At 40.7% G+C, this 133,103-nt stretch overlaps 8 protein-coding genes and 3 long non-coding RNA genes across 18 annotated transcripts; 4 read left to right on the forward strand and 7 right to left on the reverse strand.

Annotated features, from left to right (window-relative positions):
- Positions 1 to 14,863: 14,863 nt before the first annotated feature.
- LOC110976815 (uncharacterized) lies at positions 14,864 to 24,089 on the reverse strand. 2 transcript variants are annotated; one of them, XM_022230424.2, is made up of 5 exons: positions 23,867 to 24,089; positions 23,131 to 23,196; positions 19,643 to 19,844; positions 17,529 to 17,612; positions 14,864 to 16,751 (listed from the first exon to the last, which is right to left on the reverse strand). In XM_022230424.2, exons 3-5 carry the CDS (start codon positions 19,821 to 19,823, stop codon positions 16,711 to 16,713), a joined length of 306 nt encoding a protein of 101 aa, XP_022086116.2. In that variant the 5' UTR covers positions 19,824 to 19,844; positions 23,131 to 23,196; positions 23,867 to 24,089; the 3' UTR covers positions 14,864 to 16,710. The 2 variants fall into 2 exon arrangements, with proteins under 2 accessions (XP_022086116.2, XP_022086115.2); XM_022230423.2 differs by lacking the exon at positions 23,131 to 23,196 and having other exon boundaries at positions 23,867 to 24,088.
- Positions 24,090 to 31,492: 7,403 nt separating this feature from the next.
- LOC110976784 (uncharacterized) lies at positions 31,493 to 45,685 on the forward strand. 2 transcript variants are annotated; one of them, XR_002597856.2, is made up of 11 exons: positions 31,493 to 31,700; positions 31,864 to 31,980; positions 32,971 to 33,130; positions 33,759 to 33,875; positions 34,031 to 37,017; positions 37,804 to 37,991; positions 38,561 to 38,692; positions 39,165 to 40,921; positions 41,314 to 41,503; positions 43,034 to 43,126; positions 44,680 to 45,685. It is a non-coding gene; the product is annotated as an uncharacterized LOC110976784 (long non-coding RNA). The 2 variants fall into 2 exon arrangements; XR_015426867.1 differs by lacking the exons at positions 31,493 to 31,700; positions 31,864 to 31,980; positions 32,971 to 33,130; ... (2 more) ...; positions 37,804 to 37,991; positions 38,561 to 38,692 and having other exon boundaries at positions 40,768 to 40,921.
- Positions 45,686 to 52,104: 6,419 nt separating this feature from the next.
- Positions 52,105 to 60,253, forward strand: LOC110976817 (uncharacterized). The gene is made up of 4 exons (XR_002597860.2): positions 52,105 to 52,259; positions 53,358 to 53,541; positions 54,589 to 54,675; positions 59,345 to 60,253. It is a non-coding gene; the product is annotated as an uncharacterized LOC110976817 (long non-coding RNA).
- Positions 60,254 to 68,866: 8,613 nt separating this feature from the next.
- On the forward strand, positions 68,867 to 76,621 carry LOC147797729 (uncharacterized). Its single transcript, XR_015426870.1, has 4 exons — positions 68,867 to 68,966; positions 72,014 to 72,156; positions 73,835 to 73,921; positions 74,981 to 76,621. It is a non-coding gene; the product is annotated as an uncharacterized LOC147797729 (long non-coding RNA).
- Positions 76,622 to 77,814: 1,193 nt separating this feature from the next.
- On the forward strand, positions 77,815 to 83,499 carry LOC110976808 (anaphase-promoting complex subunit 13-like). Of its 3 annotated transcripts, none has more exons than XM_087142584.1 (4): positions 77,815 to 77,991; positions 79,849 to 79,959; positions 80,833 to 81,016; positions 81,786 to 83,499. In XM_087142584.1, the coding sequence occupies exons 2-3, from the start codon at positions 79,861 to 79,863 to the stop codon at positions 80,959 to 80,961; spliced, it is 228 nt and encodes a 75-aa protein (XP_086998710.1). In that variant the 5' UTR covers positions 77,815 to 77,991; positions 79,849 to 79,860; the 3' UTR covers positions 80,962 to 81,016; positions 81,786 to 83,499. The 3 variants fall into 3 exon arrangements, with proteins under 3 accessions (XP_086998710.1, XP_086998709.1, XP_022086110.1); XM_087142583.1 differs by having other exon boundaries at positions 77,821 to 77,991; positions 79,846 to 79,959; positions 80,833 to 81,059; XM_022230418.2 differs by having other exon boundaries at positions 77,828 to 77,991; positions 79,846 to 79,959.
- A 778-nt stretch (positions 83,500 to 84,277) lies between these two features.
- LOC110976807 (potassium channel subfamily K member 2-like) lies at positions 84,278 to 86,974 on the reverse strand. The gene is made up of 2 exons (XM_087142473.1): positions 86,511 to 86,974; positions 84,278 to 84,879 (listed from the first exon to the last, which is right to left on the reverse strand). The coding sequence occupies exons 1-2, from the start codon at positions 86,953 to 86,955 to the stop codon at positions 84,278 to 84,280; spliced, it is 1,047 nt and encodes a 348-aa protein (XP_086998599.1). The 5' UTR covers positions 86,956 to 86,974.
- Positions 86,975 to 88,035: 1,061 nt separating this feature from the next.
- Positions 88,036 to 95,148, reverse strand: LOC110976824 (uncharacterized). 3 transcript variants are annotated; one of them, XM_087142240.1, is made up of 5 exons: positions 94,636 to 95,148; positions 93,571 to 93,624; positions 92,494 to 92,736; positions 90,620 to 91,108; positions 88,036 to 90,196 (listed from the first exon to the last, which is right to left on the reverse strand). In XM_087142240.1, exons 2-5 carry the CDS (start codon positions 93,602 to 93,604, stop codon positions 89,586 to 89,588), a joined length of 1,377 nt encoding a protein of 458 aa, XP_086998366.1. In that variant the 5' UTR covers positions 93,605 to 93,624; positions 94,636 to 95,148; the 3' UTR covers positions 88,036 to 89,585. The 3 variants fall into 3 exon arrangements, with proteins under 3 accessions (XP_086998366.1, XP_086998365.1, XP_086998367.1); XM_087142239.1 differs by having other exon boundaries at positions 93,571 to 93,631; positions 94,636 to 95,147; XM_087142241.1 differs by having other exon boundaries at positions 92,494 to 92,801; positions 93,571 to 93,631; positions 94,636 to 95,146.
- A 1,269-nt stretch (positions 95,149 to 96,417) lies between these two features.
- Positions 96,418 to 104,320, reverse strand: LOC110976783 (uncharacterized). The gene is made up of 5 exons (XM_087142238.1): positions 103,838 to 104,320; positions 102,773 to 102,833; positions 101,705 to 101,947; positions 99,802 to 100,581; positions 96,418 to 99,433 (listed from the first exon to the last, which is right to left on the reverse strand). The coding sequence occupies exons 2-5, from the start codon at positions 102,804 to 102,806 to the stop codon at positions 98,814 to 98,816; spliced, it is 1,677 nt and encodes a 558-aa protein (XP_086998364.1). The 5' UTR covers positions 102,807 to 102,833; positions 103,838 to 104,320; the 3' UTR covers positions 96,418 to 98,813.
- A 2,587-nt stretch (positions 104,321 to 106,907) lies between these two features.
- On the reverse strand, positions 106,908 to 115,824 carry LOC147797730 (uncharacterized). Its single transcript, XM_087142235.1, has 6 exons — positions 115,361 to 115,824; positions 112,454 to 113,701; positions 111,276 to 111,350; positions 110,764 to 111,003; positions 108,899 to 109,678; positions 106,908 to 108,529 (listed from the first exon to the last, which is right to left on the reverse strand). The coding sequence occupies exons 2-6, from the start codon at positions 112,689 to 112,691 to the stop codon at positions 107,910 to 107,912; spliced, it is 1,953 nt and encodes a 650-aa protein (XP_086998361.1). The 5' UTR covers positions 112,692 to 113,701; positions 115,361 to 115,824; the 3' UTR covers positions 106,908 to 107,909.
- A 1,290-nt stretch (positions 115,825 to 117,114) lies between these two features.
- Positions 117,115 to 124,612, reverse strand: LOC110976818 (uncharacterized). 2 transcript variants are annotated; one of them, XM_022230427.2, is made up of 5 exons: positions 124,051 to 124,612; positions 122,809 to 122,883; positions 122,297 to 122,536; positions 120,457 to 121,230; positions 117,115 to 120,099 (listed from the first exon to the last, which is right to left on the reverse strand). In XM_022230427.2, the coding sequence occupies exons 2-5, from the start codon at positions 122,849 to 122,851 to the stop codon at positions 119,480 to 119,482; spliced, it is 1,677 nt and encodes a 558-aa protein (XP_022086119.2). In that variant the 5' UTR covers positions 122,852 to 122,883; positions 124,051 to 124,612; the 3' UTR covers positions 117,115 to 119,479. The 2 variants fall into 2 exon arrangements, with proteins under 2 accessions (XP_022086119.2, XP_022086118.2); XM_022230426.2 differs by having other exon boundaries at positions 123,988 to 124,612.
- Positions 124,613 to 126,595: 1,983 nt separating this feature from the next.
- Positions 126,596 to 132,703, reverse strand: LOC110976823 (uncharacterized). Its single transcript, XM_087142237.1, has 4 exons — positions 132,498 to 132,703; positions 131,779 to 132,018; positions 130,490 to 131,308; positions 126,596 to 128,584 (listed from the first exon to the last, which is right to left on the reverse strand). Exons 1-4 carry the CDS (start codon positions 132,538 to 132,540, stop codon positions 127,944 to 127,946), a joined length of 1,743 nt encoding a protein of 580 aa, XP_086998363.1. The 5' UTR covers positions 132,541 to 132,703; the 3' UTR covers positions 126,596 to 127,943.
- Positions 132,704 to 133,103: the final 400 nt, after the last annotated feature.

The raw sequence follows: 133,103 nt of genomic DNA on the forward strand, positions 1-133,103 counted from the left end.
GATTTATTTATTCCTTGATTCAGTCTAAGATGAGAAACAATGTAGTCGTAAAGTGAAGATAATTTGGTGCGAGTTTGTGCGATGTAATATGTTACTTCAACCATTGAAAATGCGCCCTTATGGTTCAATTAATCTTCAATGTTTATCAGCATAACTGTGGAGTCGTTCCATTGAGAATCCTTATGCTGCCTCGATTTGCGTAACAAATCTGCTTGGATTTAGAATATTCAGCCCTCCTAAAAGCTTTGAAAAATTCATTGATGTATAACACATCAAAATACAACAACGAGCAATCAATTCCTGGAATATTTTTCAGTTAGAAACAGTTGGGTTCACAATTGGAAACAAAAAACGTTTACACTAAAAAGGGTTTCCCATGGATGACATCACTGCAAAACATCTTTTTGTCCAGAAAGCAGCGACAGTTTCAAATGTAGTTTCAATAGAACACTTCTCCATTCGCTCGACCATACAGTAAAGAAGAGTATAGTTGATTAAATCATATAAAAGTTCGTCCAAAAAGTGCATGGGCCCTTAAGATTAGACTACTCTACAATCAACAGTGTTCATACAATTAACATGCAGTGTTTACCCTATTAATATAAATGCAGAATCTAGATTGATATTCTGAAATGTTTTGATTGATGTAGCCTGCACTATTTGCTTATTATTAATAAAATAAATTTAGCACTGTGCTTGTGAATTCACGGTAGAATCTGAGTGTTCTGATTTCTCATTAAAGTAAATCCGTCTACTAAGCTTAACCAGGTGTGTTAGTGACACAACATCGGCACCTGAGTAAGGCGTGCGTTTATGACGGACACACTGCAAAACCTTGGGTGTTAAATTTAACACCCGGTGTTATCAGGGAACAATACCAACACGTTTCACTGGTTAAAATGTTGGTGTTATTTGGTGTTACCTTCAACACTCTCCAATGCATTGAAACATTTAAAGGCGTGCAAAGTAACACCAGCGGTGTTAAATTAAGTAACACCCAATGATGTAGTCATCTGGAAACACCCCAAAGAACACCAGATTTCTTACAGTGCGCGGACTTGACATATGGTGCTTCTTGCTTTGGAGTAGTTTAAATGGGTGACCCTGAACTAAGAATGCCTCAGATCCCGAGTGCTGTGTCAAACAAACGAGACGGATCGAGGTCAAACCAACGTAACCTTTTTATAAGCTAATGTAATGTTAATGCTAATGTTTTTCTGAGTGTGTGTGGGGGGGGGGTGACTCCTTGGTCCTGTCAGCGTGGCCGGACGCCAACTTACACTTGTGTTTAGTTCTCCAATAACCTTGCCTTTTTGAAATGCCATATTTGCTCATTTATATCTGAACATCCTTCATCGGACAAAGCAAGACCAAGAGATCTCGCGTTTTTCCTAGCACAGGAAGCTCCTAGCCTTAAGTAGGAACTGCACTCCGCTGGCTCATGAGCAACTATGATATTGTATGCACTGTGGTCTCGTCGATACACCAACGAACTGAACACTCCCTACCACTAGGTTTTTTTTTACCGATGAGGGGGTGCTTCTGCTCAAGTTGGATTTTCAACGTGTTGACGGGGATTCAAAGATTCGAATTTTGTTTGGGCCACCATTCTGTTTATACACTGATGAAGTATGAACACTGGTTGAAACGCATAGAGACTGCTGCAGTCATCGTTGGTATTACACGGTGAAATGGACTTCAAAATTACTGACATCTTGCATAATGTCATAATGGTCGATCTTGAGTGAGATGTAAATCCAGTCAGTATTTTATTCAATGATCAGATTATTAACAATAGTTTTTATGACGAAATTGAATAATGAAAGGGGTAAAATGGATGACAAAAACGAATTCGCTTTTTTATGATTTAAAGCCATTCCCAAAGTGAGACAAGAATGGCAATAAATAGGACTGATAAGTTTTTCCGTGTTTTTATTTTTGTTTATGTTTTTCGTGATTTACAGTGCTCTGAATGTAAAATCTAGTGGTGTTATTCCAAAATTGGAATCACCATTTAGGGCAAGTGACCCATCTTTGACGGAAACAAACTTTCGTTTAAAGCAATTTTAAATGAAATAAGTGAGTACTGAAACAAGCGGGATCAGAAATCAGTTCACTGTACATCGCTCACATTCATCCATTCATCAGGACACCATCGACGCCACGCTTAACAAATAATTACATTCTTTGTGAAAATTTGCATTCAATAGGCCTAGTTAACCAAATACAACCGACTACTCTTACGAATGTGCACAGGGGTTTGGTTACCTTACGTAAGTATATACAGACAGCTTTGGACGAACGCCTTGACCATGCAATCACCCCCCCCCCATGACGGAATGTTACAGAGCGACTAAAATCCCCATCGTCAGGCCGCCCAATTGGTTCCAGAAGTTCGTAGTTTGACCTTTTACTTTCAGCCTCTTTTGGGGTCCAGGTTTCACGCATTAGCCATGCAGAGACAGCATGTACCAATATACTGCTCTACACAATAGGAATGACCAATTATACCGTACCTGAAGGCTTTCGTTTGGTATTTTCTCCATAGGGTTTCCTGTCACGTACGTTTCCATCGAAACTACTAAATTAGTCGTGATCTGGCGTCCGCCGCTGCATGGAATGGATAAACAATTATCGCGCGTAATACAAATTGAAAAGAGCGCATTTTATGGCAAAGACTAACTAAAAAAATGAAGTAATCGTTTTCTCTCTCTCTTTTATGTAGACCCTACCGGTAATGCATAATGAATGACCGTTCTGCGCTTGTGTGTTTACAATTCTTGGATAGGGAGCAACAGATTAAACGCCGAGTCAAACGTCAACTGCCTAGTCTCTGTAAAGTCCGTATATATTCACTGCATTATTTGTGTGGCGGTCCATGCGCGCATTTGACCAAAAGGCTTCTTGTTATTTTATTCTGTTTATATCACGTTGCGACAGTGGCTCTAGTGAACAAGGCAAGGCTTTGGCAAATTTGTTTTAATTAATTATGGGAATAAAAATGAATTTGCTTTTTGTGAAGCTGGCATCTTTTTGAAAAATGGGCTGTGTACTTGCCTCAGGGAGATATTACATGTTTATGGAATTGAAAGGAACAAAACGTAAACTGGACAGAGGATTAGAGCTGTATGCCTACCTTCTTGTGGAGTGGAAGGAATAAGTGAAGAAATAATCTTGGAAAAAAAATCTTCCTTCTCCGACCCTGAGCCTTGATACGTCCAAATCGAGAGCCATTATTTGAAGTTGTTTCTTTTCCATGAAAAGTAAAAATTTTGAATTGAATACTGAAGCACGAAAAATTTAAGTGGGTGACGTCAAGAAGAACACCTGTGTTGCGTGATTTCGTCTTTGCAGCATGCGCTACCGTTACGTGCATTGAAAAACCATGTATGTAGGCCTATGACAATTAAATTCTTCCAGTTATAAAACAATATTCATAGTTAATCCTGCTTTGGATCTAGTGAAGTTCTTTGAAGGTATGCATTAAAGGAACCTAGCCTTCACGACACCCACCACACCATTGAATAAGTTGATAAGCAGAAGCAGTTCCTGTGTAATAAGCAAAAGCCGGTGAAGCTTAAAATAAAATCATTCGGGAGAACAAATTGGGGATGATATCTTTAGCAGCAGGCAAGATACTCCCATTCGCGAAAACTCCCCGATCTAAAATTCAGAAATGTCTTAAAATTATCAATTGTTATTTTCAAATACCCCTCTTGCCACGTACATTAATGCATGTGCCTCTGGTGAGGAGTCATAACAATTTCCTAGGAGAATTAGCGCAAGGGCGTAGCGGATTTCAGAAGAACTTTATGCGCTTGTGTAAGGGTGAATTTGGGACACTCAAATGCGTGAGCGGAAAAGACGATTTTGAGGGAAAAGTTACCAGATTTCATGGGACTTTATATAAATTTTAATGTTAGACAGCAACCTGATGCTTCCACGGCTAAGAAAATTAAAGTGCAGCATTAAGTAGTGTTGTAGAATTAAAAAGTTTTCTTTGTATGTATGTTTGTATTGCCTTCCCTTCCACATTGAGCGAGGTGTATGCAATGTCACAATCACAATACTTACGTGATTCATGGAAGATCCTTTGTCCCAATCAGGACGGGTGCATTTTGTTCAAGTATTTTTATTGGATATTTTTTGTGCACGTGACCACACCAGCCTGTCAGAAGTTCATTATTCTACTTGTCGACCAATGATTGCACTCCAATTAATACCTGTACCATACCCGTGCGTTAAGTATCTACTTCTCAGCTGCAGTGCTCATTAGAGCCACTTGCGGAGGATACCGACCTCGCCGTTGCATACCGCGGTCGACGGATTTGGGCTCTGACCGTGGCGTGTGCTTCCTACTGTGTGCCTCGTGGTTAGACTGACGTACCTCTCGCGACAATGTCACCCTCCCTTCGGTATTTGTCATCGGTGGCATTGTTTAACCTTCTTTCAATCAACGGTACCCGGGCCCTGTGCGATCACCCCTGCCCGTTTCAGTGGGTCCCATTTGGCGGTCATTGCTATCTGCTGGTACTTTGAAACTCTTATTTGGGCCGAAGCTGAGACCTACTGCCAGCAGCTGTTGACCCATCGATACGGTACGGCCCATCTTGTTTGGATCAACAGTCAAGAAGAGCAGCATTTCGTCTCTGGATATGTTGAAAGTTCTCTTCGTGTGAGAGTTTACTGGCTTGGACTAAACGACATTGTTCAAGAAGGTGTCTTCGTGTGGACAGGGGTACCAGGAAGCCCGGTGTTTACCTGGTGGCATTCTGGATACCCCGTTACATTGTACTCCCATACCATGGACTGTGTTTACGCTAATAGGGGCAGTGGGTGGCACACATACACTTGAAGTGCCTCTTTGCGCTTTGTCTGCAAAGTCTAGAAAGTGTAATCGGGGCAAGACTTTCTAGTATCGAGACATATTAATTGGTGTATGTTACCACTTAAGCAACGCATCACTCAACTCTGACGGAGGGTTTGGCAAACCAGGAACAAAAAAAAATTAAAAAGCTAATATTTCTTACCTGTGAGTGATAAGACTGTTCCTGGGAGCTAATACCTCTGGTTGAAGAAGACTGTTTTGTTTTCCTTTGTTTTACGAATGCAGATGTATAAGCCAAACACGCACTTATTTTGATGCCAACACTGTCCTGTTATGATGTCAAATAAGCCAGAGAGCAAATGATCGGAATGTACTGTGGACCGTCATGCATCTGATTCTGAGGTAATAAGCGGTCCAAAAAGGAGAGGCCCTAATTTTTACAAAACGGTAGTCTTTATTCCGCGGGATATTTTCATTTAGTGTCGCTGTGACTACTAATCTCTTTCACTATAGTTCAGTGCTGGAAACATAGACTTCTTACCAATATTGACACCGGGTAAACGTATGAACGCAAATGCAAATGTAAACGCATCGCAAGTTCATTCTCCTGTAATTATTAAAAAACGAAGCGGTGGCTACTGATTATTGGTCAAACAAAATCCATCAAATGAGGGTTTATGCACATCAGAGCCCACTTTGCCCTTCCGCAGCGGGAGGGAGGGGGGTGCAATCTGGACATGTTGTTACAGCCGGGAGCAGAGGCGGCTCTCTTCAAACCTGATGACATCCCTTTCACAAGATGGCTGGAACAAGTCGATGAGAAAACTTAAGACACTAGGCCTACTTTGAACTTTAAAGACACACTGTGCCAGACAGAGACAAATAGGTAATGCTAACGTTTAAACCCCTTCCTTCCATCACTACTGTCAAGCCATCAAGAAAACAAAACATTTCTACTAATACTTCTAGCTGTGAGGTAAATTCGATCCATATTTCAGTGATATCCCCCAATGTACTTTAGCATGAAAATGGCCTTTATAACTGGCCCATTATACAACTCCTTACATCCTCATCGCCCACAGAGAGAGAGAGAGACAAAAAGTTATGACCATATTTGGTGATACCTGTCGATTTGTATCACCGCCTCGTTGACCCCAGGGTTAATTAACCTAAATCCATCTTGTAAGCACACCGGGTGTGTTCTAACCAATCACCTCTGTGTATAAGTCCATCATGGACTTACTAACTAACTTATACATACTAACAAAGCATGGCATTAGCAGCATCTGAGTATGGAATTAAACCGGGAAAAATCATTTATATTTATTATCTTATTCAGTATAAAATTAGTTAATGAGCATACATTTAACATAAGGCCAGTCTTAAGCCTCAATGTATATATGTACATAAATTACTCGTGCCGTTCTCTGCTTTTGTGTTTCTTTGTAATTCTCAGTTCACGCAACCACAGCTTCAAGAAAAATCAACTTTTCCTACAAACATCTGAAACATCTGAAACTAAGAATCGCCTTAATAAGTTTTGTTGTAAAATTGCATTATTCATAGCCGCCACGTTTTTATACTAAAAAAATCTAAATGCTGGTCCTACTACAAGTCTCATGGAGAGAGTTTTCATTTCAATACTATAATACATCCCCACTAGCTCAGTATGTTGGACCCTGAACCCTGACACAATAATAATTATTGTCATTTATCATGATACGTCCCCATTGTGCAAACGACAACTCGTGTCCATGGTGACCATTGTCGATGACAACTGCAAGAGTGTGGTAGCTAAATATTTAATCAAGAAGAAGACGAACATAATGTTTGTTATTTGTTTTTGGATTGGATTTCTAATGCGTTGGAGTAAGTTCAAGAAAATAAAACAGGACAACCCACAAAGACAAAAGAAACCAACTCGAAAAAAATGTACTAAAAGCATATAAAACGGATGGCAAAAAATAAAATATTACTGAGGTTGTGTATTTTGTTTGGTAGCTAATTTGTTCAGGCATAATGCTGTAGAATGTTATACATAAATCTGCATCGGGCCGAATAGCTGACAGGAACATTTAAGGAATTCTAAGGTGTCATGGCGAAACGTCATTTTCTTTTTATCCAACGTTCGTTGCGTAAAGGTGTCCTCAAAGTGAAGCTCTTTACCAAAGAAGTTACTTGCAGCTCCATCTCCCAGTAGTAATATGTGAGCGCAAGAAATAGGAAATATTAGGACCCACATTTCAGAGCTGCTATCACGGAACATCGGCTTAAATTTGTTCTTATCAATCTGGGGACTGTTCCTTAATTCCTGGCTCATAACCAAAGGGTCTGGATTCGAATCCGTTCAGTGGACATGTATGGACAAGCCTTTTCATCCTGGTTTGAATTCCTTCAACCAGGAATGCGAGTAGGGAGGGAACTTGCTCTGGATTGGCACAATACCGAGTGCATAATATCTGTCATTTGCGTAAAATCCTTTGGGTTTGGGATATATCCTACATACGCAGTTTTTAACTAGGGGAGGGTGGGGCCAGCCAAAATATCATCTCCCAGTTTATTTGTGCTAAGCAAAATAAAAATACTTATTCACGCCCCTGGAATAACACGAAAAGCACCCATTCCACCATAAATTATCGCTGTGTACTCAGCAAAAGACGTGACCACGTGACCGTCGTTTCCATGTAAAAACATAACGCCCTCTTTCTTCGGTCGGAGCACATACACCTAAATGCACGAGTCTGGTGTCACCCCCCCCCCAAGATCTTGTGAGAACTTAGCTGTGCCTTCCTGGATATTTTATTACTTGGCGTACAGGTATAAATTTTCCTTCTCCCTAAAATATGCACTTTAAAATCAACCAAACGTACGATTTTATTGAATACGGTTATTTGAAGTTCTAGGCTAGATTGTGTCAGCCTGTGTGCATTGAGCACCACAATGAAAAAGTATACGTTTTGGGGTGACCTGTCTCAAAAAAGCGTGCTGCTAAAGAACTGTATTTTTATTTTCGTGAAATTAGCGTTCAAATGGCCTAAGAGAGTTACTCTAAAACCTGCTGAAGGGTCAGCTCCTGAAAACAATGCATTACGGCGATATTGGGAAATTGTCAAGTGGCAGAGCTGCCCCTGGCTTTTCTTGGGTTAATGGGAAGAGCTGCCAATGTAGGGCTGGGTAGCTGAGATGGTAACAATAAAAATATGAATTATTTAAAAGAATTAAAAAGAAAAGACAATTACCTACAATAGCATTAGCAAACTAAGTAAAACTCATACATAAGAAATAAACAAAAGTTCAAATTTCACATTTTATGTTCTAATGTAACCTTTGTTGACATTTCAAATTCACTTCGCCAACCCACCTCAATTTAGAACCCATCGGCTGCACGAAGGTACATCCTTGCAATGTTATACACCCTTGCTCTTAAGTAATACAAGTACATAAGAAACGTGCACGAACACAGTGTTTCATGGGTACAGTAATCCTTTCCTTGGTAATGGCGTTTGTTCATTAGCTGCCCGCGCGGAAAGTTTTGGTCACCTGTTAAGTTTATGTATGCAGACAGCTTGTGACGAACGCCTTGACCATCAAAGGGAACAGTGTTGGATGTGACGTCACGCATTAAACTCTCCTTCCTTATTTCCACGTTATTTCCAATAACATTACTTGAAGATTATAAAGACATAATTACTCGACGTGATTGTTTGCTTGGGCATTTGCAAGAGTCCCCCTAGGTAACAGCGACCTAAATCCCCTCTCCCTTCAGCATAACAGTTTGAAAGTTCGTCACTCGACTTTTTACATGTATTTTCAGACTCCTTTCAGGTCCAGGTTTCCTATAGAAGCCAAGGATCGACTGCGTGTACCAATAAACATGTTGTGTGCGGCACTGTATGAATTACTCATGGATCCTGTAGGCTTTTGCTTGGTATACAGGGCTTCTGTCTCGTACCTTTCATTCAAAACTCCTGAATAATTTGTAAGTTGGTTTCAGCTGGTGTCTGGAACTACGGCGTACAATGAAAATTGTCGCAAAGACTAATCACCAAAGTGATGGTTTGTCTCTCTCTCTTATGTGGCGATTCTGCAGAGAGCAATAAATCAAGCGCTATAATGGGTCACGTATGAATTGTCTATGGTCTCTTTGTGTGAATTCCGCAGTCCCTGCATTATTTATGGAGCGCTTCCTGCGTGTATTTGCTAAGAAGGTGTCTAGTATGTGACTCCAATGAGCAAGGCAAGGCTTTGACAAATTTGTTGTAATTTATTGCTACCTATGTGAACAAAAAGAAAGACATGCTTCGTGAACGTGACATCCATTTGAAAAAAGGGAGAGCAAAACGCCCTTGACACTTTACAAACAGAATGTTTGTTTTATGGCTCCTTCCTGAAGAGGATACGGCAGAAATAAATGGAGACAGTAATTCTACAAGCAAACATGAACCCCAACTCAGATCCTTGATAGGTTTCGATTAATCCCGAATAGAGAGTCATTATTTCAGGTTTTTTAATTTATTCATTTGGTCTTAAAGTAAATTTCTGTTGAGCAAAATCGTTAGACATTTATGAGTTAAGTTATAAGTTATTGTTCAACGATATCACTTTTTCCAAACACCCCTTTAAACACGCAGGTTATGTTATGTGCCTCTACAGTAAGTCGTCTCACTCAATCTTCTGTGGGCATTATCACAAGGGCGCGGCCTCTCTCTCCTTAGGGCGGAGATCGTGACGCCTCAGTGTAACTAGAGGGAATCTGGGACTCCCAAAATGAGGACTGATTTGGGATTATTGCGCACACACAGTCAAGTCACTTTAAACCCTCTTGAGATGCAACGAAAAGTACCATTTCTTTGGAGTGTACATTTCATCTTACATCGGAAAATTATTTGATAGCCAGGCATTGCATAAATATAACCGCGAGGTTAAGGGATCTCGACCAGTAGGAGTGGCTAAGCTGTTTAATGTTTTTGATTAAATCTTTAAACGAAACAGCTATTAATGTCAAAGCTGATCATTTCGAGAAAAAACGTACACAGAAGTATAGCACTTAACATTTCCTTATATGCATGAAAAGGATGTTTTTCAAGCTTTATACTCTGTACTGCTTTGCGTATGTAGATGCATTGCCTCAGGCACCTTTGTGAGCAAGCTGTAGGCAATGTCACAACTTCCCCAACCGGATTTAGTCGCAGTAGTCTCAATGGATAGGCCATTACATTCTGTGAAAAGCAATAAGCAGGCAAGTAGCCTTTTCACAAAAATGTTTCAGATAGCAAATTTGGAGTTCACAATTTAAACATGAAAACATGCAAACTTAACCATGTCTTCTTTGATTAAAGTAAAAGGAGAAGCATCCTAACGTGTACAGAAATGCTTGGTCAATTTGGGATGTAAAAACGTGTACTTTCAGTTTACGTAACTAAAAAAAAATATCAAACTGTCTTCATACATTAAGAAGAGTACGGAGACACGCAAAAAGTAATTCTAAGAAAAATTCCATTTCATGGATCCTTTAATACTCTTAAGTTATGACAACCGTGTGATGTCCTCCATCTTTTATGAGGCTTCACCTGTCCGTATCGGCATGATTTGAAAACTACCATAACAAACGCAACAGGACATCAAATGAAACCCGCCAAATATGAAACAGCACGTGTGCACTGCTTGATTTTCACAAGAACAGATCAAAACTTGCCCAAATCAATTAAGTGGCTCGAATATCTTTCTGTTTATCCTATTGTCATTCCAACAGGGCCATTTTTTTATATGGCCTTCCACAAAAGACTGCCATTCAAATATGTCCGACGAAACTATTAAATTAAGCATCGGTGCAATCGAAGCTGGTAACAGCGTTAGTAAGTAAGCAATAGTAATAGCAATAGCAATAGATGTTCACAATTTTATTCAGTCAAAAGACAATAAATATATGTAACAGTTGACGGAAAGATAATACTTGGTCTGTTTAATGTAATGTGTTATTACAACCGTTGAAAATGCAAATGTGACCTTCAATAAGCGAAACTGTGATGTTATTTCAGGAAGAATCCAAATGTTGCATTGATCTCTGCGCAAGGGTTGGCTGAAATTTTTGATATTTTGCTATCCTGAATTCTTTAATGATTCACTGATGCGTGGCACATTGCAATGCAACAACTACTACCCTTATTAAGAAATGTTTTCCATAAAAAACGTTTAGGTTCAAAATTTGTATAGGAAAATCTAACACTACAAAGGGAATTCCCTAAATAACATCGCAGTAACTAGTGCCTTTGTTTTTTTTCAGAAACTCCCATTTATGTTGTAAAGATGAAGTTCATATAATTTCATTTAATAATTATGCTGTGTTTCCACAATTAACATCAATGTAAAATTTGGATTGAGACTTTTAAAATGTCTTAATTTGTGTAGCCTGCACTATTTTTTATTACAGATAAACTAAATTTACCACCTCAATTTCTTTGTTAGTGAAGGCACAGTAGAATCTATTCTGATTTGTCAGATAAAGTAAATCCATCTAATAAGCCCATGGGGTGAGTTGTGGTCAATCACATCTGTGCATGAGTCTGGTATGCATGCACTTACGTTCATGACGCGCACGGTTTAATATAATAGTATCCAAGTGCAGAATTAAAACGATGAAAACCACAAATATTATTTTATCCATACAGTATGAAATTAATGAGCGTACCTTTGACATAAGGTCAGTCTTAGTCAGCAACACTCATGTGTACATGTATTATTCCTGACGTTGGCTGCATTTTGATCCTTGAAATTTGCTCAAACAACAGTTTAAATACAATGTATTTCCAGGAACCGTTCGAAACGCCACCTTGGAAAAGCTAAGCATTTTCTTTTTATGTTGTTATAAAGTTGTAAAGACCTGACACGTTCCTAATAATATAAACAAAACTGCTGGCCTTAGAGCAGGCCTCATGGGTAGAATTCCATTGCCATTCCAACATCTGTTGCAATATATCGCTACTTGCGGCTCATAACGTTGAAGCCCGAGCAGTGTATCCCTTTACACACAATACTTCTGTTTGTCACGTCCCCACTGTGCAAACTGCAACCAATCTGCGTCTGTGGTGACTGTGATCATTGTCATTGGCAACCACAAGCACAAGGCAACTAGATATTTAATTAGCAAGAAAACGAACAAAATCTTCAACCGAGGTTTTCGATAAGATTTATAATGCGTTTAAGAAGAACAAGACCCCTCAACCCCTTAACAAAAGCCACAAAGAACAAAGAAAAAACACATACAAAAAGCAAGTAGAAACTGGTGCTAAAAAGTCAAAAATTGGAGAGATTTCTTTCCAAACATCAGTTCACACGACTGCGGTGAAATTGTTTGTACCGGGCTAAATAATTGATAATAACATTACAGAAATTCTAGAGTGTCTCGGTGGGAGGGACAGCTATTTACGGCAGCTATAAGTTGTGTATATAAACTGTGGTCTGTTACCTAGCGATTAGAGTGTGTGGCTCCTGACCAGAGGGCCTAATGTTCGAATCCATCACTGAACAGGTATTTTCGTCCCTACTTGCCAGACCAGGAGTGTAAAGAGGTACCATCAGCAAGTGGTAACATAAATATTCTGTGTTATGGACATACCTGGCTAAGTTCGATCAGCGACAAATTGTCAACCAATGGTCGATTTTGACAGGTAACCTATGCGTGGAATTATATATACCGGGCACCAGATAAAATCGACCAGTGACCTGCAAGGGTTAACCAATCGTTGCTGATCGAACTTGCCCCTTGTAAATACCGGGGGACTGAGTAATGTACGCCTTGTGCAATTTTTGTCGGGGGGGTCAAAGGATCATCACTTGGGGTTTTGTGTCGAGCAAAAATAAGAATGCTTTAAAACCGTCCAGCAATAAGGTCACCATCAAGAGGTTGCCACGGAGACGGCGTTTTTACCTGTTTACAGGAGAAAAAAAAAGCATAACCAGCTTCCTGCAACTTGTGTTATGTTGAGCATATGTGAACTCAAAGGGGAAAATTTGATAGATTATAAGACATTCCATGCAACACAAAGAATAATTTGCATGGATTTACACCACACTGCAGCGCCCTCACCTCTCTGGTAAGGCACGGTTACTTTTTAATGCGTAAAAAAACTAAGCTCACGGCTCACTTAAGTCCAAAAAGATGTCAGTTTTTATACTGTGCATTGAAGAAAAGTTTACACTTGCACAAAAGAGGGATTCTAAGAAAACATCGTGGTAGTGTTCCTATTTAGGATGCTTTTTTGTAATGTGGATTACTTTTTAGCATGTCGAATATTGGCCATATCAGTTAGAATCGATTCGAGTTATGAATGCACCATATCTTCATACGTCCTGTATTATGCTCAGATTATTATTATAACTGTCATTAAAATTAGTAAAAATGAAAACATAAAAGTCTAAGGGCTTTCCATGTTCGGTCAACCTATAGTAGGACACAGAGAATTGCGTAGCATCAAGAAAATGTAAGGATCTGAAACCCACTTTTATTAGGGGTTGGTTGCTGAAGGACACAAATGGTAGTGTCACAATGTTTCCAGCCCCCACCCACTGCCCCATAAACACACACACAGCTAAACTTGTGGGGTATTCCCTTTGTTCTCGTGTACAAAACTCCGACACAACACGCAAACATTTTCAAATCACTCCCATTTGAGCCAGATTCACTTTCCTACCTTGGAATTTTGACGAAACGTCAATTATTTAAAATAGTTTATTTAGCGACGGATGAATGGCACTTGAAAATTCCTCCTTCAAATATCTATTTTGTGAAATCCTTGTCGGGTACCGTCTCAGTACCCCACAAGTACCTTATGGGGTACTTCCCATTGTTCCAGTATCCCACAAGCACCTCTATGCACGCGCCCTGTATGGCAATCTCCGCCCCTCGCAAACACACGTATATGCCTCTAATTTCATTCCTTCAATGCCAAGAAAATCACAGATAAACGCTATCAACACGCAACAAAAGAAGCATGGTGAAATAACAACGGAGGCTCATTGTTAGTGCATTGTGTTTCTTTTGTTAGATGCTCGTAGTGAAATATCAGCATGTAGAGCCAAATTTGCTGGAAACAAACTTGATCAAAAGCGGTATTCTGTTGTAGAAAGCACAATAGGAAATGGTAACCAATGGTGACCTTCTAAAGCCTTGGTTATTTTTGTTTTCCTGGAGCAATAATTCTTTCTTATTTTATTGAATCAGAGAATAATCTTACCTATGTTAATTTTACCCTCCTCTCTGATTTCATTGACGAGAGCATCTAAGGGAGATTCATTTCAATCCATGCAAAACGGGTACATGCATCGTCCGTGGTAAGTGAAGATATCCTTGATGTCCCAATCTTCCGGGAAAAAAATATCTCACGAACCCTTCGGAAGATATTGTAGCGCCGGCGGGTCCGGCCGGTGGGGGCGCCAGCTCGGACCCGCATGGAGTTGGCTGGCTGCCCGCGCTGGTTGGGAACGGCCCGCAGTTTTCCCGCCTCGCGCCTGCGCAGTCCCTGCCGTCAGGCGCCATGTTGTGAAGAGCTTGTCGGAAGAGCACATTGTGGTGCTGTCAGATTGCGACAGAATAAAGCAGAGATTTTTGTGACCAGAACAGTGAGTTGCACCTGAGTGTCGTTCTTCACAGCGTCGAACCCTGTGCAGCGGGACACGCTACAATATTGTAGCTAATAAAAGTGAGTATGTAGTCCATGAATATGACGACAAAAGACAAAAAGGGGAAAAAAGAAAAGGTTAAAATAAAGATTAATAAAAAATGTAGACCCCAGGAAACCCGAAACCTATCATTTTGACGTCGTTTTTTATCCTGATGGACTGTTTGCCTTAGAGGGAACATCATTCCTGTCTGTCTCTAAGAGTTTTATTCAGCCGATTATTTTATTCATAAACAACTTATACAAAACATTTTCCTGTTGGCACTCGCGCACTGAAGCCCCAGAATTACCTGCCCCATTCGATAAGATCAATGCAGTCCTAGATATACGACAAAAGGACAAATATTCACACAGGAAATCCCTTTCGACAATTTATTTCTTTAAAATTCACGATATAAAATGCGTTTGGAGAGGTGGTTGTTAAGCAGATGAATAAACAGACCGAGCTATGACAAAATGTGCATGTAAAGTGGGTATGGACTCCATGATGCAGCACTCCCTCAACGGTGAAAGGAGAGAGGTTAAGGACACATTGGCCGAGTTCAGGCGGCTAGTTCTCGTTATGTTCACGAACAGCTCGAACGCCGGCAACAAACAACCGGTTATTGCTGGAAGTAGTGGCATGCAACTTGGCGGCGGCCATGTACGTTATTCGAGAGTTAATGTTTGGATGGGCTGGATTCTTTTTTATTTAAACAGGAACATTCATTTCCGTGTTATGGAAAACATGCAAAATTTTGCAAAACTCCCCATTGTCTGTGATCTCTCTACTTGTTGCAGCTGGTCGACAATCAAAATCTCACGAGTTTTTCCGTGTGTTCCTGTAAAACCCTGAAGAGGCCTTAGTGTGTGATCTTGTTCCGAGAATAGTGTTCTTGGATGGTGTTCCCGCTGTTCGAGCGCGATAACATGAAACCCGTGTCAAGAACAGGCCGCTAAAAACTCCATCTTCAGGGCAACACTGATGCCGTTCGCCTACGCACTGAAAAACCAGATGTCGGTTTGTTTTCATTCTCATGAAAACTAGTCCTAAAGATAAAACACACGGTGTTATATTAAATGCTAGGCCGAGTGTGAAAGCAAAGGCTGCGGCTTGTTATGAAAAACAGATGCACCAATGGACGGCACTTACTAGCAGCTAAAGCCGTTTACCATGCATTAATCCAGACCCACCGACTGAGGGACTAATCGACCGACTAAATGATTGACCGACTGAATAGAAGCCACTTCATTCGCACATGGCCTTACATCTTAAAGCCCATACTGCTTCGGAAGTAATACCAATGAAACAGGTTTCTGAATAGACTTCTTTATGATCTAAGATAAAAATCATTCCCATCACTGATTAATGTTTATGTTTTGGTTCTATAACAAGCCCCTGCACTTACGGTTTGTTGTTGTTCCTCCAATACAATGCTTTCGCCATCTACAAAATAACGCGCTCTTACAAAATACCCGTCCTTTGTGTTACCGCTTGGGGGCGCTTTTCCAATATCCGAGGCCTCTGGCTTCAGTGAACAATGCCCTTCCTTCAGTAATTTAACAACGCAATAGGACTCGGAAATTAGTTCTTTGGGTTACTCGTACCTATTTGAACCCTAAAAGAGCCGTTTATCCTTAAGACCATCTTACTGCCCTGGTAGGGGACAGATCCCCCTCAGAATTTTAGATGTCCAGTACCTGATCTGTTTGAAGCTGGTTTCAAGTTTAAAACTAATTATGTTCGTAAAGTCCCCACTTTAGCTCCCATCCTGACGTCTCTCGGCCCAAGGCATTGTGAGTATTCGGTAAGACATTGTTGTTGGAGAATGTCACGATGGAGCTGGTGGATTCTGACCCGGCTCTTTTGGGGTTAAATATATCCCAATATTAAAAAAATGGCAAACACTCAAGACAGACCAATATTACTTTTTAAGCCCTCCTTATTCCACCTTCACATAGCCACAATCAAATTTGTAAAAAAATGCATTTTGGTCCCGTAGCCGGTTTGGAACAACACCAGGTTGATACTCATTAACCCTTAAAATTTAGAAGGTTGCATCTTTTGCAGGATAATTACGAAACAGAGTGCTGCTTGCTGAACAATGACAAATAGTGAAACGATGAATACGAATACGGCAGAAGTTGCAAATGACACACAGCTCGTTCGCAACCCTTCAGAGTGGTTGTCTCTCGAGGATTGCGAGGAATTCATCTGGTTGGTGGTTAAACTCTGAACGGGCCGCGTTGGCTGCCTCTTTGACCATCTGACAGAAATAAAAAACAATAACAAATCAAAGTGATCAATCTGTCCTTTGACTGGCCAAAGTTCAAGTTAACAGATTGTAGTTTACAGTATTTTACCTAACGTGACCAGATGCAACAAAATTAGTCTTAATGTTTTCTGCAAATGCATTGAAAAGACACAATTCCGTTTGATGTATTACCCGGTTTTTATATTTTAATTTCCATTACTATTATGTACAAGTAGTACGTGGGTGAGAGACATACAGTCCTCCTTGAAACCAACGATGCAGTATTCTGGTATGTGGCGGCTTAGTACTTATTTTGCAGGTTTGGGTCTGTAATTTATCATGCAATATATTACCATCATAAGTCATGCGATGGTGCATCGCTCATATTCATTATTGATAAACGGTAGGATCGATGCCATGCTTAATAACTATATCCTGTGTGAAAGTTTGCACTCATTAGAATACCAGCTTCTGATAGGTCAGAAGCTTGTCACATGGTGTCCGTCCGTTGTGCATCAAGATCGGGCTTGTTTTGCACCAGACACTATTTTTGCACATACCCTCTCAACCCTCGCGTGTATATCAAGCCATAAAGGTTGACATTGTCTTTGGTAGAAGCCCTATTCTCTTTGGAGGGGTATTATTTGGCTTTAAAGAAATGCATTTGAATGGAATAGTCTCCTTTTCAACAGATGGGACTTGATGACGCCACTTAATTAAGCTTTGTCTTCAAAACTCGAGGACATCCATTGCCTCAGAAGTGCTTTGGTTCGACCTTCGAATACTTACACATGCAGTGGTATCTCTCCTCCTCATACCTGCCGTAGCTGTTGTCGCAGCGACACAGTTGCTTTGTCAGCCAATGGCGGCATCCTATTAAAGTGAAAGCAAACAACGAGAAAGATTAAGTCTTCGTTCATTTCTAAACCAGCTACACCAACTTAATGAGAACTTCGCCGGAATTATACTGTGAATAAAACGGCTAGTTCCTTTACTGTTGGTTCTGTTTGTGAAAGTCTTTTGATATCAATGTCTACATATGAAAAAAAGTCTTGAAGAGGGTGTCTCAAATCAGGATTGTTTTCGGTCGGCAATAATTCAAAAATCGAAATGTTGTGTTTCTCAAAGGTGTTTTACATTTTGGTTACTATAAGATTATGGATTGAATAAATCAAAAACATCATAAGACCAAACAAAATAACTGTTTAATTGTTACTTCAAATTTATTATAATCAAGTCACTTGCTTATGAAATTTCCATTTCAAAGACGATGATTCAGAGAGCAGTTCGGTCTTTAATCCTGCAGCTATAAGTGGCTTCATATGTTTTTTTTATAAGGGAAATTATTTTGTGAATATTTCAAACAAGTTGTCGCTGTACGGCTTTGACGAGGCAGTCTCGGGTGCAAAGTCTTCACTGTGTCCCATTACACAGTCATCTGTCAACGAGAAGTACAGAAATTAATTTGCCAGTTCGGTCCTAGTTTGTCTTCAGCGGTGGGCGAGTCATGGTGAAGCAAAGACAGAAAAAAAAACAATCGTACCAGCGCACGCAGGTAATTTAAAGAGCAACCCATTTCCGCAGGAAGACAGTTTTGTATGAGTATGGTACATGTGCAGTAGTGGCTTGTTAGAAGCTGAATCCATTAACGATATTCGAAGGGATATAACCACAGAAATGACCGCAGAAATTGCAGACAGGCTGGTCATGCATGTTTGAAGAAGTAAAAGCAATCCATTCATAATGCTATAAAACTAATTGTTTTGGTGCATTTATGACAAATGATTTTCCAATTGGGATTTAGGGCACAATCGAATAAAATGAAAAACGTGAATTCCGGATGTTTTGAAGGCGCACTTTATACATAACTTCATTGACGTCTGTTGGGCTTGCAGATTTTTTGAAATCAGATAGTCTTGAAGGTAGCGGTTTCATTACAGACTTCCCCTCCATGGAACCGTATGGGATGCAATCTCATGAGGTTCGTGTTGACAGAATGCATTACCTCACAGATTCGCATAAAGTGTGTTGTTAAGTGTATATTCCTGTGGGTGCACGCACATGTTATTGAAGGTTGTCTTACTATAATTTCTTTGCATTGATTGACATTTTGTTTTACGTTTAAGGTTTATTTGTCTTTCCCCCACCGCTTTTAATCTTTTTAATAACTAATGAAACTACCGTGTTTAAAGGAAAACTGTAAATAAAACGTCAACATCAGGCGGCCGAGAGTAAGAACTAAATTAGCTATAGGGCTTCTTGGATGTACCTTATGAGCCGCAAGCTGGACCAAGAGGGCACAATTTGCTTAGCAACGGACGCACCTTTGGTCTTAACTAAACTTCGCTGGTTCACAAACGACTATGAAATGCATGCATTACGATAGCATCACTACCAACGAAATGAACATTACAGATCAACGTGGCTCTTTTCAACCGATGAGGGATGCTTCTACTGAAGACGGATATATTTTCCCCTAACAGAATATCATCACATAAAATTACGGTGAATATCTCCTTACCCCCTGCTACGCTATAAATCATCTAAATTGTGCTGAAATCCCAATTGTGACCCTTTGCACGTTCAGAGAACCTGCGTGCTGGAGCGAGAATGTGACATTTTCTTGCCAAGTCTGCAGTATTTCAGCCCCATTGAACTCCACGAACTTTTCTGGTCTCCGTGACTATACAGGCCTCTTTGGTTGGTAATTAAACGGCCAAAATTTCCATTATTGCCCCATCATTTCGAAGAATAGGCTCGACTGTGACCTTTGGATGCAGCACATGCTGCTTGCAATCTCCACTTATAGAATGATGTATGTTTAGTAGCGCAATGGAATTAAACATTGACGCCTCTGAAACCAAAAATTGATCTTATTGCTAAGGCGGACGTTTCTCACTTACTCGGGTACGATCTTTTGTCCATCTGCAAGAGGTCCTCATTCATCTCGTCGTCCCGTTTTTCAACCTCGCGCTCAAGAGCTTCAAAGTCTAAGTCGTCCTCAAGCTGGGGATCGTAGAAGGCGGTTGCTAACGAGAATACCATGGCCACGGCGAGTAGTATGACGAGTGATCTGGACGCCATTTTGCCAATTATGGTTACTTTCTGAAAATGTACGAACAGAAAAGCAAAATATCACTTTGAATGTGTCACTCTGGTGATGTAACTGCGGGTAATGTTCCCGCCTTGTTTTAGTCAATTATTTGCAAATAATGAATAGTCGTTTGATAGTTAATTGCTCAACTTGAAATGCAGGTTTTACCGTGGGTTCCTGATCGATATTTGTGTTTAGATCTTCCCTAGTCTGAAGAGAGTTTCGTTTCAGTCAATTACATTTATATCTAAATATTAAACAGACATTTAGTATTCTTTTTTTCAACTTGAAATTTAGGTTTTAATGTGGGTACATGATCAATATTTATATTTGCGTCCGCCTTAGTCTGAAGAAAGATAAAAAAAAAAAGAATTAACAAAATTCAGATGTATCCAACTTCCAAGGAGGTTAAAATAAATTGCGTTGGACCGTAAATCTGCTATAGGTCTACTCATCGTTTTTAAATGCTCTTTTTACAAGAATTGTTTTCAGAGTAAAATGTTGTCGTCTATGTTTTCAATTTTTAGAAGCGCCCATTTTTGTTAGCGAAATATAATGCATGTGTCTAAAGAGAAAGATTTGGCAATTGCCCCTACACGTTTCTTCCGCACCAAAGTTCGGAATCTCTGAGAACGGTGCTTTAAGCTGTAGATTGTTATCAATATCAAAAAGGATTCTACAAAGCAAAAAAAAAAAAATCATCACTGAACCACAACAGTGCATCCAAGAATCCATTCGAGAGAGAGAAATAATGGAAACGATTGGGGGGGGGCAGAGATAATCATAAAGAAACTAAGGTGGTTGAGTAGGTATTTGCAAATGCAGTCGAAGGAGTGCTAGGAGGGTTTTGACCCAGGACCAACAAAGGCCAGGAAAGCAGCACTGTGCCAACTTTTCCTCTGGTACGATTCACACCATATGCGCCGAGTGTGCATCCACCCACGTTCCCAGTCAGGCTGGCCGGCTCCCCGTCTGAAACTCATTTTTAATGCTGTTCGGTTTTGTCTTAATTGCATCGCTAAATCAATTGGTTATCTGAAATGAGATGTCCCGTTCATAGGCCCAGAAACCCGCGCATCACAGATCGTCTCGTGGTCGTCTTTTGATTATCATGTAATAAAAGTGGAATCCCTTGGGGCTAGCTTCCATCACAGGACCAAACGCTCCACTGCTCATTGGATGATCAGAAGACAAATTGAGATGAGTTCTCAATGCACTGACTTCTCTTTGGTTTAGGAGGGGAAGCAGACAAGATGTATTAAGTTTCAGTGATGCAACATTAGAGGTGAAACGGTAAACATTCGGCCTTCCCTTTTTCGGAGGGCCCTGACAGCGGGTTGGGGAATGTTTCTAAACAGCGAGGTAGGGCAAACAAAAGAAAGAAACTCACAAAAGGGGAACAAACAAACAAAGAAATAAACAAAAACAACAACACGAAAACCAAAACCAAAGTGGGCTAGAGTGCAAGGAACTTGACGGGGAGAGGTACCTTATCCCTGATGCTAATTTTTAGGCTATGTGCGCGGGTTTTGACTGTGGCTCAAAAAAGCTTGTGAAATAATAAAAGCTACTAGCTCACGGTTGAAGCCACTTCCGCAGACGAATAATTTTCTCTCAGTCTGAGTGTGTTAATTCGGATTCAGCATTAGCAACGTCTCTGTCGGGATAATTTTGATGAAGAAGCTATAAAGACTAGCATGCAATTATATAACTTCCTCTGGCGAAACCAGCGCTCTCATTTTCATTAATATTAATTTACCATCAATTGAATAAACAGTTGACAGGTGCAGTTTTATACCATGACCAAAAAATCTAATCTTATAACTAAAATGACCACGTAATAGAAATGCTTCACTAAAATCCTTGCAATTGCTCCTTTGTAATTCACGTGTTCGAATATTGTTTTGATATTTTTCCCCCAGAATTTTGGGGCCTTTGGGGTTTTAATGGTAATATGACTTTGCATATTCATGGCAAAACTGTGACGTAGCTCGAAGCGCAGAGACTCAATGTTGCAGTGATTTGCACACAACTATTGCTAGATTTATCTTTTACTTCACTGTCGAAAACTTCAATTTCTCTCGGTTATCATTCTTGCTTACGTTCATGTATGTGGCAATGAATATGCGATCAATCTTTTCTGAAATATGTTTCAAAGAACAAAACTGGGGTTAACAAATTTGAACATAAAACCTGCAAACTCAAAAATGTGTTCCTGGATTTACATCACACTAACTTTGTCCTGAAAAGCTTGGGCATTTGAAGCAAAATATGGGACAAAGAGAACTTCCCACCTTTGAGTTGGTCATTGTTTGATCGGAATCTCAGGAATTCTTTACAGACTTCTAGGGGGGATGTGTTAGGTAACAATAGTCTAGATTGTGTATAGGGTTTGGACAGCTAAGGGGGGTAACCTTCCATCCCACATCTTGCCTGGTACATCAAATTTGTAAAAGAATCAAGCAGTTTCCATACATCGAAGAAGGGTTAGACATGCACAAAAAGTGATTTTGTTAAGTTGTTTTAATCCTTTAGCGTTCTTTTTTTCGCCCTGCCAATGAAACGAAAGAGGTCTATAAATCTCCACTAAACGCCTATTACAGAAGGCTGGAGGAGACAAAGAAAACATCAACAGAAGCGATCAAATAACTGTCCCCACCAACATTCACTGTCGGAATCCTTTTCCAGGATGTTGCAGATTGCATTGCTAATCATTTGATATCCTTAACCAATTAAGCGGTGAGCGCGGAAATGATCTTGGCAGTGCAATTCTTTCCAATCGCTTGTTCCGTAAAGACATATCATTTCGATAATCCACTTTACGGGGCTGATGCCCCCCCCCATATCATGTTTTGCATCCCTCATTCCCAGCGGTTTTAATATCTAAATTGCGTTGCCGTAGGTGGATGTCTGGGCGTAGAAGCGTGACTGTTTGAAAAACAAGTCCGACACCCCCCAAATAAAACCAAAAATACAAAAAATAAAACAAAGCAAAAAGCAAAATAAACAAATCAGAATAAAACTATACAAAAACCAAAAGGAACAAAACAAGCAGAATTAAATACAAAAGGCAAGGGAAAAACAAAACGCAAACAAAAAAGAGGGCAAACAAAACGAAACACACAAAAACCTCCTAATCCTGAACACAAGTGCTCCCCCCCCCGTAAATTCGGGCTGATTAACACTTTGGCATGTAGTTAAATTGTTGTGTCTCCAACCAAATTGGCCAATGTTGCAATGCCCTATTCATTGAAATATTCCGGCATGCTATTTTCATTTTATTTACGAGACATTCACCTTTCAGTTCCAGCTTAATCTTCGTCCTCAGCAGCGTATTTGCCGAGGAATCGCTAGTGTAGTAAACTGTAAAAGTTAGGGTATAAATCTCTCACAATCACAGTTTTAAATATGGTAAAACTAGATTTTTTTTTAGTAATGGGCGAACGTAAATTCCAAAACACTTGCAAAAAGGGACTCGCAAAAATTGTCAAACCTTTTATGAAAACAAATGAAAGTATGAGCGGATAAAAAATTTTAAGGGTTTAAAATTCGTACGTTTAATCTGCAATACCGCAGAGGCCTTGTTCAATTGAATGGCGAACATATTGCGTGAAGGAGTGGATAGTTTGAGAGCTCTCCTTGTAAACATAAACTACCTGTGGCGTCATTAAGGGTGGCATGGGGGTACACCGCACGCATAAGGTCTGTGCCCCCCGTTCAGAAATTAGAGAAGGAAAATATCATATCAATGGTCCCCCTTGGTCATTGTTTTAACTGCGACCGAACCCATTGGGTGTTCCCCTTCAGAAGACGAGTCCTCCCCAAGTGCCCCTTGCAAAATATAACCCAGTTACATTTCTGCTCTCGGTTTTGCCTCTTCAAAACACATGGGAGAAACATTTTTGAGAAAACATAACATATCTATGTCTGTTATACTGAAAGACCCGATTTAGTGATACTCGATAAGATGGATACACTATCAAGTGAATGAGTTTCAGAAAAATGATAAAAGATGCCATCACGTTATTCTTACCTGTATTGCAGTGCTCGGTACTGTGCTGTCGTTACAAAAGTGACTCTTGTCAACTGGTGGAACGTCACTCCCTTATATTCTCTCCGTATCCGGTCAGGCAAGTCACGATTTCCCCTATTCTTCCTCCTCAAAATCCCGCTGGGTATGGTCTCTCTCCACGGACGCACTTATCCTTACAAGAATTGCCAAGAACGCGAGAGTAACGCACAGTAAACACAGTAACCCACATTAACCGCCAACGATCCCACACCGCTAACGTACGAGAGGGGTTAGCGCGTCGAAACGGTCCAATGAATGCGCTTTTCTCCGCAAGATATGCCTACACGCGCCACCTACACGTGGGTTGCGCTACTGCGCACGAACCTCTACCGCCCAATTACGGGTTGACAAACCGGCAGGGCTAATTAGTGTTGTGATAATAATCACTCAAGCACTTCAAATTTAGGAGGAAATTAGCAGCCTTACAAATTAGAAGCGACAAAGGAAAATTGGCTCACGCGGACTATGTGTACTTTTTGCCTCATAATATGTATCAAATTATTGCAAGTTGTTTGGCAATAGTGTAGGTAGATAAGAAAAAGAACAGCCGACGAATTAAGTTTAAAAAAAATGCCTGCACAACAAAGAAACAATTTTATTTTCATTAGAATGCATACTGTATCCAATTACTGATCCTATGTCACACACTTAAGAAATGACAAGAACTGTTTTGCTGCGCTGAAAAAAATGATCGTTTTTTCCTAATGCTGACACCTGTTTTGCAAATGATTGTAAAAGTAGATTGAAGAAAAACAACCAAAATGGCTCTTCTGGAAACACATTTTTTGCAAGAATGTTACCTTTATTGTTGCATTCTTAACACTTTTTTTCTACCGGAAATACCTTCCCTTTTAAGTAAAACATTGCAGAGAAGGATGCGATATTTTCAAGGAATTGCAACGCCTGAACACCCGTGTCATGACGTTTAACCAGCGCTGCTTATCTAAATATAGATGAGGTGTGTATGATCGAGAATTGTGACGTTTGGGTATATTTATACCGCAACTAAGATAAGATATGGTACGCTGCGTGCTGGCGTGTAAATTAGACAATATTGTCAAATAATCTTAGCTAATCGAAAACTTGTGCGTCTATTGATCTGTAACGCTCAAACTGTATTAATGATAGCCTGTAGAGTGACTGGAATCCACGACCTCTGGAATTCTTGTAGTCAGAGTCCTTTACACGTTTTCGGTCTTTGGTTAGAATGTAAACACTGTGGTACTGAACAAACTCCTTCTTTGTCTATGTAGGCCAACACAAGTCCGCTGATGTCCTATATGAATCTGGGACACTAATTTGACTTTTTACAGTTTTGCTGTCTACTCTTGCTAGTCAGGTGGCGTAGTGAAATTACCGGTTACACGGCGGATAAAAGCATCAAATTTGGCATGCGACTTCCCTGAGGACTAGTGGCTTTTAAGATGTCTGTGTGTCTTATGCCTGTCCCTGGATGAGCCATGTGGAACTCAACATGAGCTCTATCATGCCGCAGGAAGTGGCCTGTGGTTTAACTGATTAATTTTACATGACCATTGTTTTAATGGAATTTAGGGCATGCTGGGCTTAAGATGGGAGTCAAATGTTTCCAAAAGACTAACACCTTTACTGCCCGGCTAGGGAATTTCAGTGTAAAATGAATGCAAAGAACATGAGGTGGATGAACTGCCACAGGTGGCGATATCGGTGAAGACCTGATCAGTGTCGACAAATATTATTTCACACAGTGTGCATATTTCACAAAGCCCAATTCTTACCATGTCACTTTGGCGACTTAAGATAAGCAACATGCTGATAGTGTATCCAATGAAATGACAGAATTGATGGGTGTCATCTTAGCAATTAGGCTAATCACTGCATCATTTTGCTTTTCGGTTTTTCAATGACTTTAGGTTGTCTAACAGAGTAATGAAAGCTTATACTTTTTACTACCCATGTCGGGGAAAATGGGGGAGTGGGTTAGCATAGCGGTTCTTTCCTCGCTTTGCACCAATGAGGCCTGGGTTCGAGTCCTGGCTTGGCCCAGGCTCCAAGTGCATTTGGTTTCCAGTTCATACTCGCTCTCACCGGCTTACTCCGGGTATTCCGGTTTCCTCCTGCCTCTAAAACTGGACCTTCTTCCTAACTCTATAATGTGATCCTGATTATTAAAGGTTATGAATAAACGAATAGCCTGAGTGGCTAAAAGCGCCTTTAAAACCAAACCAAACAACAACGAAAATGGTTTCTTGCTCGAAACTTAAACTTTATAAATTCATAATTTTCTCAACAAAGCAACTGTAGTATGCAGAGATAATTGAGAATAATAAAATTCCAAACTCATACGAAGTTGTTGATTTCATTGTTAAGAATTGTGTTCATATGGTTGGTGCCTGAAAAAACCGCACGACGTGATGATGACGTCAAATGTCAAGTTGTTTTTACTCTGGCCCAACCTATGTTCTTTAGTTGCCAGGTGTTCTTATGCAGAGGTTGAAAACCGATTCCACAAGATGTACTCGTACCGTGTTTACTGAAAAACTACTCATGGGGAACCCAGTACATGCAGATTTGACGCGCTAACCTTACTACGCGCGACAACGGGGCAATTTGAATGAGTAGGCACGCATGCGCACGCACCACTGGAGCGAGGAAGCCATTTTTAATCATGACAGTGACCTACAACTAACAGACGAAAAAATTGATTGATTTATAACATGGCTCCCCAGGCGGAGGCCACGCTCCGTAAATTTTTATACCCCGTGACAATTCCAGTGTTGCGGATTATCACTGCTTTTGTCTGAAGATTATTATCTGCGAGTGATGGATTTTAGGAGGGTATGTGAAACGCCAAGTCGCATAAAAAAGACGTCTCCAATCAAGTGTGGGTGATATCGTACTGTGCATGAATAACAGCTACAAGCCTGGGGCTATTATTAAAAAGGTGACCAAGTTTTTTTTCACAGAAGTTCTATCGCTAACTTTAACTTTCCGTTTTGTTTTCTTGTTGGAGCTCTGGCCAGCACGAACATTCAAGGGGAGTCAGGTCAGCGCTGTGGTATTTTTCTCGCTTTCCACCATTGTGAGGGGCTCGAAATCCCACCAAGGCCGACATATGAATTATAATTTTAACTGATTACACTACGTTTTGTGGAATATTCTTTCCAAGTCTTTTTCACAGCCCCAAAAGACTATCTCTTCGTTCCATCTAGTTACGTTTTTTTCAAATCAAATCAGAAACATTCTTGTAACTATTTATTAATCAGCTTAAAATATGATGTAAAGTTTGGTGACAAAACCATTTCATTTACTTTCGTCCCATTTATAATACCAAAAAAGTGGGTAGTCTTCGACTATTTTAAGATTTCGCAGCTGAATATGATTTTAAACCTGCCTTTAAAAGTCAACACAGACCCCCAGAATCTAGAATATTGTGTCCAATATTCCAAATAGCCAAAATCCTTTTTTTTTTCTGTGTAAGAAATTTTATTCACAAAGGGACACTCTGCAGTCCACGATCGCCAACAATGACCAAATGTCGATGGAGCTGAGTGGCTTTGGTGCTGTTTTCATCCCCACTCCTTCTGATTGTCTTGGGACACCCGGGGCGAAATTCTCTCCCCTTCCGTAAAGCTCCCTCCTCTCCTCGCTAGAACGAAATTACATCCGAATTTATTTTCATTGGTTCTGGACGGGTTGACACCTTGCTGATCCCGTGGGACGAGAGATACAGAGGGCTCGATTCCCTGCCTTTAATTAGTTTGTGTGCCGCTGCATACGCGCGGACGCTGATGGATTGGGTTTTGCGTTCGACAGGTCAGTCCCTCCTCAAAACCTGTTTGCCGAGTTGCAAACTCAAGCTGAAGACCTGGTAGCATGCGGATCAGCCAGTGCACAGAAGTGATGACGCCCTTGCCATGGGTGTACATGTAAGGCGTGCATTCTCCCTCGACTCGGAGTGTTGGGTGTTAGTCTACGTTTTGAGTTGATCCGTAAAGAACGATAGACCTTATTCACGGGGAAGCTGGTTTAATTTTGTTGCCAGAGTCTATCTTACTCATTGTAACTGGTTAAATGATGGTGGAACGTGCCAGACTTATTCGCGTCCCACAACTCTCTTTCATTTTTCATTAATTAAAATGTGACTTAAAACATGTAGATATAATAATCTCAATTTTAATTCTTCATCAGCCTAAGTGACATTAATTTGTAATGAAGTTTTATTTCAGTACTTTCATATATTTATTGTCAGGTGCGAAAATTAAAAAAACAAACTCCATTGTCAATTCAATGTGGTCGACTTGTGAAAAATGACAATAGTTTACGCAGTGTGTTACTGTTAGACAAAAGGCAAATGACATGTAGAGGTATAATATTGCTACTGCTGTTCATATTAGGTGACTTACATTATGCATCATCTATTTCATTTCATCCAAATGCTTGAGGTGCAACACTCACCTCGTTAATGCTGTCCTACACGACGCAGATGCCATCAGAACAATGGAAAGTCGTATAATTTTCATCATGGCTTTTGAAACAGGGGTATTGTAAACCAGATGGGCTGATTGCCAACAGTTTGGTCCTAAAAATGGGATCATCTCACAGCCGAACGGTGGATCCATTTTTGCAAACTTGGCATGCATGCAAATCGCTCCTCAACAGTTTCCTCTGAATCTGAAAAATGGTTTCATTGTAATGTCCTTTGTCATCAACTCTGTGAAAACGAGTCTTACGTCGCAAGGGCCACCTTGGAGTTAAAAGTCCTTTATAACAATTTTGCACAGCGTAAACCAATAGGAACCCACAGCATTTTTCACCATGGAGTATCCACTGTCATCCGGATGCCAAACTGAGTGATATATCAAAGCAAAAACTAAATTTGCACTTTCCAATACAAATTAAAACTCAAAGAGTGGCTCTGGCGACATAAGACTCATTTTCACGGAGTGGGTCAGATTTGAAGTCGAGGCCCTGCCATACGCGTGCCAGGCTGCGTGTATTGATCTGAGCAGAGAAGCGGAAAAGGATCGCATTTTGGGCTGTCCTGTATCGAGAAAATTGGTGCTACGCAAGAACGGTATGTTAGATTTTCACAAAATTGGTATTTGCAAAGAGTTACTGAAAAAACCTAAAGGCTCAGATTGTGAATAAAATGCACTGGAGCAATATGGAAAAATTGTTCGGATATAAATTATTGATCAACCCAAATCTTGTATTAGAGATGTCTCTATACATTGCATTGAAATCTTCGATTCAACTTTTTACAACACGATCGTTTAGACATAGCGGAAACCATGTGATATTGAAGAGCTCCGTCCGTTTTGGATTGATTACTTCATTTTGGGTTGTAAAAGGATTGTGTTCCACGGTTGTCATTCCATTTTTACCTGATGTTAGCTCTGGGATGCCACACGTATCGGTTTTTAGTTCCCCTCCTCTTTATCCATGGAGGAAAGACACAGGAGTTTGAACTGCCCAGGCTACAACATCTAATCACCGCTTTAGGCACCAGAACGCAGCGAATGCTTACTACACACTACCTATTTCACAACCATAAGCTCCCTTTGTACCCCATGATAACCGCCGCAATATTTTGCTAGTAATCTGCATCCTGAAAACGTTGCGTCCTGCAGTAAAGGAAGTTGAATATTCATGCCATTGTTGGTGCATGATCATGATCTGGCAGCATCAGATTTAATGCTTGCTTTCTTCTGAAGTTATTTAGGGAGTATATAGCCAGGTTTTTTATGAGATTTTGTGCTTTATTTGAATCATTGAATTTACACCAAAAAGGTATTTTATGAGATATCATCACTCCTTGTGATGAAGCAGCGCATTTTGTTTTTCGTGAACCTAACTGTCCTGTGGTGGTCAAGATGTTGTTGGCTAGTGTTAGCAAAATTCGTACAAAGACTTTGAAAACTCAAGTTTTGGAGTGACAAAAAATACAAATATTTCATGTTTAATGAAAAAGTGCATCGAAATCTTCAAAATTAGTCACGACGGTAAAAGTAAATCTCATGTTAATTTCTTTTAATTTCCTAGTCAGATTTTTTTATTCCCCGGTCACTGCAACAAGTTGCAGTTAATTGCAAAGAAAACAGCACAAATATTGCTACAATATTACAAGCCCCACTTGTCAAGCTAAGCCGCAGGCAGAAATAAGGCATTTTTGGAATGTTCACTATGTTCGTCTGACTGGGCGGTGATGATCATGAAGCTCTTTAATGTGCCTTTAATGTGTACTCCTGTGTTCTTCCCCTTGACATAAATGATCTCCGTTTACATTTTGAAACCTTATACATGCTCACCATGCGGGTGACACTTTTGTTTTGAGCAGAACAGGTCCAGCAGTGACATTGTAGACACCTATACGAATATCCAGTGCTCAGATCAAACCAACTTTCCTGTCATCAAGCTTAGAGTAACTGCCAGTGACGTAAGGGGGTGGGGTACGGTCCACGCCCCTGGGACTATGCCCCCTGTGCCATCTCCCCCACTAAGAAATAAATAAGGGAAAAGCTGCTGATGGTCAGTGTTTTTATTGTGACTGAGCCCACTTAGTGTCCCCCTTCAGAAAATGAGGACCCCAAATTAAGTGCCTCAACCCTGACAAATGTACCCATGGCCCAGTTATGGCATTAATAACGGTACTAAAGCGTAAAAAACGAGACAGCTTGTAGATATAAAGTAATAAAAAACATTGAATTAAAAAAAACCCTGAAATTTCAAGGATGCGAGACTGAATGTGAAAACAAAGCATGATGTCAGTTTTGTTTTGAGAGAGTGCCGAAAGACAAGACATCTGAAAAGTAGTGTATTGAAATCGGACGATATCACGACGTAGTAATTTACAAGGTTCCAGTGTTGGACCGCATAAATAAACAGAGGAACTACCGGATCGTGAACACGATCACTTGCTCTCTTGTTTGTGCACAAATTACAACGAGGCGGCTCATGCTCATGCTCACGAGAATTTCTCGTCTCTGTAGATTCCGCAACCACCACCCTCGAAGAAAGCCAGCTCAGTCTGTCATAAACGCGTTTTAGATATGTTTTGTTAAAATAATTATGTTTTCCTAGCTTACCAAATGGTACTCACTGAGGGTCCTTATGTGAGGTCGCATTACCGGACCCATGTCCATAGCTATATCGGATTTGTAATCTTCAGTTTTAGAGAATACAATGTAGGCCTACATTTCGTTCCTCCAAGTTGGGTGATTTCAATCATCAGATCGCTCTTTGGGGCTCTGGGACAGGCTAATCGCCTTCATAATAACTTTGTAAAGGACGTACAGACATTGCGAAGCCTTGTGCATCGATTGGTGCCTTAACGCATGTATACATTCAATATACTCTCGTCACGCTCACGAGCATCTATTGGTCGCGTTATATTTTCAAGCAATTCCAATCAAAATAAAGCATCCGTGAAATTACGCATGCGTCCTGAAGATACGAGCCCGTCGTAGGGCAAAACATTTTTTTTTTGTATAGGGGTGGGGGACGAGTGACAGGACGAACTTTGATGTTTACTGACGGAAGACTTCGCCGATGGGATCAGTCCAGAGAGAAACGCTTCAGCCCTGCCAGTCGTGCGTTCAACACCCGAAGAGTAGCCACGCAAGGCTGCGCTTCGTTAACCTCGGGCGTGGGACGGCATATTTTCGTGCAATTCGTGAAAAGGCATTCAATTAAAGTGGATCTCGATTAATACGAACCCCCTTATTATATTACCAACATTTTATTTATTGTTTTCACATTTGGACATGGCCGAAGGAGTTCAATCCCGCATTGATTACGAACGCGTAATAATGAGGTAACGTAATATGCAGTTACACACTTACACCGGAAAAACTTCAAACGGTTGCTTGAAATGGTTTTCATTATAATTAATCACTTAAGGCTGATGAAATTATCTTGTGTGGTATAACAAATGCCCAGGGAAATCACAGATTAATTGCTCCTCATTTTCCCCACAGTAACGACGTTTCGTCCGTATAAAATACAGGCCGTCTCTACTAGCCTGCCATCATTTGTGATTTCTTGCCGGCAGTGGTATTTGGTAGACCGATCTGACACAGAGAGCAGCTCCGGAAGTAAGTTGATCTTTTCATATCTTAATGAACCCGTGAACATAATAAGCCTGGTTGGCGATTGCGTGCTGTGATAATAAGACATGCATTCAATATTAGACTGATTTTTGTTCAGTATGAATTCAAATAGAAGCCTTTGCCCATTCAGAGATGTTAGCTATCGTGACTTGCCAAAGTTCTTGAGTTTTAATGCTCCATCTGAAGTGGTAATCTTCTCATTGGGTGGTTGCAGAATAATATTGGGCACATGCCATCGGCAGGGTGAGCAAGGGTGACTCGTTCCTGAAAGACTACCATCCTACTCATATAATATCCTAGCTCATTGGTTCACTGCTGTGCAATTGCTGATAAAGATATGGGTGCTGAATTCTGGATAAATCCTACAGAAGCAGCAGTTCGGCACTCTTTCATGTGAATATATTAGTGTGCGTATGGCTAAATCTTTTTGCTTGTTTATATGTGAATTACTGATTTAATTACTGGGCGCAAATGAAAAGTTAAGAGCTTTTGCTGAAAGAAACCACCACTTTATTTCGGTTCCTTCCACACGTTCTCAGTCCTGGTCTCCATCTTACTTTCATTGTCGTGCTAGTTCATGCTTGGGCCAAAATCTCTGCTCTTTTTTGTTAATCATTATTTTCTACTCCTGTACTGCCTTGCAAAGTTTCTAGCGCATATTGGATCTCTGTGGGTCAAAATGTAAAGCTGGAATTCTACGATAATTATCAGTTTTTAATTTTAAAAAATTACATCGCAGTACTGCACGGTTGATAAAACTCCACACTTCGTCGACATCACGTTATGAGCATGAATTTGTGTGTGCTCTAAAAGGATGATAATCCGAGACAATCCGAAGCAACAAAAGACAAAATGTCTTATTGGATTCCTCAATAAAAGCGTCCTGGGGTTTTACTGGCTTATCATGGGATTCTCCCAAACCCATCATTTCATCAAGAAGCCAAAGCCTGGTGTTTATTTTTATCTTACCCACAGATGGATTTCAAGGCTATTTTGGGGGTTTGTTTGGCCGTCCTGGCAATTCTCGTTGCATCGTCTTCAGCCGAAGAGAATTCACAAGACGAGATTGAAGAATACCTGAACACATCAATGAGCACTGCCGACAAGAGAGGAACTGGAAACCAGAGATTTAAACGTAAGATATTTGCCCAAATTTTCGTGGAAGGGAAGTCCTTACTTTAAAAAAAAGTTTTCCCCCTACTGTTATTTCATAAGACTTTAACCTCTTCCCCTGTCATAAATAGCGAAAGTTAGAAATTTTTGCATATTTCCACCACAAAATGATTACAAATTGTGCTATTGTGAGAAATGGAAACTTCCCAGGTTACAGATATTATTGTTTGATTGATTCATAAGCTGTTGAGCGAGGGAAAGATATAAGTGGAAGTGTCCTCGAAGTGAGGATGGCTGTTAATAAAAGTGTTCATTGCTGGGATCACTCAGTTTTCCTGTCATTGCACTTGCAACGAATACACAAAGCAGTTTTAAAAATCAACTATAATTTCACTTGGCAAGTGGCTCAAAGGCATTTATATGCTGCAGTATACATGCGGCTACTGTCTGGCGATGTTACCAGACCAGCCTACTTCAATCAGCCTGACTAGCCTCGATTCAGTATCGCGTGCTCATGTGAACAAGTTCTCGAGTTAGCAAGCGGAAGGAGTGGTGTGGACATAGGGAATGTAGTGACGTCACTTCGTACGGTTAATGGCCTGCAATTGTAAAATTTGCCTTCATGCAACTTTTTACTTTGATATTTGTAGCCTGCAGGCATCCACTATACAAGAGTAGGGTACGCTGTCGGTGTGACGTCACAAAAAGTGTTCGAGACAGAAGATACATGCGGTGTGTCAAAGTGAAACGCTTTTCTGAGGAATAAGGTAACAGGGCGTACGACTCTACGTATTTGTTTCCTTTTACATTGTTTTTTTTCCAGTTGTGCACTAAGTCTTGATAATGGCATTTTGCAAAATTTTTACCGAATCAGTTTCTGTTAAATCAAGCAAAATATTATTGTTTCCCTGTTTATTCACAGAGCCTTTGAGCAGGGAACAACTTGGATGTTTTTGTCAGTGAAATGAGCGGGAACTGTCTCGACTGGGGATAGTTTCAGCTACCAAAAGATTCTGCTTACCAAACTGCGCTCAATGCAGTTCAATGAAAAGAAAGCCTGATGAAAAACTTGAAAAGGGACGTGTACGTTAATATACCGTTGCCGTCCATGAAGCTTAGTTGCCTGTAGTTCTTTAAGTTTTGGTATTTTCCAGTAAGTGGACTTTAAAAATAGTAGACGTCTTCATGCACAGCACTCGAAAGTGTGATACTTTTTAGGTTTATTTGACAAGTCGTTAAGGTGTGTCGAGATTTTAAATTGAGGTGAGGAAGTTGAGATTCTTTGGTCTCTAAAAAACATTTCTTATTATGTGCGTGCCTTGACAGCTTGGGAGCTGAAAGCATTTTTACGTAGCTCTTAAAATGCCTTATAAATCTTTGAATTTTTGTCCTGTTTTGCTAGTATCAAACAGATAAACAGAATGCAAGGAGTATCGTGAGTATATGAGGAACAGCATTTGGTGTGTAGAAGTGACCAAGCAAGGTCCTAATTTTTTTTAAAAGTGTTGCGTTTTTAAATTCATTTCAGAAAAATACACGAACTCTTATGTAGACTTCAAACCTCAAACAGGTTTTTAAAATGTCTCTTTTTTGAAATTCACATAGGCACGATCCCTTCGCCAAATTTGAATTGAAGGTGCGCAGTCTAAGTATTCGTACGGACTATGCTATGACTAAAAAACTCAGCGGGTACGTCCTACCTGTAGTTCTGGTGAAGTTTAGGAACTTTTTTCTCTTTCTTTTTAAACCACGTCAGTTACAATCTCTAACTCCTGTGAAAAGAAACTACATCAAGGGATTTGAAAGCGTTGAAAGCAAAATAATGTTCCTGCAGGAGTTTGTCAGCTCCACCAATCAAGATCCAAACAAAGATCTGCGATAACATACTCCAACATTAACGAAGAAAATGTACTTTGTGCTATTCGTCGGATTCTCTGTTAAATTCATTAAGAGTAGACTGAGACACCATGTAGTCTCGGTAGAAAATGAAAGGATAAAAAAATCAGTATTAACTTTCTGGTATGTTTACCCGAGGTAAAAAAAAAGTCTAAAATGTCAATCAATGGTTCAAAGTTTATTCAAGTCTGACTGTCTGCAGTAAAATCCATCGTTAATAGGAGTGTATCGAAGAAAGAAGAGTGAGTCCGCTGTATTACACAAGTATGTCCCACAGTTTCAGCTAATCAACCGGTTCATCAAATGAAATCAGCTCGGCCCACTCACCCACAGCCCCGCCAATAGGACGGGGGGGGGGTAATTCATTTTCCAGACAACGGTGCAAGCACAACCAAGAGGCTGCCGAAGGAACGCAATTACGACGATCATGCTGCGAAACTGAGACCAATAAAATATATTGCAACTGACAGTCAAAAAAGACGTATACCAGTGGGGGATATTTTCATGCTGAGGGGAAAGCAGAAGTTCTGATAAAAGACCGGAATGTGGAGGAAAACTCATTCTCAACATATCGGCAACATTGGCTGCGAAATTCGACGCAATCAAATATTAAACATTGGAGCCAATAGAGACTTGTTATCCTTTGAAAAGTGATTTCCCTCAAGCGCTCGCTCCTGGTAAGAAAAAATGCTGAAAGACGGCACTGTTAAGAATGCTTAAGGTAAATTTGAAAAGCAATCGGTGCTAATTCATTAATGAAAGTGAGATAATGTGCACTGCGTTGATTTGCTGGTTTACAAACAAAATCCATGAACTGTGCGTGGCCCCTTAGCTTTATACTACAGTAGGAACTGACTCCGATATCAAAATCTCAAAAGCTGATAAACACTGCCAAATGGGTTTATGGAGTGAATTCAATGCGTTTCTCCCGTTTTCAAAACACTGCAAACATCTATAAAATTCTGAAAATCTGGTACTAATCAGTTTTTAAATCCCAAACGATGCTTGGAAGCCGAACGTATTCTTGTTGCTAACTCCTTCTGCCAAACGTTTGCTCTTAGAAAGGTGCCATAATTGTTTGACTTTTTTGCCCGAAACATTTCTTGTTACTGTTTTGTTTTATTTGGTATCTTTTCAACGACATTCGCTTACATTCTTTTATAATTCTTCCCACATTTGTTATAGTGCATTATTATGGCCAGATGTTTTTAATGTCATTACGGACAAGAATGCTTTTGGGCTGTTGAAAAATTGAGCCGCTTATTGAAACGTGGGTGGGTAAAACGTAGTGCTCTACCACGTTTTTGATTAGAGTTGGTAATGAAAGGTCACTGACCTTGATATTCGGATGCAACCGCATCATCTTCAAATTTGTAACGTTACGGTACAGAAGCATGCCAACATTTGGCGGCAGAATTTCCCGTTTGGATCTGGGCTGCTATGTTTCCAGATTGGGGCATATTGTTTATGTTTTCTTAATCTCAAAAAATCCTGTTTTATGAGAGATGACGAAAAACTTTGTAACAAACTTGGAGACCGCATGATTAAACACCCGAGTCCCTCGATGCCCCAATTTAGAAACTAAAGTGATCGGTATGCATGTATTATATACAGTCGATATTCTTCAACATGCAAGGTGGACACTTTTTAGCAAGAGGGAAGACGAAACAACCAAAGCCAATGGGAAAACACACGTAGTTTTATTTATATCACCAATTGCATGTTGTGACTGTTATATCGGTTTCGCTGTTCGTAGCAACAAAACAATCATTTTCAGATTTTTGTTTTCAATTAAGGGATGGAGATAATCGTCTCCAACAGCATGCTACCCAGAGGGCTGCATATGTTCATTTTTGCTGATTAATTTCCCACGCTTCTTTAGGCACCACCGATCATGCATACCTTCCAGCGTTAGCTATAAACATCTTAATTTCCGCGAGGAGGTTCAGACACTTCCAAAACATTTTCAGAAAACGTCTAAATTCCTCAACGATTTACAACATCGGAATTAAGGTAAGAATTCTTAAATAGAGCGGATTTACTCCTTTTGTTCGTCTGAAGTCAACTTGTTTTGGTCAGGATTTGTCTTAATTCCTCCTCCGCAAAATCCTATTCCATCGATTACACGTCATCAGTCATGGTCTGGTCGGGGTCATGGTTGGCAATTCATGACGATATGTGTAGTGCTGCTATTTTGAACTCAAAACAAAGCCACGGTTTAGAAGCCTGCAGTCGCTTCCTGTTATCATCCCACTGACTACGCTTCGCTCGTTTTACCAAATGATGACGTTAAAGTTTTACTAGGGTAAACAGTTGTGCAGAAATCATAAGTACAATTGGATGAGCCACGTGTAATTAAGACAACGTAAGAAGTTGATCAAAAACTGGCTTGCAAATTATGAAAACGTTCTGTCATTTACCTATCCCCTTTATTTCTTCAAAGTCTGATTGTTGAAAGGAAGGTGACATGGCTTGGAGCATATACGAGATGTGGCACGTGAACCCGTTGCAAGATGTCATTGACCGCGATCAGAAAGACTGCAGCTACTAATATTAAATAGCTTATTGATCCTGGCATTTTTTTCTTTCCAGTGAAAACAGATGTCTGTACAAAATCTAAAGGCTTTCACATTATGTGGAGAAGCGGTGACACTCTAAATGCAGCTAAAATTCGAATTTTGTTTTTAATGGTGTAGGCCTAGAATATTACTCCATTCCTTAATAATTTTGACCTTTTGGCCACTAAACCTAACAATTACAAACAAGCAATAACATTTGTGTAATTTGACTGTGTTACAGTGGCAGCATGAATTTTGGAGCTCTAGGAGCCTTGGTCCTGGTTGTCACCTTTTTGATTGCTGCAAATGGCGAGCCGCTGGCTGACTCTGGGTACGAGCCCGTCCTCTACGATGACCCCGTGAAGAAAAGGGCTGCATTTTTCGAGGATGGCTATTTCAGCAAGAGGGGAACTGGCATGAGATTTCGAAGTAAGCTTACCCTGCGCTCTCAAGGTCTATTTTTTGCAGATCCCATGCATTTCTGTTTGAAAGGGACTTTTTTCCTGCCCCCTTCTAAAATCGTATCCAAAACTATCACACACTTAGCTACAATACTCCAGTATCTGCCATTTGACCATAGCTGATCGTATACTTAGACTTTCAAATTTGTTGGTATTCTCCACAAGTTTTGCTGATGCATGGGCGACTGGAGCAAGTGTCACCATCAACTTGTGTACGTGGTCGTATTAAGTAAACAGGTTCTGGTGTTTTTTCCTTTGAAATCATTTTCATCTGCAGGTAATAGTTTTTAGGTTTAGCTATACAACAATTTTTTTACCTCTCCTTAAGACGATCAAAACACGCTGAGAGAAACCTAGATTTTAAAAGTGTGGCCATCTTCAAAACTTCCATTTTGCATTTTGACAAGATCTATGCACAAGAATGTTCCATGGCGTATTGCTGCATTTCTGAACGTGAATTACGAGGTCAAACACCACGAAGTTCTCCGATAAACAATTTCTCCTGACTAAACTCTTTCTATTCTCCAAATATTTCAGGATGTATAAATCCCGTGACCAGGGAGAAATGCAGGTGCGACCGCTATAGAAAGGGGCCCCAGTACATTCACTGCCGTAAATAGTATACGCTGCCTTGCGATTGCGTCTAAACAATTCTTGAACAATTTGAAGGTATGTTTATTGAATTGTTCGAATTTTTCGACGAGCAATCTTATTACAAACCTCTGGACTTTCACATGCCATGAGTGATTTCAGTCCTAAATTGTTTATTTTCTGCGCATTGACAAGTTGAGGAAGGATCTCAGAAAAGAAAACCTAGTTTCAAAGTGAAGCAAGTTTCTGGGAGCTCAGCCTTCGAGATCGAATTCCCGATCGAGCTTCAGGCACAGCGATGCAAGTTTATAAAAAATAATTATATTCTTATTGAACAAAATACAATTAGAATGAACCTGCCGTTTACAATGCAGAAGTGTAAAGCCACAGACGCACAATGTTAAAGTCTTCACATCAAAGACATCCACAAAATCAATGAGGCCGAGTAATTAGTGTAAGGGACTTGTGCAACCTCGTTTCCTTTTTACTTGCTTTGCATTTAGAATATTTATTGTTCAGTACTGCAAATTGTCTTGTTTTCTGTCTGCAGGTTCCACATGCAGCCACTAGTTACGCTTCTTTAATAGTGTTCTCCGTGTCTGTCAACACCTTATATGAATGCCATTCATCAGACTTTAATGAGAGAAGCCATTATGCACGCAACACACAGCTAGCTCCGCACTAATTTAGCATAGAGGAATAAATAGTGTCCTTTACAAAGGCAAAGCATTCGAGTTTCTCCCAAAATGGTATCAAAATCGGAAATCGCTTTTACAATACCTCCTTGGTGCCAATTTTGATGGCTATTGAAATAGTCAAAAGATGAGAAATAATGGATTTTGTCTGCTAGACAGTATTTGTAAGTTTATTATAAGGGGTGCGATATTTAAGATTGTGATATGGGTTTATGGAGTGAATTGAGTGCGTTTCTCCCGTTTTCAAAAATCACGAAAATCTATAAAATTCTGAAAATTTGGCACTAATCAGTTTTTAAATCCCAAACGATGCTTCAAGCGAATTCTTTCCGCTCAGTGTTGTAGTCAAGACATCGTAAGACCTTCCCAGACCCAACAAGACCGTCGCAAGACCAACACAAGACCCTAGTCTGAATTCAAGTCGCATATTAATGTGAACTGCAAAAAAAAAAACACTCCTTTGTCATTGTTTGCACAAAAACTTGTGACTGTCTTGTGAATGGTCTTCTAAAAGGTCTTGCCAACCGTTCTTTGTAAATACTCCGATTAGAAGGAGGTTGCGCCTAAAACAATCCAATGAGACTTTGCCCTTGCATTCAAGGCGTCAATGAACTCAATTAAGTCCTGGAGCATGATTGAACAATAAAAAAAGAACATTTCTCTTCTCCTTGACGGGAAGGAATCACAGGAATTCAATTGTGTAACCTCATATTAAGTATTAATTTGAAAGAAGACTTCATAAGACAAGGATACTGAATATTTTTTCGCAGTCGGAAGGTGATCCAATTATAAGTCAAGCTTTTGATTGATTACTTCCTTAATGGTCTAAGATCTTAGGAAACATTCGTTTTCTTGTAAATGTATCGTCATGATGTAGTGCTTGAACTGATGGCATTTGGGGGAAAATAAAGAAAAGATACATTTTTTTCTGAAAATGATTTTTAGGCATGCGTTTGTTTTGGTTCTGATAGCCCAAGACAGTGGACATCTTCACCCGTAGCGCTAATGAACTCATCACTAATAAAATATTGATCTGCAACACTCTGTTGCCTAGCGTGAAGAGCATGTCAGGGGAGACAGACTCGCAGCCCCCATTTCCTGCCCCCTTGTTCTTATCAACTGCCCGTTCCAAGCTTGTAAACTTTCTACAGAGCGCTTGGAGCGTAGGCGAAGAAGATTACGCTTCGCACGAACTTTCCGTGGATTCAATAACCACCAGCCGGCATTTTACACAGTGAATTGAGGTCTGTGAAAAGGATCTGATGTACGTTACACTTACCAGTACAACACAATATCACTGCCATAATTCGAACTTACTACGACAACTCAGCGGGTGGGGACGTCGGGAACTTTTGGGACGGGGGTTGTGTGAGAAATCAACGACCAGCAGAGCTGTTACGCCAGGCCGCGTGCTCACGTCAAATTAATATTTTCACCGCGGGCCTTATTGTGAGGTTTGCGATCGTCGCGGTACAGCGACGTTCGTTACTCAAGCGTGCACGTTACGAAATGCATAAAAATCATTGCGTTTTGATACTGGATATTCACAACGCCTAGGAGATCTTACATAGCACACATCTCTGTCTCTTGGAAAGCTGAAAGCAAGTTCGAGGTAAGAAATCCGAGAAAGTATTCCTTTTATTTGATACTGTCAACCTGACCTTGTTGGTCTGTTTTGTTCCTCCATAGGCGCAAGAATGCCAAAAGTAACAGTTAATTCAGCAATACAACGCATCACAAATACATGTATAACAACTGGATAGGGAAGTGGTTTTCAGATGAAGTATTTCAAAGCGCAGTTGCCTTGGTCCATCAAGCAAAGGCCTTGGCCAAAAAAACATTTCTGAAACCCAAGGCTTCCCATACATATGAAGACATTAAATCCCAAATAAGCAAAGAAAGAAGTTTCTGATCATCTTTAAACTGCATAATATCCCAAAACAATAGAGTACACTGAATGAACTGATGTAACTATTGGCCGATATCATGTCTAACCTCGACCAGGTGTCTAGCATGAGTCCCAAGTGTCTTCTAGCTCTGGCCCTTGTGGCGGCTCTGGTCGCTTTCGTCAGCCCGTTCTACATCAACGAGGACTTGGACGACGACGAGGACGAAGGAGGTGCCGTGGAGGAGCTGGAGGCGCAGGCCTTGCCGCTGTTGCTGCAGAAGAGGGGCAGGGGATTTCGCTACCACCGTAAGTACGCCGTATTGGAGCATTACAAACAGCCTGGGAAGTACAAATCCTGTGGGGGCTCGCTCCCTACAGTGGTGCACGGGGAAGAATGAGTCGCTACGCGTGATGCCACAGAGTATAATTCAGTAAGAACGGCCAGGCAGCTGTGCATGGCTGTTACGCTTTCCAAAATCAAAGATATTGTGGCTGTTGATTACTCCGGCGATGTTTGGCCCAAGCTTGGTTGAAATTCTCGGACAAATGCGTCCCAATTGTTTATCATATTCTTCGTGAATAGCTGCTTTAAATTTCTGTTAGTCTAGAAATGGTATCTCACTATTACTTATCTGTCAGACCGACGTGGTTGTTTGTATCTTTGTCTGCATTAACTATATAGCTTAATTTCGGAACATACGTTTGTTCCTGTTATTGTCTGTTAGAACGTCTTATCCCGACGTTTTTATAGAACCTGTTGAATTATTCAGAGTGTGATATCTTGTCTTTCTTATGTGATAATAATGGAATGGTGGCGCTGAGGGGCCTGGTGGTGGTTCTGATGCAGTAGTGACACACTGTTGATGATTATAAAGCTTTGGTTGATCTTTGACGCTATTCTACGTAGCAGTCCGAAAACCTTAACTGTCACCACTCGTGCGACATCTCCCTTCAAATCACTACGAAGGTGCTTCTTTGCGTTTGGAATCAGCAAAGCCTTTAGTTTATTTCACTGGCATATTATTTGAGCTTGTGCTTGTATCTTCGCGTGACCCCGCAGTAAATAGCAAAGATTATAATATTGTGTTGAGGCGGTAAATACACCGACTTGAATAAACCTTTTGCGATTTGAATAAAATCTGGTACATTGTGCTATCTTATTTCACATCAACATAACAATTCGAATTCCCCCAGTTAAAACACTGTTGCTATACCTCGTGATTTTGGGCAAGCTTTTGCATAGCAACCACCATCTCTGGAATGGGCTGGTTCCTATGTGCCCTCCCTATCCATTAAAAACAGTGTATGATGCAAGGCGTCTCTTATGTAACTAAGCAAAAGCTTGCCCCGTATCACGAGGTATGGCAACAGTGTCTTTAGTAGGAAGAATTCAATTTATGTTCATGTGAAATTGGAGAACTCCGTGTACCAGATTTTGTCCAAAGGCTACTTGCAAAAGGTATTCAGCTGTTGATCAAGAATATGACTCATGAGATGTCGTGATAAAAGCTCCCTCTCTTGTTCCTGCACAAATCAGAGTGCATCGAATTCAAAGAATAAGTATATTCGGGTTCTTCCTAACTCTGAGGTCTTAACCCAAGGAATGAGTAAAAGGTCAGCAAACGAGAAATTTAAAGCGCATGTTACTTTCCTTTCAATTGTAAAAGTTACACATAAATGGACATGTCAATTTACAAAAAAAGAATCTATTTTGAATTTTAAAGTCGATGAAAACAATTTGAGGGAAACAACTAATACAAATTCTCTTACATAAGTTTATTGAAAATACTTCATTGGAATGATTACTTTGAGATACGATATTTTTGTTGTCTACAGGCTGTGTTGACCCAGAGACCGGGAAACGCTGTATTTGTGACAGGACCAAGACCAAATATCACAATATTCGTGGTGGTTGCAAGAACTAGACAGGTAAATAGACTGTGCAAGGGGGCATGGTTTCGGATCGTCAAAAGGGGGGCGTTCAGTAAAAAAAAACCACACTATTTCCACTCGTAGCTTAACTAAGGGCACAATGGGGCACGGAAAAATCTCTTTAAAAACAAATTTAAGAAAAATATATCTGGGAAAATTTATTTGAAAATTATTCTAATGGGTTTTCGTAGGCTAACAATAGCAAGCCATCCTTTTTTTAAGCTTTGTGTTTGACATGGTGTTGAAATGAACGCCTTGTCTTCAATGACGGCGGAGCACTCAGAATTTCTTGTTTTAGAGAGCCGACACAACTTACCTAAATTCCGAATGATTTTTTCACCCCCAAAGAGCACACAATACCCAAGCTGTTTTCCATTCGGCTTTGCCACAAGGAATGAGATTTGCAGATATACCTGAGATAGTTGTTTAAGGTGTAAATTGTGTCTTCGCGTGTCAGAGACTGAAAACAACAACAAAAATAAAACAAACATACACCCCCACAAACAAACAAACAAACAAACAAACAAACAAACAAACAAACAAACAAACAAACAAACAAACAAACAAACAAACAAACAAACAAACAAACAAACAAACAAACAAACAAACAAACAAACAAACAAACAAACAAACAAACAAACACACAAACAAACAAACAAACAAACAAACAAACAAACAAACAAACAAACAAACAAACAAACAAACAAACAAACAAACACCCCAACAAACAAACAAACAAACAAACAAACAAACAAACAAACAAACAAACAAACAAACAAACAAACAAACAAACAAACAAACAAACAAACAAACAAACAAACAAACAAACAAACAAAACCTGGAGGGAGGCTCAAGCCACACCCTCCCGCCAAGGCACCCTCCGAGTGTGCCAGTACTTAACCATAGAGGAAGGGCGCAGAAGGAGTTGCAACTCTGGCACTTCAAAGTGTTCAATGATGGTCGCCACTGAGTCAGACGAATAATGAAAAAACATTCCCAAAATGCCTGATTACTGCCGGTATCGTAGCCGGACAAGCGGGGCCAGTAATATCTTCGCAATACTTAAATACAAATTATCGATTTGACCAGGAAATAGAGAGAGAAAAATCCCCGATATTAGACCTACTTTTGCCATCGTAAATAAACTTTTTAAATCTTGATACACTGTTCCGTTATCCATGAAAAATTGTAATTTTGCTCTCCCTCCAATAAATACATCAGTGTTCAAAGACTTGGTACGAATTTGGCTAAGTCTGGCCAACAAAATGTTGACTTTCACTGGAAGCTAAGTTCGTAAGTAACAAAATGCGCTATTTCACCACAGGGAGTGATCGTGAAATTTCATAAAACACGCCTTTGTCCTTTTTTGGCCTTCCTCTATAGCCCGTGCGTGTTACCTGAAAAGGGTCAATAAGGCCAACGAGGAGCAAACGGTCTTCACAGTTCAAAGCCTTCCTTTTCATTGGACGCATTGGAGTCATCGTAGTACACTGTTTCTAAATTTTGAATTGTTTTCGGGATTTAAGTACAAGGCGATTGTTTTCTTGCAGGAATTTCCTTCTCGTGAACTCCTTCCTTCTTCAACGGCAGTGAACACCATTTTTTCTTCGCGGGTTCTTTGCCACCTGTCGAGTGATGCTTCAACTTGAGCAACTTTTACAGCCAAAGATGAGATATCCAGGGGAATGGGACCAGCGGAGGCCAAGTCCCCTCCAAGAGTGGCAATCTGTACTGCAATGAATACGAGAGGGTTTTTTCAGTTGTTTTGTTTCCCTTCTTCCCCACAGTATGCAAAATACCAAAAGTTAAGCCTCACTTCTTACAAAGGCTATAAAATGCTTTCATAAAGCAATTCTTGATCTCCGAACACCCTGCCCTTTCCTCAAAAAAAATAAATAAATAAGTAAAAAAAAAACCCACTAAAAATTTGTTTGGAGATGCCGCTCTTACCCAAAGTGCCCCGATTATGTACTAATGTCGTACAACGAAAACATATACAACGAGATCCTGACTTTTCTTGAATTCCGAAAGACCCTGAGTATTAGTGGACATTTTAGTTACAACCAAGGCACATTGACAACCGTTTCTAGGACAGACAACCTTCCTGGTGTCCCCGACTGTACTGCGTTACTCGAAGACTTGTTCGTACATTCCAAAATATCAGGCTGCATGAATATTAATGGCCAAATTGTTTTGAATGAAGATAAAACAACCCTCGACTGAAAGCAATCGATATTGACATGACTTAAATTCTTGATTTTTTTGTCTCCTTTGTCATGTTAAACATTTGTTTTTGAGTGCAGTTCCTTAGTAATATTGGCAAATGTTTATGACTTATTGATTCTCTGGTATATTTTTGAAATTTTGTATAACTAGGAATATAGGGGAGATTTTTGAATAGCTCTCAGAAATTTAGAAGATTGCCAAGAAAACAGTCCATCGCCGAAACACTTCTGTCAAACTTTAGAATGTATTCCTGTGAAATGTGATTTTTGAAGATGGAATGATAACTGTTAACATTAAAGCATCGTAATTCTCGATTTAAATTAAACAAAATGGCACGGTGGTTGTGTTGTGTTTCTGCTTGGCTAGCCTGTCGCCAAAAAGTAAAACAAAACGAAAAAAGGAGTGCTAATTTAACCCTAAAAGAGCTGGGTTATTATAAGCCCCTCTCACAGCCGGAAAGGGGATGATTCTGCCCCCTCTAAGAACTCTGCTGTACAAAGCTTGATTGTTTTTTTTTTCTTTTAATCTGATCTTCATGTACAAACACCCCTTCTCATTACAAATGTGAAGTTTGTTCTCAATCAGAGCTATGGTTCGGTTGTTTTGTTTTTGAATTTCTTTGCTAAATGCGTTCCAGTACGCGTGCATTGAGTACCTCCGTTGGAAGAAGTATACATTTGAGCTGACCCGTCTCGGGAAAATACGCACTGCACGAGAAAAGTATGTTCGATATTTGAAAAAATAGTGTCAAAATAACTGCAAAGAGTTAGTCTAAAAACTCCCTAAGATTAAACTCCTGAAAAAAAGAAGAATTGTGTTAAAGAATTGTGTTGATATCAGAAAAAAATGTCAAGGGGAGGGGTCGGACTCTGGGGTTAAATCCTCCAAATTGTGCTATGATTAAATCTGTATGGTTCAGACACGCGACACATATGCTACGGCACGATAAGGCTCGTGCTCGCTTAGTTGGTTAGGTCACGCATGCGCACTGGGTTATATTATCAAAGTGAACTGGAGCAGACGACGTTTGGTATATTTTCTCCCAAAAAAAGGCCCCAAAACTGACGATTTGCAGACGCTTGTGGTACGCTATGTGTTAAATGGTGTCTGGATAGAAATAGTTATCAGCCAAACAGCTGTGTCGTGCGCAGGCCCATCGTCACGCATGCTTTGTCGGCTGATTTTAGTCTACCTCAATGTCTGCCAGGCAGTGATTTTTGCCCAACGACTCCGTGACACGTATATAGTGTCAAATACCGGCTTCCAGGTCTCTGCGACGTTGTCAAAAATATCTTGATGACAATAATTACCTTTTGTTTTCGATAAGCTGTTGACGAAAACTTGCAAGGGATAAGGTAACAGGCCATGAGTAATCCTTATACGAATATCATTGTTTCTCTTTTCTTTTCTTCCTCCTTTAAATGAATGGTGCACTGATTATTCTGATAAGGTCGAAAGCCAAGTATGATTTCTTACAACAAAATGTACACACAATAGTTAGAGATTTCTAATTAAGCTGGGGCAGGGGGAGGGTCAAAAGAGAAACGCCGAGAGGGTCATTTGGGCAATGGATGCCGACCCTCAAAATACAGGCATCCGGGGGACTCATTTTGCCAGCTGACTGTTCAGACTGTGAAGGTAAACTTTCCTGGTTGAAAGTATCTGTGAAAGAACTACGTGTCCCGTCGTCAAAAACTGAAACAACCATGTCGCCAAAAAGAGAACATTTTTGTCAGCATAATTGTAGGCCTTTCATTCCTTGACTGGAATGGATTGCCTACAGTTGCAGGCCTATATTTTGTTGTCAATTGCCTATAGGTTGCTTAATTGCTTAATTTAAGCGAAAATAAAACAACATGCACTCAATTAATTCTGAAATTTTCCAACGTATTTCTTTCCAACGGAACAGAAATTCAACAAGAAATAGGCAATAGATTTCACGGCAAAAAGACGTCAGTATTTGAAGTCTCGGTATTTTAAAATTGCTCTCCCTGTGTTAAAAGTAATGGTCGTTTCCTCCGAGATGACATCGCACTTATGACAATTACCTGGAAATATATAAGATATCAAAAATTAATACCCTTAAATTGCCCGAAAACATTAGACAAAATTGGGCACATGAACTCCATATGGAACTACGATATTGCATGGCCTTTTTAAAATGTAATTAGAGGAGAATTGTTCTTGCTGTCATTTCTTCCTACAGCACATACCCCCCCCCGAATTAACACCGCCCCTCAGAAAAACATGAATGCTAAGTCAAAAATCGCCAAGTTTTGCCAACTCCCCCCAAACAAACTTTACTCTCCTTCCCCGAAAATTTGGTTCCGAGAGCCTCCTTTAGTGAATATTAATGCGTTTGTGTCATTTTATCTCTCAAAGATGAAGTTAAACACTTTAATGAAGGTGCCTTCATCTAATTGGCCTATATGTTTCGTTTTTCTTAACTGTGGTTTGCCAGGTGAAGGGTGAATTTGGTCGAGCTTGACTTGTCAAGGTTAGTCGAGTCTTAATAAAAAGGTGCAATTCACACCTCACATCCCAGTCAAGGTGGGAGAGTGTGTCATTAAATTTGGCTTTAGAAACTCTTTCGAGTGCAGAAAGTGTGATAACGCAGCTGGCAGGGTCCGTCCACCGCCACAGAGGCTGGTGAATCAGCGGGATGGCGGGAAGTTTGTCTCGCTTACAGTTGAAATGTGCTGTGCAGTGGCGTAAATTTGTGCCAGATATTGGGGGGATGGGGAACTTGAAAAGCTATGAAAATTTGGAGACCTGGGGGTGACACTATGATTCTATATAGAGGTCGATGTTCAGGATATTCATGTAGGCCTACATGTAATGATGTATGACATATTCGTAGCTTTCTTACATTGTTTCTCCTTTTTGGAGTAATATTGAATGCATTTATTCATTGGAGGTCTGAACATTTCTTAACAATCCTCTTCATGTTTTGCTCACCCCAAAGAGGTGTGGGTGTGTTCGAGGGGGCGTATTCAAGAGCCCATTCCCCCCTTCCAAAAGTGTGTGGGGTAAATATACCCTAATCCCTCGGGATCTACGTCCATGGTAGAGTGCTTCTCAAACGGTGCTATATGCCAGCCCCCCGGCTTCTTAATTTTCTATAAAAATTAGTCATTTATTTGAAGCCTTTAAAAATAAAGCTCCCGTCTTAGACCATGTGGCGTATTTTCAGCGGGAGGCACCCCAGTGACATTTGATCTACGTAAAAGAAACAGTCCATATGATTTGGGTTTCTCCTTGACAACTTCGTGCATCCCTTGGGTACCCGTCAGACATTTCCCCCCCGGAGTAACATCACTTGTCTTAGACCAAGAACCTTGATACACTTCTACATGACACCCCTCTCCATGTGCGAATATTTCCAGAACCAGTAACAAGGCAACTATAAATATAACTTTTGCCCCTTTCGTCAGCTCAATGTTGAATACTGTTCATGCTTCTCCCAGGCAGTCAAATGGCGTAGGAAATAGCTAAAGAAAAAGTGGTCTGAAGCACCAAAGGTCTCTACTTTAACGTCAGAGCTATGTAATCCCCCATCTAGTTCAACCTTTTGTTCGTACATAAAAAAAAATCACAGATCAAAGTTTCCAGAAATCGATACGTTCAACAAAATGAAAAGAATGGTGTCTTTGGAAAGAGTATGGCTACTGGAAATTGGGAAGCCGAAGTCACGGGCAGTGTCCAAATTTCTTGGCTGTGGATTTAAGCATGGAACTATTAAAAAACACAAAGAGTTAGAATGAAGTCCCTGCAGACCGTAATTCCATTAACTGCCCCAGTCGGCTCCATAGGCAAAGCGCAGTTACCGGCCCCAGTGTTGAAGACCCTAGACATTCTTTGTACACAGTGATCAACATCTGAAGCAAACTGTGGGACAAGGAGAACCCCCCCGCCCTGTCTTTGAGTTGGTCATTGTTATACGGGTATCAGGAATTCTTTTTGGACAACTAGGGGAGAAGTGTTAAGTGACAATAGGCTGGAGTGTATATAGGGATTGGGCTTGTTGGGGGTACCCCTCTGTCCCATTTTGTGGCTGGTATAGTGATCGCCACCCCCAGGTAGTTGGTAACCCAGAGACTCGCTGTGGCATACTGGAGTAAACAAATGGTGGAAAAGATGCACGAAGGAGATGTGCAGTCTCTTCATTGGTCCTCAGAAATCAGCGAGTGATCCCCGCAGATGTGCTCAAAAATTCCGAATCGTCGATGGTTATTTGGCAAAAGTCGGACGTTTTTAAAGTGCGAGTCAGCTATGACATTTTACGTTTCTGGCCTCAGAGAACAAACACCCAAAATATGAACTGCGATATTTATGTCATAAGTCGCAATCCTAGTGGTTCCTACGGTCAAAAGAAGGTGGAAACATGCCGCAGGGATGCATTTGACAACGTGGCAAGGTTTCATGCCAGGAAGGACATCTTCCCATGTTTTTGTTTTGTTTTGTGTGTGTGTTTTCTTCTGGACCAGCTACAGCCTTTCAGTTTTTCTTGTCGCGTATTTTTTGGAGAATTTGTATTAGTTGGTAATTCTGTTTATTGTCGAGAGAGACGTTTTGGGGATGTATAGACGTAACCATACTTTCATTATCATTGGAATATCAGAGCAATCTCTAAAATTATCGAAATTTAAGTCCCCGATGACGGTGGTTTCCGTCTCATGGCGGCCATGTTGAACGTGCGAAAGTGTTACAAACAAACATGCAAGGTACCCACATATCTTTGCAAATGCAACTCCAAGCAGTCCTTATAGCCCGCAAATGGCGCGTAATTCGTTTTGTCCTTGCAGCACGTGCAGAGCTGGCGGTGGCTATCATTGACCCTTTTGATTTCTGCATGTGTCTACTCCTTGTGTTTAACAGCTCCATGATTTTAGTTATAGGCCTATACAAGTCTATGATAATGGTGGCAGCCACTTCCCACTGAGTCGTGTAGAAGTTATGCTGCTACCCTATCTAACTAGGCCGTATATGAGGATCAGTTCACTTTGAACATATAGAGAAAAAAGTCCGACCGTTATCGAATCAGTACCGAGAACCAAAGAAAATTGGCACAATTCGCCTGAGCAGTTTAATATAAATAGAGAGACTGTGTCAATTTCTGAACCCGTGGTTGTAAGGCTTTATCCGAAGGCTTATATCTCTCCGTAGTTTTTCTTTTGTTGTTGTTGTTGAAGGTCATTTTCTGACAATTTCTAGAACATTATAAATATAGCCAGCGCATATATGCATGTCAGACACATAATTAAACCGCAAATAACAGTGTTGAAGCAAAGACTTAACTCTCAATGCCAAGGCCCTTTAGTCTAAAATCACCACTAATACAGAACATGTTAAATCATAATGGTACCGGTAGCTAACACATTCCAATGGATAATTCGGAAACAAGGGATTGGCCATCTGGGATTTGTGTTAGCTGTTTTTTTAATCATAAAAGGGATATGACAATGTCGACTGGTACCAGATTGTATTTGCTGACTCCGTTCTGGATATGATACACGTCATTTAAAGGTCGCGATCACTGTTGCAGCGACATGGGTTGTCAAAGGTCCACTGGACCTGAACTTCTAACTTTCTCACTTGAGGCACAGTTTTCTTGAAAAATCAAAGCCAGACAAATTATCAATTGAAAAATCTGTCTTGCAGAATGATGCTAGGCCTATTGCATTTTCAGCAAGGCAAGAATGCTGTTTTTGGACTACTTACTGCGCAGACTCTTCTTAAGCAGACGAAGGGGTTAAAGTTAACTATACAGGTATGGCGGTTATCATTCCAAATCATTCCAAGACAGAATGCATAATGATAAAACCTGTTTACAGATTTCGACCATAGTGTGCGGAGGGTGGGATGACTTGTTTTATTTCCTAAAAATGACTGTCTCCAAATTCTTACCTAACAACAGATGGCGTGCCATTTTCAAAGTACCAATACTTTTACTTCGTAAAGAAATGGCAAAATATCGGGGCGGGGCGCAGCTCCCCCCTTACACCGATCCCCAGCTGGATACGTGACTGGTTGCTGCTGAAATGCTATTTGAATAACTTACCCACATTTGACCGGAAAAATTATGTTGTCAGCTCAGCGAGAATCCTTATTTTCCAGTCGAATTTTATTCTGAAGAGTTTGCAGGTAACTGCCAGATGGCTTGTGTGTGAAATTAATGAACGTCGATTTTAGATCCGTTTCCCTGATTCAAACTGACAATTGATCCAATTCACACTAATTATTATTTAATTCCACAATTCCTTCCTTTGATGCCGTGTCTAAGATACCATTGTCACGATGTCCTGCAATACCAGAGTATTTTACAAAGTTTTGTGGCAAATTTCTCTTTAATATTTCTTCAAGCAAAACAAATTTTCCGAAAAAAAGGGTAAGAGCACCAAAACGTCGATAGATATTAAAGCGCTGTTAACACCATTCTTGCTTGGAAACACTGATCAAGTAATAATATGTCACGCAATGAGTCATCTTGTCACGCACCACCGAGTTCTAGGGGCAAAAAAAGCCAAACTTAGGAATATGTAGCAATTTCATAACGCATAGATTGGCCAGCTTCGCAGCAGGTAAAGGCGTTAAAATAACTCTGATTGGATGGTTCAGCAAGGGCGATGGTTTGTAGATTGAAACGAAACAAAGAAAATTGACAGACTTTGGTGCGGGACATCAAGCCGGGTGCTCCCGGTCAAATTAAAGTATCGACTCGTGTCTTGCCTTGCGGTCGTTGCGGTCCGCTGCTGTTCTCGATGAAGCATGCAAGACTCCGAATGCTTATAAATCAGGGCCCGTTTTCAGCGTTGTGCACAATTTCTGGGGATTTGACATTCAGAATCTCTTGTCTTTGCAAACTTGAGCCACGAGTTTCACCACAGCCGAGAGTGCGTTGAAGGTAAGTGCTTCAGGGGCGCAGTTTGTTTTCTATTCTAATACAAGCTCTTTGAAAGCGACAGTTGCAAGACACACGAAAGAAACGGTGCATATACAAGCGGGACGTCGCGGGAACCTAATGTTGTTTATCAGATATGTGAGACAATCAGTTGATTTAACATTTAGTGAGGAGTCCGGTTCTTTGTGGGATTCACATACAGCTTAATTGTGATTTGATGGATTTTGGAATCTCTTCTCTCGACGCAAGTGACAGACTATGTCACACTGTTTATCTATAAGCATAATTAAGGATTAATAAACGAATCAGTGTTAAAAAAGCCGCGTTGCTGCACATTTTTGAAGCCAGCTCGTAACCAGAAAATGAAGACTTTGCTAGCCTTAAAAACTTTTTTGTTTTCTTTTGTGTTTTTTGTTTGTTTGTTTTTGTTCTATTTCGTTTTTGTTATTTTTTCATTCCGCGTGTTTCCGTGTTCAGTAAGTGTTACCACCGGACAAACGTGTGTTTGTGTATTGTTATTAACACTCAAACGTGTTTTTGTGTCTAAACGTATTGACACATCGGCACGTCTTTGTTTAAAGTTAAACATCACGATGGGTTTTGCTTTGGATTAACGCCACAACGCGTTCATGAAGTGTGTGAACAATTGATTTGGTGTTTTGTCAGATCAATGATTATTCTCAGCCAACAAACCTGATAATCAAATTCCTCCTTGATTATTGCATTCAATGTATTCTTTGTGCTGATATTAAGCAGTTTGCATTTGGGATCTGAAATGTATCCTGCCAAAAATCCTATATATTTGTCATCGACATCTGGCGTTTTCTTTGTTTCTTTTTTTTACATTTTGTCGGAAGGTAACAGAATTTAGACAAAACGCATGAACATTTTTGGTCTGTGCAATATAAGAGAAAATCCATGAAAAAACGACAATTGGGCACATTAACAAATGACTGTTGCCGGTATGATGTGCTAGATCTCTGCAGATGTCATCACTGGAGTCAAACCCTGCTATTAACTACCTATATAAACTTTGGTATGATAAGTGTGCGAAGTGGGACACGCAGTACAATGTTTTTGTTCCGTATGCAACGTGACCAGGTATCCAGCATGAGTGCAAAGTGTCTTCTAGCTCTGGCCCTTGTGGCGGCTCTGGTCGCTTTCGTCAGCCCGTTCTACATCAACGAGGACTTGGACGACGACGAAGGAGGTGCTGTGGAGGAGCTGGAGGCGCAGGCCTTGCCGCTGTTGCTGCAGAAGAGGGGCAGAGGAGTTCGCTACATCAGTAAGCCAGTTTCTACGTTTAATTGAATTTGCCATTCATTTTTTTTCTAAAAGTAAACTGTAGACGTTATTGGAGGAAGAGATCAGTGCTCAAAAATCTTATCTCATCCGCTTATTGCAGCATACTCATTCTGCAAAGAATTGAACGGCGTTTAGCAAGTGACATCCGCGCTCTGCATGTTTCACCTGATTTGGGCCTACTTATATGTTTCATTCTTATATATTAAAATCTTTGATTTTTTTTTTTTAATAAAGAGACGCTTTTCGGCTGAAATGATTTTTTTCCGTACCGGTTTGCCGCATTTAACTTCTGGGCAATTTCAATGGGTACTCTGCACTGCTTTGCGCATAGGGACCCGACGTGCAGCTGCAAACGTGCATATGGGAGGCGCCTTAAATATATTGCTGCTCTAAACCCGTGATTTTGAGGTTGGAAGTAAGTGGGGCAAGTTTAAAACACTCCCGCTAGAGAAAAATTCACATTGAGGAGACCACTAATATATATTCAACCCGCAACGGTGCACGCCTTCTCGCAGGATGCAAATTTAAATTCTGTGACGTCTTAGGAGGGTTAATATTGTACCTAATATTATATTTATATCTTATCTGTTTAGTCCTGAAGATTTTTTATGCATAACTGAATAGAAGTAAGTTGGCAGAGATGCACATTAATAACGTGTATCTCACCTCTTGGCATTGCTATCTATTGTGTAAACCTTCAATAACCGACCACAGCCAGGCTCCATTTCAAAATCCCAGGGTCAGATATATTTGTTTCTGGCAAAGGGATGATAGGCTCCTGAATACACCGCTGCAAGAACCCCCTCCCCTTGGAAATATTATTTCCCGGGGGAATTGTCTAAGATGCTTTCGGTTCTGTTAAAGGGCAATTCAAAATAAACTGGCCCCATTTTACTCGTATCACGAAATTAATCAACGTCTTAGGGGGAAGTCCCAACACACTAACAACCCTCTCCCCCCGCCTCTGAGACCCACGTGGAGTGGAGACGAACAATTAAACGTTGGATTCGAATTTCTCGTTTCACAGGATGTTTTGATGATTTTACTGGCGAGCCCTGCCAATGCGACAAGTCAAGATCCCGTAGCAAATTTGGCCGATGCCAGAAGTAGACAGGTCAGTGTGGCACTGAAAAAAATGCCGGGTGGAACTAGCCTGGTTTCCAATTCAAACAACTCCTGAAAATGTATCATATGTATAATATAAACTATCAGGCCAGTAGTCGTCACAGACGTGACGTAGTACATGATGCATGGCGTATAATCCGTTAGTTAGTTAATTTGTTTGTTTGTTTGTGTGTTTGTTTGTAACTCCAAAGGTGACCGTAAACGCAAAGGTGACAGCAGGCATTCAAAGTGCAGTATGAAAAGGTCTCATAAGTAGAGTTGTCAGCATTGCTAGGCATGTAAAGAAATAAGAGAAGTATTACGTAGTTCATACATTTTGGACTTTCCAAAGTCAGAGTCTCGTTGACAGCTGTCAACGAGAGTTGGCTCGGACACATAGGGACATTTTCAAAAAGGAAACAGGATGTATTCCTTCTGTTTTCGTCTTTTGACTCTCATTTATTCAGAAACGTTTGGTCTTGGACTAGACTGGTATGCAACATTTGTGGTATAAGTATTTCGCGTGGGTCACCAGCTGCTGGACATAATCCCTTTGTGCGTATTGTTGGGTATCAATGTGTGCAGAATTTTTGTGTATTCAGGCTTTACAATACGTTTTGACAGTATCAACATATGAAAAGCACTATTATTTGTTTTATTTGGCAACTTACGTTCAAGTGGTGTTAGTTCGTGTTTTCATGTCTAATAGCTTAGTGTGAAACCCAACATTTTAAGAAAACTATAACAGCTATCTTCATTCATTGGTCTAAGTGCCCAGATGTTAAGACTTTATGCGTGCACGCGTCACACCCGAACAAAATAGAAAAAAAAAAGAAAAAAATTAAATACCGTCCGTCTTGACCTAAAGGCCATGAGTGCGACACACCCACTTCCCTACCTGTGCTTCAATCACAGGTCCTTTCATTGACATACGTGACCCTTCGTACACATCTGCCATCCCCGTGGACAAAGACACATCATTTATTCAAACCCCCAAAAGCTCCTATAAATTGAAAAACTTAGGAGAAAAAAAAAACAATGCGAAGCCAACGTCCTTGCTGGATAAGCATAACAACTGTCATGGGTTGGCATATGCAGAGATGGTGACCAAAACGCCATTTAATAAAATATCTACGGTTGTGGTACTCAAAGCGAAGACTCAAAAATGAGCCTTGAAATTATATTATAGTTTCAAATTACGACGCACCTGTTGGTGCTAACCCAATTGGTGCCTACAGCTCGAAGTGGATTTGAGCAGCTCCTTCTACGACGCAACCTGCGTGCATTGTCAAACAAGTGAGACTTGTACTGTTGTCACGGAGTTGTGACGTGCTACAGTGACGTCGTTTGATCAGACCTTTTGGGGTGAGAGAACCACCCCCCTCATGTTTGTGTTCAGGAGTGTTACAGAGAGGCGGGCACATGCATATAATAAAGTATTACATTGCTACTCATGTAAATATAACAGTCCTTACACGATGTCAGCATTTTTATTTTCACTATAATTGTCTTCGATGCTTTTGTGTCTCAGAGAGGGGGTTATCCTCTAAACCACCCCTTCTAGATCTGCGCCTGCACTGCGTGCGGACTCCTTCACACAGCAGTCACGCAATCTTGTCCAAGATTTCACAACTTAATCTGTCAATTCCCCTTTCCTGTCACAATATGAAGATGCCTTGATCAGTCAAAAGCTTCGGCGGTTCGCATCGTTTGGCATCAATCAAACTTTCTCGCAATTGTGTTCCACCGCCAGAAAATAATTTGTAGCTACTTGCCTCTGGACAGCTGGAGCCCTCTTTATTAGTCCAGGGCTTATTAATCGTTGTTGTCGGCGAAGTTGATAAAACATATTGCATGCAAATATTTACAAAATTTGATGCATTCTAGTATTTGGCCGCAATCCAATCAATCAAATTTATTTTATAAACCGCTCATGCCATTCACCAAAATCATAACTGAGAATTACAACTACTTCTTTTCACGTTTGCATGTCATTTTAAAGCAAATTATTTTTATTACTTGTCACGCAAGCGCTTTAAACGTAATAACAAATTTATCTTCAGACGAACTTGATGCGCAATACAGATATACGGGCCTACGTGCTTCCTTTGAATTTACAGTAAATTAATAGATAATGCGTTTTGCCTTTAGCGTAAGAATAGTGCATTGGGTAGAGTTAAAATAGCACCGTCCATTGAATTATGACCAATCACAGCCATGGTTCACACTATACATACGTGCACAGAAGGCTGATATGCATGCATGCGCGTATGACGCGCGCGGCTGGAACACGCAGTGTTGCATTAAAGAGAGCACGTCGTCCCAGCAAACGTGTTCCCATGGGTACAATCTTGCTGCACCATGTTGGTTCCCACCATGTCTTGCGTGATCATAATCACTGGTAGTATATAACTTAAATATCCCACTATTTGGGATAGCCTTTCTAAATTGGGACTTAAATCACTGCGTCTACGTGTGACGCAGATTTACGCGTGTTTGGCGTGCTTTAGAATACGTGGGCATGAGCATGTAGCTTTTGAAATTGGCATTTGACCCAGTTTATTTTTATATATGCTCATCTTCAATTCATTCATTCGTTCGTTCTGCCGTTCGTTCGTAAGTTCGTTCGTACGTTCTTTTCTTCGTTCAATTTATTCAAAAGCCATGTAATAAACATGAAACGTGTCCTAGTCAATAAAAACACAGATCAAAATCCACAACAAGAAGTCACAGTTAGACCACTAAATTAAAATATAAAAAGAAAAATTCAATTAAAGATTGACAATTACACAGGCCGAATAAAACCATATTTACCTATACACCAAACTATAAGACACTAAAGCAATACCCCTAGACAAAAAATACCATCCTATTTAAAAACCTTGAAGTGGCGCTAACTTGAAAATATGTTGCTATTGTAATTTCTAATGGCCGTAGGGATGGAGGAATTCCTCAGCCTATCGGTGGTCAGCCTAAGTTGTCTGATCCTACCAGACCTGTTAAAAACAACACTGAGATGAAGCAGGTGATTGTTGTCAGACACAATGGTCAGGAATTTGTTCTAGCTCTACTACACAAAGTATCTAAATGCTCTCATAGGCTCTCATATGACAGCCCATGATACCACACAACACTACAGAATAATATAACAGATTGAATGACTGCCTGATAAAAGAGGTATAAAATATCATAATGAACATAGAATGATTTCATTCGCCTAAGGAAATACAGACGTTGGTTACACTTAGCACTGATTTTTCCCGTGTTACACTTCCAATTCAGTTTATCATCAATATAAACGCCCAAGTACTTGTGTTCAGAAAAAATATCAACATCGTCATTCATAATTTTTTAAAGCTCATGGTCACGTCTCCTTTGCCGAATATAAATTCTTTACATTTAGCAACATTGAGGGTAAGATAGTTGGCTTGCACCATGACACAAACTGATCAACATTGTCTCTGTATCCATTGACATCATTGTTACAGATTAATCCAACAAGACAGGTATCATCTGCGTATTTTACAGTAAAACAAGATTAGTCTGTACATAAATGTTATGGAGCAATTAAAGTAATAGCAGCATCCTCCACACGTCATCTTTCTCTATACGCAAATTGACATGGATTCATGATCGTCTTAGTTTGTGACAAAAGCATACCACTGATAATCTTCTCACAACACTTCATCGGAAAAGCTGCAAGTGCTATTGGTCTGTAATCAATCATAGCAATTGGTTTAGGTATTTTGGATATCCGAATGACAACAGAGGATTTCCAGAGTTTAAGAACAGCCTGAATGTCCAATGACCACTGAAATAACAAATAGCCACGCGCACGCAGCCCATGGAGTCTAGGTTGAGTCTGTAGTGCCCACGTGTGCAATGGGCGGGGCTTACTGGATCGGTGTATTAAATGTGAGATAGTGAAATGTATTAGGACGAAACGGCGGCCCCTTTAGATTAAAAAACAAAGGAACAAACAAACACCAACACGGAAATGGGAAAATCGTAAACACATCAGTGTTTCCTTTAATGCTGCATGAGCTAACATTGGGGCACTCTCTGAAATTGTTCTGCATAATTCTGTGAGCTTGAAGCAGGAACGAATATCCGCCCGGAGTTGGTCAAATCGTATATACGTGTTTTCATTTTAATGACCCAGTGTTTTTCCTACCGAAGGCACCAAAGGACCAACACAACTTACGACTTGATCTCACGTCTTATGAAAGGTCCACACATCAACTAGACATGCTCATTTAGTTAAAATAGCCACATGACTGGTTGTTGGTTGGCTGATACATTATTTTTATTAAGGGCCTACCTTTTGCCTCAAAATTTCTTTTCGCAGAATTAAAAGCCACTAAGAGGTTTTGTGTTCACACTATCTGCCTTTAGCAGAAGCACCCCCTCATCAGTTGAAAAGAGCGATGTTGGGGGAGAATATTCACTTGGTCGGTAGCGACGCGACCTCAACGCGTGCATTTCTCAGTCGTTCGTGAACAAGTGAAGTTTAGTTCCTATCAAAAGAACCTCCATTGCTGAAAAAAATTGCGCCCTCTCTTGGTCCCGCTCGGACCCATTTTTTCTTTGAATTAAACAAGAAACGGACCACTGATCTTTCACTGGGGTTTTCTGCTTAAAAGCTCCAATGATCTGTATTTTTTTCTCTCTTTTTCCAGATCCTGCTGGGCAACAGCCAAATAATGGTTCACCTGTTGGTTAGCAGCCAGCTACTGGTTCCCATGTTGGTCATACTCCCAGTAAAGAGCGGATCGTCCGGTTTCAAGAACAGATATCATGTAAAGCGTACTAAGCTCTAGCGATTTTTGTTGTCCATTTGTTAGACTTGTGAAGATAGTGTAGCCAAAACGCGGCCTCGATATCGAACAGAAATGTTTTGGACACGTCTTTGATATATTCATTGCTACAGTTTGAAGCAATTGTTAATGTGTAATTTGCATTTACTGTAAGGGGTCGTCTTCATACACACACCTGTTCACATGTGTGCGGGATTTGCCTGCATTTTAGATCCCCCACCACTCACTCATTCACCACCACGCATAAACATTCCACATTCCTCCATAGGCGTTGTGTACTATAGTCGCAGCAGGAAAATTAAAACAAACAGTGGGTGAATCGAGGAATAGTGTGTAATTAATTTCGCAAGAGAGTGTTTCCAAGTAAGTATTTAGTATGAGAAATTACAAGGATTACATGGGCACTTATTCGATTCTTTGCTCTTAATGTGCACGCTGACTTGCAACAACTCCATACGCATGGTTTACGCAATATTACAAACACCCAAATTACAAATAGGTGCATGATTACTTTATGAACGATCCATGCAAAGGGTAAGCCTGCTTGGCTGATATCTTTTCATTCGGTTAAGCGCCCTCTATCCTATGATAAAAGCACACTGGTACCCTTGTGTAATGTATGCAGTCGCGAATTATTGTAGGAACGTTTGAGGGCGTAGTGTCATGGAAGATCTCCATGAACTTCAACCAGCATCTGTAAGGTTTACCCCACTGCTTATAGTAAGGTATTACCAAGTGTCATCAGAATTTTAAAAAAGAAAAAAACAAAAACAAAGTTGAATGTTAGCGTCCTAAAAATAATTGTTAACCTGGTGCAAATTGTTTGCCACGTTAAAAGAAGTGTCAAGTAAAACCATATTTATTTAGTGATTGCCAGGAATTTGTCATGATGCAATGATGTAAAAAGCTCAATCTTATTTTAAAAGCTTGAAGCTGACGGAAGAGTGTTAATCCCGTTTAACAGTGGCATATTTTTGACTTGAAAATATCACCTTCTTTCCTCATGAATTTGTTCTGAATGCTTTTAAAAATTAAAAAATAAGAGATTCTACTGCAAAAAACCTGAATGAACTTTTTTTAATTGAGAAGTATATGATAGGAATATCCAGGCAATGTCACGTTCTGCCTTAACAGCTGTATCGTCTAATGGATTGGAAGACGACAGCGGCTATAGAGGGTTTGCATGGCTGCCATCTTGAAGGCCAAAGTGTGAAACCTCTATTCTATTTTTCTCGTGATGGAAATACGCAGAATTGTGGGAAGTGTACCGCCACGATCAGCGCATGCGTAAATGCAGAAATATGGCCAACTGGTCAAACTCAAACAGAGTCTACCCAATAAAAGCGCCATTCATTTGCTGGCTTCTCGTCATCTGGCATGTAATTCCACTTTTGGAGAAACGGAAAGTCGGTGTCAGAGGTTAAAACCGAAAATATAACCAGAAAAAATAAAATCGAAACGATTCATGCAAGATTCCAGCAACTTGAAACATACCAAAACCACCGCTCTCAAACATTTGCATCACAAGGATTAAAACAATGAGAATGATAAGATATGTAAAAACGTTCGCGTTTAGGCACCTTTCCACAGGCGCGTCAATACTTGCACCAAGCGTTGCGTATCCGTCAAAATCGCTCCCGGAGCTGGAGCGATTTTGACCAAACGCAACCCACACGCGTGTTATATTAATTGAGTCATTTTTTGTGTCGGTTAAAGTGAATAGCATGAACGCGTCGCATCTGCAACGCTACCCAAAAACGTAAATATGGAAAGCTGTCTTTAATAAGAATTGTAAACTTTCATGCAATCCGATGTCTTTCCCTTTGTACGCGCCTGAAGTCGCGAACATGTCCCTTGTTGTCACCGTTCTGTGGATGAAGTCTTCAGGGGCGGATACAGGATCTTTTTTCCAGAGGGGTCAGACCCGTCAGAATCATTACTATTGTTGTCATTTATTCGACCTCAACAACAAAACAACGAAGTTTGGAAAAACAAAAGCAACAGCAAAACACAAACAAACGAAACCAAAACCAAAAACACACAAGGTAAAAATACATACATACAAAGGCGTGCATACAAAGTAAACAGGCAATGTGCACAGAAAAGGGTTAGGTAGGGCAACCTGATAAGCACAGAACAGCCGGGATGTAATCAAAATGAGACGGGGAGCACACAGGTGTGAGAACCTGAAGTGGTCATTTACACCCCTCCCTTTCAGAAGAAAAGACAGGACAAAACGAGAAGGCTGATACTCTATGCAGGTCAGGGAAGACAAAAGTAAACTTAATCACTGTTGCTGGGAAGCAAGTCATCCCGTGCATAGTACTAGGAGAGAACAAAACAAACAACCAAACAAACCAACATGGGAACAGGGAGAGAGGAGAAGCAAATTTAAGGGAGTCTGAATTTTGTACAACACTGGCACCTCACATTGACAAAATATCCTGGTTGTGTCCTTTCTGTCTTGCTAGAGAGTGTATACATTGTCGCTGATAAACGTCACTGTCGTGATTTCTAATTACGCTGCACAGTGTGTTGAATGTGTCAAGCCCGAGGATGCACCAATGACTCACAGCGTCAAATCAACTTGATCAATAGCTTTAATGTTTTGTTCTTAGATTGGCCCAGTTTGTACCCCCACCAGTCACGATACTTAAATTAAACGAAACCCCTCCCCGGTAAAAAAGACAAATCGAGCTGTTCTTGTTTTATTTAAAACATCGCGAGGCAGAATTATGGACAGGTCTACTGGAGGGTCGCAAGAAATAGATCCTTGGGAGCAAGAAGGAGCAACTGTAGTCAACAAAAGATAGAGTTAAAAGAACTTTATAGAAAGGATTGCTTGACCGCTCAGAACCGTAGCTGGAATTATATGATAGAAATATTCAAGGCATGTCATGTTCTGTTACCCTCAAAATACAAGTACGATTATACCAAATATTGTAATCACAAGGGACAGAATCGCTACCCTCAAATAAGTTATTCTCTGCTTCATTCAAGCATTTTATATAATGACTATTGCAGCTGTTGGTTTTTTCTCTTTTTTTCATGCTCTTCGATAGTATAACTCCTAGCCTGGACGTGGCTAAAATTTTAGGTGGGAATGGAAACCAGGGGCCCAGAGGATCTCAAGTGCCAATTAAAGGAACGGTGAAATAAATCTCCACGGAAAGCCTGCCAACATTAATCGCCTGAAGTGAACTTTCTACGACAATTTGCAAAACGTATAGGTAGAAGCAAAATCTTATATAAACGCGGAAATAGGTGTTTAGAATGTGCATAATACAAACGGCTCAACTTGCGTTGTTATACATTCATCTCCTTCCAATCGTCCAATTTGCCAGAACAAGATGGTGAACAAATGGGTGATCCCGCCCTGGTCAATGGTAAAATGCATGTGAAACCCCTCCATTTGCCCTTTCTCTGCATTGTATTGTTGCTTGAACCTGTCGTAGTAATTGTGCTTATAGACAATGGCAAACCCAAAACCAATTTTACAAGGGGATCAGGCTCGTATGTAGGGAAGGGTGGCAGGAAATACAGAGTTTGTATATTATTATTTTATGTGCCTTCCATGGCTCCCTGAGGGGTGAGGCTATACATTTTTAACATGCTTTATAAAAGAAATTAACATGAGAATAGACCCCCATTGCCTTTCATTATTGAAAAAAATGGCTCTTTTGAGGATATATCCGCCCCCCCACCTGCCCTTGCAGTCCAGTCAGTCAGAGCGTCCAGGTGATATACCATCAGTCTCACCTCTTAGGGAAGGAGAAGCACTCATGCAATATATTAAAACCCATCGGAGCAACAAAGCGAGACCCACGCAACAGAAAGAGGGAAAAGGATGCAGGCAGTTTAACTATTATTTAGGGAGCACTGCGTTTCAGGACATGGGTAGGACTGGCATGGGACTATGCAGTCGTTTATAGAGTGTTGTGCGACCCCACTTGAAGACACGGTGATGGGCCATTTTACTTTAACAATAAAAGAGCCGGGGCGGATTCCCCCCCCCAACTTCTTTTCCCCAATATCACCGCAGTAACTTTTTTTTCCACGAATCCAGCCTGTAGGAGTTTTTATCAACGATTTATGGTCCTTTTGACACTACGTTTGTGTGAATACGCATACTCGAATCTGCAAAGAAACGGCTGAACAGCGCCAAATTATGACATCCCATCGTCCACCCTTCAGAAAGTGAATAAGACAAAAAAGCAAGTCTGGTCCGAGCCAGTCTGGCTCATCAGGCTAGTGTTTATCAACGGTTTCCTTGGCATGAAACGACTGAGAATATTTCTATTCCCCCCTGGATGGGATGCCAGTCCATCGCAGGTTGCTTCCCCAGCTAATGCTGGTACCCATTTATGCTCCTGGGTGGAGAGAGACAAGCAGGGGTGAAGTGGCTTGCCAAGGGCCACAACATACTGCCAGCAGCTGGATTTGAACCTCCAGCCCTACGATTAGAAGCCACCGACCCTAGCCCCTTCCCCCACAGATAAAATGAAGCTCCGTTTTCATTGAACATGTGATCCAAACATGGAGTCATCTTTGCCACAAAAAAATCGGTTACACCACCTAAATATCGAAAACCGTCGGTACAATAGACGAGTTTTGCATTACTCTTTAAAATATAATGGCAATGTCTCTAGCTCCATTTTTCTACCACCTGGCAACTTTTAGACACTTAGAAACGGCAAGTTTGATACTGCTCTTCCTCCTCAATGGACGTCAGTTTGCAAGAGGATTTATCAACACTGACCCCTGCCGAAAACAAAAGGTCAACATTTTTTAAGGTTATACCAAAGTTTTTCACTAATCTGAAGCTGTATGCCACGTACTCTTCGTCCTCAGAGAATGTTTTGTTTTGAACTGCTGAACAAGCACAGTGCATATCGCCAACACAGCTTTCACACCTTTAGAAACAAAAATTCAGATAAAATTTGGAAACATGTTGAATTAGAATTCTCTTTCAATTGGATGCCCACTTGATTCAAACAAGCGGAAAGGAGGCACTGGGCTTTGGCGGGTAAAAAGAAACCTTTTCAATTAGCCTGTTGCGAGTTAAATTTGAATCAAATCTGGTACACTGAGTTCTTTAGTCTGAGGTATTCAAACTGCTACGTTTATGTGCAATCAGTGTGTCAAATGTTATTCATATTTAACTCGCAAAGGGCTTATCAATGTGCAAGAAGACTTCCCAATGAATTCACACGTTACAGGCATATTTGTATGTATCAGAATTCCTCACACTATCGTGGCTGTAAGGTGGTTCTGGATCAATTACTGCGCGACAGAAGGAAAAATGAGATTCTGAGGTCACCATTTTGTTGAGTGAATGGGACTAGTAACCGTCCAGATTAATTTGGATTTGAGACGAAACCAAATCCCTTGATACGTATTTGATGAGGCCCTTGTTTTTAATGACGGCACGTGAGAAGTTGATAGAGTTGGTAGAGATGTAGGTCATGGACATAGCCCTTGCAGTTGTGGATCGATTAAACCCTAAAGCCAACTCATCAGCCCAATACACGTAACGTAAGTAACGTAACGTAATGTCCCCAATCTCCAAGCTTTTTCCAAATCAATTCTCTTGTGACAAATGTCACTTTTAAGGCTCTTTATTTGAAAGAAGGCTTTAATCAAAGACAAGTCGGTTCACTAAAAAGTACAATATTGCCTGTTTCATGTTCTCAGAATGCATTATTATTTATCAAGACACATTTTGAAAATCGTCTGTTTACTTTTTTCTTTTCATAACTTTTGTCTGGTGAATATTGCAAGAAATCCCAATTGTTTAGTCCTTTAAAATTGTGTTTTCAATGGCTTGTCAATTTTTGTTCACGCCATGAATTGTCATTAAAAAACTCATATATCCACGTTCTCTTAATCGGCATATGAACCTAACACAGACAATGCTAAATGGTGTCCTCATAGAATAACTTAGTTTATTTTGTTGAATAAAACTGTTACATGCATGACCAAAATTTTCCTCGAGAAAAGAGTATGTGTGTCATGCATGAGCGACGCCTTACCTGAGAGTGTACGAGTACAGAGGGGGCATGCCCGAAGATGATGTACCTGCGTCACTGCCATGTCAGCTTCACGTCAGGCGTCTTCTAGTTCTGTACTTGGGGTCAAATGCCCGTCTGTTAACGCAATCACAGGCAGGTGAAAATGTCCCCGCCATCTCATGGCTCATTGATGCGTTGGGTCACGTGAACAGCGGCCTTATAAAATGTAGGTTCAACTGTGACCAAAGACGATGGGCACCCGTTCTAGAAAGCACTGGTCAAGTTTATGAAAAGAAAATACAACATAATGATTATGCTGGAGACGTTGAGGCAAATTCGAAATGTGTTCAATTAAAGGTCGCCGGTGGAACTTGACCCATGATGAATTTTTTTTACCTAGCCACTGGTGGCAACGTGTTCAAAACTCACACAAAACAAAGCGTTATTATAAGCCTACAGATGTTAGACCAGTTTGATAAAAATCTGAGCATAATCCAACATGCACTGCAAAATCTACTTTCATAAATCAGCCTCATAAAAGTTTGTCCAGTGGGCCTTGATACGGACAAATGCTGTGCAATTTCCTAAGCAAGGGATGCTCCTTTGGTGGGAACTTCAATTGGCCGCTGCTCACGAACGAGATATGAGATGCACGCATTGAGTGTGCGCGTCGCTGCCAACAGAAGGAACACTCACGACCAGAAGGGCACTTTTCAGCTGAAAAGGGGTTGTTTCACCACTCGCATGTCTGAAAGCTAGAGAACTCCGTACAGGAACCTCACATGGGCATTAACTGAGTAACCGAAACAAATAGTAACTACTAATTACATTTTAGAAACTTTCAACCCCAGACTACTGACTCGAAATTTCCCAGGCCAGGAGCATCTGGTAAAGTGATAATGGCACGTTACTTGGTAACGTTTAATAAGAACGGAGACTGAATTACCTACTGTCAGTTCCCATTAAAAGTTGTATGATGACAATTCCTGGTGTCGAAAACTTTAAACTGCAGTCATTGTATTTGTGCGAGCGAACAGTTATGATAAAGCGGCAGCACTAAAGGAGCTTAGAGTGGGACTCACTTTCCTCCACATATTTCTATTTTCCTACCAAGCACCAACCGGATTATGGATAAAATGGATTTCAGACATTTTGACAGCAATTCTAAAAAGTGCACCTGGGCTTACGCGAAATGTGTCACAGTTCTGAGTGCCACGTTACGTGAGGTGTTTGCGTATTATATCACGTTTCCAGTCACTGACCATTTCAATTACGAGTCTCAAATTTAACTCGATGCCTATACTATTTTACTCAAACTTCACGGATTTGATGAGAGGAATTTCTACATAGTAAGTTTGAATATGATCATGGGGCAGTCGAGATCCACTAAGTCGCATTGAATTGGAGCATAATTTAGTTCTGGAAAACAATGTCTTGTCAAAAAAGGTGAAAAACTATAATGAAACAAAGTTCCAATGCACTGAAGGGCCCTCGTAACTAGACCTTTTTATTGCTGTTAAACAGAGTCCTATACGCTGAGCTACCGGGAGGGAGCTTGAGCAGGTTTTCGGAGGTGGGGCGTAAATTCCAGTCCGAGCACCCCCCCCATCACAAGTGTGCCACTGTCTGAAGCTGGTATACAGAGCTTAACGTTCCCAGCTGGAAACAAAGTCTGCTTGAAGTTCGTCAATTGTCAATGTTTCTGTTGGTTTCAGTAGTTGGGACGGCTTGGCAAGAGCTGATTGAAGGCAGTAAAAGTCCGAGTCACCAGCAATAGTAGACCAGCCGTTCACGAACAAGCGGACTCCTAACATTTAAGAGGAGGCGCTAAAAATAAAGGTGAAAGGTAAGATGAGAAATCATATGAGCGAGGATGCTTCATCTGAGTGAAACTTTCTCCTTTAGGGCAGCGGCGTATCTAGCGTTTGGTGTCAGGGGGTGTTGAAAAGCGAATGCGGCTTCAGGCTCATTCAACATGATATGGGGCGGGGTCGAAAGGCTTACGGCCCCGATATCCTTGCTTTTATTTGCTGGTGTTGTTTCTTGGAGTTTTGGTACCAATAAATGTTCAATAAATATACCTATTACTTTCTTTCCTATTCACCGATTAGGTACCTTGGTAATAAATAAATAAAAGCTGTCTGGGGAGGGGGAGGTGTTGCCCTCCTGCTGGATACGCCATTGCCTTAAGGTTAGTGATAACAGAGAGCAGAAGAAATATGGAAACGACAAGTTATTCCATAAAAAGGCAAACATAGGGGGAAGCAACTGACCTCCTCACCTCCATCTTGTGCATTGAGCTCTTTTTACTATTAATAATGAGTTTAAGTCTTTTTAGGTGCAATTTCCGAGGTCTATTTACAGAATAATATTTACCTTGCTTTACCCCAAAACTTTCCAAAATCCAACAGCCCATATGCGTAAAACTGCAGTATATGCTGTCCATATCAAACGGAAGTTATTAAACAAGTTGTCGGAAGGAACCTGCATCATAAGCACTAATGAAATCTCAAGCAAAAGCGCACATACATTTACATGTTACACCCATGCAATAATTCAAAGTCTTGTCATAGAAGTTTGACGCAAAGAGAGCAAGCAACGAAGGCTTTGCCGATGTCCTCAAAGTTCATTTTTTCACAAGCCAAGCACTTACGAGTTTTGTAAGGAGTTCTTTGAACAATACCCTCCTTACACTGCGCTCATTTTCAGTTCATTTTTCCAGGTCAGCAAAATGTATATTATTCCATAGCCGTGCTCAGTGCTTGCGGGCTGGCAAGGCTCTGTGCCTTCAAATCCAAATGAACATAACAATATCATACGCCAGATTGTGTTGAACTCCACATTTTACCGACAGGAAATGTTTAATATTCATATTAAGTTTAATAAAAGATCGAGCATGGGACAGCAGAGTAAATATGGGGTGGAATCCCCCAACACAGTGACTAGATTGCTAGATGGTCCAACACATGAAAAAAAAAAACCTACTCTCTAAAGGTCATCAGACTTTACTTCTGGTAGAATTTCAAAAGATGATTATGTTATGCTATGAAATGAAAAGCTCACATTGTGCAGCAATAACTGACTCTCTTAAGAGCCAATTTTCTTCAAATAGTAGAAGTGGAGATTGTGCGGGTCTTTGCATCTGAACGTAGTCTACTCATTGAGAAACGATCTAGACCAGGTTTTGGCTAACGATCAATAGTGTCATAGTTCAAGCCAATCACAGTGCGCCAACAATAATGTAGTTACACGCGACATTACACATGCGCGGCTCACTGCGTTGAACTTTAATTAAGGGAGAAATAAACAGATGTTAAAGTCATAATCACTGCCTCACGGGAGTCCCGATTGTTTATAAAAGGCGAGTCTGTACATTCCAAGACACAAGGACCATCGGTGACCTGAAAGAAACCGGTTTTTCCTGCGCAACAATCGACTCTTCCTTTCGACAGTGTTCCATTTTAATTGCAACGGTAAGTTTCTTTCTGTTCAATGTACTCAAACGGAGTAGAATCATTATTGCATTTTCTAAGAATAATTACATTCAACAAAAGAGCATTTTAAACTTTCACGCCTTTGAAACTCGTGAAGGTGTTTCAAAGGTGGAATGCGATGTAGGACACTTTACCCACCGATAACAGATGACGCGTATTCCACCCTGAGATGAGGTGCACCCTCACGGGCAGAAAAAAGACAGGCTGGTGAGACTTTTTTTTTCCAACCGGGTTACTACACGCATTCGACACCCACGCCATGACCATAATACATCCCAGCATGAATCAGTTGCTTGTAGTCAGAGCGCCTTGCGCATAAATTTCCACGCCTACGCTGTGAATTCCTACCAAAGAACCGTTCCTGCTCGAAGCGGATAGTCTCAGGGGACGAAGGACGGCTTCATTGCATTCAGTTTTCCACCGACGGTAGAGCTTCTTGCTTAAATTGTAAAAGAGGGAATGGACCTGATCCCTGTCCTGAATGAGCTGGTCCATTTTGCCGTTAGTTTACACTGCAGTTCTGTACCCGTTTCCTACACCCGTAACGATACATCATGGTATTATGTATTTGTCATGGAAGCCCCTAGTACGGGACAATCTCAAGCTAGCCATCCCAGAAATCACGACTGCTGTGTCCTCGAACTGATAAGGCAGTCCTACAAGGTTAAATTTATTAATCAGATTCCATTTGTTTTAGATCTCTCATCCAAAAAGAAACCAATTGATTTACAAAGCTATGGGTAGTGTCTGTTAAAGTTGGACCAACTAATTCGGACAAAAGTACCGTGGCTTAACTGGGGAGGGGGGCGCCACGGGGCACATGCTCCCCGACCCAGCGGATGTCTGTGCCCCCCCAAATGACCCCCCCATTCGAAATCTGTTAATAATCTTTGTTGAGTCTGTGTAGCTATGCAGCTATAGCTTATTTTCTTATGGTGACCACTTGAAAATTGTGTGCACCCCTGATGCCCCCGGCCGGACATTTAGCCAAAGTTAAGGCACTGGACAAATTTAAAGAAGCAGTAACAGGCCAGTGTAGGTATAGCCAGAACTGTCAATTTGCTTTTATCTGGGTGGAGCATGACTAATGTTTTTTCACCTTTCGATGGTGGTGATTCAGGAGTAATTAACTATGTCTATTTTCCAAACTGTGGCTTTGTCTTTGCCAGCGGGTACAAGCTAAATTGTGGTTTTGCTTTTAAGAGAGTCCCATTTCTAACTTTAAGTTTAGCACGAACTTGCGGGCTGGATTACATGTCTCTGGTTACTTTTAAAATTAAGGGCTTAGATTCAGCCGAAGACAAACCTAGAGACAATTAAAGGTGATCGCAGAGTTTGAGAAGTAGCACTGACTGTGTTATGTAAATCTCAGGCAAACTCCCCGAAGTGAATCATTTTCATACATTGTCAAGAGCAAGTGGGATCTAGTCAGTAGCGTATCCTTTGCCCAATTCACAGCGCTGTTGTCGTTAATTAAGCACTTTTTTTCCTGTAGTACAAAAAACCCTGCTTGAGGGTAGGTTTATTTCACGGCAAACATTTGCGCATACAGACCGTGCGCATACAGACCGTCTCTGTGCTTTTCGCGTGCCTTTCTGCTGTGCATATTGCTTACAAAGTCTCCATTGAAATACGCAGAGTCACTGTTAGTGTGAATTCATGTGCTTAGCAACGCCTTGAATTTAGGCCCAGGTCTATAGGGAGGCAAAAGTGATTTTTTTTTCCTAACACATACTCTCCCATCGGGATCAGGTCAACTCGGACCCAAACCAACTCGGACCCATTCCAACTCGGACCCATGCCAACTCGGACCCACGACCATCTCCGACCCACAACCAACTCGGGCCCACACCAACTCGGACCCACACCAACTTGGATACACCTCGAGTCAACTCGGACCCACTGAGTCTTATAGGTTATGGTTGCACTACACCAAAGGGGTCCAGACTACTCGACCGTTTGCCAACTCGACATCGGACAACTCGACAGTCGAGTTGTCTCAACGGCGAGTGAGCTTTCTAATAATTAAGTACAGGCGATTTCAATTCCTAAAAAAGATACGTCAGAGGGGAAGTAGTCCATAGACGCTTGCGCTATCCATAGAAATTACAATAGCGCTGTCAGGCCTATTCGGATCGTCTACGTTACGCAATTTTGGCCCTGAACAGCGTGATATGTTATTTGATTACGCTGCGATGTTAATTAATGTGTACACGCTTCCTACCTACGCGGTTCAGTCCGTAATCTTCTGCACGCAGGAAGCTTTCTTAATTTTTCTGACGTCATCAATCTAGATGCGAGTCACGCCTGATCAGTGCACTTGTGCGCGTTTCACACGCCAACTTGGCCGCCTGCAAGGTTCCAATATGTTCTTGCGCTATAGGACAATTATACGTGCCCCGTGTCCCCTCCAGCTCTACTTACAATCCCTATGGTGCTATCAGCCTCGAGCTGGAGTGCACCCTCTTCGGCAAAGAAAAACCGTGCTGGTAAATCATTATACGAATTTGTCAGTCACGAGCCCTCAGCGCCCAACACCATATATCCAACGCAGAGAAGCCTGCAGGTGCACGGACTGAGTTCCTGACAAAGGACCGTTGTCTCTATGCAGTAGCGCGGCCTCTGTTGTTCCTGCTCGAGGTGGATTTCTAGCCGTTGCAAAGCAAAGCTTCATACGACTCAGTTTTCTAGAGCTGAGGTCTAGGTCTCCAGTCCACTGGAAGTACGCGGAGACGCGCAGGCAGTAGACCTAGCCGTAGCTCTGAAAGCCTGTTTCGGACACAGCCAGTGTTGGACTCTGCCGTAGATTAATTGCACGCACTGGTTCGCGCGCAAAGGGCACACAAGTATCTGACAGACACCTTGAAGTTTATTTCTTAATCCTCTCATTTTCACCACACTGAGATACTTGTAGGCCGCTGACATCATATTGTGGTTGGCACGATAAAATCTTGCTTGCTGCATAAAATGCATCTTCATATTAGATTTCCCTGTGGAGAAATTACTGCCTTCTGCCCTCATTTCAGCATCATGAAGTCAGTCGTTTTCATCCTCTTGGTCGCTGTGCTCGTGGCTGTTACCTGTGGGAACGAGGAGCAGGAGACCTTAGATGACTTGTACGAGGTGGCAAAGCGCGGGAAAGCAGCACTTCGCGCCAACCCCTATTACCGTAAGTATAGAAGTGGGAACTGTACGAGGAATAAAGCCACAGTTAAGTAGGTTAATTTGTCTTGTCCACAAATAATTTTGGTGTTTTTTTTTTACTACGAAGTAGAGATTTTCAGCCGTGTCCCAAAGTAATTCCCTCAGGCCGACTTGCTGCTGCCTTTCTTGTATTATTCCTTGCATTTGCGTTTCTCTAACATTTAGGATTGGTATATAGTTCAGGAAAAATCTACCAAGTTACATAACTTAAAGAAACGCTTACCAGACCAGTGGAACAGATTTACTCAATAAGGTAAACTCTCATGGGTACTTATGTAGAGCCTGAAAGTAAACCCCTGATATCGCGCTTCCGGAACCCTTGGATGGGAAACTGAATAATGGGCAAAGATTTTTGAATATTATTTCGTTCAGTTACTTCTTAAAAATCCAGCTCGAAAAGGGGCTTTGAAAAATAGTGGCTTGTATATCAATTTATGCAAAACGCAAAATCACCTGATCTAATAGAGAAATATCCTGCCAAAAATTGACCCATCACTTCCGAACATTTAAAATGTACGAAGCACAGTGCAATGCGGCAGTCTCGGTTTGAAATATTACGGCAGTCTCTAAGTAATAGCCGAAATAAAAACAAATCAAAATACTTCACTCACTGTTAGACTTTATAAGGTAATAATTTAAATTTAGCAATGCTATTCTACTTTTACGAAAGATCCTAATATTTTATCTAACCTTTGATGACAACAACTGCGTGATTTCAACTCGACAGAATCTGGAGCCCATCGACTGCAGGTTGGTAAATCTTTGCAACCTTGTACAGTGTTGTTTTCACGAATGCACGGGAAGCGAAAACCAAACGTGCATTAACAAGGATACCTAGGTACGATATCGCCGGACGTGAAAGGTCGTTAATAGCATTCGTTTTTGACCCATCTCCAGGTGACTTTTTCTAAATGTTACTTGAGGAAGACAAAGGTAAAATTCCAACACGAGTGTTTCATGGGGTGGTTATTCTTCCAAAAATTATCGAACGTGATTGGACCGCCCAATGTTAAATCCCCATAGGCAGACCGTGCACGGGTTCCGGAAGCTCGCTGCGTGACATTTTACTTTCAGGCTCTGTTCAACAGAACAGTGGCGTACCCAGGATTCTGAGCAGGAGGGAGGCAGTGAATGATGCTAAATTATGGGCCTTTACGCGACTTTGGTTTTGAACTGCTTAGAGGAGACATGAAGTTCAAGGATAGTTGTGATCAAAAGTTTGCAATTCTTGATGAAAAAGTACTGAAAAAAGGAGAAAAAGAAACAGTCCGTCGATTCTTGGCAATTGTTGGTAGCTAATCAGCTATACGGTATCCACTTGATTTCATATGGATCTGATGTTTTTATTTATCTGCCAGAGAAGAGAAACAGTTGCCAGGGAGACATGAAGTCAAGTTCGACTGCAGTACATTGCAAAAAAGATGTTCAGTACATAATAACTATTAATGCAAAATCGCGCCTCTCGTGTGTCTCACGCAGACTTAGTGGTGCGTTTTTAATGAAACGTCTTCAGGTGTAGAGTTTGGCGTGGTTAAACTGTGACCCTTTCAGAAAAATCCTCGTGAACTAGTATGATAATGAATGGATTCTGCGTATCAACAACCATGTAAGTGTTTTCCTGCCACACTTGTTTTTTTCTTCAGGTTGCATAAATAAATTGACTGGTGCCCAGTGTGTCTGTAACAGGTTGTACCGCAAAGAATCAAGCAAGCACCAGACACTCTGTTTCGGTGAGTGGACAAACTTGGGGGGGGGGTTTCTTTTCTGAATATTCGTCTTCATCTATGTGACAACTTCTCCTCATTTAATTAACCCCAACCGAAGTTAAAGCTAGAGTTGTAGCCCCATGGAAATGCATGTTTGGAGGTTAATCAAAGTGATGGTTATCGTTAGTATTGTTTTTCATTCTCCGTTCATTATTCCCCCTGTTCGTCAGCGTACAGGAGTGGCACGCCCGTTTGGCAAAAGTGATATTTTTCACCCTTGTTTTTCTCCAAGGCAGTCCTGCACTAGTCCTCGTTTTTTTCTTATATATGTTGGTCTTGTTTGTCTCTTGCTTGATCGTTCTTCGTCTTTTCTATTGATTGACTGTTTACCTGTGTGCCTCCTTTTCCAATCTTTATTGATCCTTCTTCATAGGCCCTATATATTTTGGATATAGTTTTATTGCATGTAATATTGCATGTTGTTGCCTGAATAAATTAACAATAATAATTGTACACTTGCGCTAAGGTTTAAGAACAAACGAAAGCACCCCTAAATGTTTTCAACCTCAGTAATGGCGTATCCGTGAATTGTTATATTAACACGCCCACAAAACGTAAAAGCACAACACGTACAGGAAGTTGTGACCTCACGGCTATCCGTCTTAAGCAGAAGCACCCCCTCAACGGTTGAAAAGAGCCTTGTTGGCCAGCAACAGGAGGGGGCAGTGAGTGCAGAAACCAATGTAGTATTGGGATTTTCTTCTTGGAATGACAAAATTTTTCTCATTATGAAAATGTCCATTTGTATGAACAAAGCAAAACACACAATGAAACAGTGAAACAAAAACTGGACGTGAAGAAGCACGTTCTACACAGTTCAGCTTGATAATTTTGGCAGTTTATCTCTTGCCCGTCCCTAGCATTTTTAGTTTTAACTCCACAAACACTCCCTCGTTTCCCGAATGGGGCATCCCATAATATTTACAGTCTTTATGTCACTGACTGTTCCAAGTCCATAAACGATTGCAAGTTAATTTAAGTGAAAATAACCCTTCATTTGATTTTTTTTCTATCTTTTCACAGGTGATTAAATCTCCAAGGCCGCAGAATGTAGCGTGTCAAAATCCAACTCACTGCTCAGAAAAAAGGAGATATACCTGTACAGTATTAAGCTTTAATTATATAACCCTTAGGCCCACAGTGACAGTATTTGTATAGTAGGTATAAATAAGTTGTAAACAACGGCAGATCCCAAGAAGGAGACGACGGAGGACATTTACCCCAATGGAAAGAGCCAAAAGAACATTTTAAAATTAAAGATAAATTTTTAAAGAAATAGGATGTTTGCTCTATTACCTTTCTTTTTCTACCTAAAGCGTGTAAAACGCCTCCATGTAGCCCCCCTGAAAAGGAAAGCTACGTGAAAAGAAATCCAAATGTTTGTCCCTCCAAACAAGTTCACCCCCCCCCAAAAAAAGGTTCTGGGTCTGCCCTTGGTGGCAAACGCAATTCAAACGTGTCACGTTGAGTTCGGTGTTGTGATTATAGACGAGAGGGGGCGTTTTGCGTTCGTGGAGCATGACGAGCTAGGAAGGGATCTATTTCTAAAGAACTTGTAACAAGTTCTAGTAATGGTAAGTGTTCGTGTTGAGAGATTATCAGATGCTTTATTCACAGTTTTCCTTATTTTTACGGGCTCTATAATTTCAGAAAAATGAACTGACTCTGAATTCCAATTGTTTAGTAATGAATTCAAATAAATCCTTTTTCACGAGCGGATCCACAAATGGATTTGTCTCAAAACTTGTGACAAATCCATTTGTAGATCCGTTCAGGAATCTTCGTGAATACTTCAAATGCTTGAGGCCTCTCTAAATTGATTTGATTCAAAACGAATTTCAATCGATCCGTCGCGAATTATCAATATTGCGAGTCGTCCGTATTTTCTGGCTAAAAGAGAGGCCTTTTGGCTTTGTGAGCAGGCTTAATATTTCTCTTGTGATAAAATGTACAAAAAGTTTTAACCGAGGCTCGAGTTACCGAGAGTGAGTAAATTGCAAACTTTTCTTTGTCTTCCAGTAGGCTTCGTCTCAGGCTTCAACTTTTTTTTAATAGCTGACTTCGAAGCTGTAAGCGCAGTAATTAGTCTAATAGTGCCACAAAACATCAAATAAGATGCAAGAGAGCCAAAAATTACAGTAATCCAGTATAATTTAAACACTTCAGGCCCACAATCGGGAATTGGTTTTGGGAACGAAGCCTGCGACAGAGTACTGGAAAATACACCATGCGATTAATTTAATATAGATTTTCGATAATTATTACTTTTGTACTCTAAAAGACTCACGGGTCAGAATGCATAACCTGGACTTCGTGTCCCATTGAGCTCGATCCTTTTCCGGGTCAAAAGATTATCTTTCCAGATCAAAATGAACTGGAAAAGGGACACAAATTGACCGAGAAGAGGATCGTTTGTCGACTTGGAAAAATGGTCAGGCTAAATGGGACACAGCTAGTCAGCTACCCAGGTCAATCTGACTGGCTAGAGTGGTACATAGAGCGAACATAAACTTCTCAGACGTACATGTATAAGGCACATCCGTGTCAACTGAGCACCCTATACCTGTACTGTTTCTGGATGGACTGGATAATGTCGTCTGGTCAATAGCCACCTGTAAATAGCTCAGACAGATGCAAAATAAATATTTAAAAAGGTGAAATTTCTGGGTGTTTTATATCTGCTGAATTTTCTCTTTAAAAGTATGCAATTACGAGTGCCTCGCCATTAATTTGAAAAGACTTCGCCAATTTTGTTTTGATTTTCTGCCAAGAATATTCCTGACATCCCCCATCAAATTATTTCACCTGCTTTTCCCAACCCACAACTCTGTTGAACTCCGCAGTGCAATATACATGTACAAGAAAAAAGAAAGTTACTAGCTTCGGCGAAAGAAGCCTGGAACACATTTTTGAAACACAAACAATAGCGGGCCTACTGGGAGTAGAAAAACATCTTTCTTATCCGGGTAGGAAACCAAGACGTAGTCTACATTCGAACCTGGTCAGGTGCAGATGCAGGAGGTGGGGTGAAAACACCCCCTGCTCTGAGACCCCCCCAAAAAAAGATATTTATATAAAAGGCTAAATGGGTAAAAGTATAAAAGAGTAACTAAAGTTAGTGCATCAATATTCCAGCAAGCTAGTTTGGATACGGGGTGTTTCAAAAAAGTATACATTTAGAACGTTGTCTACAAAATAAAGGTTTTAATAGTTTCCAGAAATCTTTTGTCATGTATCGCTTGACCAAGGTTTCTTGCTTTGTTTGCCATCACGTTGATTGTCAGCCTATATGCATGGGTGAGCACAGAAGTGAAAGGGTTAAAACAGAATTATACAGATCATGCCTGCAAAGTTTGGGTCTGTGCTTAATTGTTTTCCCCAAATTGTAACAATGTATGCCGTCTAAAATGTTTCATAATCGTTTCCGCTTGTCTGCAAAAACCTGAACCCCGTCCCAGCGGAGAAATTACTGGATCCACCCCTGCTGGTGCACAACGGAATAAGATGAAAGAAAAAGATCGAGAGTTCGACTAGAGGTTTACCTTATGAAGTGATGGACGTGTGGCGGAAGCGTTTGAATTTACCTACCAGATCTTTAACAGCGCCCTCTGTTAGTGTATGCCGCATATCATCTTGCGGCTGGAAGCAACAAAAGGAAACTCAAATAGAACAAAGAAAGTCCGATAGGAATGGAGTCGTTTGAAGTAACAGTGGAACTTTCCCATCCTCAATCCCCTGCTCTGAGAAACAGCCCTGCTTTACATGCAGGATGCGCTCGGAACCGTCAAAATGCCTATTTTATGCTGGACATAGTGCCAGTCTATGGTTCAAGTCTGACATGTCTGAAAGTTGGACGTCCCGCACGAAAACCGTGATACACTACCGAAGGGCAGCAGTCTCGATGTGAAAATAATACATATTTATTTTGCCAAGAGTGCTACAACTTGAGTACAAGTACAATCACCGTGCACGAAAAAACACCCTGTTTAGAAAAACCACCGGCGTACCACTGATTCGACTGTTTCCTAGTACAGGTAAGGTCTCTGAGCATTTGGAAAGTGAAGTGACTGTAAAGAAAGAAGTTTGCATACTGATTCCACTTTAGCGATTGTGTAAAATGGCTCCCTAGTTTTCAGGTTTTGGGTGTTCATTAGTTTCCTATAATAAAGGAACCAATTAATTTTATTTGAAACAACTTATCTAAACAAGTTGTTGATGATGTCCTCTTTCATATCAGAAAGAAAAGAGAACAGGGCTTTTGGTTTTGAGGGAAATTTTAGGGTAAAACGGCAGCATACATGAGCGAATTTAGTCTGGTTCCCTGACCTGGATGGACATTAATTTTGTTTTGCTGAATCTAGCCGATTCAGCAAAACAAAATTAATGTCCACACAAGAAACAGAATAGCATGACCTGACTGAGACCTAAGTCTGACTGATTGGCTATCTTTTGCCTAACTCGGGTTACAAATGTTTGGTTTTCATGCTTAAACATTGTCAATATTTACCTACATGTAAACTAGGCCTGACAGGATTGAGTAGGCCTACTGCTGGTTCCTTAAGGTCAAAATGTTAGCTATTGTGAGAAAGTGGACTTTGTTTCCTTATTATAGGAACAGGTAGCCCCAGAATGGGTGCCAGTCTGCTGAACTCCCATATCCTTGGCACCATAATGGTCAATCCAAAAAGTGGAGACTCCACCAAAACGCCTTCATTGAAAGCCCTTTTACATGCATGGATCACTCACCCCATCAAATTACCAATATTTTAATATAGGTGATTTCCAGCTTGTAGAAGTCGCCAAAATTTTGGTATCGATATGGGCCATTTGTTTACTACTGTGATTGAGTCCCAATTGTTGACCAATGCCTAACACAGTCTGAATCTGTTTGGTCTGAGAACCAGACAGCGTTATTACGTAGATCCTCAGAGCATGACATTGCCAAAGAATGTTGATAAATGATGAACCAAAATATACGATGTTTGGGATCGAGTGTAAACTCGTTGCCAGACATAGCTTGGTGTGTGGCACGCACATATTTCGCTCATCCAATCCCCATCCCGCACAATGACGACGCAAACCCTTGAAAATACATACATACACAAGGCTTTATTACGAGTGATACAAAGTCACTGGTAAAACAGCAGTTGGAGTCACCGTCTCTTAACGCTGTCTGGTTCCCACACCAAACAGATCCCGACAATCGTGAGTTAATCACTGTAGTAAATGAATGGCCCAAATCGAAACCAAATGTCACCGACTTCTACAAGGTGGAAATCGCCCATATTAACATGATTAATGCATTAGTTGTTTGATGGGGTGAGTGATCCATACACGGAAAAGGGATTTCATAGAAGGCATTTTGGCAGAGTTTTCACTGTTTGGATTGACCGTTATGAGGCCAAGGACACAGAGGGAGTCCAGTAGACTGGCCCACAGTCTGGGGCTAAGGAACAGGGTGCTAAAGGTATTGAACACCCCAGTTTGGACATGCCAACTGTGTCAACTTGCTGTCTTCATTTAGGCTAGCCCCACAGGTAGGTCTGTGAATGGCTCTCTCTGTCTCTTCCTGTCACCATCACAGGCCTACTTCAAGGCGTAAGTTTAATGCCAGGCTGAAATCCAAACTGCAGGAATGTCACAAAATTTGAATCCTAATATCTTCTGAAATGAGAATGACTCAACAATTTTACTTACGCTGGCGTATATAAGCAAGCACATATTTATTCCCATATTCGCAAGTACCTTTTTAATGAGAAAGTAAGTGGCGCAGAATGCAATAAGACATTGTGGTGTGAATTTGGGATTGTCAAAATGCCAACTTATTAATAGTATAACACTAACGTGAACATTCAATCAATACCAGTACATGTACTTCTCATTTGCAGCAGTCTGTCATTGCCATGGATTCAGAGTTTCTGCCAGATGGTCGTCTCCTAGACATTGTCGACGAAGCTTGGCGGAAGGAGAAACTTCCACATGATGACATTGCTGTCCCCCAGGTGTGTTAAACCCTCAGGCACCTGTTAACTGACAGCTCGGGCCACATCCTAAATATTCTTTTATGGCTGCAACCTGGAGAAGCATGTTCCTATAATTTGTTGTAGCCACAGTTTGGTGACTTCCAGTGTTATAGGGGGTCCAGCATAAGTCCCTTCCCAAGACTAGTCACAAGTCTGTTCATAAGACCAATCATAAACAGGGTGAGCAATGACAAAAGAATGCTTTTGTCAGAGTTCGTTTGGATAACTCATTTATTGGATTGAGGCTGAATGACTTGTAAGGGACTTTACAGGGACTTGCAGGGACTTGTGATGGACTTAGCAGAGACTTGTAGGGACTTGTGATGGATTTGATGCAGTGCTGCTGTGTACATGTATAGTGCTTTCAAGACAAACTATTCAAACCTAACATGTCACTCTCTCGGGTAATTTACTGGGAACCTTCCTCATCCTTGCAAATCTAAATGCCATGCAGGAAACCCATCTTTGAATGCAAATGATCGGAAAATCTGTGCAACATTTCAAAACTAGGTAAGCATGTAGGGGAAGACTGTCCCCGTTACAGTGATTTTAATGCAGAAAAATTTTTTAGACCCAACCACTCAGCAGCCACATGTACAAATGCTGATCATCCTCCAGCACAATTGATTACTTCCCTCATGGTAACTCATGCAGTGCAACAATTTCAAGCATAGGGTTAGGTAGCTCAGCTGGTAGGGCGCTGGCACCATGTTCCAGAGGTCACCGGTTCAAATCCAACTCCACTTGATTTCTCTGTACGTCTTCATAGTCAATTAATGTAACTGCACAGGTGCTTGTTTAGGATTTAGAGGACATGCATGTCAAGGCTAATTGCCGTCTCCTCCCTCCCAGGCTGAGCTTCCGGATGTCTTTGCCGATGACGGCATGTCAGCAGAGACCATCAAGGAGCAGGAACAGAAGTGGACTGACATGGCCTTGCAGAATCTCCAAGATTCACAGGGTGGCTCCCAGTCGTCATGACTCTCACTTGTGCCTCCAGGTACCAGCAATACTTACGCTGACTTCGGTGGACATGGTAAGACATGCTGGCGGAGATCCATCAAGGCCTAGTTAAAAACGTACGTTAGTTTCCAGTGCTGGTTTTTTGTAATAGGAAGGAGGAGCCCTCCCCTTTCGTTTTAACTCTAAAAGAGTCAGTTGGGCTGTAGAAACTCTTTTTTTTTAACAATAAAAAGCCCAATTCAAAAACTCAGCAAGGTCAGATGTGTTGGGCGGAATTCTGCATGGTTTGCACCAGTGAAGTGTTGATCCAAATCTTGCTCCCTAACTACGCAGCAGTGACCAAATCACCCAAGCACAGGAGTTGAATGCTTTCAAAGCAGTTTTTAGATCCTGTTTACTTTGAGCTGAGGTTTCAAGTCAAAGTACGTCATGTGGAGGGGCAGGGTTAGGGCTGTGTTGTGAACGTTTTCCCAACCATAGCAATGCCAAATCATTGCTGTAAAGACACATGTATATTCAGCACATGGTTTGTGCTTTTCCTATTAAAGTATACTCATTGTATGATTTATGAGCTATCCGGTTCGTAAGTGACTTCGTAACAAAGGCGGGCGCACCACAATTTGCAAGCTGAAGTTCCTCGTTAATTTCTGGTTCCATGGTTCCATGTTAACGGCGATCAAAGCATGAACTCTATATGCAGTGCATGTGCAATGGGTGTGATTTAAACTGAAGTGGAATCACACCTACGAACCGGATACAAAATTTGTTTTTTCAAATATTTTATTATTTTTTTTTAGGAAGTTTCATTCATATCTGTATCTCTGGTTTGTATATTTCCACAGGAAATGGATGGACCACACGAGTATCACTGAGACTCTGTGAAGACGAGATGCTTGGATGCCTGTCATCAGTGCCGTCCTTCATGCATTGCCTTGTGGAACGGGGGATGGGGCTAAGTCAAGGTGACTTGCAGCCAAGCCAGGCTAGGATTGGCTGCGTAAAGTAGGCAGGATTGACATTTGAATGGCTGTGTGCCCAAGCTCAGCTTTGTTGTGGCTGGTCGATGTTCATCTAGAGGCACTTTGATCTATGATGATCATCATCTGTTATTGATTATTTATAAAAGAAACTTACACCATCGAGAGCTCATCATATCCACGGATTTATGTATAAAACCTGTACATGTAAAACACAACCGCAACATCAGCAACCGTCCAGGAAAACTGGTAGAAGCACTTGGAGAGTGCAAAATTTGACCAATTGTGACAATCTGATCGATCTTCTACCAGCCTAGTGTCTCCTGTACTGTCAAGGAAGTGAGTGTGTATAGAGCAGGTGCATACTTAACGTATGTGCACCTTGGCTGTTACATAATTCATTATTCAAAAATTAGCCAATGTACATGTAGCTACGCGAAATGTATATTTGAAGCTGCATTGAAAGGTCCATGCAATGTAATTTTTTTTTCAAATGAAGTCCTTTAAAATGCTTTTTTGAGTTCCATTGAACCCAACTTCCAATTTTTATACTGCCATTTGAATACATTCAGCAAAATATGGGACGGAGGGGTACCCCCCTACATGTCCAATCCCTATACACACTCTATATTACTGTTACCTAACATCCCCCCCACGTCTAAAAAGAATTCCTGAGATTCCGATCAATGACCAAAGGGTACTCCATCCCATACCTTAATTCAAATGACTTGTACAGTCAATTTTCTCAATATCGGTGTAAAAATTGGGGGGGGGGGGTGAATTACAGGCCCTTCTGCCCTTCTGGGCTCTTATAAGCACCTCCTCACCCTTTTTTGTTTTGAACCTTGGATTGAGCACACAGACAAACCCCTTTTTTTTACTTTGAGAGCCCCAACTAAAAAGAAAATGTCTCCACCACTGGGTTTTCCCATGAATTTCACCTAAGGTGCGCCATTGTCAAGAAGCTAAGTTGTACATTATTTTGTTTGGTTCTTGGGAAAAAAAGTGCAGTCGTCTCACCCGCTCAGTTGCGGAGCTTGTCATGGTTTGCTGATTCAAATATAAAGTAATCTGCCACCTGTTCCTGGAATATTTTTTTTTACGTTTGTGGGGAAGAAGTAAAATTAGGTGTTTGCTGTCCTCCCACCATTTAAGTGCAACTGCTTTTCCAGAATAAAAAAAATGATTGCCGAAATGAAGAGTACCCAGCTGCCATCAGTAACTGACTTTGGCTTGTACACTGCAACATTCCCTGTCTATTTCCCAAATGTCCGCTTGCAATATCAACCAGTACATCAACTGACGTATATTTGAAACACAGAAATCGTATCTTATAACTATACATGTACTCTAAATATGGTCAGTATTTTCAATATTCATAAACTGACAGCAAGAAAGTATGTAGGTCCTCGAAAGTGTGCCATTGCTGAACACGGTTTTTGCGGTGTTGCTTTTAAATAATGGCTTCAGCTTCTTTATTTGTACAAAGTACTTTTACAGAATTCACCCTTCTAAGCGAGAAAAGAATTCCCAAAGCTTTGCAAATAAATGACGGACACAGTTCCGGTATTAAAAAAAAGACAGTTTAATTTCCTTTTATTAAGGTTCATTTCAAGCATTCTGGTGATTAATCAGCCTCTGAATGATACATGTATGATATGTAACAATTCAACCTTTAGATTAACAAAACACGTTTAATACGGCCTTTAAATTTGGCTACGGTTTCACAGGAAACATGCCAAAAACATGTGTAAGGCCTACCCGCAACCCTGCAAACTGTGGAATGCTTGCATTCCTGGCCAGTGGCCTTCAAGTCACGTTGCATGGACGCGTGCGTCTTGGCAAGTAATCCTTTTGGCCATAGAGACATTTAAAGCTGGGGTGTACCAGTTGCATATCGCTTGGTGCCACGAGAGGGATTTAGGCCTTTAATGAATCAACTGTTTGGACATTTGCGTTCACATTCCATCACTGAATTTGATCGTGACCAGTGAACAAGAAATGTACAAATGTATTTTAATCACAGGTTCTGCCCTCACACCCACGTATCTTCATAAACACTGTACTCAGTGCTTGTCCCGAGAGCTGATAACAAAATCACAAGCCTACTCGGGTGGGACCCGAGCTTGCCGGGTCGGCTGGCCGACTGGTCGGCTGGTCCGAGTCAGATATGGCAGTGGGTATACCACCAACTATTTCAAGATTTACTTTCAAGTGATCTTGAAACAGATGTAGAGGCAATCACCAGGATTGTATAATATAATCTGCGAAGATACAAAGTTCAAGTTCTGCACAAATATTCGAGTCAAAACTCTTTACTTCTTCAGACTTTTATAAAATGAATTTCATCCAGAATGTTAAGAATTTCTTTGAGTGATGTCTCCTGCAGCGTCTCCCAGGTTTGTGTGCCCACTTCGCCTGATCAGTCTTTGCTTGATCATCATCAGTCGAGTGCTGTCCATTGTCTCCCGCATCCTCCGCTTCTGGGACCGCCACACCCCTGTGAAGACGATGGAGATCAACGCCATACCGACGAAGAAGTACAGCATGACCCCGACCCGGTACGCGGTCTCCCCCAACACGGTGCGGTACTCCGGCGGCAATGCGGCGTGCGACGGTGTTATGTCCCCAAACCCGATCGTGCTGAGCGCGACCAAGCTGAAGTACTGTGCCTCAAGCAAGCTCCAGTTCTCCGTCCACACGAAGATCAGCGCGGGCACCAGAATGAGAAAGAACCACATCACCGCGGCCGTGGCCAGCACCGCCAGGATGTTACGGGTCCGCCCAGACTTGATCGAGGCAACGCCCTTGACGAAGACGCTGCGGCACTTGTTCCACAAGACTTGACAGGTGCTGCCAATGACAGACAGCATATAGCCGTTGAGTGCTATGCCGGGGATGGCGTATACCACGCAGAATATCTGACCTCCCATCGACTTTGGTGTAATCCAGCCGAAACCTGTAAAACCAAATCTTGTCCAAAGTTTATTGGAAAATTAGTAGAAGTATTTCTGTTTAATTGGAGATGACGTCTGTTCCATCCCCTACATTTTGGCCTCAGTTTAATTTTAATATTGCATTTTTCTTTCTTTGTTATTAAACTAATCTCCATATGTGTACGGTTTTCGTAGCATATTGTTGTGTGCTCCTTTTTGCAAGCTTAGAAACATTTGAGAATACATCAGTCACACTACAGTATGGTAGGCCTACTCTCACTTGATTTTCTTATGATTTGTTAATTTATATTAATTTTTCATGGTTCAACTCCGGTAGCGTCGTAGCGTATCTTTCAAAGGGTGCAAGTTCACACTCAAAACGTGTTGTTGGCTTCCCCTTTGAAAATGCATGGTGTATAGCCAGACTTAAACGTTTCGCCGTGTGTCTCACGTGCAGGTACACGCACATACCTGATTTGCATATAGTGTGGACATTCCTTTGTTCTCCTGTGGTTAAAAGGTAGACCACGCTTTGAAAGATGAGGTCTAATTTTCGAAAAGTTGAACCACTACATCTTGATAGTTGGAGTATAGGCAAACGACTTTTCAAAAGGTCGAAGTACAACGATTTGAACTACAACGCTTAAAAGTAGAGCACGATGCTTCAAAAGTCGAAGCATGACGTTTCCTGTCCATTTTAGAACACCAAAAAGAGTTCAGGGATGTACTTTTATATTAATAGGCCTTGCAACATTTTAGTTGAAATTCCAATTTGGATTTTTGTTCTTAATATTTAATGCATGTTCACAAATCGTGGTCGTTTGGGTACCGTTGTATTTATTAAGATTGTACGAGTTTCTAAATATCAAATGAACGTCGTCAAAGCTTCGGAAAGAAAATATTCCGTAATGATTTGACGTTGACGTATAAGTCCATAAAATGCACAAAAATGACGATACTTTCCGGTAACAGCCTTTCCACTTTTAAATTCTCAAACTGCAAAAACGTACTGAACAACTTGCATTTGTTACTGCCTTTGAGCACCAATTCAAGATGTAAATATTGGTATCCATTGCCTAACAAGTTTATTGAGGGAATTTTAAAGATTTGTTATCTCTTTTGAACACCGCGTTGTGAAAGTTCGTCACTTAAAATTCGCTGCTTGAGGACATCTTACATATGTAAATAACAACTGACAGAAACTACTAATGAAAGGAAGACTTCTGGGATTGAATTCGTCTTGTACTCAAATTCCATCCACTGTGACACAACCAGTTTGCACTGTGCGTTATCCTGGGATAATTTTCAGGTATACGATAAAAGAGAACAAGTGAGCTTTGAAAAGAAGACAAGTGAAAACAAAAGTGACTCGCCGTTTTGCAGCGAAATTATTCCTTAGCCAAAAATCAGCTAATTTTGCAGGTTTCCTCTGCGGACGTCGCAAGAGTTTCCTGTCGCACTATGTGAAATCTCGCCCTTGGGTTAGTTTTCCGACCATTGCTCACAAAACAATGCCACTCTACTCAAAACCTCATTCAACCACTTACTCACTACTCAGATTCCAGATGATGCTAACTCGGTCTCTCGACACGTGACGGAAATTGGAGTCCCCCAAAGCAGCTCCATGTAAGTCCCCCCTACCCTTTGGACTTACCCATGGTTGTAACCACGGTGTAACAGAAGACGAACGCATTCTGGATGGTCCACGTGTCCCACAACGGGGCGTCGGGGTCGGCGGGCAGGTTCAATCGAGATCCCCATACCGCCCTGATATCTCGAAACAGCTCCCTCATCACCTCGACGTTGATCCCGCACTCGCTGTGATTGGCGACGAAGCAGCGGACCTTGGTTCGCAGTTCTCGCTGGGCCAGCAGACTGGGGTCTCTTTCTATGTGTATGAAGGCCACAGAGCCCAACGCGATATACACCGATTGGGTGATAACCAAGAGAAGTGACTTGACCCAGACTTTCATACTGACTGGGGAATGCACTTCGATTCTTGACAGAAACCTTCTAATCCCGCTGGCAAAAAGCGCTAACAAACGTGCAGGAACTGCCTTTCTTACCAAAACATCGCTGAGCTTGACTGGGAAGAACATCACTCCTTACGGCCGATTACCTGCCTTTATTTAAGCACTGAATCATTAAATTAGCATTCAGACCATTGTATACAGCCAACTCAGACCCTGTTGAGATTAATTTTTTTTGCTGGTATGAGCTGCCACTAATACCTTTGTTTTCTTCTCGCACGACTTGCACGTATTCGTATGCGAACCGTAGTATACCAGATTCGCATTTGGTCGAGTAAAGGTTCAATCAACTCTCTGCAGGATTATGATAGTGCGGACTGCACCGACTGCGTATTGTCATAAACGTGGTCAGATAGTATTTCGCCGCAGCGAGAAAGTAAATAATAAAAATAGTAAAAAATTTCAAGTGGTCGATATACGCTTCCGTATTAGCTACTGACTACAAAGTATTGCTGGCTATTTTTACTCTCCTAATCAACAGCAATACACTCTAGTCTGTGCATGTACGTACGCAGGCGTTTTGACCTGCGCCATTGTTCGAATAAACTCTGTCTGATGAATTTCTTGACAAAAATTGCATCAAACAGGGCAGTAAGGGCATCTGTGGACAGTGGACATGACAACGGGCCTGATTGTTTAAAACGGATCCAGATCGCAGAACCGAGCTTTGGAATCGTTGATCGAGTTGATCTGCGTGAAAAAAACAAAGCAAAACAAAACAAAACCAAAAAAATAAACAAACAAACAAACAAACAAAAACAAAAAGCAAAACACAGGCCCTGTCTGTTTACACGGTACTGGATCGTGGCCAGCGATATATTGTTGGTTTACGGACACCAAAACCCGCATAGTTGATGGTGCGAACCAGCGGTAGGATGGACTGTTTGAGGTCCAGATCCGTGTGCACACACAGACTGAAGGAGACGCAGATAGCAGGTGCACGAGCGTCTCCTTGAACGTACAAGGCTGGGGATGTGAGTCCAATGATTGTCCGAGGTTGTGTTTGGTTAGAGCATTACTCAGTGTAATCAAAATTTGTCTCATTGATTGAAGTATGCACAAAAATTGCAGTTGCTCAATTTGGGAGCCTAGCCTATGCATCTTGGTGTCGGATGCTGTTGTTGAAATCGACATCACAGACGAAATGGATAGTGGGTGTTACAAGGTCAGAAAACATTTAATCTTGTGAGCCTGCAAACACGATATAAAAGAGGAAACTTCAGGATAACAACAAGATGATTCAATCCCACAATTAGTCAAGATGCAAGGTTTTTATGTCTATTATATTTCAGCAAGTTTAGAAAATATTTCTGTTCATACCCAAAGTTCAGCTAAATCGGTCTGGGATGTCGAAATAAAGTTTCCCAACATTTCTTGAAAAAAATACCAACTTAGCGATTAATATTTCTTACGTTTCGTTTTAAATCTGCATACAAGAAATTTTGCAAAACACGGATTAAGCATAAAATCAGACAAGACCTAAGAGGTTTTCCCAACATAGCACAAAACTGGACATAAGAAAGAAACTGAACTAGATTACTTCGGCAGTTGACACCACTGGCTGATTTAAACAAGAACTCACCAACTTATACGGATTGGGATATTATAGTGTTAATTTTCTAAAGATCGAATTTTAAAACTGATAGCCCAAAAACATATGCCTCAAAGGCTCCTTGCAACTCTAAAATGTTGATCTTAAACTTGAAACAAAATCTAATCATTCTCTTGACAGTTTCTCTCTCATATCCAGTTTTGTGCTATGATGGAGAAAAAGGTAAGCCATGCTGAGCTCAACCAAAATTGCCGATTTCCTCAGAGAAATGAAGACATTTGCCTGCAACAATTCTCTGTGAGGTATTAAATGTCAAGTGCAAACCTCCCCCATAAGACTCGGTGTAACATTCATTGATACTGGTCTTAAGATCACCCATTAATGCATAGCTTTACTCTGCCAAGGACATGGACTACTACAATAACAAATTGTAACGGGCAGTTTTGCATTTAGAGCAAACACCTTTGCTGACCCTAGATGCGAAGTGAAAATTGAAACTTTCAAAGACAAATCCACTGAGACACGAATTCATGAATTGAAACAAACATAGAGGGGGGTAGGGGACACTTTCCTCCTGCTCCACCCTACAAAAACGAGATATAAAAAGGAGAAAATAAAGAAAAAAAACAAAAGAAATAAAAACAAAAGAAAAGGAGATGGAAACCACAACTTCGCTTTAAAAACCCAGCAATTGACCCCTTCCACATTTAACCATTCATCAGGTGATTGCTGATAAAAAGTGATTTGCCCTTGGTCTCTATACGCATGTTTATCACTGCTTCCGTATCTAGCCTTTGGGTTGGGGTAGCAACTAGAATTTCTTTCCTAAACATTCATGATTTGTATTATATCATAATTTGTGGGGGGGTTTCGAGAAACATACACACACATCCTAGTTGAAAGGGCATATTTCGTTCAGTGTGTCCAATGCAACTATTTCAACCAGCATAGTGTCTCTGACAGATTCTGTCACCATAACGTAAAAGGATAAATTATAGTAGCTTGTTCATATTCTTAATAACATGTTCAAATTCTGGGTAAGATAAACTGTTTAAAACGAAACTTTCCTTACTGACAAAATATAGCGCTTGCTACAAAATGAATGGGGATACCCAGGTTTCTCTTGGGTAGGTCAGAACGGATACGATCACTTCTTGCGGTATATCTTGACATCATGCAAGTCGGCCACTGCCAGCTGGTGCCCATCCACTGTGAATGTGATTCCGTAAGGGTCGTGCAGATTCTTAGCCACGCAGCTGATGAACCGGCCTCTCAGGTCGTACTGATGAATGTGACCGCTGGCCAAGCGCACCGTGCTCGCCGCGATGTACACGCTCAACCCGTCGCTGCACACACCCCTGCAGCTGTGCACCGGCTGGTCGTTGATGCGTGGACGGATGGTGGTAACTATGTGACCATCGGATCCACCCACTAAGTGCACCACCGCCTCTTTCCAGTCGCTGACTGCTATCCAGGCGTTGCCAATTACCGCCAAGAAGTGGGGTTTTATCTTGACTGGTATCCTGGAGACTTCATGCATACCGTCGTGGGTGATTTCGGTCACCACTTTCCCCTCGCAGTCGCCTACAAGGATGTTATCATTTCCTTTGACTGCTACCCCAAACAGTTTCACCTGTGTCTTCACTTCCGGTTGCACTGTTGGGAAGTCACCGATGAATGCCAGGTCATTTCTGTTGTACACTTTAATGACTCGAGGTTCTGAAATAATCCATCGGCCTGGTATTGCTGCAACTTCATCTGAGAGAACCGGAAAGTAAAATCCATATCATATATTATCTTGGTTATACATGTATTTATCGTTGATTTCACACAAATTACTTACAACGATACAGTTATATTTTGACCCATTGGACACCACCGTTATTTGGCGCCCTTGAAAGTTAGTTTATCGCCAACCGTTAACAATGTTTACTGATTATCTAGCTGCCACATCATTAGGAAGACATATAAACGTGTGTAGACCAAACAAAAAAGCAAATAATAAAAAAGTTAAACCAACTAACCACACCTCTTGCAAGAGTACGAGAATGTACCGACCCAATACGCTGATAAAAAACAATTGTCATATTGGCTGTTAAATTATTGGCACATCCTTCAAAGCAAACTTTCATTTAAACTGGCCTGGAAATCCAGTTGATGTGCATAATTAATGACTCATACTTGCTTTAACTGGGTCAATTGTTTGCCAGCTTTTCTCCCGACGGTCGTAGATCAGAAGTCGCTTGTTTCTCCTGTCAGTGACTGCAATCTTATCCGGATCAGCTGCGGCGATACCCCGTGCACCTTCAAACTGCCCACGCCCGGTGCCTTGAGTGCCGATGGTTTCACACCGCTCCCAAGTATGCTCCATCACCAACGCACCAAGATCGCCTGGGGTGTCACCGGGTACAAACCTCGGACGAGGATTTTGGCCCCTGCGATTTTGCCAAAGGCTTTTTATACAATCGATTACCGGTTTCTGATAGTCTTCAATCTGCTGCATCATCGGCGTGAACACCTGCTCAAAATTCTGCCCGTCTTCCTTCTCAACCTGAACTTTCTCCTGATTTTCCTGACCAGCTGATCCGTTAAGCTGAGTCTGCTGTTGCTCTTGTGGGGCATGGGCACTGTTGTCATCTTGGCCTGAGCTTTGATGATCTACAGTATCAGCTGAAAAAGGTAAACCTTTATTACATTATGGACATACGGGGGGTCATATTGCAAACTGCCTAAACTTTGAAAAATCCACACCTTTAATGACTAATCAATGCATCTTCCATCAATCCATTTTTAAAGAGGCTATTGTGCTGTAGCTGTCTCTTGGACCACGACCAGCAAAATGTTGTTCTAGGCCTCGGGGACCCTACCTTGTATGGAACGCCAAATGTACCAAAATATGACGTTAATCGGTGAACGTAGTTTGATTATGTCCTCAATCTGTTATGTGATGTTATCACACAATTATGAGTTGACAAACCATAACTTGATGTTGTCAAACCATTATGCGATATTGTCAAACCATTATGTGATGTTGTCTATCCATTATTTGAAGTTCTTAATCCATGATGTTAAGTTTCATTCCACTAGGCCTATGTCACGTTGCCAAAGCATTATGCAATGTTCTTCACCCATTACGTTATGAAGTCGAGGCATCTTACTTCGTGTAGTTAATGCATTACGTGGTGAGCCATCCCTTTACATAGCCTGTGTCGAATTATGTAATGTAGTTAATCTATTATATGAAGTTGTCAGCGAATTACGTGGTGTAGCGCATTTACCATTCAGTGTACACATTTCTTAGCTTCTGTTCAAATCTAGCTAGATTATTTGACAGTAAATTTGATACTCGGCAAGTGTTCACGAAAACAAGACTGAAGGTTTAATTGTGCGGCTTGCCATAGATGTTATGCCAAGATTTTCTGAGAGTTTTCCCCAAGCTGCAATGTATTATTTTCCTACAGACCTGCAGTATTAAAAGGAAAATGAATAAAACTCAACAAACAATTATGAACAAGTATTCTTTTATAGGTGGTCGAGTAAAAGTGGTGAACGGCCTTAATAACTCTATCTCAAAACCGTAAAGTAGTCCCAGGCCCTGGGGAGGGGGATGCAAATCCTCAACTAAGCTGACCATGCATAGATCTTTTGCTTTTTGTTTTGAAAACAGCGGATTTATGATGTTGTAGCTATAGTTTTAGGGGGGTTACAGTAAATTCCCGCAGAGGGGATTGACCAAGGCGAAAAAAATATCGAAACGAGCAGGAATTATTATTTTTTGACGCAAAACGTTCAACTTTAGCTCAAAATCTTTTCTTGCCTCAAAAGCAGACCTTTTAGTCGCGTGGGGTGTGAGGACACATCTCATGCACCACCCCCTAGTTACTGGCCTAAGTCCCAAAGACAAAGAATCGTTGAGCTTGTTTTTTATTTGATTTCTTCATAATAATATTTAAAAAAAAATCAAACAGGTTGGTGATACAGAAAAGAACTGTGTTCAATGTGTGGATAGAAGCGTAACCATATGCTACTTCAAAATATCCATTACCAAACCATACCTGGCAGCAATTTCGCAAGATCACCTCTGCCAACTTCAGTCAGTGCCGTCTTCAAGGCCTCAAACTGTTTTTTTGACTTAGTCCGTCGCTTCCATTTCAAGAGCATATTGAAGGCTCGTTCGTATATATTGGTGCCGTCCGAATTGATCTGCCCCACTTCATCAGCAGAGATCTCGAGGTTGATGGCTAGTCGCTTCCATTCGTCAGGTGCAATATGTTCAGCAAATTTGCTCAGTAGCAATTCTTTAAATGTAGGAGTCAAAAACACCAAGAATCGATGTTACTTAGGTCAACCTCTGACTTGCCATCTGTTGAGCGATTCATACAAAATAAAATAAAACGGTCTCATGCTTATTTTCGTCTGCAACGTGTATTTTACCAGCGTTTTGAGCACACAAAGTACCATTGATGAGGCATATTAGGAATATTTCCCACGTGATTTATGTTATAGGTAGCAATAATTCTAAAGACAATGAAGTTCCTCGAGTCATCATTTTTGACTTAGACATTGAGTAAAAAACAGTTACACGTAAAGGGGGGAAATATCGTTTTTTTCTTGTTCTTTACCACACAGTCCAGAATGTAAACCAGCCTTAGATAGGAATAACAGTGCATAAATGAGTATTGAAAGTCATGCTGACAATTTGGCATGAACATTGATGCGTCGTTAAGTCAAAAAAGTAAACTTTCACCCTATGTCAGTGAAAATGCACTTCTGGTGACTGAAAATCAGAACAAGACGAACTTGTGTGAAATTTCCTCAGCCGAATAGATCGAGATTTCACAGGAAGTGGTTCTTTTTCGATTTTTTCTTTCAATTTAAATTGAGTAATTTTCAGTCTACATTATCTGGTTCTTAATTTCAATCCCTGGAAATTACAGATTATGTGCCTGTTTGTTTCACAAGGATCTTGATTGGGATCAGGATCCCAGAACTGGTTCGCACCATAAATTAAGCGGGCTCTAGTGTAAGTGAACCAACAAGAGATCACTGATCCTGATCTGGATCCACATGAAACGAACAAACCCCAAGATTACAAAATCGATGAATGTAACTCTTGTCACACACATACCAACCTGACACTTCCTTGTCGCGTTCTCCCTCTGCCATGTTTTCTTTGCCCTGCGTTTCTACACTCTAACCAAAACAAATTCAAAGCTTTTGCTTTTACATATTTAAACCATTGTATACAGATAAAAGGAAGGAAAGCTTGATTTGCACGTATTCAAGCAGATACAGTGTGAACACATTAAAAGTGGGATGCTGCATTTCAAATTTCCGATTTTTTAAAACACCCTCATTTAGATGTTATGGTTTTTTTTCCTTCTTAGAAGCTGTTCTGTCTCAGTTGGTTGATAAATAGGGTACTGGCTGCAGGTAGTAGATAAAAATTTCACATTGACGATTTAGGAATGTCTGGTGTCATGTCCACAGGGATGTACTTTCCAACAATCCTCCCCAATAATCACCATTTTAGCGCGATCAAGGGAACAAAATCAAAATTTTCATATCTGACAAAAAACAAACAAAGTGAAAAAGAATGTTGCCTATATATGTTCTGTGAGACTGACTGAGAATCTGACTCCAGTTTCCTGAAGTTTTCCCCGATGAAAAGCGTCCCTCTTTGGGTAATATCGACAGTAAAATGATCAAAAGTGGCTTTGACAACACATGACCCAGAGTTCTGGTCAATGTGACCATGGCGATTTTAGAGCGTAGCCCTGTGTGTAAGGTTTATCAACGCCATTGTCAGTCTAGCCCGTCTTTGATGAAAACCCAATCAGATTGGGACACAAAAACCTCAATGGGCAGTTGAAATTGTTCTAACAACATTGAAATGGTTTGCCCGTTCAACATTGAAACAGCGTTGCCACGGCCCCCAAATCCATGCACCCCGGTGGACAGAAACAGGCAGACAAATGAACGATAAAGCAGGTAATTTGCAACATAAGCATAACCACTTCGAATTCACCAAGATGGCAGCTTGTTGAGAGAAGTGATTCATTGCAACTCATCAAACTTTTCTGGACAGAAGCAACGGACACAAAACTGCTTCACCCATGGAGTTCTTAAAATTTTTAGGGACCGTTATACCCAAGAAAAGCCTGGGCCATGCAGGCTTAAGTTATTAACAGACTTACCTTGAGCTCAGACGGATTCACAGGTAGGAGTCAGTTGGCAAAACCTATCATTCATATCATATAGTTAGAGCCGCTGAATGTAAGGTCTTGTGGCAATATGGCGCATGTTACATTACTTCCTCAATGACGTTGAGTAATATCAAGAAGGGTTTTTTTTTTACGCGTTACTGAGCATAGCTCAATGCCAGGTGAATCGGCAACGGGCCACTGCTATCGAGTGCTATGTGCATGTATACCTCATGTGTTCCTAGTGGCATTCCATTTAAATGGCAAAAGTTTTCTGATATAAACATATGCTGTAAATAACTTCGCATTTTGTGGAAATGTTATCCAATGAATAAATTAATGATATACGTGTATCCCGGCATGCTGTGTTTCCAGTCTCATTCGTGCGACACTAGCAGCCTGCTAATAGAAAGGTACCCTGGCTTTGTGTGGGACAACTCAAACAGAATGAGAAATGCGTGTTTCCCAACCCATGACATTTGTATTTGTCAATGTCTCGGCTGCACCCTCCCTTGCCCGATCTGCATAGACCGTGAGCTTCCGTACACAGCCAGCGTAGAGCCAACCTTGACTCCCCCATGGCTGTGTAAAAAGCAGACTTTACGTGGGCTGTGAATTTTAAACCGAGCTCCACTGACTCTCTTTGAAATGAAAATCCATGAATCGGGCGCCTGGGTTCATGTTTTGTTCAGCGGCACTCAATTGCACATAGGCCTACAGCAGAAACTGACGTCAGGAATCCCTCCCTTGAAAAATTGTTGCCCATTATTAATTTTAGAATAGAAAGCTGAGCATTAAATGCCTAACTATGTTCCTGTTTCACTTTTGGCCCAGAAATGTAAGCACAAATGTTTCTTGGGTACATTTGTGTGACTGTCGTATTGTTTTTGCTCTCCATCCATGTTATTTATCGACGTTCTTTTATACATGGGAGTAAAGTGGCAAACCTCCATGCAGACTAAACATTGAAATTAGACAAACTTATAAAACGCCTCTTTTTCTTGTAACAAAAAGTGTCATCATATGCTGCTCTAATGACACTGCAACGGATCATTTAGCCTATGTGCGCAGTGCGAATAATTTCCCTTTTATGCTACCCCTAGCGCTCCTTCAGATTAACTTAAAACCAATTTTTGTAGGCACAGGAAGTCACAAAAGAATTCATAAAGTTGTGTCTTGCCTGGAGAGATATTACTGTTTTAATGGTCATGATTGTAATAAATGTGTTTGTACGGATCAACAGAGTGAAGTGCACAACCATCAACATTGTGTCGATGTGCTGGTCATAACTAAACTATTGGTGACTATCAAAAAGAAAGTTAAAACCAACGTTGGCCAGAGTAAGACAGGTCAAATGTCGATCAATTCAGCATAGATCATCCCGACTGGATTTGTGTTACATTTAGAAATGTCCACCGCGACACTGGACGGACGTTGTAAAAGTGCACTGGGTAAGAACCGAAGAGCCTTGTTGGACACAAAGCGGAGATCGAACTGATCTGCACCCCGTCTCCCGCAGCTTCAAGTGCGCTTGCGCATTAACCTAAAAAGTTGGTACACCGAAAATCTTGACAATTGCACCGGCTATAAAAATTGCCAGCCCGGGGTAAAATCTTACCGCAGGACTGTGCCAATGCTTTACAATTCATTTTTTTTATTTGAACGGAGACGGGCGGTTTGTTGCGTGACGCATTTCGATCAAACGTATGCTAATATTTAATCTAACCAAAGCAAGCGGGGTGGCACAACAGAACATATTGGCTGGACACTACCCAATTTCAAGCAATTACAGTTTTCAACTTTATTCAAGTAGAAATCAAACCAAAACCTTTTTTTCTAGTCAGGACCTCCTGGGAGTGCAACGTCCGATTTATTTTTGGAACACATTGATATAAAGTAGTTACACGCTGTATTCAGTGCGGTTCTGGGCTTTTGATTCTCTTTTGAGATCCGGTTGAAAACTATTTTTTTTACTCTCTACTGCAAATTATTTCCTTAGGTTCAATATATCACCCATGTGGAATCCTATTGTTCCTTTAACATCTGCACAACATTAAGAATACACTACTTTTACAAACCAGAAAAAATTAATGTTTACATGCTACAATGAACACCTTCAAAATGTTTGACATGTGACGTGTAGTTTTTATTTCAAGGTAATATTCACTGACGTCGATTGGTGTTGGCTGAGGGGCGCAGCTGGTCTTCTTCTTGTTAAGTACCAACGATCAGATTTCAATGATAGACCTGCTAAAGGCCCCCGTCCAGATTTCCTCCTCTGTGTAGTGTGTACCGATCAACACCTATGGAGTTAGGCATCGAACATTGGATTTTCCTTATTTCGTAATGATGCTAAATTACGTTAAGATTTCGACTTATTAAGACTCAGCTGCATATACAGGAACTGACACGATAACAGATGAGGATACCAGAGCTGTACAGAGGAGTCCATCACAAACTGAAAGGCCAGTCGGAAGCATGCTCAGGATAAACACAAGGGTGCTTTAGTAAAGTTCATTAAAATTGCCTGTTACTTTAGTACAAACTGATGCCTTTGAATCGACTGACAGGGACTCTGCGCGGACACGACTGTAGCTTAAGAAAAAAATATTATGAGCAAGCCACAATCTGGTATTACCTCTGCGATGGCCAGACAGAATGATAATGATAAGAATAGCAAAAACGTTTGAACAATCGTAATTTTATATTTCTTTGTAAATTATATCCTTACACTACCAAAATCAGAAGGTACATCTGCGTATTCTGTTAACAAAAGCAGAAATCCTTGGACCGAGAGTATCACAAGAAAGCCAAATAATCTTAGAAGAGTACACCTGCGTATAGATTTGATAACAACGGAAATCCTTTGACCAAGAATATCTCAAGAAAAACTAAATTATATTGAAATAAAGAACTTTGAATAATGTGTATATTCGTAAATTTAATTTCTTCCACCAATCGTTTAAATTTGCACGCTGAAACTTGTGCAAAAGTTTCCGTATTCCCAACACCAAATTATGATTACAATAACATTAGAAAAAACATCACCCATCAATTTTCTTTTCAAGTACGTACCTCTTTGAATTATTTTTAAATACAATATATCAACTCAGTAACACATTTGTCAGACAAAACAATGTTAGTCATCTCAACAGGCTCGGGGGATAAACAGAGGTGAATGTTTACAGCCGTATAATATTGTGGAGCACGCACCATGCCATTGCAAAAATTCTCGATCTTACTTTCTTCGAGCAAAATCAGAGCCAATACCAAGGACTAGCAATTTATTTGTTTACGGCAGACACTCTCACGTATGATGAGTTGCATTTCACAATTTTCCCATTAATAACAACGGTTTACACATCACTTGCGCCATGGGACGTGCTCACAGAATTGACTGGCATCGATAAGTTCGTAAATGGGCACAGGTCCATAACCGTTGTACTTGAAAATCTCGATAAAGGGAATAAGCCCGTCCGTGTGCACTGTAATTGCAAGAAAGAGCGAAAGTCAAATTCCTTCCGTCTCCTGCCTCCCTGTCACTAATACTAGGGTAGTTGGGGTAACAATGATTTAACTGTGTTTCCACGCATTTTTCCCTTCAGTTTTTCATTTGTCTAAAAACTATTTGATCATCTCTTTTAAGGTGGCATGGTGAAAAGAACACATTTGAAGTATGTGAACTTGTCCCTGCCAGAACGCTGTTGCTATGATGCAAATCTCAGAAATACTTTAATAGGTTTTCCTATCAAAACTGTGAAGCAAAATTTGCGCACTGAAACTAATCTTTGGGAAAGGGCTCCCCATTATGTTCTTGCATCGATGAATTAGCAAAGGAAAAAAAAAACTGACAGAGAATTTTGGGCCAGTAAAATATCAAAGTGTAATGAACGTTCTTCCAAGGATAACTTCATAGGTTTTCGTGTACACATGGAAAATCGTTAGCATAAAAGCAAAAAGACAAACAAACACATACAAAAAACCGGGTTAAATGACACACAAAAGCTGCATTTACAAAGGTTTGAAAAATGCATTGTATAGGCCTTTTATACCGCAATGAGTCCGTGTCATACAGGTGTACAAGCACCAACCTTCCATGCTGCTAAGATATATCGCTTCGCGCACTAATGTAAATTTATGAATTCCTCTATCACAAATTCCGCCAAATGATATCACACCTTCCGATATATCTTGACAGAGTGGAAGTCTGCCACTGCTAGTTGCTGTCCATCCGCCAAGAATGTAATGCCGTAAGGGTTGTACAGATTCTGAGCCACACAGCTGATGAACTGACCTCTCATGTCATAGCGATGAATGTGACCACTGTCGTAGAATTCGGTACTTGCTGCCAAGTAAATATCCGAACTGTCACTGCACACTCCCCTGCAGCTAGCTTGCTCACCATCAATCGTTGGTTTGATTGTAGCAACTTTCTTAGCGACGTTACCATCGGATACATCTACTATGTGTATTTTCTTCCTGTCTTTGTCACTAATTGCAATCCAATCGTTGGCAGCTGTCGCCAAGAAGTAAGGTTTTATCGCAACCGGTATGGTGTGTAAGAGTTCACCGTCTTGGGTTAGTTCAGTCAACACCCTCCTCTCACAGTCACCCACAATGATGTTTCCAGTTTTCTTGACTGCTACCCCGAAAAGGTTCACGTGTGTGTTACCAACCTCATTCGGGTGCACTGTAGGGAACTCGTGGATCAACTGTGCATTGTCTCTTCTGTACACTTTGACGGCCAGAGGATTTAACACTATCAGATAGTTTTGTGTAGCTGTGACGTCATCTGGGCAAAATGAGGGAATCAGTTAAACTAGAGTACGGTACGATAAAATGGACATTGAATAGGACGGATTTAATTTAGAAACATTGGGTTTTTGCATCCGTTTTGAAATCTACAAATGTAACAAATGTAATGATCTTGTTTGGTTAACCTTACTTCCATTTATTGCATAAGCTGTTTTTTTTTTAAATTGTAGATCTTAGATTTATTTGCAAACAAGCAAAGTAGAGTCCTTACATAAACTAACCAAAATAGGGTGTGTTTACACTAAGATATAAGAACTAGTGTATAAGGACACAACATCAAAAGTGAATCTTTTACGTTCCGTTAAAAGTTTGTTTAGCTGTTGATGCCGTCCCAAAGAACCTTACTTGCTATTAGAGAGATGCTCTGCCTGTTGTTACCCTGGCTGTCGAAGACGACAACTCGTCGGTTCCTCCTGTCAGTGACTGCAATCACGTCCGGTTCAGCTGCGGCGATGCCTCGTGCACGTTCAAACTCTCCATGACCGCTGCCTTTTTTGCCAATAGTGCAACATAGCTCCCAGACGTCTACCATCACAACTTTGCCAAGATCACCTGAAGACTTCCCCGGCAAGAACTTTGGGCGTGAGGACAGGCCGTCTATCTTCACCTTGGTAGCAGTAGGAAGTTCCTCCATCGATGACATGGCAGCAGGATAGTCCAGAAGAAATTTGCCGTCTGATTTGTTTTCAAGGACCATTTTGGCATGTTCCATTACGCTCGATCGCCTTTCCTTGAACTCCACCAGTTTTTTCTTGAAACGTGAACAACCACTTCGTGCTTTCCACTGTTTTTTAATTTCATTTATCGTTCGCGTTTGCTCTGCTTCCACCTGTTTTATTATGTTCTCAAGTTCTTGCCGGAAGCTTTGCTCTGCATCATCCACAACGTCTAAGGCTTCCTCCATATGCCTTTCTCCAAAACTGCAACGCTGAATCTCCCGTCTCATTGTCGTCCTGCATCTGCTTGAGACTTCAGCGTTGTTGCGCACCACGTGCCCGGGATGCTCTGCTGTTCTGCACTCTGGGCACACGAGTGCTTTGCATTTTTCGCAATAGAAATTCATCACATGTTTCACATGGTTTGGACAAAATATCCCGTCCTCTGGTTTCTTAGGAGGCCGATAACCTTTATCGAAAAGGAAACAGTGCAGCCTTAAGTAGAAATAAATGTAATCGTTACTGAGAGCTGGTTGGGGGTCTTATTGGACAAACTGTCAAAATAAAATTGAGGACAACAGGAGCTTATTTAAAAAGGTTGCCCATATAGTAACAATTTAGACGTGTTGAAAGCAATCTACAAATATCGTTAATATGCTTAAAAATATTTCTTTGATTTCTTGAACATCTACGTCTATGTGTATTGCTGGAGCTTAATGCTACAAATTTTAGACTTTGTGCAATACCTTCAAAAACATACCAAGTGCGTTTTGATTGTCCTATTAGTACAAGTTGAGAATATCAGCATTAGAAAAGACAGTTTACAAAAAGACAGTGACAAAAATGTCACAACGTACGGGGTAAGTTGCTTAAAGTCGTGGGTTATGGACTAAAACAGTTAGTGAAGAACAAAGGTTCAGCTTAGCCGGATAACAAAATGCTCAAATTAACCAAGAGCATGTTTGTGTCTAAAAGTGAAGGGATTATCTTTTCATTTTTTGAAGTGAATACTATAATTCCTAGTCTTGTTCGGCCACTCTAGCAAACTTTCATTGGTGAATCTTGGAAGAGAATCGGCTATGTAGGTTGAAACTTCTCTTCTTTTCATTAAACAAATGCCAAGTCCTGCCAAAGATGGGGGAGGGGATGCGAATCCTCAACTAAAATGACCATGCATAGATCTTTTGCTTTTTTGTTTTGAAAACAACGGATTCATGGGGTTGTAGTAATAGTTTTAGGAGGGTTACAGTAAACTCCCGCAGGAGGGACTGACCAAGGCGAAAAAAATATCGAAACTTGCAGGAATTATTATTTTTTGACGCAAAACGTTCAACTTTAGCTCAAAATCTTTTCTTGCCTCAAAAGTGGACCTTTTAGTCGCGTGGGGGTGTGAGGACACATCTCATGCACCACCCCCTCGTTACTGGCCTAAGTCCCAAAGACAAAGAATCGTCGAGCTTGTTTTTTATTTGATTTGTTAATAATAATTAAAAAAAATCAAACAGGTTGGTGATACAGAAAAGAACTTTGTTCAATGTGTGGATAGAAGCGTAATCACATGCTACTCCAAAATATCCATTACCAAACCACACCTGACAGCATGGTAGCCAGATCACCTCTGCCAACTTCAGTCAGTGCCGTCTTCAAGGCCTCAAACTGTTTTTTTGACTTAGTCCGTCCCTTCCATTTCAAGAGCATATTGAAGGCTCGTTCGTATATACTGGTGCCGTGCGATTGGATCTGCCAGATTTCATCAGCAGAGATCTCGAGGTTGATGGCTAGTCGCTTCCATTCGTTGGGCCCAATACGTTCAGCAAGTTTGCTCAGTTGCAATTCTTTAAATGTAGGAGTCAAAAACACCAAGAATCGATGTTAGTTGGGTCAACTTCTGACTTGCCATCTGTTGAGCGTTTCATACAAAATATAATAAATTGGTCTCATGCTTATTTTCGTTTGCAACTTGTATTTTACCAGCGTTTTGAGCACACGAAGTACCATTGATGAGGCATATTAGGAATATTTCCCACCTAATTTATGCTATAGGTAGCAATAATTCTAAAGACAATGAAGTTCCTCGAGTCATCCTTTTTGACTTAGACATCGAATAAGAAACAGTAACACGTAAAGGGGGGGAAATATCATTTTTTTAGTTCTTTACCACACAGTCCAGAATGTAAACAAGCCTACGATATACTCATAAATGAGTATTGAAAGTCATGCTGACAATTTGGCATGAATATTGATGCGTCGTTAAGCCAAAAGAGTAAACTTTCACCCTATGTCAGTGAAAATGCACTTCTGGTGACTGAAAATCAGAACAAAACGAACTTGTGTGAAATTTCCTCAGCCGAATAGATCGAGATTTCACTGGAAGTGGTTCTTTTTCGATTTTTTTTTTCAATTTAAATTGAGTAATTTTCAGTCTACATTATCTGGTCCTTAATTTCAATCCCTGGAAATTACAGATTATGTGCCTGTTTGTTTCACAAGGATCTTGATCGGGATCAGGATCCCAGAGCTGGTTCTCACCATAAATTAAGCGGGCTCTAGTGTCAGTGAACCAACGAGAGATCACTGATCCTGATCTGGATCCACATGAAACGAACAGATCCCAAGATTACAAAATCGATGAATGGAACTCTTGTCACACACATACCAACCTGACACTTCCTTGTCGCGTTCTCCCTCCGCCATGTTTTAACTGCCCTGCGTTTCTACACTCTGTCCAAAACAAATTCAGAGCTTTTGCTTTTAAATATTTAACCCAGTGTATACAAATCAAAGGAAGGAAAGCTTGATTTGCACGTATTCAAGCAGATACAGAGTGAACACATTAAAAGTGGGATGCTGCATTTCCATTCCCAATTTTTTAAAACACCCTCATTTAGATGTTATGGTTTTTTTTCCTTCTTAGAAGCTGTTCTGTCTCAGTTGGTTGATAAATAGGGTACTGGCTGCAGGTAGTAGATAAAAATTTTACATTGACGATTTAGGAATGTCTTGTGTCATGTCCACAGGGATGTACTTTCCTACAATCCTCTCCAATAATCACCATTTTAGCGCGATCAAGGGAACAAAATCAAAATTTTCATATCTGACAAAAAACCAAACAAAGTGAAAAAAAATGTTGCCTATATATGTTCTGTGAGACTGACTGAGAATCGGACTCCAGTTTCCTTAAGTTTTCCCCGATGAAAAGCGTCCCTCTTTGGGTAATATTGACAGTAAAATGATCAAAAGTGGCTCTGACAACACATGACCCAGAGTTCTGGCCAATGTGACCAGGGAGGTTTTAGAGCGTAGCCCTGTGTGTAAGGTTTATCACCGCCATTGTCAGTCTAACCCGTCTTTGATGAAAACCCAATCAGATTGGGACACAAAAAGCTCAATGGGCACTTGAAATTGTTCTAACAACATTGAAATGGTTTGCCCGTTCAACATTGAAACAGCGTTGCCACGGCCCCCAAATCCATGCACCCCGGTGGACAGAAACAGGCAGACAAATGAACGATAAAGCAGGTAATTTGCAACATAAGCATAACCACTTTGAATTCACCAAGATGGCAGTTTGTTGAGAGAAGTGATTCATTGCAACTCATCAAACGTTTCCGGACAGAAGCAACGGACACAAAACTGCTTCACCCATGGAGTTCTTAAAATTTTTAGGGACCGTTATACCCAAGAAAAGCCTGGGTCATGCAGGCTTACGTTATTAACAGACTTACCTTAAGCTCAGACAGAATCACAGGTAGGAGTCAGTTGGCAAAACCTATCCTTCATATCATATAGTTAGAGCCGCTGAATGTAAGGTGTTGTGGCAATATGGCGCATGTTACATTACTTCCTCAATGACGTTGAGTAATATCAAGAAGGGTTTTTTTTTACGCGTTACTGAGCATAGCTCAATGCCAGGTGAATCGGTAACGGGCCACTGCTATCGAGTGCTATGTGCATGTATACCTCATGTGTTCCTAGTGGCATTCCATTTAAATGGCAAAAGTTTTCTGATATAAACATATGCTGTAAATAACTTCGCATTTTGTGGAAATGTTATCCAATGAATAAATTAATGATATACGTGTATCCCGGCATGCTGTGTTTCCAGTCTCATTCGTGCGACACTAGCATCCTGCTAATAGAAAGGTACCCTGGCTTTGTGTGGGACAACTCAAACAGAATGAGAAATGCGTGTTTCCCAACACATGACATTTGTATTTGTCAATGTCCCAGCTGCACACTCCCCTGCCCGACTGCATAGACCGTGAGCTTCCGTACACAGCCAGCGTAGAGCCAACCTTGACTCCCCCATGGCTGTGTAAAAAGCAGACTGTACGTGGGCTGTGAATTTTAAACCGAGCTCCACTGACTCTCTTTGAAATGAAAATCCATGAATCGGGCGCCTGGGTTCATGTTTTGTTCAGCGGCACTCAATTGCACATAGGCCTACAGCAGAAACTGACGTCGGGAATCCCTCCCTTGAAAAATTGTTGCCCAATATTAATTTTAGAATAGAAAGCTGAGCATTAAATGCCTAACTATGTTCCTGTTTCACTTTTGGCCCGAGTAAGCACAAATGTTTTTTTGGGTACATTTGTGTGACTGTCGTATAATTTTTGCTCTCCATCCATGTTATTTATCGACGTTCTTTTATACATGGGAGTATAGTGGCAAACTTCCATGCAGACTAAACATTGAAATTAGATAAACTTATAAAACGCCCCTTTTTCTTGCAACAAAAGTGTCATCATATGCTGCTCTAAATGACACTGCAACGGATCATTTAGCCAACGTGCGCAGTGCGAATAATTTCCCTTTTATGCTACCCCTAACGCACCTTAAGATTAACTTAAAACCAACTTTGTAGGCACAGGAAGTCAAAAATGAATTCATAAAGTTGTATCTTGCCTGCAGAGATATTACTGTTTTAATGGTCATGTTTGTAATAAATGTGTATGTACGGATCAACAGAGTGAAGTGCACAACCATCAACATTGTGTCGATGTGCTGGTCATAACTAAACTATTGGTGACTTTCAAAAAGAAAGTTAAAACCAACGTTGGCCAGAGTAAGACAGGTCAAATGTCGATCAATTTAGCATAGATCATCCCGACTGGATTTGTGTTACATTTAGAACTGTCCACCGCAACACTGGACGGACGTTGTAAAAGTGCACTGGGTAAGAACCGAAGAACCTTGTTGGACACAAAGCAGAGACCAAATTGATCTGCACCCCGTCTCCCGCAGCTTCAAGTGCGCTTGCGCATTAACCTAAAAGGTTGGTACACCAAAAAATCTTGACAATTGCACCGGCTATAAAAATTGCCAGCCCGGGGTCAAATCTTACCGCAGGACTTGTGCCAATGCTTTACAATTCATTTTTTTTATTTGAACGGAGACGGGCGGTTTGTTGCGTGACGCATTTCGATCAAACGTATGCTAATATTTAATCTAACCAAAGCAAGCGGGGTGACACAACAGAACATATTGGATGGACATTACCCAATTTCAACCAATTACAGTTTTCAACTTTATTCAAGTAGAAATCAAACCAAAACCTTTTTTTTCTAGTCAGGACCTACTGGGAGTGCAACGTCCGATTTATTTTTGGAACACATTGATATAAAGTAGTTATACGCTGTATTCAATGTGGTTCTGGGCTTTTGATCCTCTTTTGAGATCCGGTTGAAAACTTTTTTTTTTACTCTCTACTGCAAATTATTTCCTTAGGTTCAATATATCACCCATGTGGAATCCTATTGTTCCTTTATTCCTTTAACATCTGCACAACATTAAGAATACACTACTTTTACAAACCAGAAAAAAATTAATGTTTACATGCTATAATGAACACCTTCAAAATGTTTGACATGTGACATGTGTAGTTTTTATTTCATTGCAATATTCACTGCCGTCAATTGGTGTTGGCTGAGGGGCGCAGCTGGTCTCCTTCTTGTTAAGTACCAACGATCAGATTTCAATGATAAACCTGGTAAAGGCCCCCATCCAGCTGATTTCCTCCTCTGTGTAGTGTGTACCGATCGACACCTATGGAGTTAGGCATCGAACATTGGATTTTCCTTATTTTGTAATAATGCTAAATTCGGATAAGATTTCGACTTATTAAGACTCAGCTGCATATACAGGAACTGACACGATAACAGATGAGAATACCAGAGCTGTACAGGGGAGTCCATCACAAACTGAAAGGCCAGTCGGAAGCACACTCAGGATAAACACAAGGGTGCTTTAGTCAAGTTCATTTGAATTGCTTGTTACTTTAGTACAACCTGATGCCTTTGAATCGACTGACAGGGATTTGCGCGGACTCGACTGTAGCTTTAGAAAAAAATTATGGGCGAGCCACAATCTGGTATTACCTCTGCGGTGGCCAGACAGAGTAAAAATCATAATAATAGCAAAAACGTTTTAACAATCGTAATTCTATATTTCTTTGTAAATTATATCATTACACTACCAAAATCAGAAGGTACATCTGCGTATTCTGTTAACAAAAACAGAAGTCCTTGGACCTAGAGTGTATAACAAGAAAGCCAAATAATCTTAGAATGGTACATCTGCGTATAGATTTGATGACAAAAACGGAAATCCTTTCACCAAGAATATCTCAAAAAAACTAAATTATATTGAAATAAAGAACTTTGAATAATGTGTATATTCGAAAATTTAATTTCTTCCACCAATCGCTTAAATTTGCACGCTGAAACTTGTGCAAAAGTTTCCGTATTCCCAACACCAAATTATGATTACATAACATTAGAAAAAACACCCACCCACCAAGTACATATCTCTTTGAATTATTTTTAAATACAATATATCAACTCAGCAACACATTGGTCAGACAAAACAGTGTTAGTCGTCTCAACAGGCTCGGGGATAAACAGAGGTGAATGTTTACAGCCGTATAATATTGTGGAGCACGCACCATGCCATTGCAAAAATTCTCGGTCTTACTTTCTGCGAGCAAAAGCAGAGCCAATACCAAGGACTAGCAAATTATTCGTTTACGGCAGACACTCTCACGTATGATGAGTTGCATTTCATAATTTCCCCATTAATAACAACAGTTTACACATCACATGGGACGTGCGCACTGTAATTGCAAGAAAGAGCGAAAGTCAAATTCCTTCCGTCTCCTGCCTCCCTGTCACTAATACTAAGGTAGTTGGGGTAATAATGATTTAACTGTGTTTCCACGCATTTTTCCCTTCAGTTTTGCTTTTGTCTAAAATCTATTTGATCATCACTTTTAAGGTGGCATGGTGAAAAGAACACATTTGAAGTATGTGAACTTGTCCCTGCCAGAACGCTGTTGCTATGATGCAAATCTCAGAAATACTTTGATAGGTTTTCCTATCAAAACTGTTAAGCAAAATTTGCGCACTGAAACTAATCTTTGGGAAAGGGCTCCCCATTATGTTCTTGCATCGATGAATTAGCAAAGGAAAAAAAAACTGACAGAGAATTTTGGGCCAGTAAAATATCAAAGTGTAATGAACGTTTTTCCAAGGATAACTTTATAGGTTTTCGTGTACACATGGAAAATTGTTAGCATAAAAGCAAAAGGACAAACAAACACATACAAAAAACCGGGTTAAGTGACACACAAAAGCTGCATTTACAAAGGTATGAAAAATGCATTGTATAGGCCTTTTATTCCGCAATGGGTCCGTGTCATACAGGTGTACAAGCACCAACCTTCCATGCTGCTAAGATATATCGCTTCGCGCACTAATGTAAATCTATAGATTCCTCTATCACACATCCTGCCAAATCATATCACACCTTCCGATATATCTTGACAGAGTGGAAGTCTGCCACTGCTAGTTGCTGTCCATCCGCCAAGAATGTAATGCCGTAAGGGTTGTACAGATTCTGAGCCACACAGCTGATGAACTGACCTCTCATGTCATAGCGATGAATGTGACCACTGTCGTAGAATTCGGTACTTGCTGCCAAGTAAATATCCGAACTGTCACTGCATACTCCCCTGCAACTAGCTTGCTCACCATCAATCGTTGGCTTGATGGTAGCAACTTTCTTAGCGACGTTACCATCGGATACATCTACTATGTGTATTTTCTTCCTGTCTTTGTCACTAATTGCAATCCAATCGTTGGCAGCTGTCGCCAAGAAGTATGGTTTTATCGCAACTGGTATGGTGTGTAAGAGTTCACCGTCTTGGGTTAGTTCAGTCAACACCTTCCTCTCACAGTCACCCACAATGATGTTTCCAGTTTTCTTGACTGCTACCCCGAAAAGGTTCACGTGTGTTTTACCAACCTCATTCGGGTGCACTGTAGGGAACTCGTGGATCAACTGTGCATTGTCTCTTCTGTACACTTTGACGGCCAGAGGATTTAACACTATCAGATTGTTTTGTGTAGCTGTGACGTCATCTGGGCAAAATGAGGGAATCAGTTAAACTAGAGTACGGTACGATAAATTGGACATTGAATAGGACGGATTTAATTTAGAAACATTGGGTTTTTGCATCCGTTTTGAAATCTACAAATGTAACAAATGTAATGATCTTGTTTGGTTAACCTTACTTCCATTTATTGCATAAGCTGTTTTTTTTTTTAAATTGTAGATCTTAGATTTATTTGCAAACAAGCAAAGTAGAGTCCTTACATAAACTAACCAAAATAGGGTGTGTTTACACTAAGATATAAGAACTAGTGTATAAGGACACAACATCAAAAGTGAATCTTTTACGTTCCGTTAAAAGTTTGTTTAGCTGTTGATGCCGTCCCAAAGAACCTTACTTGCTATTAGAGAGATGCTCTGCCAGCAGTTACCCTGGCTGTCGAAGAGGACAACTCGTCGGTTCCTTCTGTCAGTGACTGCAATCACGTCCGGTTCAGCTGCGGCAATGCCTTGTGCACCTTCAAACTCTCTACGACCGCTGCCTTTTTTGCCAATAGTGCAACATCGCTCCCAGACGTCTACCATCACAATTTTGCCAAGATCACCTGAAGACTTCCCCGGCAAGAACTTTGGGCGTGAGGACAGGCCGTCTATCTTCACCTTGGTAGAAGTCGGAAGTTCCTCCATCGACGACATTGCAGCAGGATAGTCCAGAAGAAATTTGCCGTCTGATTTGTTTTCAAGGACCATTTTGGCATGTTCCATTACGCTCGATCGCCTTTCCTTTAACTCCCCCAGTTCTTTCTTTAAACGTGAACAACCATTTCGTGCTTTCCACTGTTTTTTAATTTCATTTATCGTTTGCGTTTGCTCTGCTTCCACCTGTTTTATTATGTTCTCAAGTTCTTGCCGGAAGCTTTGCTCTACATAATCCACAACCTCAAAGGCTACCTCCATGTCCCTTTCTCCAAAACTGCAACGCTGAATCTCCTGTCTCATTGTCGTCCTGTATCTGCTTGAGACTTCAGCGTTGTTGCGCACCACGTGCCCGGGATGCTCTGCTGTTCTGCACTCTGGGCACACGAGTGCTTTGCATTTTTCGCAATAGAAATTCATCAAATGTTTCACATGGTTTGGACAAAATATTCCGTCCTCTCGTTTCTTACGAGGCCGATAACCTTTAGTGAAAAGGAAACAGTGCAACCTTAAGTAGAAATAAATGTAATCGTTACTGAGAGCTGGTTGGGGGTCTTATTGGACAAACTGTCAAAATAAAATTGAGGACAATAGGAGCTTATTTAAAAAGGTTGCCCATATAGTAACAATTTGGACGTGTTAAAAGCAATATACAAATGTCATTAATATGCTAAAAAATATTTCTTTAATTTCTTGAACATCTACGTCTATGTGTATTGCTGGAGCTTAATGGTACAAATTGTACACTTTGTGCAATAACTTCAAAAACATACCAAATGCGTTTTGATTGTCCTATTGGTAAAAGTTGAGAATATCAGCATTAGAAAATAAAAGTTGACATCTGTCAACCACATAACTCTTAATTCGTTATCAATAAAAATGACAAAAATGTCACAACGTACGGGGTAAGTTGCTTAAAGTCGTGGGTTATGGAATAAAACATTTATTGAAGAACAAAGTTGCTGGATAGCGTGATGACAAAATGCTCAAATTAACAAAGAGCATGTTTGTGTCTTAAAGTGAAGGGATTATCTTTTCCTTTTTAAAATGAACACTATAATTCCCACTCTTGTTGGACCACTCTAGCAAGCTTTCATTGATGCATCTTGGAAGAGAATCAGCTGTGTAGGGTGAAACTTTTCTTCTTTTCTTTAAACAAATGCCAAACCCTGCCAAAAATGGGGACACGTCTTTTATTTAGTCATGCAATCATAGATACAAAAGTTAAAATCCTCTGCACATGTACACATACGAAAGCGTATAAGGGCCACTTGCCCCCCCAAAAATTCGAGTGACTAACTCGCCGCGGCGAGTGGGCCTTCCACGCAAGTGGCCCTTATACGCTTCCGTATAAAAACTGCAGCTGAAACAAAAAGTCCATGCCTTTTGTGCATGTGGTTTTGTGTTGCTTTTTTGCTAAAAGGGCCAACACGAAATCTTTTGTTCCCTCGGTCGTTTACAACAAACGAGGTTAGTTGGATGTGAACCACTGCACAGGAAATAAGAGACAAACACTAACGTCACAACAAAATGTTGTATCATTGTGAATAAATTACAAAAATCATACTTAGACTTTCGGCAAGGTCGTCCCGGCGAACTTTTACCAATGCTTCGCGCAAAGTTCCAATCAGGTTGGTCCCCTTCGGAGCCTGTTGCTTCCATTTCAGGAGCATCTGGTAAATCCGGTTGTCGGTGTGGTCATGGTCTGCCTTAATTTTCCGTACCTCAGCGTTATTAAGTCCAAGGAAAATTCCCAGTCTTTCCCACTCAGCGCCAAGCTCGCCAGCAAGCTCTGCGAGGTCTTGATCTTTTGATTGTGGAGACAAAAACAACACCGATGACAATTTTTGCAGCAGGCAAGGTAGGGTTCTCTTTTTCAACATTTTTTATGGTCTTTCATTCAAGCCGGTGTTGCATCTTACAGTTTATTTCTTCCATTTTTGAATACAAACAACTGCTTCATCTTGAAATATAAGTTTTCTTAAAAGTGTTTCATTCCAAAATTAACGTTGCATGAAAAGGTGTGCAATTCAAAGCATGTGTAAATCAAAGCATATCATAGCAGTAGCAACTACAAACCTGTTATTCCTTGTCCTTGAACATCACTACCTCTCTCTGCCATGTTTTGTGTGTACAACGTCTGTTGAGCCAATTCTGTTCAAAGTAAATAAAAAATTTGCATTTTTTTAAAAATTTTGTCTAGGCTATACGTAAAGAAAACCTTCACCGTCAGTGACTAAAGTGTGACTCAAAGCTTATGTAAACATTGCTCAAACGTCCTAGCTATCAAAGGATGGTTTCTGTCAGAAAGTGCTGATTAACATCAAAAGGTCAGTTATGTCACACGTTTTCCAATTTTTGGAATATGAATACGCCAAAGTTAGCTCTGGCCGAGGGAACAAAATACTACATTTAGATGAAATCTTAATCACTTTTCAGCAAAATAAAGAAATATGACATATAAGAAATACAAACATACGAAACCATGTCATGAAACAAAAAAGGGTAGCCAGAAGAAAACGTCTATTTCTTTGAAGCATTTTCTTGCTAAACATACCTACTGTGGCAAAACATCGGTTGACGGCTTTAGACTCCAAAACGAAACAATAGATAGGATTGGTGTATATAGAGCCTTACATGGGTTTTCAAACTCAAAGTGTTATGCATTAAAATAGACAAAATATATACATCTAATTGACATCTAATCCAAACGAAGTAAACATTTCTCAAAAAGTAAATTGAAGAATAACTCAAATTAAGAACTACAAATCTACCACTAAGCTACGAAAGCACATACTTCTCAGAAATTTAGTTACTAGTGAAATTAGATAAGAGTTAGCTACTGTCAAATTCTACAAAAGAGATACAATTTTAGGGACCATCTCACGACTAAGGGTGGATTCAAGCCCCGAAATCAGGGCTTGCCTGTAACGACACGCTAGGTAACGTCATCTGTGAAGTTTCATTCATTTTGTTTTTATGGTTATTATTATGTAATTCATGGCCGCATGCGTGCGTATTCGCCTTGTGCATTGAACATATGTGCCAATGGGAAATTTTGACATTTGGCTGACTTGTCTCAGATGTTTTGTTAAGGTTGTGTCTTCACTTTGCACAATCTGGTTATCATAATTATTGCAAGACATTAGTGAAAACCTAGCTCACTCTAATGTTAACGCAAGTGACACTGCATTGTTCATTCTGGGAATCAATTTATAAGAACACTTATATGGGGAGGGCAGAGAATTATTACATACCCAAGAAAATTTCTGGTGGCAAAACCTCTCTACGGCGTAGGCTGGAAACTCCTGGCTTCTTACCTGCCAACAGATGCGCTTTAAGCACAGGCAGAGTCACACAAATGAACTGGCTTGGTGGCAAGAATGATCCAATATGTCCAACTTTCAGCATCACCGAAAGTATCGCTGTATGGTAATATGGCGCATTTTTTTTAGCTTCCTTGTACAAAACACAATGGGTGAATGCTAGTATCATGAGGAAAGCGCGGCACAGGTTCGCCCCTCACGGGTCATTGATCACAGCGCAGAGTTACAACGAATACCACAACAAGCCCACGGCTTTCTTATAAATAGACTTATTTGATAGTTCAGCCGGGTATAAAACGGGTTTTCCCCAAGCCCTTTGGTCCAACTCTGAAATCACATGCAAAACTTTGATGGGCTGTGATTTCTTCTTTTTTTTTTTCTTCTTCTTTTTTTTCTTTCCGTCGTTTTTTTTTTCTTTTGCTTTCTTTTTATACAGCATCCTGTATAAGTCTCTGTTTTAATAAAAACCTGCTTTCAGTGGGATCCTAGTTTCTTTGCACATATTTTTTTCTAAATGGCGGAAGCTAACACGAGGTATAGTCTCTTCTAAAAACTGGCAATAAAACTGTTGTCCCAAAGGAATGCTTATGGCATAGCCCAAAATTGTTGTTCTGAAAAATTGCACACAGGCCAGCCATGACAAGAAACTCTGTACACGGAGCATCGTCCAGGATGGAGCTCAGAAACACGCATGCTCAATCTGATAATTAAGTTGGAAACAAACTTCGTTTGTTGGCTTAAAAAAATCCACTATCTGTATGAATCAGTATAACTAAACATTACCAAAAGTTTGTTCTTGTTGGCAATAATTTTGGCCTCAAATGCACATTTTTTCAGTTTATTAAAGAGCGTATATAATTGACTGAATCTGATTTATTTGCTGTATTTGTATTTGCTGAGAATTTGTTTGAGAATTTGTTGTAGTACTCACGGCCTACTAGGGCTGAGACGTAACAGTCCAAGAGTTTTTGCAGTGACTAATTTTGCTGCATGAGCTACTCGAACGCTCCTACTCAATGAAAACCATTATCCGGCAATCATGGAGCACGAGCATCAATTCTGGCAGCATGGAGGTACCCCTGCTCGCACTTGACCGTAGTACTGGTGTTGAAGGAGAAGATACTTCAGAGAGTATGGATGGGACCGGAGGAGTGCATCCAACAGTTAAGCGAGATTTAACTGTCAATAGGACAGAGGATCATATACTGATGATTGTCCCGAGTACATAAACATTGACTCCGAACTGTAAAAATATCTGGGTTAGGGTTAAAACTTGTGACTTCCTAAAATTTGAGTTGTGTCAACCTAATTTGGGAGGCTGACATTAATGTCTGGCTTGTCCTAACCACAAAAAAAGTGGTTGATATTAACTCATTTTGTTGGAAAGTATCTAATCTTTGTTCTAATCCCTAAAATTGGGTTATCACAACTCATTTTAGGATACTTGCAATTTGCACCCCCTTGGGTTCAAATTCAACCCCAGCAAATTTTCAGTGTTAACGCGGTTTGATTTAGGAGTACTTCGCACGTAAGATCCTCCTACGTAGTTCAAGAATTTATTCTGAGTAGCGGGCAAAACTGGCAAGATTTTTACAGACGTTTTCGTTGATTACTTGTTCACTAGAAAGCATACTACAACAGACTACCCAAATGCAAAGATACAAGAGCCTGCCCGAGGTAAAGATAAACAGAGCCCAAAGATAGCCAGCCCATATGTCTGTCACGCCCGTGTTCTATGCACGTGAACAATCGAAAGCCGCCCAACTAAGCGCTTCAACGGGCTAACAACACTCCCGTTGAAGTGTGAAAAGATGTATATGACAGGTTTTGGCTGTGAACTTCTCTATACTATTCTGTACGGTGTTACAGTCGAGACTAACACAATCTAATCAATGGCCGTCACACGACCAGCGATGTGTAACAGGGTGAACAATGAATATGACTCTTGTTTCACAGTGTTTGAATAGTTTCAGCTTAAGCGGAATGACTTTTGACAGACTTGCGAGGATTTGCAGGGACTTTTGTCGGACTGGACCTTACACTGCTTCCATTTTTTCTGTCATGGATAAAGTCGATATACTATTCTTCTAAAACCATACTTTATTCATTAATCAAACATGCCAGTGAATGTAAACATTGATAAGATATTGTCATTTAGAAGTTTTACAATGCTTTTTGTGACATGTTAAATTGTTAAGTTTATTTTCAGTTGCCCTCCTTTCAGTGATTTTCCCGAGGCCAGTGAGTGTGACCCAACCACCCTCTTTCTGATATTAAACATTTCGGCTCTGGTCATGGGGAAATTGTACAGTACATGGAGGAACTTGAAGTTATAAACCAGAAATATCTGGCCGACAATTTCTTGACTCCAAACGTGAACAGGATACACGTAGACATAAGAAATTAATAATCTTTTTCTGACTCTTGATTTTCGTGTCAATGGAGAGCGTGTACCTTATATTTCATAGATATGAATGTCTATGTGTATACAGATATATATATATCAATGAATATATCCATAAATATCATTAGTACATTAGAACATTGGAACAGCGTCACCAAGGCCCCCAAATCCATGCACCCCGGTGGACAGAAACAGGCAGACAGATGAACGATAAAGCAGGTAATTTGCAACATAAGCAACATAAGCATAACCACTTCGAATTCACCAAGATGACAGCTTGTTGAGAGAAGTGATTCATTGCAACTCATCAAACTTTTCCGGACAGAAGCAACGGACACAAAACTGCTTCACCCATGGAGTTCTTAAAATTTTTAGGGACCGTTATACCCAAGAAAAGCCTGGGCCATGCAGGCTTACGTTATTAACAGACTTACCTTGAGCTCAGACGGAATCACAGGTAGGAGTCAGTTGGCAAAACCTATCCTTATCATATAGTTAGAGCCGCTGAATGTAAGGTGTTGTGGCAATATGGCGCATGTTACATTACTTCCTCAATGACGTTGAGTAATATCATGAAGGGTTTTTTTTTACGCGTTACTGAGCATAGCTCAATGCCAGGTGAATCGGCAACGGGCCACTGCTATCGAGTGCTATGTGCATGTATACCTCATGTGTTCCTAGTGGCATTCCATTGAAATGGCAAAAGTTTTCTGATATAAACATATACTGTAAATAACTCCGCATTTTGTGGATATGTTATCCAATGAATAAATTAATGATATACATGTATCCCGGCATGCTGTGTTTCCAGTCTCATTCGTGCGACACTAGCAGCCTGCTAATAGAAAGTTACCCTGGCTTTGTGTGGGACAACTCAAACAGAATGCGTAACGCGTGTTTCCCAACACATGACATTTGTATTTGTCAATGTCCCGGCTGCACCCTCCCTTGCCCGATCTGCATAGACCGTGAGCTTCCGTACACAGCCAGCGTAGAGCCAACCTTGACTCCCCCATGGCTGTGTAAAAAGCAGACTGTACGTGGGCTGTGAATTTTACACCAAGCTCCACTGACTCTCTTTAAAATGAAAATCCATCAATCGGGCGCCTCAATTGTACATGGGCCTACAGCAGAAACTGAAGTCAGGAATCCCTCCCTTGAAAAATTGTTGCCCATTATTAATTTTAGAATAGAAAGCTGAGGATTAAATGCCTAACTATGTTCCTGTTTCACTTTTGGCCCGAGTAAGCAGAAATGTTTCTTGGGTAGGGTACATTTGTGTGACTGTCGTATTGTTTTTGCTCTCCATCTATGTTATTTATCGACGTTCTTTTATACATGGGAGTAAAGTGGCAAACCTCCATGCAGACTAAACATTGAAATTAGATTAACTTATAAAACGCCTCTTTTTCTTGTAACAAAAAGTGTCATCATATGCTGCTCTAATGACACTGCAACGGATCATTTAGCCTATGTGCGCAGTGCGAATAATTTCCCTTTTATGCTACCCCTAGCGCTCCTTCAGATTAACTTAAAACCAATTTTTGTAGGCACAGGAAGTCACAAAAGAATTCATAAAGTTGTGTTTTGCCTGGAGAGATATTACTGTTTTAATGGTCATGATTGTAATAAATGTGTTTGTACGGATCAACAGAGTGAAGTGCACAACCATCAACATTGTGTCGATGTGCTGGTCATAACTAAACTATTGGTGACTATCAAAAAGAAAGTTAAAACCAACGTTGGCCAGAGTAAGACAGGTCAAATGTCGATCAATTGAGCATAGATCATCCCGACTGGATTTGTGTTACATTTAGAAATGTCCACCGCGACACTGGACGGACGTTGTAAAAGTGCACTGGGTAAGAAACAAAGAGCCTTGTTGGACACAAAGCGGAGATCGAACTGATCTGCACCCCGTCTCCCGCAGCTTCAAGTGCGCTTGCACATTAACCTAAAAGGTTGGTACACCGAAAATCTTGACAATTGCACCGGCTATAAAAATTGCCAGCCCGGGGTAAAATCTTACCGCAGGACTGTGCCAATGCTTTACAATTCATTTTTTTTTATTTGAACGGAGACGGGCGGTTTGTTGCGTGACGCATTTCGATCAAACGTATGCTAATATTTAATCTAACCAAAGCAAGCGGGGTGGCACAACAGAACATATTGGTTGGACACTACCCGATTTCAAGCAATTACAGTTTTCAACTTTATTCAAGTAGAAATCAAACCAAAACCTTTTTTTCTAGTCAGGACCTCCTGGGAGTGCAACGTCCGATTTATTTTTGGAACACATTGATATAAAGTAGTTACACGCTGTATTCAGTGCGGTTCTGGGCTTTTGATTCTCTTTTGAGATCCGGTTGAAAACTATTTTTTTTACTCTCTACTGCAAATTATTTCCTTAGGTTCAATATATCACCCATGTGGAATCCTATTGTTCCTTTAACATCTGCACAACATTAAAAAAGTAATGTTTACATGCTATAATGAACACCTTCAAAATGTTTGACATGTGACGTGTAGTTTTTATTTCAAGGTAATATTCACTGACGTCGATTGGTGTTGGCTGAGGGGCGCAGCTGGTCTCCTTCTTGTTAAGTACCAACGATCAGATCTCAATGACAGACCTGCTAAAGGCCCCCGTCCAGATTTCCTCTTCTGTGTAGTGTGTACAGATCGACGCCTATGGAGTTAGGCATCGAACATTTGATTTTCCTTATTTCGTAATAATGCTAAATTACGTTAAGATTTCGACTTATTAAGACTCAGCTGCATATACAGGAACTGACACGATAACAGATGAGAATACCAGAGCTGTACAGAGGAGTCCATCACAAACTGAAAGGCCAGTCGGAAGCATGCTCAGGATAACGTCAAGGGTGCTTTAGTAAAGTTCATTAAAATTGCCTGTTACTTTAGTACAAACTGATGCCTTTGAATCGACTGACAGGGACTCTGCGCGGACTCGACTGTAGCTTAAGAAAAAAATATTATGAGCAAGCCACAATCTGGTATTACCTCTGCGATGGCCAGACAGAATAAAAATGATAAGAATAGCAAAAACGTTTGAACAATCGTAATTTTATATTTCTTTGTAAATTATATCCTTACACTACCAAAATCAGAAGGTACATCTTCGTATTCTGTTAACAAAAGCAGAAATCCTTGGACCGAGAGTATCACACGAAAGCCAAATAATCTTAGAAGAGTACATCTGCGTATAGATTTGATAACGGAAATCCTTTGACCAAGAATATCTCAAGAAAAACTAAATTATATTGAAATAAAGAACTTTGAATAATGTGTATATTCGCAAATTTAATTTCTTCCACCAATCGTTTAAATTTGCACGCTGAAACTTGTGCAAAAGTTTCCGTATTCCCAACACCAAATTATGATTACATAACATTAGAAAAAACACCACCCATCAAATTTTCTTTTCAAGTACGTACCTCTTTGAATTATTTTTAAATACAATATATCAACTCAGCAACACATTTGTCAGGCAAAACAATGTTAGTCATCTCAACAGGCTCGGGGGATAAACAGAGGTGAATGTTTACAGCCGTATAATATTGTGGAGCACGCACCATGCCATTGCAAAAATTCTCGATCTTACTTTCTTCGAGCAAAAGCAGAGCCAATACCAAGGACTAGCAATTTATTCGTTTACGGCAGACACTCTCACGTATGATGAGTTGCATTTCACAATTTTCCCATTAAAAACAACGGTTTACACATCACTTGCGCCATGGGACGTGCTCACAGAATTGACTGGCATCGATAAGTTCATAAATGGGCACAGGTCCATAACCGTTGTACTTGAAAATCTCGATAAAGGGAATAAGCCCGTCCGTGTGCACTGTAATTCCAAGAAAGAGCGAAAGTCAAATTCCTTCCGTCTCCTGCCTCCCTGTCACTAATACTAGGGTAGTTGGGGTAATAATGATTTAACTGTGTTTCCACGCATTTTTCCCTTCAGTTTTGCTTTTGTCTAAAATCTATTTGATCATCTCTTTTAAGGTGGCATGGTGAAAAGAACACATTTGAAGTATGTGAACTTGTCCCTGACAGAACGCTGTTGCTATGATGCAAATCTCAGAAATACTTTGATAGGTTTTCTTATCAAAACTGTGAAGCAAAATTAGCGCACTGAAACTAATCTTTGGGAAACGGCTCCTCGTTATGTTCTTGCCGTGCATTGATAAATTAGCAAAGAAAAAAATAACTGACAGGGAATTTTGGGCCAGTAAAATATCAAAGTGTAATGAACGTTCCTCCAAGGACGACTTCATAGGTTTTCGTGTACACATGGAAAATCGTTAGCATAAAAGCAAAAAGACACAAAAATATAAAAACAGGTTAAGTGACACACAAAAGCTGCATTTACAAAGGTATGATAAATGCATTGTATAGGCCTTTTATTCTGCAATGGGTCTGTGTCATGGAGGTGTACAAGTACCAGCCTTCCATGCTGCTAAGGTATATCGCTTCGCGCACTAATGTAAATTTATGAATTCCTCTATCACACATCCTGCCAAATGATATCACACCTTCCGATATATCTTGACAGAGTGGAAGTCTGCCACTGCTAGTTGCTGTCCATCCGCCAAGAATGTAATGCCGTAAGGGTTGTACAGATTCTGAGCCACACAGCTGATGAACTGACCTCTCACGTCATAGCGATGAATGTGACCACTGTCGTAGAATTCGGTACTTGCTGCCAAGTAAATATCCGAACTGTCACTGCACACTCCCCTGCAGCTAGCTTGCTCACCATCAATCGTTGGTTTGATTGTAGCAACTTTCTTAGCAACGTTACCATCGGATACATCTACTATGTGTATTTTCTTCCTGTCTTTGTCACTAATTGCAATCCAATCGTTGGCAGCTGTCGCCAAGAAGTAAGGTTTTATCGCAACCGGTATGGTGTGTAAGAGTTCACCGTCTTGGGTTAGTTCAGTCAACACCTTCCTCTCACAGTCACCCACAATGATGTTTCCAGTTTTCTTGACTGCTACCCCGAAAAGGTTCACCCGCGTGCTACCAACCTCATTCGGGCGCACTGTAGGGAACTCGTGGATCAACTGTGCATCGTCTCTTCTGTACACTTTGACGGCCAGAGGATCTAACACTATCAGATAGTTTCGTGTAGCTGTGACGTCATCTGGGCAAAATGATGAAATCGGTTAAACTGGAGTACGGTGCGATAAAATGGACATTGAATAGGACGGATTTAATTTAGAAACATTGGGTTTATGCATCCGTTTTAAAATCTACCCATGTAACAAATGTAATGATCTTGTTTGGTTAACTTTACTTCCATTTATAGCATAAGTTGTCTTTTTCGAACAAATTGTGGATCTTAGATTTATTTGCAAAAAAGCAAAGCAGAGTCCTTGCATAAACTAACCAAAAGAGGGTGTGTTTACACTGATGTGAAAGGATACAAAATCAAAAGTGAATCTTTTACGTTCCGTTAACAATTTTTTTTAGCTGTTGATGCCGTCCCAAAGAACCTTACTTGCTCTTAAAGGGATGCTCTGCCAGTAGTTACCCAAGCTGTCGAAGACGACAACTCGTCGGTTCCTGCTGTCAGTGACTGCAATTACGTCCGGTTCAGCTGCGGCGATGCCTCGTGCACCATCAAACTCGCCACAACCGCTGCCAATTTCGCCAATAGTGGAACATAGCTCCCAGACGTCTACCATCACAATTTTGCCAAGATCACCTGAAGACTTCCCCGGCAAGAACTTTGGGCGTGAGGACAGGCCATCTATCTTCACCTTGGTAGCAGTAGGAAGTTCCTCCATCGATGACATGGCAGCAGGATAGTCCAGAAGAAATTTGCCGTCTGATTTGTTTTCAAGGACCATTTTGGCATGTTCCATTACGCTCGATCGCCTTTCCTTTAACTCCGCCAGTTCTTTCTTTAAACAACCACTGCGTGTTTTCCACTGTTTTTTAATTTCATTTATCGTTCGCTTTTGCTCTTCTTCCACCTGTTTTATTATGTTCTCAAGTTCTTGCCGGAAGCTTTGTTCTGCATCATCCACAACCTCTAAGGCTTCCTCCATATGCCTTTCTCCAAAACTGTAACGCTGAATCTCCCGTCTCATTGTCGTCCTGCATCTGCTTGAGAGTTCAGCGTTGTTGCGCACCACGTGCCCGTTGTGCTCTGCTGTTCTGCAATCTGGGCACACGAGTGCTTCGCAATTTTCGCAATAGAAATTCATCACATGTTTCACATGGTTTGGACAAAATATCCCGTTCTCTGGTTTCTTAGGAGGCCGATAACCTTTATCGAAAAGGAAACAGTGCAGCCTTAAGTAGAAATAAATGTAATCGTTACTGAGAGCTGGTTGGGGGTCTTATTGGACAAACTGTCAAAATAAAATTGAGGACAATAGGAGCTTATTTAAAAAGGTTGCCCATATAGTAACAATTTAGACGTGTTGAAAGCAATCTACAAATGTCGTTAATATGCTTAAAAATATTTCTTTGATTTCTTGAACATCTACGTCTATGTGTATTGCTGGAGCTTAATGGTACAAATTTTACACTTTGCGCAATACCTTCAAAAACATACCAAATGCGTTTTGATTGTCCTATTAGTACAAGTTGAGAATATCAGCATTAGAAAAAAAAATGTTTACATCTTTCAACCACATGACTCTTAATTCGTTATCAATAAAAATGACAAAAATGTCACAACGTACGGGGTAAGTTTCTTAAAGTCGTGGGTTATGGAATAAAACAGTTAGTGAAGAACAAAGTTGCAGGATAGCGTGATAACAAAATGCTCAAATTAACAAAGAGCATTTTTGTGTCTTAAAGTGAAGGGATTATCTTTTCCTTTTAAAATGAATACTGTAATTCCTAGTCTTGTTGGGCCACTCTAGCAAACTTTCATTGGTGCATCTTGGAAGAGAATCGGCTATGTAGGGTGAAACTTCTCTTCTTTCCCTGCCAAAGATGGGGACACGTCTTTTATTTAGTCATGCAATCATAGATACAAAAGTTAAAATCCTCTGCACATTTAAACATACGAAAGCGTATAAGGGCCACTTGCCCCCCAAAAATTTCGAGTGACTAACTCCCCGCGGCGAGTTGGCCTTACACACAAGTGGCCCTTATACGCTTCCGTATAAACACTGCAGCTGAAACAAAAAGTCCATGCCTTTTGTGTGTGTGGTTTGGTGTTGCTTTTTTGCTGAAAGGGCCAACACCGAATCTTTGGTTCCCTCGGTCTTTTACAACAAACGAGGTTAGTTGGATGTGAACCACTGCACAGGAAATAAGAGACAAACACTAACGTCACAACAAAATGTTGTATCATTGTGAATGAATTACAAAAATCATACTTAGACTTTCGGCAAGGTCGCACCGGCGAACTTTTTGCAATGCTTCGCACAAAGTTCCAATCAGGTTGGTCCCCGTAGGAGCCTGTTGCTTCCATTTCAGGAGCATCTGGTAAATCCGGTTGTCGGTGTGGTCATGGTCTGCCTTAATTTTCTGTACCTCAGAGTTATTAAGTCCAAGGAAAATTCCCAGTCTTTCCCACTCAGCGCCAAGCTCGCCAGCAAGCTCAGCGAGGTCTTGATCTTTTGATTGTGGAGACAAAAACAACACCGATGACAATTTTTGCAGCAGGCAAGGTAGGGTTCTCTTTTTCAACATTTTCCATGGTCTTTTATTCAAACCGGTGTTGCATCTTACAGTTTATTTCTTCAATTTTTCAATACAAACAACTGCTTCATCTTGAAATATAAGTTTTCTTAAAAGTGTTTCATCCCAAATTTAATGTTGCATGAAAAGGTGTGCAATTCAAAGCATGTGTAAATCAAAGCATATCATAGCAGTAGCAACTACAAACCTGTTATTACTTGTCCTTGAACATCACTACCTCCCTCTGCCATGTTTTGTGTGTACAACGTCTGTTAAGCCAATTCTGTTCAAAGTAAATAAAAAATTTGCATTTTTTTTCAAATTTTGTCTGAGCTTTACGTAAAGAAAACCTTCACCGTCAGTGACTAAAGTGTGACTCAAAGCTTATGTAAACATTGCTCAAACGTCCTAGCTATCAAAGGATGGTTTCTGTCAGAAAGTGCTGATTAACATCAAAAGGTCAGTTATGTCACACGTTTTCCAATTTTTGGAATATGAATACGCCAAAGTTAGCTCTGGCCGAGGGAACAAAAATACTACAGTTAGATGAAATCTTAATCACTTTTCAGCAAAATAAAGAAATATGACATATAAGAAATACAAACATACGAAACCATGTCATGAAACAAAAAAGGGTAGCCAGAAGAAAACGTCTATTTCTTTGAAGCGTTTTCTTGCTAAGCATACCTACTGTGGCAAAACATCGGTTGACGGCTTTAGACTCCAAAACGAAACAATAGATAGGATTGGTGTATATAGAGCCTTACATGGGTTTTCAAACTCAAAGTGTTATGCATTAAAATAGACAAAATATATACATCTAATTGACATCTAATCCAAACGAAGTAAACATTTCTCAAAAAGTAAATTGAAGAATAACTCAAATTAAGAACCACAAATCTACCACTAAGCTACGAAAGCACATACTTCTCAGAAATTTAGTTACTAGTGAAATTAAATAAGAGTTAGCTACTGTCAAATTCTACAAAAGAGATACAATTTTAGGGACCATCTCACGACTAAGGGTGGATTCAAGCCCCGAAATCAGGGCTTGCCTGTAACGACACGCTAGGTAACGTCATCTGTGAAGTTTCATTTATTTTGTTTTTATGGTTATTATTATGCAATTCATGGCCGCATGCGTGCGTATTCGCCTTGTGCATTGAACATATGTGCCAATGGGAAATTTTGACATTTGGCTGACTTGTCTCAGATGTTTTGTTAAGGTTGTGTCTTCACTTTGCACAATCTGGGTATCATAATTATTGCCAGACATTAGTGAAAACCTAGCTCACTCTAATGTTAACGCAAGTGACACTGCATTGTTCGTTCTGGGAATCAATTTATAAGAACACTTATATGGGGAGGGCAGAGAATTATTACATACCCAAGAAAATTTCTGGTGGCAAAACCTCTCTACGGCGTAGGCTGGAAACTCCTGGCTTCTTACCTGCCAACAGATGCGCTTTAAGCACAGGCAGAGTCACACAAATGAACTGGCTTGGTGGCAAGAATGATCCAATATGTCCAACTTTCAGCATCACCGAAAGTATCGCCGTATGGTAATATGGCGCATTTTTTTAGCTTCCTTGTACAAAACACAATGGGTGAATGCTAGTATCATGAGGAAAGCGCGGCACAGGTTCGCCCCTCACGGGTCACTGATCACAGCGCAGAGTTACAACGAATACCACAACAAGCCCACGGCTTTCTTATAAATAGACTTATTTGATAGTTCAGCCGGGTATAAAACGGGTTTTCCCCAAGCCCTTTGGTCAAACTCTGAAATCACATGCAAAACTTTGATGGGCTGTGATTTCTTCTTTTTTTTTTCTTCTTCTTTTTTTTCTTTCCGTCGTTTTTTTTTCTTTTGCTTTCTTTTTATACAGCATCCTGTATAAGTCTCTGTTTTAATAAAAACCTGCTTTCAGTGGGATCCTAGTTTCTTTGCACATATTTTTTTCTAAATGGCGGAAGCTAACACGAGGTATAGTCTCTTCTAAAAACTGGCAAAAAAAATGTTGTCCCAAAGGAATGCTTATGGCATAGCCCAAAATTGTTGTTCTGAAAAATTGCACACAGGCCCGCCATGACCAGAAACTCTGTACACGGAGTATCGTCCAGGATGGAGCTCAGAAACACGCATGCTCAATCTGATAATTAAGTTGGAAACAAACTTCGTTTGTTGGCTTAAAAAAATCCACTATCTGTATGAATCAGTATAACTAAACATTACCAAAAGTTTGTTCTTGTTGGCAATAATTTTGGCCTCAAATGCACATTTTTTCAGTTTATTAAAGAGCGTATATAATTGACTGAATCTGATTTATTTGCTGTATTTGTATTTGCTGAGAATTCGTTTAAGAATTTGTTGTAGTACTCACGGCCTACTAGGGCTGAGACGTAACAGTCCAAGAGTTTTTGCAGTGGCTAATTTTGCTGCATGAGCTACTCGAACGCTCCTACTCAATGAAAACCGTTGTCCAGCAATCATGGAGCACGAGCATCAATTCTGGCAGCATGGAGGTACCCCTGCTCGTACTTGACCGTAGTACTGGTGTTGAAGGAGAAGATACTTCAGAGAGTATGGATGGGACCGGAGGAGTGCAACCAACAGTTAAGCGAGATTTAACTGTCAATAGGACAGAGGGTGATATACTGATGATTGTCCCGAGTACATAAGCATTGACTCCGAACTGTAAAAATATCTGGGTTAGGGTTAAAACATGTGACTTCCTAAAATTTGAGTGGTGTCAACCTAATTTGGGAGGCTGACATTAATGTCTGGCTTGTCCTAACCACAAAAAAGTGGTTGATATTAACTCATTTTGTTAGACAGTATCTAATCTTTGTTCTAATCCCAAAAATTGGGTTATCACAACTCATTTTAGGATACTTGCAATTTGCACCCCCTTGGGTTCAAATTCAACCCCAGCAAATTTTCAGTGTTAACGCGGTTTGATTTAGGAGTACTTCGCACGTAAGATTCTCCTACGTAATTCAAGAATTTATTCTGAGTAGCGGGCAAAACTGGCAAGATTTTTACAGACGTTCTCGTTGATTACTTGTTCACTAGAAAGCATACTACAACAGACTACCCAAATGCAAAGATACAAGAGCCTGCTCGAGGTAAAGATAAACGGAGCCCAAAGATAGCCAGCCCATATGTCGGTCACGTCCGTGTTCTATGCACGTGAACAATCGAAAGCCGCCCAACGAAGCGCTCAACGAGCTAACAACGTTAACACTCCCGCTGAAGTGTGAAAAGATGTATATGACAGGTTTAGGCTGCGGACTTTTCTATACTATTCTGTACGGTGTTACAGTCGAGACTAACACAATCCAACCAATGGCCTCACACGACCAGCGATGTGTAACAGGGTGAACAATGAAAACTACTCTTTTTTCACAGTGTTTGAATAGTTTCAGCTTAAGCGGAATGACTTTTGACAGACTTGCGAGGATTTGCAGGGACTTTAGTCGAAGTGGACGTCACACTGCTTCCATTTTTTTCTGTCATGGATAAAGTCGATATACTATTCTTCTAAAACCATACTTTATTCATTGCTAGTGAATGTAAATATTGATAAGATATTGTCATTTAGAAGTTTTACAATGCTTTTTGTGACATGTTAAATTGTCAGTTGCCCTCCTTTCAGTGATTTTCCCAAGACCAGTGAGTGTGACCCTACCACAATCTTTCTGATATTAAACATTTCAGCTCTGGTCATGGGGAAATTGTACAGTACATGGAGGAACTTGTAGTTACAAACCAGAAATATCTGGCTGACAATTTCTTGACTCCAAACGTGAACAGGATATACGTAGACATAAGAAATAAATAATCTTTTTCTGACTCTGATTTTTTGATTTTCGTGTCAATAGAGAGCTTGTACCTTATATTTCATAGATATGAATATCTATGTGTATATAGATATATATCTATGAATATATCCATAGATATCATTAGTATATTTATTTCTTACTAACTTGCAGAGTTACTGTTACACACACGTTGTATAGAATGATGTGTACTTAGTAGAAATAAACAAAGAGTGTACATCCGAAATAAGTGTATATATGCAGTGGTAAGGAAAAATGTATGTGATTCCATCGATATTCAATGAATGAAATGCAAAAATGAACAATGGAAATACCAGTTATAAGGCCTACATTGAAAGATCGCATCCATTTATTGTGATTTGAAGATCATCCTTCCAGGGCTCGACATGAATGCTGTTTCTGCAGTCAAACCCAATGCTTATCGCTGGTGTGGCGTGACGTATTCTGACGTGTAATTCTGAACCCAAAACTAAAGACCGTAGATTTGAAAAATCCGAAAGAACAGAAATGTTGGGACTAAAGCTACGCAGTGTGAAAACGAAGGTTTCGAATCAGGAAGACGCTTTGTGGGCTGAATCGGAGAGAGAGGATAACGAACGGTTGGTTGAAGACGAGTCTAATTCAGAATTGGAAGACAAATTCTGCTGTCTAGTCTGGTTACATGTAAGTGATCATGGGAAACTTGGGAGATTTGGAGAGATAAATATGAATAATACTTCGACAAGGATGTGGATGAAGATCAAGAAATGGAAAAAGCTGAAAGGCAGACTTTATGGGCAGTCAAGCAAATCTATTCCAACAAGTGCAGGATGTTTTGTCAAGTGACCTGCATAAATTATAGAAGATATGATCAGAAGGATATTTTTGAAGACCTTAAAGACAAAATAAAAAAGATGCAAACTTTTTCAACGAGATAAATAGGTATATATAGCGATGAAGACGGCAATGCTTAAAGACCAGTAGCTGGATACCATTTTATCTTTTACAGCAAGTCTACTGGTGAATTTTGTGCTAAAGAAAAAAATATATAAAACAGTCACTCATGTAAGTCACTCTTACAGTAATCCAACATTATGCTTGTTTCACACATTACGTGACATTCAGGAGTTCAATAATCAGCTTGTAAAAAAGGATGGTGAAAATGAAAAGGTAAACAAAGTTATACAAGTAACCCACTGGGTTTCGGCTGATTGTGATTTCTACTAAATTGTTTTATTGTGTTTTGAAAGAAATTGTTTTAACACGCTGTACTTGTACAAAGTCGGGTCGTTTTTAGTGATACGGCCAAAAGATACTAACTGTACAGTCCCCGTGCATGACTGACTCCATCTCAAGCTAACAGGTTGCGGTGGCTAACACCAGGTGAAGACACCACTTTAGCGGCTAATCGCACACTATCGATTCTTACATGTTATTCTTGTAAGCAAATGGAGTGCGCTCGTGGCGATGTTAAAGCGCAGCTGTATTCTGTCACCGCTGTACCAACTCTTCTGATCACTCTTACTGACAAGACAATCTTGGCGCAGCCTTGCGATACATCTTGACAGAGTGAAGGTCGGCCACTGCGAGCTGCTGTTCATCCGCTTTGAATGTGATTCCGTAAGGATTGTACAGGTTCTCAGCCACGCAGGTGATGAACTGACCCTTGATGTCGTGGTGGTGAATATGCCCACTGTTGAAGGAGCCGGTGCTAGCCACGATGTAAATACCTGATCTATCGCCGCACACTCCCCTGCAGCTTTCCGCCGGTCGGCCGTTGATGTTTGGATGCAGGGTGGTAACTTTCGCAGCGACACCCTCTGAAAGATCCACTACTTGTACTGTTGCCTGTTCCATGTCACTGATCGCAATGAGGTCGTCATCCAGCACCGCCAAGAAGTAGGGTTTTAACTCAACCGATACAGTATGTAGGAGCCTACCATCCTGGGAGAGTTCTGTCAACACCTTCCTCTTGCAGTCACCCACGATGATATTACTGTTCTTTTTGACTGCTACCCCGAAGAGGTTCACCTCTGTCTTGTCAATCTCATCCGGAGGCACTGGGTGGAACTCACGGATCAGCTGCGCGTCATCTCTGCTGTATAACTTGACGACGAGAGGGTTAACAACTATCCACACCTTTGGAGTAGCCGCAATGTCATCTGAAACCAAAAAGAGACCATATTTTCACATAATATGACATAAGAAAGATTAACACTTACTGTTCTCGTAAAGAATGCTTTAGAACAAAGCAGCTTTCAACAAATCAACTGTTTACTTAGCTCTGGTCTCCCAAACAGTCGTTGAACCGATAGTGAAACCAGGTAACATAAGTTGTCCAGAATGTATATGAAATAATCTGACGATATAGTTCAGTGGATTCTTTTCTTGTATTATAGCCATAGTACCACTAGTTCAAAGAATCCCAGTTTTGGCAGTTCCAAGAATTCCATTTGACCATGCCGCCACAAATTTAGCAATTTCTGGAAGATATTTTCATTAGAAAATGAACTGGATATTACACTGATATTTTAATAAAAAACTTTTCAGAAAAAAAAGGGGTCTCTCTGGGGAGTCAGTTTGTACTCGGAATTAACAAATAATATAATCATAAGCACCTACTCAGTTTCCCTATATGATTTGTTCATAACTTATGTTCAAAAAGCTGTATCCTCTTTGAGTGATCCCTGTTCACCATCGTGATGACTGGGGTGTGATCCCTGGCTACATGGTGTATCAGATTTAATGGCTTCTCGCTAGCGCCAGAAGCGCCATAATTAATGTTTTTCACGTAAGATTTGTAAAACGTCAAAGCAAGTAAAATACATCATGAGATAAGGGTTGATGCAAAGTTTACGTCGATTAAAAAGAATCCGCGTTGAGAACTATCTTGAAGGAATCGGAACGAAAAGAAACATTGATGGGATCGAGGTGATTACCAAATTTCGTAAAACTGTTGGTATGGAGAAACTATTGCAAATGTCATGCAATGGAATGGCCACTTCAGGGATTTCACGCTGCGGCAATTCTGTTCCCACTAAAGGACGATATTTATTTCATTGAATTATACACGTATAGGCACATGCTTGCAAGTACGATTTACTTTACCTAATTCAAAATCAGGTTTGTGTGTTAAAGCTACCCTCACACAGGGCTTTGCGATTGGAATCGCGGCACTCATCAAATTATTTGAGGGAAGTAGCCAAGGTGTCTCAAAACGCTTTTCGGCTTTATCAACCTTCTCTTTTTCAAGATGTATTTTTGCGTTGGGGAGATGTTAATTAACCTTCTCTTAGTTATTAACCTTCTCTTAGTTCGCAAAGATGTGCGCGGGAATTTTTAACATGTTCAAAATTTCTACCGACTGTCGCCATTCCAGTTTTCTAGCCAGATCTTCTGAACCTAGCCTCAGGGTGCCCTCAATGGCTGCCAAACCATCTCAAAAATGTCGTTAGCTTTCGGCAAGTGTGAAAATCTGCGACAGATTGAAAAAGCTTTTGAGAAGCTTGCCGAAGTTGACAGAATTTTGAAGATTCTCTGGCGTATGTCTCGAGACTATTTTGCGAACCCTGGCAGAAGTTTTGTGAGACGCCCGGAAATGTGGAGATAATTTAGACGGATGCTAACCTCGTTTTTTTAATACTAGCCGGACAGTGGCCGCAGAATGTGATTTGGGTTGCACGATGAATACAAATGTTTTGGCAACGGTCTCCAAAGTCGCATGCCCTTCACGTAAGTTTGCAAAGGGTGCGATAATCGTCTTAAAGCCGGTGCTCAAACTGCGTGAGATTTGATAAATGTTTTGCTACTCTTGCCAACATTGCAACACAAAATTGACAAGTTGACCACAAGCACAGCGAATTTTGCGTGACTGTCGTAAGACATTCACATGAAAGTCGAAAAACAGTCGCAGAGATTTACAAACAAGTACAAGTCGCAGCCATTCTCGAGCAAAAGTGCCCCGAACCTAGCTAAACTCGCCAAAGTCAACAACGCTAATGAGAGGTCACCTTAAAATTCAAGTTGGCCTTACATAATGTAAATAGAAATATTGGAAGAAATCTTACTTGTCACTGCGTTAATGCTCTGCAAGCAGTTTCCTTGGCTGTCGAAGATCACAACTCGCTTATTTTCCCTGTCTGTGACGGCAATCCTGTCTGGTTCGGACGTGGTGATGCCGTGTGCACCTTCTAACTCTCCAGAGTTTCCGCCCGGATTGCCGATGGTACCGCACTGCTCCCAGACATCTACCATCACTACCTTGCCCAGATCGATGCCGTGTACAGCCTGGCCCTGCAGGAACTTGGGTCGCGAGGGCCGACATTCGGTCTGTGTCCCGACGACGATAGGAATCTCTCTGGCCAGCTCCTCCAGCGACTTTGCAGTAGCTGGATACTCGAGGAGAAATTTACTGTCCGTCTTGCTCTCCATAACTACTTTAGCATGTTCCATCATGCTTGTATGCTTTTCCTTCCAGTCGGTCAGTGTCTTCCTCAAATTTGAGCACTCGATGTGAACTCTGCGCTGGTTTTCTATTTCATTCAGCCATCGCTTCTGCTCTGCCTCAATCTGTTTCATGGCTCGGGCGGCTGCTTCCTTCACATCCTCGAGTGCCTTTTCGAAACACTGCTTTACTTCTTCCACAACCTGCAAGGCCTCCTCAATCTCTCTCCCAGCTGAGGTGCAGCATTGAATCTGGTCTCGCAGTGTCGTTTTGTATTTGATCGAGACTTCAGCGTTGCTATGCATGACATGAGGCTCAGGATGGTTAGCGGTACTGTAGGGGCAGACGAGTACTTGGCAGGTTTCGCAGTAGAATTGCTTCACGGTGTTCATATGTTGGGGGCATATTATTTCGTCTTCATGTTTCTTGATCTTCTGGGGACCTGAATCGAAAAAGAATCCCCCACTCATAATAGAAATGAAGATACTGCTGGTGTACCGAATTTGGCTTTGGTGCGTTTTCATTGCGTTTGCCAATTTTTCAATATTGTTGGCCATAAAGCTAAGGGCAGAGATAATTTCATTCAGTGCCTTTGTATCGCCTATTCTCGCTTTAGGTTTTTGATGATAGTTTTGGTGTAAGTGGTGGTTGTAGTTTAGGATTGGGTTGGGTTTTGTTGGGTTGGATTAGGGTTACGTTAGGTTAGGTTGGGTTTGGTTAGGTTGTATTGGGCCAGGTTTGTGGTCATTAAATGGTTGACAAACTATGGCTAGTCATCAGTAGCAAGACAAACGAATAAATCGAAAATTGTTAAAACATCAAGCAGAAATTAAAAAACCTATGACGTAAATATATATAATGTAAGACACACATCGCGTGCTGCTCGACATTACTATTACCAATTTGTCTTACCTGACAGCTTTTCGACAAGATCGTTCCTACCAACGTCCCTCAACGCTCCCTGTAAAGTCCCGATCAGATCTTCTTCCTTGGCCTGTTGCTTCCATTTCAGGAGCATCTGGAAGATCCTATTGTCTGTTCCTTCAAAGTCATACTTGATTTTCTCGACCTGTGCAGCATTGAGACCGAGGAAGGCTGCCAATTTCTGCCACTCACCAGCCAGATGATCGGAAAGCTTGCCGAGCTTTCGGTCTTCACAAATGGGAGGCAAGAACAATACAAGTGATTAATTTTGTAGATGACAATGACAACCATGTTCTGAATGATGATATCATTGATAAATCTTGGCCTTTACTTTGCGTTATTTTGTACCATATATTGTTTCGTTTATTCTGTACGCACAAGTACTATAGTAGGTTTTGTAGTACATGCTTAGAAATTATGAAAGTTGGTTCCTTTCATCGTATTTCTGCCTTACAAAGAAATCTTTGCTCATCCGACCATTTGTTTTTCCTGTCTCTGTATTTTAAAATAATACCCAATGGATACACTGAACATTGGAATAAAAATTTCAAGGTTTTGAATGTAAAATCTTGACTTTAAAAATGGAAAATGCAATTCTCAAAATGAGGCAAAACCGTTTTGTCCTCGAAAATATGGAGGAATCGGAACCATGAACATACAAAGGCGTACTACTCAAAATGTGTCACAGCGCACACTGCAGTCTATACCTGTCAATCCTTGTTCCATATCGTCAGGACCCCCCTCCGCCATGTTCTGCCTGTACAGAGAACGGTTGTCCACTCCTATTCAAAGACGTCGAGAAATTTTGTTCATTTTATCCTAAAACGTGATCGTTTTGTTCCAAGTCAACAAGCATCTAAGTCAAATGTAGAGGGGTTTTCCTGGAGTCCTTTATCTACAAGTGAAAAACACATATATCAATGGGTATATTGAATTCTATTTCAATATATCTAAATTCATGTTTTGATCTATCATTGCACTAGTTATAAGCCTTGACAGATCAAGGGGAAACGGGGGGGGCATGCCATTCCCCAAGGGGCCCAACGACTGGGACATAAAGTTACATGGACAAACTTTCATCTGGTTTATAAACCCCGGCCCAAGGATAGATGCGGTTTCCAAAATGCTAACGTATTCCTTGTATGTCTAAACAACCGGCCACATATGCAAACCAAGAATGTGACCTGCAGCATTCCTCCATTATTCTAAAGTGTAGAGTTATGTACAACTGTGACACGCCATAATATGCATCCTCATAAACTATTTTCCGTCAAGAAATAAAGGGAGTGTATCAAACTTAATACGAAATATCA

This window comes from Acanthaster planci, linkage group LG10 (genome assembly GCF_054643075.1).
Source record: "Acanthaster planci isolate LZ-2023a linkage group LG10, COTS_SCS, whole genome shotgun sequence".
NCBI lineage: Eukaryota > Metazoa > Echinodermata > Asteroidea > Valvatida > Acanthasteridae > Acanthaster > Acanthaster planci.

Excerpts from the sequence above, each read along its gene's own strand:
- LOC110976815 (XM_022230424.2), bottom strand. The coding sequence starts at position 19,823 with ATGGCGTCCAGATCACTCGTCATACTACTCGCCGTGGCCATGGTATTC. Across the intron at positions 17,613-19,642 it reads GGACAAAAGATCGTACCCGA|GATGCCGCCATTGGCTGACA; the intron begins GTAAGTGAGAAA and ends TCACTTTAATAG. Across the intron at positions 16,752-17,528 it reads GGAGAGATACCACTGCATGT|ATGGTCAAAGAGGCAGCCAA; the intron begins GTAAGTATTCGA and ends TATTTCTGTCAG.
- LOC110976824 (XM_087142240.1), bottom strand. The coding sequence starts at position 93,604 with ATGGCAGAGGGAGAACGCGACAAGGAAGTGTCAG. Across the intron at positions 92,737-93,570 it reads ACGCGACAAGGAAGTGTCAG|AATTGCTACTGAGCAAATTT; the intron begins GTTGGTATGTGT and ends CTACATTTAAAG. Across the intron at positions 91,109-92,493 it reads TCTTGCGAAATTGCTGCCAG|CTGATACTGTAGATCATCAA; the intron begins GTATGGTTTGGT and ends TACCTTTTTCAG.
- LOC110976823 (XM_087142237.1), bottom strand. The coding sequence starts at position 132,540 with ATGGCGGAGGGGGGTCCTGACGATATGGAACAAGGATTGACAG. Across the intron at positions 132,019-132,497 it reads TATGGAACAAGGATTGACAG|ACCGAAAGCTCGGCAAGCTT; the intron begins GTATAGACTGCA and ends CCATTTGTGAAG. Across the intron at positions 128,585-130,489 it reads GAGCATTAACGCAGTGACAA|ATGACATTGCGGCTACTCCA; the intron begins GTAAGATTTCTT and ends TTTTGGTTTCAG.
- LOC147797730 (XM_087142235.1), bottom strand. The coding sequence starts at position 112,691 with ATGATACTAGCATTCACCCATTGTGTTTTGTACAAGGAAGCTAAAAAA. Across the intron at positions 111,351-112,453 it reads GCCACCAGAAATTTTCTTGG|AATTGGCTCAACAGACGTTG; the intron begins GTATGTAATAAT and ends TACTTTGAACAG. Across the intron at positions 111,004-111,275 it reads TCAAGGACAAGGAATAACAG|ATCAAGACCTCGCAGAGCTT; the intron begins GTTTGTAGTTGC and ends CACAATCAAAAG.
- LOC110976807 (XM_087142473.1), bottom strand. The coding sequence starts at position 86,955 with ATGTTCTTCCCAGTCAAGCTCAGCGATGTTTTGGTAAGAAAGGCAGTT. Across the intron at positions 84,880-86,510 it reads CACCGTGGTTACAACCATGG|GTTTCGGCTGGATTACACCA; the intron begins GTAAGTCCAAAG and ends TTGGTTTTACAG.
- LOC110976783 (XM_087142238.1), bottom strand. The coding sequence starts at position 102,806 with ATGGCGGAGGGAGAACGCGACAAGGAAGTGTCAG. Across the intron at positions 101,948-102,772 it reads ACGCGACAAGGAAGTGTCAG|AATTGCAACTGAGCAAACTT; the intron begins GTTGGTATGTGT and ends CTACATTTAAAG. Across the intron at positions 99,434-99,801 it reads GAGCATCTCTCTAATAGCAA|ATGACGTCACAGCTACACAA; the intron begins GTAAGGTTCTTT and ends CATTTTGCCCAG.
- LOC110976808 (XM_087142584.1), top strand. The coding sequence starts at position 79,861 with ATGGATTCAGAGTTTCTGCCAGATGGTCGTCTCCTAGACATTGTCGAC. Across the intron at positions 79,960-80,832 it reads ATGACATTGCTGTCCCCCAG|GCTGAGCTTCCGGATGTCTT; the intron begins GTGTGTTAAACC and ends CCTCCCTCCCAG.
- LOC110976818 (XM_022230427.2), bottom strand. The coding sequence starts at position 122,851 with ATGGCAGAGGGAGGTAGTGATGTTCAAGGACAAGTAATAACAG. Across the intron at positions 121,231-122,296 it reads CGACCTTGCCGAAAGTCTAA|GTTATCGGCCTCCTAAGAAA; the intron begins GTATGATTTTTG and ends TTTTCGATAAAG. Across the intron at positions 120,100-120,456 it reads GAGCATCCCTTTAAGAGCAA|ATGACGTCACAGCTACACGA; the intron begins GTAAGGTTCTTT and ends CATTTTGCCCAG.